This window comes from Cibotium barometz, chromosome 3 (genome assembly GCF_041138505.1).
Source record: "Cibotium barometz isolate CiBa-2024 chromosome 3, ASM4113850v1, whole genome shotgun sequence".
Classification (NCBI taxonomy): Eukaryota; Viridiplantae; Streptophyta; class Polypodiopsida; order Cyatheales; family Cibotiaceae; genus Cibotium; species Cibotium barometz.
The window spans coordinates 73,958,001-74,085,228 of NC_141048.1; the positions used below are offsets into that span (position 1 = coordinate 73,958,001).

The 127,228-nt window shown below is 43.5% G+C and overlaps 1 protein-coding gene across 1 annotated transcript; it reads left to right on the plus strand.

Moving 5' to 3' along the window:
* Positions 1 to 417: 417 nt before the first annotated feature.
* Positions 418 to 92,834, plus strand: LOC147640516 (amino-acid permease BAT1-like). The gene is made up of 7 exons (XM_086781496.1): positions 418 to 767; positions 856 to 1,038; positions 39,752 to 39,871; positions 78,173 to 78,364; positions 78,656 to 78,961; positions 91,946 to 92,128; positions 92,253 to 92,834. The coding sequence occupies exons 1-7, from the start codon at positions 552 to 554 to the stop codon at positions 92,739 to 92,741; spliced, it is 1,689 nt and encodes a 562-aa protein (XP_086637622.1). The 5' UTR covers positions 418 to 551; the 3' UTR covers positions 92,742 to 92,834.
* Positions 92,835 to 127,228: the final 34,394 nt, after the last annotated feature.

Sequence of the window (127,228 nt, forward strand, 5' to 3'; positions counted from 1 at the left end):
ACAATTATTCTCAAAGCCTACGAACATATTGGTAATTAGGCTTCCCCAATTAACCACAAAGGGACAGACGGACAAACCATAACATGTACACTTAACTACTCTACTTCATTTAATATAAATGTATGATGCATGAACCTAAGAAGAGCTTCTCATACGAGGCTTCGCCAATTAAAAAAAATCTACCATTAGGTGCTTCTCTACCTTAGGTCAATATTTTTTATTTAAGTATATCATAAGTTTTCAATAGTTGAATTTTTAATATGCCATAGTAGTGGCTAAACCAATCACCCATTCTCCTAATCCCACCACTCCTAGCTCCCATCCTAATGCCTTCCGTGTTTATCTCAATAAATAAACCTCCACCATGAGAGAGGTCTTTCGTCTATAACCATGAAGACGAATTTTACTCTGCAGAGAATTTTACTCGAGAGACAGGAGAGTCAACCTGTTCGCCCGCAAATTCAAGATCGCCGGCCCCGCGAGTCCAACAACAATAGTCGAGTACGTGCTTCTCCTGCGTTTGACCGGGCGGCTGTTTGGCCGGTCCTGAAATGCAATTTCTGCACGCCAAACCCAAGCCCAGTCGTCCTCCATCTTCATCTTCATCTTCATCTTCATCTTCTTGCCCACTTCTCCTTGCTGCTGACCCTTGCAAGCCGGAAGTAATTATGGCCGCCAACGGCAATGACATACCGGGAAAAGTGCTGGATTCTGGCGAACGCCGGCTTATCGAGCTCGGCTACAAGCAAGAGCTCCGCAGAGAAATGGTAACTCTGCTTCACTCACAATTCTCCGCACGTTCCGATCACCTTCATGTGGAGAACTCACACCCCCCCCCCCCCCCCCATCGTGCAGACATTGTTCAAAACTCTGGCGATCAGTTTCTCCACCATGACTCTCTTCACTGGAATCACTCCGCTCTATGGCTCCAGCTTTGCGTATGCAGGGCCTGTGGGCGTAGTCTGGGGCTGGGTCATCGTCACTTTTTTCACTTGGTTCGTAGGCGTAACGATGGCGGAAATATGCTCTTCTTTTCCGGTAACATGATTTTTGCTTTGGGGTATTTAAAAGAATTCAAATAGCTTGGCTGTTTTAATGCGTTCATGAGAGTGGAGAAAGGTGGTCGGCGCACCAGTCTTATCACATACCACGATACACGAGAGCAGCGAAGAGTTTACTATGCACAAGGATACAGGAGTGTTTTTCCTGAGTCCCGAGTCCCGAGTCCCCACCCTAGCCTGACACAACGTGGAGGACAATAAAGTCAACATGCGAACAGTGAAAAAGAATGTAAAACAGTAAGACGACCTGTGCACAATGGTTGCATGCACTAACACGGGAAGGTGACACCCTCATGACATTTGCCATCAAGTGTCGCAGACCTTTGGATGTGCATAGTGGAGGAGTTCAGAGCTGCAATGTTGTGTAGGGTTCCTGTACGGGTTCACTCTCAAGTAATACAAGCAGCACTTGAATCCCCGAAAAAGAATGTAAAACAGTAAGACGACCTGTGCACAATGGTTGCATACACTAACACGGGAAGGTAACACCCTCATGACATTTGCCATCAAGTGTCGCAGACCTTTGGATGTGCATAGTGGAGGAGGGTTCCTGTACGGGTTCACTCTCAAGTAATAGAACCAGCACTTGAATCATCTACAACAAAATGTCATTCAGGCTTTGTAACGCTCCTGCTACCTTCCAGAGGATTGTCACCAACATTTTCCGGGAATACTTGAACACTTTCCTCCGGGCATTTTTGGATGACTTCTCCAACTTCACAGGTGCTCACCTTATCTGTCTTTTGGAAGCTTTCGCTGAGCACTTGTCCCAACTAGTCCCGGTTTTACTCAAATGCCGTCACGCTAAGTTGTGCCTTGATCCATTCAAGTGCCATTTTCACCCTCCTCGGGCATATCATCTCTGCAGAAGGACTAGCCCCAGATCTAGATAAGATTGTAGCCATCCTTCACCTTCCTGCACCAATCAATCCCAAGGGTTGTCAAGTCTTTGTAGGACACCGGTTATCATTGCCGTTTCATTCACATGTATGCTGATATAGCTCTCCCCATTACTCGCTTCGTCAGTCCTTCCACCCCTTTCCAGTGGTCTACTAGTGAGTTTGAAGCCTTTACTCATCCCTTGGACTCGCCCTCCTCCTGCATCTACTCGCTTTCCTTTGCCACATCTCCTTGCCTCTTCAACTAAAGACCCCTCACCCCTCACCTGCTCTTTTCCTCTCAAGCTCCCCTCTCGGCAACCTGAATGTCGACTGTTGGCTGCTTCGCCGTTGCCAACGCCGTTCCATTGTTCTGTCGATTTCCGTCCTACTTGGCGTGGTCCACTAAAAATCAATCTTGCGCCTTCTGCTGATGTGGCATCTAGTGGCGCGGTGCTCTACGCAGCCACACCCACCACTTTTGCTTATCACCTGCTTATCACTTCTGCACTGCTCCTCACCTCTTTTCTGCGCCTATCACCTCCTACTCACCTCCCTCCCACTTGCTCGCCCCCCTGCCTTGCCTACTACCTCTTGCTCGACTCCACCTATACACCCCGTCCACCCGCCTTGCTCACTCCCTGCCACACTATCTCTGTAGTTTCCATCCTGTGTATGAAGTTTAATGGTTGTTTGGATGGGTTTAACTACAAATTAGTCATTTATGTATGAGAAGTTTTAGGCGCCATGTGAGTCATGGTGCATTAGCTTAGGAGCCAAGGGGACGGAGGGTTTGACCTGCCCTTGGTGCCGTAGGGAGGACGGTTTATCTGGTTGATGATGGTTATTTTTTGTAGTTGGGTTTGCATTCTTCTCTCTCTTCACACGGTGTGAGCATTCAGTTAGGTATCTGTTTTCAATATGTGCTACTTTTTCTTGGCTTCACCGAGGACGGTGAACCCTTTAGTGGTGGGTGACTTGTAGTGGTGAACCCTCTAGTGGTGGGTGACTTGTAGCCACCATGGGTGCCCGCAGTGTTGCAGACTTGCAGTGTCACAGTGTTACGGTGTTACACAGTGGTACTCTCCAAGATGCTACAAGTGGACAGTCCAGTGGTCGGGTGAAGATTCCGAGCGCACCACTCCAAGGCATTTAAGGCATCCCACTCCAAGGAAGGAGATGTGTGCTGCTACATCTACGTGCGTTTGGCACCTTCCAAAGATAGGAGATGCTCATCAATAGTAACAGACTGCATCTTCGTGACTCTGGATTTATGAGGCATTCTACCCCGTTCAAAGGATATAGAGGTTATTTTGTAGTTCCATCTTGTCCATCCCAAAGCTACGCTGTACTACTCGGTGCTATCCCACTGAACTTGAGTTCTGTGTTCACTGTGTCATTCCATCCTAAGCAGAGTGTGTATCCCTCACTGTGACCATTGCTGAGTGTGCATGGTGCAGTGAGTGGTGTTTGTAATTGCTGGTTCGTAGTAATACAAGTGGAGTGCATTATTCTTGTGCACTATTCCTTACCTGTTTTCAGTTAATAAGGGATTAAGGAGTAATTAAGGAGAGATCAAGAGAGTTAGTCACAATCGTGACATTCCCTCCCACTTAAAATAAGACTCCGGCTAAGAAGAGATGGTTGTCTTTGAAAGAATTCCCGAAGAAGTTCTGGATATTCTTGTAAGTCTTCATCACTTTGCCAAGTACAGTTGGAATCATCAAGATCTCTCCATTTAACCGAAAATTCTGTAGTAAGTTTATGTCGTGTTTCTTTCTGTCGGACATCAAGAATTGTCTCTGGAATTAAGAGTACGTGTTCATCTTCAATTTCAGGAACATACTCCAAAATATCTAAAACTGGAAAATCACCGTCCATAAACTTCTTGAGCCAAGAAATATGGAAAGTTGGATGAATTCTACCTCAAGAAGGTGGTAACTCTAACTTATAACTGAGAGATGAGTTCTTATTAATAATACGAAAGGGTCCATAATATCTTGGGCGAAGCTTTGGGAAGACTGATTTCATCGTCTTGTATCGATGAGGGGCAATATATAATAATACCAAGTCTCCTTGAAATTCAATGTGACGAGATGCTTATTAGCTGTGCGTTGATATTGCTCTTGGACGCTGACCATCTTATCCTTAATCTGTAATAGAATATCTTGCATTTCCTGAATGAGGTGGTCTGCTAAAGCCACTTTATGTTGAAGAACAAAGTTGGCAGGAATAAGGGGAGTATGGCCATAAGCTGCTTGAAAAGGTGTCATTCCAATAGCTGAATGATAAGAATTATTATAAGCAAATTCCACCAAAGGTAAATATTCTTCCCATGAAGCTAATCGAGACTGAACATAATGACGCAGCATTTCTTCCAGAATTTGATTAATTCGTTCCGTTTGTCCATCTGTTTGTGGATGATAAGCAGAGCTAAAGAGTAAATTTGTACCAAGAGACTTGAATATCGAAGTCCAAAATGTCCTGTAAACTTTGGATCTCGATCAGAAACTATAGATTTTGGCAATCCATGAAGTTTAAAGATATACTGTATGAACAATACTGCAATATCTGAAGCCTGGGCTGCTTTCTTGCACGGAATGAAATGTGCCATTTTAGAAAATCTGTCAACCACCACAAGAATTTGTGTATTGCTTTTAGAAGAACGTGGCAATGAAGTGATAAAATCCAAATTAATACTTTTCCAGAGTTCATTGGGAACTGGAAGTGGTTGAAGAAGACTAGTTGGAACTTGTCTGCTAGCTTTCATACGTTGGCACGAGAGACATGCTGTAACAAACTTAATAACATCTTGCTTCATTTGAGGCCAATAGTATGTAGCTGTCAAAAGACGATATGTCTTGTTGATGCCTGGGTGTGCAGTATAAGTGACCTTGTGATGTTCTTTCACCAATACTCTTCGAACATGAGTATCATGAGGTACACAAATACGGTCCTGATAATATAACAAACCATCCACTATTGTATATGCTCCATAAATCTTCAAGTCGGAAGGAGTTGCATTCTGAGAATTGAGAATTCGAAATGCATTTCCAAAATCACGGTCTTTTGAATAACGGTCCTTGAAACTTCAGAAATAGCCAAGACCGAAGCTGGCGGCATACGACTGAGGGCATCCGCAACCACATTGGTAAGACCAAGAACATACTCAATTGTCATATGAAAATTGGCTAAGAATTCGACCCAACGCGCTTGCCTAGCATTCATAACTGGCTGCGTGAAGATATATTTCAAAGAATGATGATCTGTTTTCACCATTGAATCCGCACCAAGGAGATAATGTTTCCATGCACGATAGGCATGAACAATAGCCAAAAATTCCTTGTTATATACCGGGTATCTTCCTTGAATTGCAGAGTGCTTATGACTGTCAAACGCAATAGCACGTCCTTGTTGCATTAAGACGGCACCAGTGGCAATATCAGAAGCATCCGTGTAAACATCAAAGGGGAGAGTAGGATCTGGAATAGCCATGACAGTAGTTGTTGTCAAAGCTGTCTTTAAATTTCCAAAAGCTTGTGTTGCGGCTTCAGTCCATTGGAATGCAGGAGCGGACTTTAGAAGTTCTGTGAGAGGAGCAGCTATTTCGGAAAATCGATGAACCTTTGTGTGGTAGAAGTTGGCAAGTCCCAAAAAAGAACGAACATCATGGATGTTTGTGGCCAATTGACAATAACCTGTATTTTCTTTGGATTCACGGAAATACCGTCTGCTGAAACAACATGTCCAAGGTATTCCAAGGATGTCTTGAAGAATTCACTTTTGCCTGGATTAATATAAAGAGCATTGTCTCGAAGCACCTGGAAAACGATCTTAAGATGTGCCTTGTGTTCTTCCATATTACGACTGAACACCAGGATGTCGTCAAGATAAATAATGACGAACTTGTCCAAAAAAGGACGAAAAAGATCATTCATCAGACTCATAAATGTTGCAGGGACATTGGTTAACCCGAATGGCATGACCAGGTACTGGTAATGACCATATTTTGTACGAAAAGCCGTCTTATATTCATCACCTTTGCGAATGCGAATTTGATGATATCCAGACTTAAGATCAATTTTGGAGAAGACCTTTGCATGGAGCAATTGATCAAACAATTCATCAATGCGTGGAAGAGCTGTAGTAGTAGCGGTAATCACTGAAGCATGTGCAATAGCATGGTGATTAACTCCACGCTTTCCTTTGTCAGCAACTAGGGTTTTCTCCTCAGAAGTGGAGGGTTCAGCATTAGAATTGTGTCGATGGGTTGGTCTTTTGGGGCACTCAAACCAACGATGAGGTCCATTACAAATTGTGCACAATCCCGTCTTTGGTTGATCCCGTCCAGAAGGAACAGTAGAAGGACGAGGATTGCGAGATTGGTCACGTCTTTGGTCCCGTCCACGATCCGAACTGTGTGGCTGGAAGGATTGAGAACGTCGGAACCGAAAAGAGGACGATCCTTCTGATCGGCGAGGGTGTTGAGAATTATTCCATTGGGGATTAGGCCGGGAGGTAGAAGTGCCAGATGACTCTCTGCGACTATCTCGGCTCATACGAGATCCATTGGCTTTTTGAAAGTCATTAGCTCGACCGGAAGAGGCCGAATTTTGAGAATTAATGTCTGCAACGCGCTCGGCATATCGTATGGCATCGGCAAGATCGACAGGGTTATATTTCTAAACATTGGCACGCAGTGTGGGGTTAAGCCCTTCAACGAAGGCATGGAGTTTGTCCGCTGGGGACAAAGAGTCAATCTCCAGTATCAAGTTGGTGAACTGGGAGATATAAGAGGCCAAGGAACCAGTTTGGTCCTAATGGCGTAAGCGAGTACGGGCTTGGAAATCCGCATTGGTAGGTATGAACTGCTTACGGAGGACCCGCTCGAATTTTTCTCACGTTGTAACCGTTTTTCGGCGTGCTATCGTCGTTGCCACCACAATAAAGCAGTGTCTTTGAGGAGGGATACCGCAAAAATCACCTTTTTGGAATTAGAAAGGGTCATGGTTTCAAAGTATAACTGCAGTTTGTAGAGCCATTGGTCTAAGATGCGCTTATTGCGCTGACCACCATAAGAGTCAGGGGGTTTAATTTCCAATTTCTTTGTTTTACTGGCTTGTAAAAGACGATAAAGAGTTTTAAGGTTGTCGCCTTCTACCTCGGAAGGAATGACGTCTGCGTCTGCTGGTACTGGTGCTGAAACATCTGCTGCTGGTACGGAACTCGTGTAAGAGTGGCGATCCGTGTGGAGGTTCTGGATTTAAGAAGCCAAGGATGCCATAGACTCCTGGAGTTGCTGTTAGAACTGCTGTTGAAGTTGCTGCAAAGCTGGCTGCCATTCCGGATGGGTTGGTATGTCAACAGGTTCTGCCATGAGAGAAGATGTTGATGTAGAGGCTTTAGGGTGATGAGGCTCTGGGGGTTTTTGCTGTTGTTGACGCCGCTGGGCTCTAGTAAGAACCATCGGCTGGAGGGTGCGGCATCTCGAAATGCCAAGAGGAGAGGCTACGTACTGGTGAAGCGGCTATAGACCATCCAGTATAGTAAGGGTGATCCTCTGGGACTGGGCTCGCACGAGAGAGTGCTCTACTGGAGAAGAAGGTACAGGGGTAGGGGCAGCTACTGGTGTCAAGGGTGTATACTCCGGTGTAGAGGGGCGCACTGTGAATGAAGATGGATGAATGTCCTCAGAATAGGTGCAATATTCATGAAAAATGATGCTACACTCGGGGAGGATAGCGCCCAGATAAGGAAGACGCCTGAGTATAAAACAATAATGATCCAGATCCTGTGCAGAAGTATGAACACGGATCACCCACACGTCGAATTCTCTGAGGTGAGAAGTCGGTGTGGCTATTTGAATGCGGTAATGAATGGGCTGGGAAAAGGGGGGCACTCATTGGAACAGGGACTGAGATTGGTGGAGAAACACGGGTAGGAGAGGGCACTATGGACTGAGAGGGTGTATCCTGTAAATAACTGAAATCATAGGTTTCCTCTGCCATAAGCCGTTGGAGAAGAGGGTAGTGTGTGTCCACGTGATCTGAGAGGTGCTTTTGAACCCGTTAAAAGGGATATTGTCCTCGGAGGAGTGGAGAGTCTGCAAAAGAATGAAATGGTGGGTTGCTGATATGTTAATACTCCACATTATGTGAAATGTTTATACCCAAGAAAATGGAAAAATCACACCTGAAGGAGGTTGCCATAATAAATAGTGTTGCTGGAGAAGAAGCACCAAGGGTAGTAGAGTGTTGTTGGAGAAGAAGCACCAAGGGTAGTAGCCGTCAATCCACGGAAAACACCAACTACACGTGGCTGATCCAAACACAGGCGTAGACCGCAAGAGGCCAACAATGAAGAAGGTACGGGTGTTGAGATCGTGGAGGACGACGACGTTTGCATGCTGGCGCGAGGGAACCCGTATGTAGGAAGGCGGCGGCGGGTGCAGGCCGAAACTGCACGCAAGGTGACGCCGTTTCGTAGGGGCCCGTAAGGTAAGTTTATGGTTTTTTTTAATAAATGTGTCTGTACACGTGGCATTAAAGCCTTATAGTCTTGACCTTTGGTTGAGGTTATGAGGTGTGTTGGGTTTTTTTAAATAAAAAATCAACGAATCGTCATGCGCTCACCGCCGGCAGAGCCGATTGGGAATGCTTCTACAAAGGGGTACGACTGCGCTTGGGAGGGGTGCCGGTTCATGAAGGGGTGCTGCTGAAGAGGTAAGCCTCCTGATCTATCCATTCAACTTTTGTACTTGGGTATTATATGGATGTGACTCAAATGCAAGAGTTGACTTGCATTTGTGATCTACCACACACCTTCTTGCTCTTTGTGTGTCTTTCTGCACCTAACCCTAATCTGCAGGAAACCCTAATTCTGTGTGTATGAATGTGTCAGTACAACAATTGGTATCAGAGCGTGCTGTTCCGTGGCGACGGTGCGTGGCCATTCCGTCCGATTGCTGCGTTGTTGTTCCCTCCGCCACTTGTTGTCTGTTGTCGTTGTGACATTCCGTCCGGCACCAGTTGTTTTGTCCGCTGCAACGACGTTCTGTCTAGCGAACCTTTGCGCTGCCCACCTAGCCGCGAGCTGCCTCTTTCAGCCTCCCTTTCGGGCGGTGCTATTGCCTAGGAAAGCACGGCCGCCTGGCACAACGGCGATGCTCTCTCCATGTCAGGCGCAGGTGAGCGGAGCTCAGCCACACTTGATTGAAGCAATTGTAGTGCATAAAAATTGAGGGTTTTTAGTTTGGAGCATGTAATAGGGGATTACAGCAGTGATTTGTCACATATGTATACACATTGAGTGTACTTGGATAATTTGGTGCAGGTTTATACTTGCAGGCAAAAGTTTGCACATGACATTTGGTTGCCTGGCAGTGCACATTGGTGCTTGGTTTGCTTGCAGGTGTATTTTGTCTATATGACTCAAAATGCTACAGATGTCTTTGGTGTGCTCACCCAGGAGGACAAGTTGGATGGATCAAACAATTCCTTATGGAGTTTCATGATCCGTAACTTGTTAGTAGCCAAAGGGCTTTGGGGCATCGTGTGTGGTGACGACACGTCCACTTACCATACAACGAGCAACGCCTCAAAGGGGAGGTGCTCAAAGAGCTCCTGAAGTAGAACCTGCTCCCACACAAGGGCAGAAGAGATGGCACTTCAGGGATGCATAGGCCATGTCCCTGATAGCCCTTTCAACGAAAAGGTCTATTATTCCACACATTCGGTCTTGCAAGACATTGAAGCTTGCATGGGACACTTTGGAAGCAATGTATCAGATACACAACAAGGCAAGAGTTGCCTACTTGAAGAGGCAATTGGATATTCTTTCTATGGATGAGGGTGACTCCATGTTAGATCACCTCACCAACGTGAAAGATTTGCAGGAACAATTGCTTAACATTGATGAGGTTATCCCAGACAGATAGTTGGTCGCCAACACTCTAAATTCTTTACCACTCTCCTATTTGGGCTTTCATACCTCTCTCAACCTCTCTATGAGAGGAGGTGCTAATCCCGTCACTTTTGAAGAGCTAGTGGGTTTACTCTTGCGGGAAGAACAAACAAGAGCAAACCTATCTAGCAACCGTGGTGGAGACGAGGCATTTTCAGCCAAGGATAAGGGTAAAGCAAAGAGCTTTAAGCATGGGGGACACCAGTCTAGTAAGGCTGGTCATGGACAGCCCTCTTCCGGTGGTGAAAAGTCTGACAAAGGGGATGTAAACGAGTCTAAAAAGAAAGGAAAATGTCACTACTGCCATAAGCGTGGCCACTACATCAATGAATGTAGAAAGCGGATTGCAAAAGAGAAGAAGAAAGATGCGGACAATGCAGTAGCAAACTCTTTTGATGACAAAGCAGAGAAATCGGCTAATGTAATTCAAGAAGAGTATACTTTTTTGGTCACATGCACTAGTGACACACCAAGTGCTTCAAGGAATGATATGTGTTGCATTGCATCCGACAGACAGGATGTATCATGGTATTTTAATAGTGGTGCTTCGAGCCACATTACTTCATGCAAAGATGTATTTCAGCACTTGGTTTATGCTTCTAATAGCCGCATTGTATCATGTGCAGATCATATCACTTGTCCAGTAAAGGGCATTGGCAATGTCATACTTGTTGCAGCCAATGGTGCAAATATATGTATGACAAAAGTGTTGTATGTTCTAGGGATAAAGAAAAATCTGCTCTCCGTCTCAGCCATAAATGACCAAGGTATAAAGGTTGAATTTGAAGATGGGAAGTGTTTGGTGAAGAACCTATCAAAGGGTTATACAATAGTCACTTTTGGAACACAATACAATGGCTTGTATAAGTTGGAAAAATATGACAAGCGTACTATGATGCACATACAGTGAATGCCCACACTCTTGCTATGCATGATGCAGAGCTTTGGCATGCTCGTTTTGGGCATGTAAATTTTCGGAGTTTGATGCTTTTGCAAAATCATCATGATAATATGCCACCTCTTGAGTCTCCAACAAGACATGTATGTGGGGTGTATTTTGGGAAAGATGCATCGTAAACCATTCCCCAAGGATGGAGCTGTTAGAGTTGAAAATAAATTACAGGTCATACAGAGTGGTGTATGTGGTCCAATGCAGACACCATCCATAGGGGGGCATCTTTATTTTGTCACATTTATTGATGACTACTCAAGGTTTGCTACCCTTGAAAGCGAAAGCAGAGGTGTTTACATGCTTTCGACACTTTGTAGCAATGGCTGAAAATATGTGTGGATGTAAAGTCCAAACACTCCGTATAGATAGAGGTGGAGAATACATGTCAAATGCATTCAAGGATTATATGCTTCAAAAGGGCATCAAACACCAATGTACTGTGTCTTATACACCACAACAGAATGGTGTTGCTGAGAGGAAAAACAGATTTCTCATGGAAATGGCAAGATGCATGGTGAAAGCACAACAGCTGCCTCACAATTTTTGGGTGGAAGCTATAATGTGTGCAACTCATGTGTTGAATAGGTGTCAAACGAAAACTTTGAAGACCATAACACCATTTGAGGCTTGGTACAGCCGAAAGCCAAAAGTGGATTATATGCATACATTTGGGTGTTTGGCATATGCGCATGTGTCATAACAACTCAGAACAAAGCTAGATGATAAAGCAATAAAATGCATTTTTGTGGGCTACAACAACAAGAGCAAAGGATACCGTCTTTATAATCCAGCAACTCGCCGGATTTTTGTCGGCAGAGATGTGGCATTCGCTGAAAATTCAGTTCAGCCCATGTACAACTTGTATAAAAGTCATGATACAGGCATATAGGACATGTTTGATGGGCTATTACCCATTGCAATTACTGGGGCTTCCGATCAGCCAGCTCTTACCCAGAAAAATCCTCATGTAGAACACGTACAACAGCCAACAATTCAGCCCCCTTATATGGAAGAAGTTGAAGATCTTGTCAAGGAGTAGCAAACAGCCATAGACACAGTCAAGTCGGTGGCAAGATGGCTGCTGAAAACTTTGCAAGATAGCAAACTTACAGGTAGAACAAGGGCTAGTTCCAGCCATGCATTGAATATGCATCATGGGGAGTCTGCATTAGTCATGGGTGGTCTCTTTGATTCAGAAGAGCCTTCTTCTTATGAAGAAGCACATGAGAATGAGCACTGGGTGCAAGCCATGTAGGATGAAATCTCTTCTATCATGAAGAACAATATTTGGGATCCTATGGAATTGCCGAAAGGCAAGAATGTCATTGGAACAAATTGGTTGTAAAAGTCAAAAGAAAGTCTGATAGTACCATTGACAGGTACAAAGCAAGACTTGTGGCTAAAGGTATTCTCAGAAAAAGGGAATAGATTATGAGAAGACTTTTGCTCCTACTTCGAGAATGACTACAATCCGATCAGTGGTTGCATTGGCTACACATAAAGGATGGAAAGTGCATTAGTCGGACATCAAAACTGCATTCTTAAATGGGGATTTATAGGTGGAAGTATATGTAAATCAGCCCATTGGTTTTGTAGTTCCTGGCGAGGAGTAGGTTACATAAAGCATTGTACGGGTTAAAGCAAGCTCCAAGAGCTTGGTATGATAAAATACATGCTCATCTAACCAGCCAGGGTTATGTGAATAATCTAGCTGAAAAGCACATTGTATGTGAAGAAAACTGATGCTGATATTCTCATTGTTATGTTGTATTTAGATGACATGCTCATAACAGGGACTAGCAAAGAACAAATTCCAGATTTCAAGGCTGATTTGAAAGCTGAATTTGATATGTGAGATTTGGGGCCTTTACACTACTATCTGGGCATACAGTTTATGCATAGAGATGATGGCATTGTTATGCAGCAAACTAAGTACATAAAAAGTTTGCTAAGAAGGTTTCACATGGAAGAATGTAAGCCAATTTCTACTTGAGTAGAACTAGGTGTATGGCTTACTATGCATGATATTGGTGAGCCTTTTGAAGCTGGCATTCACAGGCAAGCAGTGGGATGCCTCCTTTACTTGTGTAACATGAGGCGTGACATATCTTTTGGGGTGTCTCTGTTGAGCAAATTCATGCACAGCCTAGGCACAAAGCATTAGTAGCAGTCAAACGCATTTTCTGTTATCTTCAGGGTACCCTGGATCTTGGTTTGCTCTATCCCAGGGGGGGCAGCTTGTAGCTTTATGCATACAGTGATTCAGATTGGGCTGGTGATTATGATACCAAGCAATCCACTAGTGGGAATTGTTTTTGTTAGAATTCATGCATCTCAGTGTTTTGCGGTTGTACCTAATTTAGGGTATTTTATATATTTTTCTCCTATTTATTTGTCTTGTGCCAATCGGCCAGCCCTAGAGGTAGTTGGCCAGCTCTCATACGGACTATATAAGGAGTTCTCCCATTATTCACTATTCCATCCATTCCCTTGCACAAGTTCAACATTCTCTTGCTGACCTATTGCCATTGTAAAGCTTCAAGCTAATCTAAAAGGTGATCTTGTCCACAAGCTCTCTCTACTCTCTCTCGTCTTGTTTATGCTTCCGCCTGTTCATTCTCAATCATGGTATCATTCGCTTAGGTTCAGGCTGCTTCATCTTCTGCAAATCTGCCCGCCTTCTCATCTGTGCCTTGCGTTTTCTGCCCTACCTCCTCCTGGCTGCAATTCAGTTCTAAACAGTGGCTGCGTTTTCATACACTGCTGCGTTTTCTGGTCCAGCCAGCCTTTCCCTTGCTGCCGGCGAGTTCTTGGCTGCATTTTCTCCTATAGAGGCAAGCCAGCCTGGTTTCTTGGCAGTGTTTTCTTCTACAGAGGCAAGCGTTGGAGTTTTTGGATGCAAATTTTGCTCTGGCATCAGATTTGGTGAGTTCTCTTGCATGTGGAGTTGCCAGACAAGTGGCTGTACATTTCCTTCTTCCTCCACGAGTCCCTGCCCTTCCTGTAGGAGGTTCTGGGTGGTTTCTTGGATTGTTTTGCTGCTGCCCAGCCTCCTTCTCTCTCAGGTTTGAGAGGGGGCTGATTGGTTCTGGAGCCTCGCTTCGTTGGAAAGCATTTGAGAGAAGTGTTTGAGAGCTAAGATTTGTTCTTTGTTGCTGTGGATATGGCTCCCCCCTATACGAACAAGGATGACAAGTTGAAAGGACCCAACTATGCTCATTGGAAGCTGTAGATGCGGATTTGATTCATCCACAAGGGTATTGTTCAGGGCACTGAGAGGAAGCCCGAGCGTCCTCAAAACTCTAGGAGGTGGACTCAGGATCAGGAGGATGAATTTGCTGCGGAATTACAAGACTAGAGGCGCATTCTGTGCTTGTGCGGACCATCACAGAAGAGGTCTCACCGGCAGTGCAAACTCTCACCAGTGCTCATCAGGTATGGTCTAAATTGGAGGATCTCTTTGCTCGAGATTCGTCGATGAGGGCAGTTACCTTGCAAGGGCAGCTATACGGTTTGTTATTCCCTGAAGGGAGCTCCATGCAGTCGTTTCTCATGAAGGCCAAGGTTATTCACGACCGGTTACTGGCTATGGGTGTTGCTTTTTCCTCTTCTCAGCTGGCTGCTATTATCCTCACCAAGCTTCCTTTAGACTATGATGTGATTTCTCGATCTTTGCGGTGCCAGGTCACATCCACTAAGTTGGATTTTGATGATCTTAGCTCCATACTTTTGGAGGAGTCCATTCTTGTCTCACAGGGTAAGTTGAAGGTGTCAGTCAACAGTTCTGACCAGGCACTTTCCTTAGTTCAGAGAAGAAAGGTCGGAGCCGCTGCTTCTCTTGCGGAAAAAGAGGACATATGTCCAAGGATTGTTTGTCCAAGAAGAAGGACAATCATCTCAGAGAAAGGGCAAAGACACGACACAGGATAGTATTACAGATTCTAGTACCACTTCTAAGGCTCCCAGGGCGCTTTTGGCTCAAGAGAACCTAGATGGTGTACATCTCTAGTACACATGTAATCCCCCCCCATGTGCTTCCAGCCAGAGGAGGCTTGTGGGCAAGAGAGGGAGTTGATTACAGCTCCACTTACTGGTGCACGGGGACCGTGATTCGGAGTTCCGAGCATTAGGCATCTGGCAGGACATGGTTATCTTTTGTATAACAGAGATTAGGAATTGGATCTGTTCTGAGTTCATTGTTTGAGGCTTTTGGGACGTGATGTGTTCACCGTGCACTGTTGGGGATTATGGGCGCGGTGTGATTAGCAGCTCATCATCTATTCTTGGAGTTCACTGCACACTTGTGTGGGAATTCGTGGCCAAGGAAAGTTCCTTGCTGTTCGTGGTGGCATTTTGTTTTGAGGAGAAAGGTTGGTGGGTGCTCTCTCCGAGGTGATTCTAGTATTCGTGGGGTGATGGAGGGTCCATGGTTGCATCTTCATCAGCTTATCTTCTTTCGACTCTTGCACACTATGAGCTGCAGAGGGGGTGTTAGAATTTATGCATCTCAGTGTTTTGGGGTTGTACCTATTTTAGGGTATTTTATATATTTTTCTTCTATTTATTTGTCATGTGCCAGCCAGCTAGCTCTCCCCATTATTCACTATTCCATCCATTCCCTTGTACAAGTTCAACATTACAAACAAGGCACACAAGTGGAGTGGGAGGGTTTCAGTTGCAGAAGACCCTTGACCATTTGCTAAGAAGACAGGTGCTAAAGAGAAGCATAGTTCTAGTGCCCGTAGCGAGTATGCCACAATGCTGTATCCACCTGAGCTACCAAGGCATGATAGCTTTGAAGAACTTGTAGCAAATGAGACTATGACTCATTCAAAGAGCCACCAAAGTCCTTCAACCTGTAAAGACCGCCTTCCTGTACACACCTATGGCAACAATCTGCAGGGTGCTGGTGTTAATGACCTCAAGAATTGAACTGTCAAACTACACATCATAGCCTTTCTTTGCAATCCGAAGCACTGAGAGCAGATTGCTAGAGAGCTTGGGAACATAAAGCACATCTCAGATGGTAGAAGGCTGGTAAGGAGAAGACTTAAGTCGCATGTTATCCACACAAGAGGCCTCAAGGTTGGAAGCATCGCCAATGGACACCTTCAAAGAGCTAGGCCGAATATCACGCAGAATGGACTTGTCATGAGTCATGTGAGTAGTGCACCCACTATCAACCACCCAATCCGTAAGACGTGAGGTGGCAGGAACAGGTTGAGTTCGCGGGAAGCTCCTCAATGCCGATGAAGACAATCTCCTCGGTGGAAGAGGATCTCTAGGATTGGTTGGTAGACGGAGAGGTTTGATTGGTGGGCTTCTTTGCAAAACCATCTTCTCTCTTCTTCTTGTGACAGTCAGGTTGAATGTGACCTTTGTGACCACAATAATGGCAAGTAAGATCCTTATGAGCAAGATTGTTAGCAGGTTTAGAGTCAACTTTGTTGTTGGCGGAACCCTTAGGCTAGTAAGCCACTCCCACCCAACCTTCATCGCACATCGGGTCGGCTCCCGTATTCACCTGTGCTACTTTCACTTTAGCTTTCTCTTTGGCCAGATGTATTCCATTCATTCTCAGTAGTTGCTTCCGCTCAGATAAATCTAGTATTGAAGATTTTACAGGTCATCACTATAGGCTTTCGCCTATAGTTGCATTAGTAATCCTTATTTGCATTTGCATAGCATATAGGGTTGCATTAGCATGTAGGTTATTTTAGACCCACATCTCATTCAGTCATTTATTAATTGCATTCGCAAGGCAGACAAGACCATCCTTGGTTGTATGGAAGAAGTTTGACTACTTATTTGTTGTACTAATTCTTTCTATTTGCTACTTCCCTTAGTGCTAGGCTTCATTATGGCTGAGTCTGCCCTGCATCTCCAGAGGTTTGATAGAAACTTAGTACGAAGGGCTTTGTGTGAATATATGCTCTTATGTGTGTGTGTGTGTGTGTGTAGAGTGCGTGTGAGAGGATATCTTGATACAGAGTTCTACACCCACTATTAGGCATTGATGACGTTAGTGGGGATGTCGTAGTATCTAGTCCATACTATGCATAATGGAGTTGATAGTTATATAGTCTTGTGGGTTGACTACCATGCGTATATAACATGCACGCTCCTAGAAGGTGAATTTGGGCATGTTCCTGGATTCATCTAGGTATATAATTCAACCCTATTAGCGGACATGCAGATTTCACATTGTGAAGTTTTCGTCCGAGTTGCGGCTAGTTTATATTGTGCTTATTCTTTCTATCTTTAGCGGTGCATTTGCCCTATCAACTACTTATTTGTTGTACTAATTCTTTCTATTTGCTACTTCCCTTAGTGTTAGGCTTCATTATGGCTGAGTCCGCCCTGCATCTCCGGAGGTTTGACAGAAACTCAGTACGAAGGGCTTTGTGTGAATATATGCTCTTATGTGTGTGTGTGTGTGAGAGAGAGAGAGAGCATATCTTGATACAGAGTTCTACACCCACTATTGGGCACTGATGACGTTAGTGGGGATGTCGTAGTATCTAGTCCATACTATGCATAATGGAGTTGATAGTTATATAGTCTTGTGGGTTGACAGTTATATAGTCTTGTGGGTTGACTACCATGAGTATATAACATGCACGTTCCTAAAAGGTTAATTTGGGCATGTTCCTGGATTCATCTAGGTATATATATCCATCATCAAAGGGGAAAGTGGAGTTTTGTGCATCACTTGGCAGCAGGAAGTTCTCTTCAACATCGCCATGAGTTAGCGCATGTCCCGGCAGATAAGTGGGTCTTGCGTATGGCAGCAGGAAGGGGCTTCAATATTCGCCTCAGGAGGTACGGAGTTTCATGCTTTTGAGAGATGGTCTGTGAAAGGTTTCAACAGGCCAGTCAGTAGGCCGAGTCATAGTAGACCTTAATGGTCAAGCACGCGGATGTAGAGTAGGTAAAGAGAATTTGTAAAAGCTCTTACCGCTGAATTTTCTGATTTCAGGGAGAAGAAATCAGCTTTTGATCAAATTGTCGACGATAGAAATGCTCCAAAACATTTTCAGCAAGTACATATCCAAGAGATAGCACAGTTGAAAAGGACTCCCAAAGGCTGGACAGCAATGTAGCACTCATTTGTCGGAGTTGGAGAAGCAAGAAACCATTCCAAAAAGTATGTGTGTGGACTGGTTTTGCGGAAAATTGCCTTCACTTTTCTCCTCATGAAGTAGGCGCTTATTTCCCTTGAAGGGAGGGAGAGGATAAGCCTTTCCATATGAATAATGGGTGGCTATCGAGCCACCTCAACAAGAGTCACACCTCTCCCATAAGTGGAGAGGGTGCCCAATAAGCTGTCCACACTCTTTTATTTAAAAGAGTGCTTGATGTATGAGAGTTTTGCCAGCCGCCATCCAATAAGTACCCAAACTTAGTTATAACATGCCCGCCCAGTCTTTAATGAAGTGTGGATGTCTATAAGTTGAACGGTTGTACTTTACTGAAGTGTGGACTTGCAAAACAACACAATGAGCTAAAACACAAATAAGCTCAAACAAAGAGTTTAGGACCTGTCTACATCCCACCAGCGAGGTCAGAATACAGATTCACGCACACAGTTCACAAGAGGGCGTCCCTTGCTCGGAAACTAAACACAAAGATCTTGTAGGAAATAAAACATTTTACGTGAAAAAGTGTTCCAAGCATGCAAGTATGCCATGCATAAGAATGGATTGGTCAATCTCCCTTTCATTCAGCTTGTAGGAGGTGGTCATTTCGGGCGTAAACATTATGTCCCCAGGCCAACCGGAATACTATAATTTGGATATGGGTGCGGACCAAAATCTCGATCCCCTCATATCCAACCTACTGGCCCTTGGTGTAGACATGAGTCCCCTACCATGAGGTGCTAGTCCACATGACCCTTGGCGTAGACGTAAGTACCCTGCCATGAGGTGTCATGTCCACACTATGGAACCTGTCCATAGATCCGGAAGCATAGAGAATGCCCAACTAGTGACATGCAAATCCATGATAAAATCCATGGCAATGCTTTTCCTAGCTGGTTCGGAACTGGCAAAGGTTGAAGCAAACTGGGAGTCTTTTGCCTATCAAATTACACCTTTTGACAGGTGACACATGCACATACATGTGCCTCCATGTTCTTCCGCATATCCAGCCAAAAGAAATACCGCTCAATCATGTGTGTAGTAGGTATTATGTCTCTATGACCAACATATGGAGGAATATGGCACTTATCCAAACCTTTTGTCTCATGTCAGACACCACACATAGGCAATTATCTTTCATAGATAACTCTCTTTGACCACATAGAGGCATGTGCATGACCAGCCATCAAATTGGCCCGAATAGTCGCAAAATCAGTATCCGTATGATACAAATCATGCATGGCTTTCCTAGTTTGGTCTGCAGCTTTTCTATGAGGGCAGTGATGTAGACACTGCTATTTTCATTCGTAGAGATATTACCCAGCATGGTTTATTGCAGGATGTCCCTTCACTGACATTATACACTCCTCAGATAGAGGATTGACATCAGTTGGGAGATTGTTGCTAGTATTACAGCATGGCAGATCTCGAGAGCTAGGTGCACAGAGGCTATTGAGGGTGTCCAGACTTTGAGTCTCAGTGCATTAGCACTATATGGGGCGATATCATCCATACTCTCATGGCTACTTGGGCTCGTATTCAAGGGTCCTCTCGTTCCGCATAGGCAAAGCGCGTTGTATTTATGCGGGAGTGGGACCATGGCATTTTCTTTTTCTCTATTCCCACATGTCTTTCATGGCACCATGATGCTCATCAGTGGTCGAGATCACCTTACATATTGGGGTGATTCTGGCTTATAGCCGTGATTGTTGTATGCCTTTTTTCATGCTTAATAGAAGTCTCTGTCCTAAAAAAAAAAATAATCACTCATGGCTGACAAGTCCCCATGAGAGACAACCAAGATAGCTATCACATATGGTTTTCGTGACAGTGCACTTGTAAAACACTACATTCTTCTTTCTTGGGGTGTGCAAGATTTGAAAATGAAACATAGAGAGGAAATTGGCCATCCTCATATGCTTCTCTGAAAGCTTGGTTTGCGTCACAAAATACCGCAAACTTTGGTGATCGGTCTTGATTGTAAATTCAGCTCCTAATAAGTAGTGTTTCCATACTGTAAGAGCATAAATTACAACCAATAACTCTTTCTCATAGATGCCAAGAAAAGCTCTGTGCATCATGCAATTTTCTGCTCTCATATGCAACGGCATGTCCTTCTTGATTTAGGATAGATCCTATGCAACTGCCACATGCATTAGATTTAACATTGAATGGCTTTTGTAAATAAAAAATCACTACAACTGGTCCCGATGTAATGGCACTCTTGAGCTTAAGAAAAGCATCAATTTCAGATTTTGACCGTTTGAACATAGCACTTTTCATGGTAAGTTCATGCAATGGTGAGGCAATCATTGCAAAATGAGATATGAACCTTTTGTAATATGAGTATAAACCAAGGAATCTACGAACTTCATGTATGTATTTAATTTAGATTTCGGGCAGCCTTAACAACACATTTTCGCCTCCTTTCCATGGTCAAGAGAGAGCTCGTTGAGTAGCTCTTGAAGAGGGGTGTCCATGGCTTCAATATTGGTGGAGAAAGAGAAGTATTGTGTGTAGTAGAGAGCGCAACCTCAAGGTTTCCATGAAAGCTTCAAAGGGGGAAAAGGAGAGAAGAAGGACACTCACTTTTTTATGAAAACAACCCTTAAAGTGGAAAAAACGTTCTTTTCTCCAAAAATTTGCTCAAACCATAGTATAACACTCCTTTTCTCCCCAATTTGAATTTGACACTATATCTAGCAGGATTATACTCAATCTTGGCTAAAATCCAAGAAAATAGTATAACATTTTTTCAAGAAAGTCAAGAAAACCAGAAAATGTGTGCATAGATTCAAGAGTTTGTGGAAAAACATGTAAAATCACTCTCCTATGCCTTGATCATATCAAAGCTTTGATACCAAATGTAATAGAGAATCACTTGTGCACAAATATTAAAGGTGAGATTAGGAAAAATAGAGCAATCACCTTGAAGCTTGCATAGAATCAAGGTAGAAATCCATGATGCCTAAGTGGTTTAGCCTCTCACCATGAGCATGGAAATAGCCTTCTGTAAGCCAAATGTGTGTAAGCCAAAGGCTCCAAGATTGTCCAAAAGTAACATGTCCTTAAGAGATACCAAAGGTGGCCCATGAGCCCATGAGCCCTTTTATGCTACTTGAGCCCATGACCATAGTCCCTAGACCTAACTAATAGTTGCTTCTTCATTACACGCTCAGATGCTCAGCTCAGTAGCCATGGTACAAGGATGAGGTGAGAAGAAACAAGGGGTTGCAGGTTTCCAAGAAGGGATCTAACTGTAAGCCCAAGAAAGGTACAATGCTTTAGTCTAAGGAGGGGACAAGAAGAATAGGTGCATGTAGAACAACACATTAGAGATTGGAACAGTCTGAGGTTGTAGTAGCAAAAGGTTTCAAGACAAGATCATGAGTGCCTCATGTTTTGGAAGCAAGATGCCAAGGATGGAGTCCACATGGAGTAAAGGGATGATGTCAATCATCCAAGATCACTTGGATTCCCGTCATCAAGCTTAGTCGGAGGGGATGTCACATGCATAGATGTGGACATACTTAACCCTCTTTCTAGCTAGGGCTACGAGCCTTGTTAGGCATTGACCACCGTTTTTATGGTATTTTCGGTGTTTTGCTGACCAAGGACCTGGCCGACAATAGTTGGGTAGTGGTAGGGGCAGTTCCATGAGCCTATAAATAGCAAGGGCCAGTTCAATCAGTATTCATCTGATCCTACGATATGGGACAGGTCTTAGGCTTAGGTGTTTTCCTTTTGGAGGCCATGCTGGCTAGGATCTATGTTCATCTTGATACATATATAGAGAAAACACTTTTTTCAGCAACCTTTCTCTCTCTTATTTTTGTAATCTTTGCGTTTTTGCATAGTTCTCAAGACTTGGAGTTCTTCTGTATGTTACGTTTTTATGCTTAAAAGGGGTTAAATTGAAGATAAGCGTGCTTCTTTTGCAAACACCCACCTCAGCCCCCTCACGTGTAGTGGTGTGGGCTGTTGGTCGACTCTAATGTGGGCATAGGTTTCTGCAAGAGAAGTGCGATTTCTTTCTAAAACCACAGGGCAACCATTTTTTTTTGTTCCCACAGAGCCTCAAGGTTTGCTTTTTAACTGCTAAATTCTTCACTTGTACAGGAATTGTTTGGACTGATCCTAAGGCTGAGCATCATAGTGGGGCAGCTTTGGGCTGTGGACACATATGATGGACAACAGGATAACCTCATGAGCATCATAGTGGGGCAGCTTTGGGCTGTGGACACATATGATGGACAACAGGATAACCTCATGAGCATCAAGTTGTAGACATGTGGTGATCAATTAACTTTTAGGCTGATAGACAACAAGCTGTTCCTATGGAATCAGTGGCTGGTAATGACTTGGAGTCAACAAAGCCACCGGGATGGGTTTGTGGCCTTGTTTTGGGACATCATTTTGCTCCTCTTGCTACTGTGAGCCTTGATTCTGCTCTGTTCAGACTGCACGGATCCGTACGTACAGACTACACAGAATCGGTACGAAATCTATGGACAATATCCCAGAAACCCTAAAATTCTCCCGAAATCCATGAAATTTTATTAGAAACCCTGAAATCAGTTTTTGAGCTGTTTTATTGCCCGAAAACCTGTAAAACAGCTTGTATACTGTTGGTAGATGCTCTTGGCTTTGACATGGAGCTGTGCCCCCTTTCCATGCAGCTGGTCAACTTGTTTTCAGCACCTATGTCTACCTTCTTGAGACCCGTGTGTGGTTATTTGATTGCATGTGTCCTTCCCAGAGGAGGTGCTTGGTGCTGTCCAGAATTATGTTCGTTTGTTGATTTGTGGGATCATCTTGAAGATAGAATTTGATTGAAGACCAAGGAGCACTGGCCTTCTAATGCCCGGGGGAGTGGCTAGGGTGGTATAGAGCGTGTCTCACCGAGGGTTGGCTAGGCTAAAGTTAGTTTGGTGAGTGTCTATCCATATATAGACATTTATCCTCTAGCCTGGTGTGAAGCTAGAAGCACTCCTTGCCTTGGGCTTGGGTGGAGGATTTTCTCTTATTTGTTTTCAAAAATCATCTTGGAAATCTAGTGCAAGGCACCCTCATACTTGTACTCTTTTTGGAATAAAGAATTCCTAACGGGGGGGTTGGCCCCAGTGTGTGTCTCTTCTCATTTATGCTAAGTGAATGGTATGATAAGATGTCAAATGTTTTAAAAGACTTGATATTGTGAAAACAATAATGTGAAAGAGAGCTAGGTGTATGGGCTCGTTACTTTGTGCCGGAAGGTTCTTGCTATATGGGATTCTGATAAGAATCCACATGTTATTGCATGGGTCCAAGAGTGGCTTGATAAAGCCAATTTCTTAGAACTGGAGTTATGACAGGGTGTTTAATCATTCCATATGTCGTATACCTGACTATCTCTAAAATTCTTAAACACCGGTTTTTTTTACTTATGTACTTTTTGACAAAAGTCCCTAATTAATGAGGTCTTTTACCAAATTGTATGGGTGGATCTATTTTGGTTTTGTAAAAGTAGTAGTTAAAATTCTATGTTGCAAGCTCAATGCCTTCTACGTCATGAATTGAATATTCATCACGGTTGGTAGAAGTGCTACACTTTGGTATGGCACCCTCACATATCGTGGCTTGATATGGTTCGTCCATCTGCTATAATTTTCATCGAGAGGGTGATGGGGGGGCATACTAGAGATCAAATCAACTAAAGGGGTGGAGAGATGATACCAAGACTGTTGCGTTGTGTCCATTGAATTATTAGGTAGCTTATGGGTGGCAGATTGTATGAAGGCTTAGATCCAGAAGGCTGAGGGTGTGGACGAATTATGGGTGGCTAGCCGGATGCCAAGCTAGTTCCAAAAGCCAAGGTCGTGAGGGACCTTATACCTAAAATTATGTTGTGGACAAAAAACCGAGGTTATTTTTTTCCAGGAAAAAGATCCTTCTATTAGTTAACAAAAAACCAGCCTCGAAGGGCTAAATACAACCATGAAGGGCTGGATACAAACTCACCTCCATGTATGGGGCGAGGATCAAAGAATCAAAAGGTGGAGGAAGATACACTTCTCCTCTGGTTGGCTGTTCTATGAGGAGAAGGCTATCTCATACGCGGGGGGGGGGGGGGGGGGGGGGGGGGGGGGTGCGCGCGGGGGATATATCATAGGTGGTCTCTAATGCCAAGTGGGATCACCACCTCTATCTATGAGAAAAGGGCCAGGCTGCCAAAGCCTCAAGAAAGCTTCCTACCGCTTCCGCATGTGGTCAGAGCCACCCTGTAGCTTCCTCCCCACTGGCGGCGGAGGGTATGAATGATATCAAAGTAAATGCTGTTGATGGACTCTGCAGGTGGAGTGTGGGACTGTGCCCTCTCTGGCTTCGTTGCAGCGAGCTCTCCATATGTGCCAGGTTGCAATGCTGCCACAAATCTCCCATCTCTGGCACGAGCCCAGAGTCTAGTGATCAGAGGATGGGACTGCGACGACTGGTATTGCCGAAATGCGAAGGTGAGAGACCTGAAGGGCTAGCCCTCCACCCTCCTCCTTTTAAGCCATGACAGCCCCTGTGGCCCAAGCGACGGTGCTCCATGAAATAATTGAAAGAGTGCATAGAGCGGAAGCAAAAGGGCACTAGAGTGTGCTGAATAGAGAGTGCAAGAGAGAGAGAGAGATATGGAGCAACTATGCTGAATATACTGAAGCAAAACAGTCCCAAGCAAGAGACACAAGTAGTCTCATAAGTGAGGGAGCAAAAGATGTACAAGATAAGATGAAAAGTGAGATGCCAGCCCCACCTATTTATAGGTGGGTAGTGCTGGTCGACTGGGAAAATACCATATGGGCTGGGAAGAATTCATAAAAATATGTAAAATAGGGGTGGCCAGCCCACAATCAAGGGCCATGCAAAGGGGCCAAAAGGACAACAGAAATGGGCAGAAACTGGGGATGAATGTGCTAACATCCTCTCTCAGCACCAAATGCTGAACGTACTCCAAGAAGCCGAAGAAGTTGTCCTCTGTCAAAGACAAAAGAATGCAGCAACAACAGGTACTAGGAAAGCTCCACAAGCAATATCCACAGCAACTTAGCTACAAAAGCAATAGAACAAGCTGCCAGGCACACTGCTCCTCTAGAAGAAAACAACCATGTAGGCTGCGTCGTGCTGCTCCAAATATCGATGACAAACCCAAATGAAAACACAGTGCCACATAAATCCCTAAAAGCTTGTAGCTCCAAGAAGATAATACCCTCAAAAGAAATAGAGTCCATCTGCTCCAACTCTGTACCAAGAGTAGCCAAATGCTGTACAATAGCATCCTCCTCAAAGGTCGGCATCGCCAGATGTAAGAACTCAACTGCCCCCTCTGAAACTGATGTCGGGAGTCCACAGGCCCAACCAAATCCAAATCCCAATCCTTCAATCCTTGGAAGTACCACTGTGCCCTAGGCACGGTCACGTACACACCTGACCACAATCCAAAATCCTCAGAGAGAGTAAGGGAAATAGGAACATTCACAGTAGTGGTAACTGAAGTAGTAGCAGCCTCCTCAATAGCATCACACAGCGTAGAAGCAGGATCCTCCATAGAAGGCAAAGGAACCAGCAACACATCCTGGTCACTGGTTGACGAAGAAAGTGTCGGAGGCGAAGCAATAGGAGACAAATCCCCCTCAGAAGCTTTGAGCAAGGATAGCCCACTGTCTTCCTCAAAAACATTACCAGAGATATCATCTTTAAGGAGAAGTATGCACAGAAACTGAAGGCAAGGCAACAGGAGAAACAAACTCCTCAGATGCAATGAGCAAAACTGGCCCACTATCCTTCGCTGCAGGAACATCTCCAAAAGAAGTATCCATAAGATCACTGGCTGCATAGCACCCAGAAGTAGAAACCATCTGTCGATCACTGGCATCACCATACAGGTCACAAAGCAAGTGCCACACATAGAACGTAGAAGCATCATTAGGAGTATAGATGAAGTGTCGAAGAACCGAATCCTGACAATTCAGGAGGAGAAAGCCATAGATCTATCCGTCAGTCTTCCTCCACCGACACACATCCTCCGCAAAGGCAAGGTCTGGCAAGCACCGATTCTTGTACGAGAGAAACTCCATCAAACCATACTCCCTGAGAATAGAAGTAACCTGCAACTTCCATGACTGAAAGTTACCACCATCCAACTTGTCTGCCTCATCTAGGAAATAACAAGAAAGTGGTATGGGAGCCAAATCTGAAGCTATCATCATTGATCCAACCAATAGGACCAAACCTCATAAGATAAAACTGTCCAAATCAAAAAACGCTGATGTAGGTTCCTTCCTCCCACCAAAACGTAGCCCTAAGAGGCTGGACAGCACCCGAAAATCCTCTTGTAGCAAAACACGTAGAAGCTTTTGTCGATTGTACCTCCAACCTTGAGGCCACCAAAAGAGGGAAGCAAAAAATGCGGATTTGATATAGAGAGAAAAGGCAGCCACATAGGGCCTGAGAATATGCTGTAAGAGGGTGCAAGAGGGAAAGGCATCAACTAGGACTATAGCTTGGGCTCTTCTCAAGAAATATGCGCAATCTCAGAAGAAGAAGTGTCCTCCACAGGTACCAAGGTTGCCACCAAAGCCCGAACCACCACAATCCCCCTCTACAAAAGGGAATGTCCAGCGGAGAGGAAAACGCAGCCAAAGAGGGGCTGCTGTCCAGAAAAAACAGGCCGCCTAGATCCAAACTCCAAGTAGGAAAGAAACGCTGATGAAAAGTTACCTTCTGGCTGCAAGCGATGAAGCCAAACTGAAGGAGATCCAATCAGCAGAAGCTGTCCACAAAACGCAGCAAGAAGAAGGCTGCAAATCTGTGAAAAACGCAGAGGATAAGGGGCTGGAAATAGGGCTAAATCTGGGGCAGCAGATGGATGCAAATCTGTCCTCAGAAGCTAGGCTAAATCCACGGGCCCGCATCTCAGTGAATATCCATCTGGTGCTCTGCGGCCAAGGGCCCCCCAGGCTCGAACTACGGGCTGAAACTTGGCCAAGAGGAAGTCCTTCCAAGGCTCACCACCTGGAAGAAGTCATCTAACAATCAACTTGCCTAGCAAGGCGCGGCTCTGAATGGTGGGGCCAATGATGCCTAGGCCCCCTCTGTGTCGCGGTTGAATGATCACTCTCTAGGCCACCTTGGCCTAGGCAGGCCTCCCATCACTGCCGACCCACAAGAAGTTCCGGATCAACCGCTTTACTTGACCAATGCATGCTTAGGAGAAGGCCCAACAAGAAGTAATGTATCACATGGTGGTGAGAAGGACTTGGTTCGCCAACACCACTCGGCCGGCTAAGGAGAGCCTCACTGAACTCCAGTACAAAAGCTTCTTCCGAATGCTCAGAAGAAGAGGGGCGAGCTGTTGCTCCAGGGGGATATTGATGCCCACTTAGCATCCCAGATAGTGGACTGGAGTGCCCCTCCAGATCCACTGGAAAGCCTCAACTGGATGCCAAGTCGGGGCAGGTGTAGAGCCTACCCAAAAACCACATGACTTGTGCCAGTTGATCTGTGCTCCCGATGCGCGACAAAAGATCTCAATCGCCTCTGTGAATCTGCGGAGATTCCCCACATCTCCAGAAAGGTATGCTGTTGTGTGATCTGCAAACTCTGAGCTCAGCAGTTCCTCCTGAGTACGGTTGGGGAGACGCAATCCCTAGAGCCCCGTCTCTCCTGAGCTGAGAGAAAACTGCTCATGGCCTCAGTGCAAAGAGGAAGAGATAAGGTGCAGTTGACAGCCCTGCCGGACTGAGCGAGAAAGGGGGAATCTGTCACCTCGGGCTACCTGAATGAGAACCTGACTGTGAGAGGCTGAATAGAGTCTTGAAACACCACGGATCCACTCCACTGGGAACCCCATCCGGTACATTGTGCCCTCTAGAAAGCTCCAATCAACTCTTATCATAAGCTTTCTCAAAGTCTAGGAGGAGCACAGTGAGGTCCTGTTGCTACATCCTGGCCGAAAGCTGTTGCCTTCCAGAAAGTGAAGATGTTGTCCAGTATGCTCCGATCCTGAACAAAACCTGTCTGAGTGTCATGGATCAAGTCAGGGAGGAAAGGTTGAAGTCTCCGGCTGATGGCCTTGGCCAAAATCTTGTAGGCGGTCCCAAGGAGGGTGATGGGTCTCCACTGTCGAATCTCCAATCTGTCACCACCCTCCTTAGTAATCAAGTGAATCAAATCCTCTGAGAGCCTTTCTGGCACGGCACCTGTAATCATAATCACATTGAAGGCTGCTTGAAGGCCGCCTTCCATGAGATCCCAGTGGTGAAGAAAGAAGAAAACTTGAAGCTCGTCCGCCCTTGGGCATTTGCCCCTAGGGAGAGCCGTCAATGCCTTTGCTAGCTCATGTGTTGTGAAGGGAGGCAATAAGAAGGTCCGGAGAGCGGGGGGAACCACCTCTCTCGTGTGCCACAGACCCTCTCTCGTGCGTCCACCACTTGTGGGGATAATAGGGCACTTGTGAGGAGGGATCGGAAAAAATCAGTGGCAATGTCTCTCACATAGGGGAGGTTAGAAACAATAGCTCCATCGTGGCCACGCAACCTGCGAATACCATCTCTCACCTATGGGGCCTGCAATCTCAAAGAAGTTTCCCATGACTCTTCTAGCTTGGGGCTAGAAGGAAGGTCTGGCATGGTATCTATACTCCACCCTCCTCTCCTCGATGGATCTGATCTCTGTATGGTTGGCAGCAAGCTGACTCTCAATCCACGGGCTATCGGAGGAACTCTCTTGAAGACATTGGAGAGAAGCAAGACCCCTCTGAATGCTCCTCTCTTGCTCACAAAATCCCTCCAATATGCTTTGTGCTACCTCTTGCAAAACATTGCCAATCTCGCCGAGGCCCGCATCCAAGGTGCGCGTGACAAAACCTGAGATAAAATCCGGTCCCGCCCATATTTGCTCTGCAGATCTCAGGTCCTGTATGAGGTTGTCCGGAATCCTAGTGCTCACATGCTTGTCCTGCCTCTATAGGTTCTTCAAGGACAGAATAACCGGAGCATGATCAGAGAAAGTGGCGCCTGCCAAGATGCCAATCATGCCCCCACAACCACAAGCCCACTCATCCACATAGAATCTATCAAGTCGAGAGAGGTTGGGGCCGGTGCTCCTCCTATTGGACCGCCAGAAGCACAAGCTCCCGGGGCTGTGCCCAAACTCTGGCACATGCCAAGGGTCTTGTCCCTTGAGTGCCAGGATCAACTCCTCCCATGTAGAGTGCTCTGCGCTTGAGATTGTAGCAGTGCCTCCTCTGAGTCTGTTGTTTGCTGACTCGATTGTGTTAAAGTCTCCACCTGGCACCCATGCACCAAAAGTTAGCCTGAGGAAGGGCTTGATGGATTGTACTCCAGAAGGTGGCTCTACCTGCTGTGACATTCGGGGCATAAACACTGAGGAAGCCCAGCCAGTCTTGTCCGAGCCCATTGCACTCACCCAGTGACCATGACACCTGAGCCAGCCACTGTCGGCAAGAGCTGCTCACTAATAGAAATATAAACTCTTCCCTGCGTCCCGCAAGGGCCGAAAGAGGGAGACGAAAAAGTGTGACTCTTGCCTCATAAAATCATCCCGTGAAATTGGGTAAGCCCCTCAAAAAGATGGTGCTAGAAAGAGAATGTCGATGGGTCCCCCAGCTGTCGCTCTATGTAGCTCTCCTTTGAGGATGCCTCGCCTTTGAAAGCATTGAGGCCCCCCCAACTCCCGAGTGTTCCATGAGGCTATCCGCATATCAATCTTTGTGGGAGGCGGAACTATCGGAATTGCCCTCCACTCCAAGGGTCTTGGAGCGTAGGTTTCGACAAGGAGTAATCACAGTTGGTCCTAGCGAAGGCACGCCAGGTGGGCACGGATCCTGTCCTCCATGTGTAGCCACTCTGTCCGAGCGCGATAGTAAGCATACTATGAACTCCATTGATCACAATGAAGGTATCTTTAAGAGGGGGGGAGGGGTACTGCAACTGAGATATGAAGGAACACATCGAAGAGCACCTCTAGGTTGGAGGACACCACCTCCCTGTCTTGATCTCTATGGCCCGAGCCTCTGAGCTCCATCTAAGCTAGGGGCCAGAGATGGGTGAGAACGTCGGTGATGCGCAGATCATGACGATGGTGTGAGAGCTCTATTGCCTGCCCTTGGATGGCGGCAGCCACCATTGACTCTGAATCCTACTGTGTCCCTGGGGCTACACTCAAGGGAAAGGAGAAGATCATTGCGCCACTCTCTGGCGTGGATGGCCTGGAATGATGAAACACATCACAGATCCGAATGGGAGCCACTGTCTCCTCGAAAATATATGTTCCTTCCACCTTAAGACATCGGAAGAAACTATAATCCACTGGCAGCCCCAAGATCTTGAGGGCCCACCTAGGGACTTTGGTGGTAGAGCTCTCACTGGGGAAGTGACAATGGTCATCTCTACTAGCTTCGAGAATTGATGAATCACATAGTGGACAGAGCTCGCTGGCTTCCTCCGCTTTGGAAGTGTGGCGGGAGTGCTAAGGAGAGGTGGAGAGTGGGGGGAGTGCGGGCTCTGAAGAAGAGGACGGGGTAGGGGGGAGTGCTGCAGGAAGAGTCGGAGGCGAGGAGGAGGGAGGGGGGGGTTTTTGGGGAGGAGGCCCAGGGGGGTGGGGAGGCAGGGAAGACAGAAAAAACATCTATTTTCTGACTGGTACTTCCTTTGCTCCTCTGGAGGAAGATAACCTCCAGTAATGCCTGCTTTAGCCTTTTCATCAGGGGTTTTCTTAGGTTCTTTATCCTTCTTACCCCTGAACTAGAGCTATTACTGCTGTCCTTCTTAGCATCTTTAGAAGATGCGTTACCTTTCCCTGTCTGTGCAGCTGATTGCTGCTGCTGGGGTTTGGTACTGGACTGAGATGCTTGCTTGGGCTTGCCCCCGTTAAGCTTCATTTCTTCATTCTGAGCGGGAGTCAGAGCCCGGTCATATGTACTTGGTTCAAAGTTACGAACTGTGAACCGAATGTTTAGAGTCCAATCCACGAATGAATTGCTCCATCTTGGCCTGCTCAGATAACCCTAACTGTTGTGCTAAAGTAATAACCTTACCGGAAAACTGAAGCACTGGGGATCTGTTCTGTCTGAGTCCATAGAACTCGTCTTTCAGACCGGTCATGTACTGGGGCGGGAGAAATCTGGTCTTCAGGTCATGGACAAAGATGTCCCAGTCAAAGGCTGTGACACCTGTGGCCTGGTCTGTATGAATACTAGACCAATGCTGCCACCAAGTGACTGCCTCACCAGTGAGATGGGGAGCCGCTAAGTGGACTTTGTCTTGAGGGTCTGTGATCCTAGCTAATGGAAAATGAGCATTAAACTGATGAACAAATTGATTAACTGAAGAATGATCACACTTACCATCATACTTACTGAAATTTGGTTGACTGCGAATGATGGTGGTTGATGCTGCTGCGGGATGTTGGCTGGTGACACCTATGACTGGGGAGACTGAGGAGAGCTGCTGATACCTCAAGTGTATGGCCTCCTTTTCCCGTTGGTGCTCGAGTAACATACATTCTCGATCAAGCTCACGTTGGTGTTCTCGAGCGGCGAGTTCAGCCTGACGCCGGTCTCCGTCGATCCTGCGTTGGGCTTCCTCATAGTCCCGTCTTTCTTCTTTTTCTCGTCTCCTTCGGGCCTCGTCCTCTCTCCTTTGTTGTTCCATCTGAAAGAAGAGGGAGATGTAGTCGGGTGCTGTTGGAGGTGTAGAAGGACGTGCTGCTGCTGCCTCCAGGAGTTGGAGACGCTCCATGAGTAGCTGGTTCTGAGCTCTAAGAAGAGCTATGGTGTCTGCTGTAGGTGGAAGAACGAGGTCTCCTTCGGGGGAGACGTCTTCTGGCTGATGAGTACTCTCTCCTGTAGACATGATGCTGAAGTCGGTGGTCGTGCCGGAACGCAATCTAACCATCCAAGGATGCCCCCACGCTAGGATACGGTGTGTGTGGACTATCTGAATCTGATACCAATGTGATATGCAGCGGAAGTCTTTGTTTTGGAAGATCCTGTCACACAAATGCTCACACCGTCTTCTGTATCTTGAGTTTAGTGAGTTTAGCAATCCATTTCAATACTTCAAACTTTAAAGAGTTGAGAGAGAGAGATATGAGAACTGTACACTAGATTGGGTCCCGAATTACCCACTGAAGGGCCCTCTATCCCGATAACGAGATAGTATTTGCTTTATTTCTTTAGAGAGAATGACTTTGGACTGTAGATAAGCCAAACGCAAGATCTCGGAGGATCGGAGAGTGGCTGATCTGTACACTGCTGTAGAAACACCTCGATGACCTGATCTCGAGCCTATGCACTCTTCCCAAGGGCATGAGGAAGGGCTGCACACCTGAGGCTGAGAGAAGAAGAAGGTGGACTGTTCTACACTATGTTAGAATGCTGAAAACACTTATGAATGCTGTGTTACCTTCACCAGATGACTGCTGCATATGTGGATGATGCATAGAAGGCTGGACACTGATGCAAACAGCAGATTCAGGGCTGGAAACTGCTGTAGACTGAATCTTCAGGGCTGGAAACTGCTGTGGACAGAAACGCTGAAGTGTAGGGGTGCCGAGGAACTGAAACGCAGACCTGTAGGGCTGCTGAACTGCAAAACGCAGGTGTTCTGAAGCTGCTGGACAGAAACGCTGAGGTCCTGAGGCTGCTGGATAGAAACGCATGCATGTACTGCTGATTTGGAGATTGTAGAGGACTGAATCAGGGCTGCTTTGGTGCTGAAAACAGGCTGATTGGAGGCTGATAGTAGGCGCCTAGGGTTGACTGAAGCTAGGGTTTCTCAAGGGGCTGGAGAAGCAAGCTTATGGGCTCTAGGACTGGATTAGTCTTGGGCTGAAAGCAAGGAGGAGGAGAGCTCTTAGCACAATGAAGACTGAATGAGAGAATAGGCTCTAGGCAAGCCTATTTATACTAACTGGAGGTTGGTCATTTAATAAAGTTTTATATTTATAAATGCCCAATAATGCAAATAATGCTAAATAAATACTAATAAATATGGAAAAAATACCAGATAAATCCCAGTAAATTCCCTAAGGCTTCGGGGATGTTCTAAATGATGCACAGGCATATGAATGCATATTATGCAGGATGCAGAGTGCTTTCTGATGCAAACCCTAAGGCTTCTACTGACTCTACATGCATGAATGATTCTCTCCAAGTGGGTTAAGGGACTTGACTGACTGACTGACCCACTAAGGCTGAGGAATGACCTACGTAGCTCGTGCCTGACTTATCCTGGACTGAGGATGTACAATGGGGTCACGGCGTACGACAAATATCATCCTATTGGGTTCTAAAACTGTACAACTGTTGCACTTCTGATGATGAGCCATCTTGTCACCATGCACTGAGTGTAGAGTGCATGTGACACATGCCGGCTATATATACTACTACATGTAGGCAGTCGACTGGAGCAAAAGAACCTCCACGACTTGGAAAAATACCCAAGACCATAAATGGGGAATAAATATAGGTAAAATATGAGTGAAGGGTGACCAGCCCCTCAGACTAACATGGTCAGCCCTAGAGGCTAAAATAGGACACCAAATAGGAAGCCAGCAGGAAGGGGATGATGTCTAACACCCCCTCTCAGCACCGGATGCTGAGTGAACTCCAAGAAGCCAGAGACGCCGTCGTCGATCAAAGATGAAAGACTGCAGAAACAGGTACCAAGAAAGCTCCACAAGCAATCTCCTCAGCAACTCAGCTACAAAAGCAACAAAACAAGCTGCCAGGTACACCGCTCCTCTGGAAGAAAACAACCAAGTAGGTTGCGACGTGCTGCTCCAAATAATGGTTCCAAACCCAAGTGTAAGAACACTCCCCGAAGTCGAATGTCATGTATCTAGCCTGGAGAAGGTATGAAAAACCTCAAAACCAACCAAGATCAGATCTTGTATATAATCAATCCTGGGAGAAGCAAACTGCTTCTCACTGGAACCCTCTAAAGAAATAGAGTCAATCTACTCCAACTCTGTACCAAGAGTAGCCAAATGGTGTATAAAAGCATCCTCTGAAAAGGTCGGCATTGTAAGATGTAAAGACTTTGTAGAAAAGATGGGGTCCATCTGCTCAAACTCCATAACATGAGTTGCCCAATGCTGTACATAAGTACACCACTGAGGCGGGCATTGCAAGATGAAAGGACTCCACATCCCCCTTTGAAAAAAGATATCATCGGATTGATATAAGCCCAACCTGATTCTGATCCAAATCCAAAAAACTCTGGAAGAACCACTGTGCCCCAGGCATGGTTAGCAACCACAGATCTAAAGCATCCCACTGGGTCCAAAAAACCATCCTTCAAAACAACAAGTCTGCAGAACTGGCAGGGGGAGGGCAGCCTCAGAAGCATCACAAAGAGATGCAGAGATAGACTCCTCACAATGAGGAAGGGAAGTAGGAATATAAACTGCAGTGGTAACAAAGTCCTCAAAAGCATCACAGATAGCAGAAGACTGTTCCAGAAGAAGAACCAGATCCCAAGAATCAGCAACAAATAAAGGATCCATGTGAAAGGATCACACCGCAAGGGCAAAAAACACCCTCCTTGTTCTACAAATATTGCAAAGAACACAAGCTCGGACAAAATAAACTCTGCTTAGGATCTCTGAAAAGATCACTACTCTCCTCCATAAAACTGTAAACTCCTGTCACAGAAGAGAAAGTCTCCACAGATACAAAACAGCTCCCGAAACTGATCCTCAAGTGAAGTAGCTGGAGAAAGGCCCCCTCTGAGTGTAGAAAACTCGTGTGGAAAGAAAAACGCAGCCAAAACACTGCTGTCTAGCAAAAATAGCACTCCACCGCCAACAGAAGGCAAGGAACATGAAGAAACCGGGAAACCGTGTAGGCTAGGAACAAAACATAGGTATAGATGCTCCAAAATCAGCAAAACGCTGACTGAAATCTGAAATGCAGAATCCTCCTCAAGTACCAAACTGCCTCCAAAGCCACAATCCAAACAAGAAACCCCCTCTGCAAGTGATCTGTGTCCCTGGAGAAGAAAATGTAGCCAAACAAGGGCTACAAACCTGAAAATTCAGGTCAAGTAGTGTCCACACCTCCTATGAGGAAAAACGCTGAAGAGAAGGTACCTTCGGGTCCAACAGATGAAGCCCAGGTGAAGGTAGAGCTACCAGCAAGATCGGTTCAGAAAAACGCAGCCACCATGGCTGCAAATCTGAAAATGCTGTAGAACGGGCTGAATATGGAAACGCTGAAGCCTTAGATCAAGAACTGTTTTGCAGAGAACAAGAACAATCGGGGGGGGGATGGCACAAGATAACCAGAAGGGACAGGCAAAAAGGGAGCCTAGAGAGCTCCAAGATCAGGGCTAGGGAAAGCAAGCCCACACAAGCCAGAAACGCAGCCTGTTGGGGCAGCTATGTTGCTGTCCAGACCTGAAAAAAAAAAACACCTGAGAACCCTGGAAGGTGCCCCCAAGAATGACAGGTATGCTGTCCAAAAAAAACGCCCTTGTCAGGCTGCCTAAAGGCTGCCAACAGACGCCCTGATGAGGAGGAACTGCAGCCCACTGAATGGGGATGAATCAGCCCTTGAAAATCTGAAACGCAAGCTTCATCTGGTGAAAAAACGCAGATCTGTCCATGGGTAGAAAAACGCAGATCTGAAGTGGTAGAGGAGGGAGCATCCAACGCTGACAATCACTGGCGCTCTGATACCATGATAGAATGTGCAGCCGAAGAAGGGAAAGTGGAAACACAGGAGAGAGAGTGAGAGAGAGATGGAGAGGAAACACAGGTGAGAACCTGCTCTCAATATCATCACCAAAAGGAATACATGTCCCAAGCAAGAGGGGAGAACCTCGTATGTGAGGGACTGCAGCTAGACAAGCTAGGCAAGCAATGAAATATGAGGGAGGCATGCCGGCTATATGTACTACTACATGTAGGCAGCTGACTGGAGCAAAAGAACCTCCACGACTTGGAAAAATACCCAGGACCATAAATGGGGAATAAATATGGGTAAAATATAAGTGAGGGGTGACCAGCCCCTTAGACTAACATGGTCAGCCCTAGAGGCTAAAATAGGACACCAAATAGGAAGCTAGTAGGAAGGGGATGATGTCTAACAAGGCAAACCCAAGGGAAGGGTTTCATGAGAGTCAGTAGCCATTCGGGGCTGCCAAGGAAGGCTTTTACGGAGTAATTCCAAGGGATGAAGATCATCCAAGGGGTGGAGAAAGGGTGCCATGATCGGCTGATTTCAAGAAGAAGAATTCATGTTTCTGTTCAGGGATAGGGCAAGAAGGCAAGGGGACAAAGTGGAAGAGATACACATATCCCAACATCAGATTTGGAGTGCGATCAGAGTCTGGCAAGGTTTTTAGTGAAAAGGTTGCCAGGAAGGAAGGATGACAAGTTTGGGAGTCCACAAGGAGACAAAGGGATGATGATAGTCATCCAAGGTCGAAGGTTGGAAGCCGGTCATCAAGTTTAGCAGGAGGGGATGCCATGTGCACACATGGACATGGCTAATTTCGAGTGCTTATCCTTGATCAGGCAACAGATAAACAATACGACTTGAGCATTAGGAGCTTTAACATGCATGTGAAGGCTTGTCTATGGACCAGGAACCAGTCGGCCAGGTACTGGAGGTGTCTTCCTTGGTGTTAGTAGCATATCTAGATTTATGGCTCCATGGAACTGGCCGACCAGCAGTCGGCCAGTTGAATAAGTCCTCCAATAGCCTATAAAAGGAAAGGCATTGTTCATTATAGTTCACCTAACGCCCCCCCCCCCAGATGGGGCAGGTCATAGATAGGCTTTAGTTTATCTCTTTTGGAAGGCCAAAGGCCATAGAATATTGTACTTTTTTGTACCATATAAATACACTCATATAAATACACTGAATACACAACCATCTCTCTCTCTCTTCTCTCTCTATCTATTTTCGTTTGCATCAGGATGTTCCAATGTTAGGTGCTTAGGGCTGAAAGAAGACACAGTTTGATGTAACCAATGTGGCCTCCGAAAAAAAGTTGGTGCGACTTCTTACAGATGTATGGGTTGATTTGGTTAACTCATGACCGTAGAAGCGCGTGCTCTACTTATGTACACGAAATGAAGTGTGAACGAGATGCACCGACAACTTTGTAGCACAATGTGAGGTAGTGACAAGCACTGGCACACATAGTTTGGTGCGAGGGCTAAACTTTGCAATGAAATGGTGCTAGGGTTGTCCTTGGTGGGACTTGTTACATTTCAGTTTTTGCTTTCTATTCTGACCTTTATGTCAAGTTGGTAAGCAAGCTACCTTTTAGAGAATCTGTCATTCCAGTAGCAAGGATCCACTACTAGGGCTCTACACTGGCTTAGGTAAGGGCCACAAAACTTATTGGATGCTATGCTGGGATATATGAGAGATCACTCTCGTTTTTTGAATCAACCGTGCACTAGGTCACTATGCATTGTGTAGTATACAATTATTCGACGTTAAGTTTATAGTTGACTGTCTCCTACTTGGATTCATGAGGATGTGAATCTAATAGAAGGGGGAGATAATGTTACATCCCTAACTAGGCCTTGGGCAAGTGTCAATTGGGGGGCTAGGATAACCCGGGTTAAGGGGATGTGCTAACTCAAGGTTAGGGTTAGGGATTAGCCAATGGGCATAGGGATTGATAGGGCATGCCCAAGGGCTAAGGGCTAGCAAGGATGAGGTCTGGATTGGCCTAGAGTCAATAAAAAGCTAACTAGAAGCTAATTATGGCTAAGGTGGGCCAAATATAGCTTGGTTATTATTACTATTTAAGTAAGTTTGGGCTCACTTGTGATTATTATGAGGCATCCACAAGGTAGATGTGTAGGAAATATGGGGGAGAGACAAAGCTGAAACTGAAACTGAAATGAGAACAAGACTAGAAGGAGACACAAAGCATAGAGATACCTTGAGATGAGTGTAGACAAGACACAAGATAGATTCTTTCATTGATGTGACGCCCACAATATATAGGTGAGAAGTACAAGATAGAGTAGACTCACTGACTTATGGGACAATTATAGAGGTGCCACATGGCACTAGACTAGACTAGACTAGGAGAAGTACACCTAGTGTGCACTTATCTCCAACAAGATGGAGGTCTACCAAGGTGTGTAGGACCTCATGGCTAGAGTAGCTACAGGCATGCCTGCGGTTTGGCTGGTATGGGACGCTAGGGCGTGCTGTTTGGGCTTGGTCGACTCATGACAATTTGACCTGAGGCTTGGGGGTAGTTTCGGAAGGGAGCCTATGGCTGGGAGGAGAGTCACTAGCCACAATCTATCGGTTTCATTCATCTCGGGTTTGATGTGGGTTTTCATAACCCTAATAGGCTTTTGAGGTATGTGGTCCTAACACTTCACCTCTAACAAGTAGGGTCTCTGGCCTTGAAAAATGCAGAGATGCACTCTCCCCTGTGAACTAGCCAAAGCGTGCATGTTGTGAACTGATCTCGGTATATGGTACCTCAGGTGGTAGGGTCTCTGACTGAATCCATGATCTATATGTGTAAGATGTCATCTTTGATGATATTATGCAGGGAAGCTTCCTTCAGATATTTATCAGCAACAAGGGGGTAAATTGCTAATTTTTGTGGCCTCTATGCCACGTGCTGTATGACTAAATGAACTGTGGTGTGTGCCATGTGGACACCTAAGCAATATTAATATCTGCTCTGGGTGGTGGAGCAGTGGACTCTAGCCAAAAGTCACAAGGTAATGCAATCCTACAATATTCTGGACATTGGTTTCAAAAAGCCTCATTGCATACTGCCACATTGCATCCTACTACAGAAGCATGCCATTGCTATTCACATAAACAAAATATGAGCAAGACTCAAAACATGTTTTGCTCAGCAAACTGAAAAGAGTGAAGAGTAGTGACAATGTGTTGTCCTAAGTATGATAGTATAGGACATTTTTTCTCTTAACTTGTCTAGAGTCAGACGTGTTTTGTCAGACCAACATAGACTACCCTTTTCTCTCTAAAATCTCAATATCATGGCTTGCTGAGTAAAGTTTTCCGCTTTGTCTTGAGTGCCAAAAGAGCGGTTTCAGCTAACATTGTGAATGATTCTGCACATTTGACAGCAGTCAAGGTTCCTAATGCTGATACTTCTCCAAGGGCTTGTAGGGATACATTTTTGAAGATCATAGCCAATATTTCAGCTTGTAGTAGCCAGATGACAGGAGTGCTAAGTCAGTTGCGCATGTATATGATTTAGATCTTAAGTGGTGTAGGATTGGGACTTCCATTTTCTGGGGTCTCAATCCCCATTTCGTTGTGTTTTCTCCTTTTTGTAGTAAAGGGATAATTACCATGGTACAAGGTAAAGAAGACCAAAGCCTGTGGTTCACAATATAGTTTTACTTCTTAAACACCTTTATTCTCTAGAGAGTTATCCTTATTTGGCTACTATTGGCCCTTGCCTTTGCTCAGCATTACAAGATGGAGCTATCTTTAGTTTTGATATTCTAATAAACGCGAAATTGATTCTCCAAGAGTGTTAATGCTTTTCATGTTTAGCGGGTGAATATTTTAGCTTTTTAAGAGGGTAGTTTAACTTTAAACATGTGCTTTCTTGATTGATACAAAATCTGAAGTTCAGGAGACATTTAAACATGAAGCAGTTTTTGATGCTAGGTATGCACACAGTTTGATAGGTTGATAGGCTTTGTTTTATAGATGTGATCCTAGGATCTTTGTTTCTGCAGACCACCGGATCACTTTACTTTTGGGCTGCTCACCTTGCTGGACCAAAGTGGGGTCCTTTTGCTTCATGGTGTTGTGCATGGCTTGAAACAATTGGCCTCATTGCAGGCATTGGGACACAGGTGGTAACTTCTACATACAGCTTCGCTTTTTTGTTTTAAATTTATACTCTCATTCTGTCCTTCCATGGACAAAAGTCTGTTGCTGTGCATTTATGTTCTTATTCTGCATGCCAGTCCCCTCACTGAATTTGCATTAAGTCATCAAATATCTGTCTGGTAAAACTCTTTTTTGTAGGTTGCACCTATGCTTTTGGGTAATGCATGGAGAAATAGGGAGTCAATAGTTTATGCTTTGAAAAAGAAACTGCAGTATTGTGTGTGTGTGTGTGTCTCATTCAGAGAGAGGCCGCCGATGACCTGCTCGCCTGCTCCCTCGACCTGCTCGCCTGCTCCCTCGACAATCCGCTCGCCCCTTCTGGGTGAGCACGTGTGGTGAGCTGCGTGTTCCTGGACTGTGTCGGGCCTCCTTCCTGGACTGTGTCGGCCCTGCAGCTCTCTTCGCTCCCTTCTCTTGTTCCCAGATGCACTGTTTTCTCATCGTCAATCTGCTCTTCTTCCTCTCTTCTGCGACCTGTGCGCGTGTATAGGAGTGTGTGTGTGTGTGCGTGTGTGTGTGTGTATGTGTGCGCGCTTCCTACAGGTCACTGTTTTCCCTTCTGTGTAAGATAGTTTTCCAATAGAGCTGTCCCCTTTTTTCTGATCTGTGTCTTTCTGCTGAATCGAATAGTCTCGATGGCAGAAACAAGCAAGTATTATGTCAAGAGAGCACTTTCTCCTGAACCTAAAAGACAATCAAGGGAAACTCTGCCCCCCATAGCTCCTTCATCTGAAGATGCTTCCTATGTGTTTGATATGTTGAATGAGGATTTTCAACAAAGTAGAAGAGAATGGATACTACCTGCTCCGGAACTCACCTACAAGATGAAGTTGCCTTCTCTTGTGCATCCTCTGAAGAAGCTCTCTCAAACTGCAGTTATCATCTTTTTTCCAGGTAAAATACCCTCGGCTAATGATGTGGGACAATGGGTGAATTCTCTCCTAGGTGGATGCTATGTAGAAGGAGTCTATTTTGCCTCCAGAGGATTTTACGAAGTTCATCTCTTGGATGCATTGACAAAACAAAAGATGCTGGAAATGTCCCCTTTATTTTTTGGTCGTCAAATGGTGCATATCATGCCTTGGTCTCCTAATAAGGATTATCAGAATCTCATCAAACATCACTGCCCTGTATGGGTTGAAGTCGTTGATTTCCCAGATTACATGAGAACAGAGCTTCCAGGCTTAGCGATGACATTGGGACAAGTGATCTGTCCCCCTTGTCCCACAGGTAACAAAAATCGTTTTTGCATCTTATGGGATACTGATAGACCAACCCCCTCTTCTATTGCAGTTGAGATTGAGGGTGTTAATTTGGGAAAGAAATATTTCACTTTGAAATGGGGCATTTTTGCTGAAGCTTGTTTCTCTTGTCACAAGTTCCGGCATCTAGCTTCTGAGTGTCCCTCAATCCTTCATCCGCCTCCTCCAGCTGCCATTCCTCCGCCATCTAATAAAGGAGGTCAAAAGACTTATGTGGAAAAGACTGAAGCTAAAGGAGCAAAGCCTTTAGTTCATACAGGGAACCAAGCCAATTCAGCTCAAAACAAGGATAAAGGAAAAAGCAAGCTAGTGGAAAATAATTCATCTTCTCACGAGGGTTGGCAGAATGCAAAGAAGACGGTGCCTCTCAAACAAAGACCTCTCCAATCTCGTAATTGGGATGCTTCTGCTCCATCTCCTGGTCAACCTTCTACCTCTTCGGACAGCCCCATCTCAAAGGCATGGGTCAATGCAGTTAAGAAGGGTATTCCACTTTGTGAAGAAGATGATTTAGTCAAGGAATTGGATTCTGAGGGTCAGCAAGACCCTGTGGCAATGGCAGAGGCCTGATGCCTCCCTTTCTCTTTGAGGACTGCTCATCTCTTGTACATATTTTCATGCGTACTTCTCTTAAATGTTTTTCTTATAATATACAGGGCCTCTGCAATCAGCATAAATGGAGGCTCCTATGGCATTATATAAATAATACTCATCCAGATGTTGTGTGTCTGCAAGAGCATAATCAGCATTCTTTTGCTGGCCAGCATGGGTTCTTTTCAGGATATGATATATTTTATGCAGGATCTGGACAATTCTCTGGGCTGTGCATTTTAGCCAGACATGATCTGCAGCCCTGTGTAGCATATAATGATCTTTGTGGCCGATGGATGATTATCCAATGCATGATCAATGGAGAGATTTTTGAAATAGGCTCCTTGTATGCCTCTCAAATTTCAGCTTCCAGAGCTCAAATGTGGGACTCGATAAACCAATATCCTTGGTCTTCAAATGCTCTACTTTGTGGTGATTTTAATAATTCTTCTCACTGGAAGAACAATACCACACATAAATCCCATATGCTTCCCTCTGAAATCCAGCAATGGGAACATATGACTTCATCACTTCATACTGCAGATTTATGGACAGCAACTCACCCTTCGGTTTTGGGATTCACATATCATCATAATGCTTTTACAGAATATAGGGCCAGGCTTGATAGATGGTATCTTATTCATGCTCAGCAATATGATGATTATACATGTCAAATGTGGACTGATTATTCTCAACAACTATCTAATCACACTCCACTTTGGCTCAACCTTTCTTTTGGTATGCCTCTGGATGATATTCAGCCCTCTTTAGTCAGACATTTGCAGGTTAATCAATTATATCTTTCTCATGAAAAATTCCAGCAAATGATTAGATTGGCTTGTAAGCCATTGTTATCCCATGCTCAGGAGGATCTGGATTTTGCTTGGAACTCTCTTGTACATCGTATTCAAAATGTCATTAAGGAATATGGAAGACGGTACATGGCAGAAACCAGACAGCATATCCACTGGGCAAAATCATACAAGCAGTCCTTGGTACAGATTAGCCATCAAAGGTCTCTTTCTGCTTCTGAACAGAATTCATTGTCTTGTGCTTCTTCCATAATTGATGCTAATGATAAACGCAAGCTTTCCAAATGGCAGACAAGGGCTAGAGTTAAACCTATGCTAGATAAGGGTTGCTCCTCGAAATCTTTCTTTCGAAACTTACACACGTACAGACAAAGTCAATCTATCATGAGAGTCAGGAAACCTGATGGTCTTTGGACCCAGACTTTATCGCAGCTAGAAAAACAATGTCTGGATCATTTTCAGCTTCTTTTTTCTCTACCATCTTCTTCTACACCTCAGGCTGCATTGGCTCGGAGCAGATTTATTGAGCTTGTTTCTCCTATTGTTTCTTTGCAAAAAGCTTAAATGCTGGAAATGTCCTTTTCAGATACTGAATTGGATGAAGCCCTCAAGCATTTGGGTAAACATAAATCCCTAGGCTGGAATGGTTTGACGGTTGAATTTTTTGTAGCCTTCTGGGCTGAATTGAAGGGTCCAATCTTGAATCTCATTAATGTAGCCTGGCAGCATCAACATCTTTCCTCAGCCTGGAAGCATGGTCTGGTTAAGCTTCTGCCCAAAAAACCTCTGTGTGAGACAATAGATGACTGGAGGCCTATCACTTTGATACCTGTTATATATAAACTTATTGCTAAAATGTTGGTACATCGGATAAAGGATATCCTTCATGATGGACTTCATCCCAGGCAATATGGTTTTGTTCCAAGAAGGCATATACATGATAATATCTCCATTACTCTCATTGCAATGGAATATGCAAAATACTCTGCTCAAGATGTCTTGGTCATGCAGGTGGATGTGGCAAAGGCATTTGATACGGTACAGTTATGTTTCTGAAATCATGTCTAAACTTGGTTTTGGGCCAAAGCTAGTTAATGTCATATATTGGCTTTACTCAGATTCCACTGCTCAATGCTTTATAGGGAAACATTTGTCTGAGTCTTGGACTCTAGAACGATCAGTTCGACAAGGATGCCCTCTCAGTGCTTCGTTCTATGCTATTGCTTCACATCCTTTGCTTCTTTATATGGATCATTTAGTTGATACTAGACAGTTAGAGGGGCTTCAGATTTCTGGTTCACGGCCTTTCATTGCACAGGCTTATGCAAATGATTCATTCTTCATGCCAAAGAACAGTCCTTTGGAGCTTCGTCTATTGATGGATACTCTTTCAGATTTTGGGTTGGCAGCTGGTCTAAAAATTAATTTTCAGAAATCAAAACTCTTACCTCTCAAGCATTGTGACTGGCATGCTATCCTGTGGCCCGGCCAGATTATTTATCTGGAAAGCATAGTAAGACATTTGGGCTATCCCATTGGCTGGAAAATCAGAAATAAGCAACAAATATCTTGGGTGCTAAACAAAATTCAGGACAAATTAGAATATTGGAAGATCTCCACTTGGCCATTGCACGTACGGCTTCGAATTGTTCAGTCCATTGTTCTGGCTTATGTCTAGTTCTACCTTCCTCTCTTGCATTGGTCATCTCGAGATCTTTCTTCTTTTATGTCTCAAGCCATGGAGATTTTTTGGAAAACTAAGCTTCATAAAAAAGCTTTAAGGTTGCTCAAAATGGACCTGCTTTGCTCACCAAGAATGCATGGTGGCTTGAATATTATAAACATCAAATTTCATGTGCTGGCAAGAAAGATCACTATGCTCAAAACCTTTTTTCAACAAGAGCAGCCTTGGTCTATCATGTTGGCAATCTTGTGTGGTCAGATGCGCACAAATGCTTATGGTCGTTGGTTAGTTGATCCATCGGAAGTAGTACTTGGCAAATTTCAAGGTAAAATCCCTGGTTGTCCATTTTCTACTTCCTTGATTCAGGATTGGAAGAAAGTGCTCTCTCGCATCAAATGGTCTCCCCATCCTGCTTCTATAGCTTTCTCGCTTCGAATGGAAAGCATACATTGGAGTGCTGTTTTTTACTCTCCCCTTGCTGTACAACAACCAATCAGAGCATCCGGTTCATTGACGACGTGGTAGATACTCGAGGGCAAATTCTTTCTTTTCCGGCAGCATGCCAACAATACAATCTTGCGATGCATCATAGATCTATATGGAAAGCTATTGAAGATCTCTTACACCCTTTCATTCCGATTCCAACATTGGATGTAAGAGACAGGCTTCAAGATTGGCATCTTCAGTCTTCAAGTTCAAGATTATCCTCTCAACCTTTGCATCTATTGACTTCTATACAGGCTTATCGATTGATATTACCTCCTCCATGGATTGCTCAGCATGCTAATTCTCTTTGGCATCTGGATAAGTCTTTAGCTTGGTGGAAAGGAAAACTGACATTGATATGGAAGTTGAAAATGCCATTGAAGCAGAGACTCTTTCTCTGGAGATGCATTGTCGGTATTTTTCCAGTGGGAGTGAAATTGGCTCAAAGAAGGATTGCCTCTCCTCTTTGTCCAAGATGTCATCATACTACTGAGAGTATTCCGCATTTATTGTGGTCTTGTTCATATTCCAGAGACCTTCTGGACAAGATCTCCTATTTTTTATCTCTCAGATTTCCCGCACACAGGTTCTACACGTTTTTTTGGATGTTTGGCACGTTATCAGCTTCTTTGTCACAGTATTCTCTTTTCTTCCATTGGATCAGATACTGGGCCTTATGGACCCTCTGGCTACAGCGAAATCATGCATATCTGAATTCACCCCTTCAGCACCCTTATGAGTTCTTCCGAGCCTCGTTGCGGCAGTCCTTATATGATGCCGTACATGAGGAAGATTTGGATGTTTCTTGTGTTCAGCTTTTCTTTTACTGTTTCTGATGGATAGGGCATAGGCTCTTTTCTTGAGCACTACTTGATCTTGCATAGAACTTTTTTACTGCTGTTTTTAAGTTCTAGGGTTCAGACATCCTCTTGATGTCAAACCCTTTTGTACATTTATGATATAATGCAATTTCAACTGGTTTTACAAAAAAAAAAAGTGTGTCTCATTCAGGATACTGGATGTGGGACTTCATCCTCATCAGTATGGGTTTGTGCCGCGAAGACAAATCCATGACAATATATCCAATGCCTTGACTGGAATTGAATATGCTAAGTATTCGCATCAAGATGTGCTTATATTGCAGGTGGATATTGCTAAGGCATTTGACACTGTCCAATGGGATTTTATTTCTCAAATCATGACCAAGTTGGGTTTTGGTCCCAAGATGGCAAATGCAGTTTACTGGCTTTATTCTGGCTCTACTTCTCAGTGCATTCTTGGGGGTCATCTGTCTCGATCATGGACATTGGGTCGATCAGTTAGACAGGGCTGTCCTCTTAGTGCTCTCTTATATGCCATTGCGACCCATCCCCTTTTAATGTATCTTGATCATCTTACAAACACAGGACAGATGACTGGTCTTAAAATCCCTGGAGCTGCATCTTTTTGGCACAAGCATATGCTTCATATGAATCTTTCCGAGCCTCATTGCGGCAATCTTTATATGATGCCTGCCATGAGGGTGATATGGATGCTTCTTGCATAGAGCTTTTCTTTTTATGTTTCTGATCTTTGGGATACTCTCCATTTCGGAGACCTCCCATCATGTAAATTTATGAGCATATAAATATACTGCACTGGATATTACCAAAAAAAAAAAGTGTGCATGTCTCATTCATGTGTGTGTTTTGCGAAAAAGAAACTGCAGTTTATGTTTTGAAAAAGAAACTGCAGTCCTCTGTGTTTGTGTGTGTGTGTAAGGAATTGCATCAACCTTGGGGAAGGTTGTCTGCCCTCCTAGACCTATTGGTAGTCGCAATCGGTTCTCTGTACTATGGGATACTGATAAGCCAACCCCCGCATCCATTGCTATTCAGGTTGATGATGTTAAAATGGGTGAGATATATTTTGAATTGAAATGGGGAGTCTTTGGAGGTGCATGTTTCAGTTGCCATAAATTTGGACATGAGGCATCAGACTGCCCAAGTGTTCTCCACAGGCTGCCTATAACGCAGTTCCTCCTCTACCAAGAGCTCAACCATCAGTACAGCTGCTGCAACCTCGAGGCCTTATGGTGACTTCTCTTCGAACCCATTTGGATAAAGGAAAACAAAAGATCGTGTTTGACGTGTTGCAGCAGAATGTCATGCCTACAGGGACAGTTAAAGGAAAAGAGAAAAAAGAAAAAGAGAAAATGGATTAGAATGGATGGCAAACACCACGCAAAGTGATCTCATTAAGGCAACGCCCAATTCAATCTTGTAACTGGTTAGTAGATCAGCCACTAACGGGTGAGTCAGTAACTCAGGAAGTTGCCATAGGAATTGGGGAAAAATGGGTTGAAGTTGTAAAGGGTGGAATGCTTTTTATGGATGATGACACTGGACATGAGCTGTCTCATGCCACACAGAATTTAGAATCTACGACGCATGAGGCTGAATGCAAATATGATTTGCTGTAAATAAATTTGCATGTTTCATATGTATATACCGTCAAAATGTCTTTCATACAATGTGCAGGGCCTCTGTGGCATAAATAAATGGAGGCTTTTTTGGAGTTATGTATATATAATGCAGCCGTATATTATATGTTTGCAAGAGCATAATCAACACTTTTTTGTTGGTAGGCAAGTTTACTTTGCTGGTTACGGGTTAGGTGCAGGGTAGAGAAGCTCACACACAGAAATGAGAGAGAGAGAGAGAGAGCCAAAAGTGTGGTATCCACAAAATGCAAGTCAACCCTTGCATGTGTGCCACATCCATATAATATAGAAGTACAAAATATTATGTGTCCTTTCACACTTGATGTCCAAGGGAAAAAACCACATGGAAAAAAGTGCCCTTGGTTAAGCCCTGTTCACACATAGCACTACCATAAGTGAGCAATGCATTTGACATGTATTCTCCACCTCTATCTGAGCGGAGTGTTTGGACTTTACATGCACACATATTTTCAGCCATTGCTACAAAGTGTCGAAAGCATGTAAACACATCTGCTTTCGCTTTCAAAGGGTAAGCCCAAGCAAACCTGGAGTAGTCATCAATGAATGTGACGAAGTAAAGATGCCCCCCTATGGATGGTGTCCGCATTGGACCACATACATCACTATGTATGAGCTGTAATTTACTTTCAGCTCTAACAGCTCCATCTTTGGGGAATGGTTTCCGTTGCATCTTTCCCAAAGTACACCCCTCACATACATGTCTTGGTGGAGACTCAAGGCATATTATCAACCATATGATGCTTCTGGAAAAGCATCAAACTCTGAAAATTTACATGCCTAAAACGAGCATGCCATAGCTCTGCATCATGCATAGCAGGAGTGTTGGCAGCCACTGTATTTACATCATAAGTGTGCTTGTCATAGCTGTCCAGCTTATACAAGCCTTTGTATCGTGTTCCAGAAGTGACTATTTCATAACCCTTTGATGGGTCTTTTACCAAACACTTCCCATCTTCAAATTCAACCTTTAAACCTTGGTCGTTTATGGCTGAGACGGAGAGCAAATTTTTCTTTATCCCTGGAACATACAATACATTTTTCATACATATATTGGCACCATTGGCTGCAATAAGTATGACATTACCAATTCCCTTTACTGGATATGTGGTATGATCTGCACATGATACAGCGCGGCCATTTGAAGCATAAACCAAGTGCTGAAATACATCTTTGCATGAAGTGATGTGGCTCGAAGCACCACTATCAAAATACCATGATGCATTCTGTCTATCAGATGCAATGCAAGACATATCAGTGTCTGAAGCACTTGGTGTGTCACTAGTGCATGTGACCAAAAAAGTGTACTCTACCTGGATTACATTAGCTGATTGCTGTGCTTTGTCATCAGAAGAGTCTGCTACTGCATTGCCTGCTTCTTTCCTTTTCTCTTTTGCAATCCGCTTCCTACATTCACTGATGTAGTGTCCAGGCTTATGGCAGTAGTGACATTTGCCCTTCTTTTTGGGCTTGTTTGCATCCCCTTTGTCAGACTTTTCACCACTAGAAGAGGGCTGTCCATGACCAGCCTTGCTAGACTGTTGTCCCCCATGCCTAAAGCTCTTTGCTTTACCCTTATCCTTGGCTGTAAATGCCTTTTCTCCACCACGGTTGCTCAATAAGTTTGCTCTTGTTTGCTCTTCCTGCAAGAGTAAACCCACGAGCTCTTCAAAAGTGACGAGATCACCACCTCCTCTCATTGAGAGGTTGAGAGAGGTGTGAAAGCCCAAGTAGGAAGGCGGTAAAGAATGAAGAGTGTTGGTGACCATTTGTCTGTTTGGGATAACCTCATCAATGTTGAGCAATTGTTCCTGCAAATCTTTCACTTTGGTGAGATGATCTGCCATGGAGTCACCCTCATCCATAGAAAGAAGATCCAATCGCCTCTTCAAGTAGGCAACTCTTGCCTCGTTGCGTACCTGATACATTGCTTCCAATGTGTCCCATGCAAGCTTCGATGTCTTGCATGAATGAATGTGCGGAATAATAGTCCTGTTTGGGATAACCTCATCAATGTTGAGCAATTGTTCCTGCAAATCTTTCACTTTGGTGAGATGATCTGCCATGGAGTCACCCTCATCCATAGAAAGAAGATCCAATCGCCTCTTCAAGTAGGCAACTCTTGCCTCGTTGCGTACCTGATACATTGCTTCCAATGTGTCCCATGCAAGCTTCGATGTCTTGCATGAATGAATGTGCGGAATAATAGTCCTTTTCACTGAAAGGGCTATCAATGACATGGCCTGTGCATCTCTAGAGTCCCATCTCTTCTGCTCTTGTGTGGGAGCAGGATCTACATGAGGAGCTCTCTAAACACCTCCCCTTTGAGGCGTGACTGGCTGTATGGTAAGTGGGTGTGTGTCATCACCACACACGATGCCCCAAAGCCCTTTGGCTACCAGCAAATTACGGATCATGAAACTCCAGAGGGAGTAGTTAGATCCATCCAACTTATCCTCCTGGGTGAGCACACCAAATACATCTGTAGCATTCTGTGCCATGTCAACAAAATATACCTGCAAGCAAACCACGCACCAATGTGCACTGCCAGGCAACCAAATGTCCTGTGCAAATGTATGCCTGCAAACCAAAGCAAGTGTAAACTTGCACCAAATTGTCCAATTACACACAATGTGTGTACATACGCGACAAATCGCAGCTGTAATGCCCAATTACATGCTCCAATCAAAAAATCCCCAATTTTTATGCACTCCAATTGCTTCAGTGTGCATCTAATTGGCCAATTTTCAGAAAAGCCCCAAATTTTTGCAAATGAAAGAGGCTCAATTTGCTGATTTTGACCTCAATTTCAAAAACCCCCAAATTGCAGGCAAAGCAACATGCCCAATTTTTTCAATTTGTCCTGAAATTGGTAAATTCCCCAAATTGGACTTGCAATTTTCCTGTGAATTTGACTTGCACAGAAGTGTCTGCTAAATCTGCATATGACCTACACTGGAATGGCTGCAAATTTTGTATTTAGGTTTGATCCAAAATGTGTATAGAGAAATACCTTCTTGCAAGGGCAGCATGCTTGAAGCACACAGCCCAATAGAGCTGACGGTGGGAGCCGGTGGAGCTGTGCAGAGCTGCAGGTGTCGAGGAGGGCAGAGCGTAACCTGTACAGCAAGGCGGAGGCTTGCAGAGGACGGATGTGGGCTCTGGGCGGTGGCGGACAGCAGAGGCGGACCAAATGTTGGAGTCGGAGTCGCTGGGTGTTGGTGTCGGGTGAGCCAGAAGCGGGTGCTCAGCAGACACAAGCGAGCACAGCACTGTTGAACAGTCGGGAGCCTGTAACGGAAGGTGCTGGAGCCGCTGGCGGCGAACGAAGGCGACGAGGCACTCGTGGGCTAGCACGCTCGGAGGTCGGAGCAGACGGCGCGAGCTGCGTGCGGAGGAGACGGACGGAGCAGCGACGGGCGACGGTAGGTTCGAGACGGAGCGGAACGGTCGCCGCGTGGACGGAACACAACGTTGGAGTAGCGTCGGCGGAACGGGACAGTAGTGCCGGAACGGAACGGTGATGACCGTTGACGGGTCTGGGCAGTCGGCTGGGGGCGCTGACAGAAGAACGGCGGCTGTAGATGGCGGTGCCGCCCGCGAGTTGGGCGGTGGTGGTGGGCTCTCCACTAGTGCCACGCGATTCTGGTGGCTGGACGGAGGAGCGCCGATGGAAGCAGGCAATCCGGCGACGGAAAAACACAGCATCGACGGAAAAACGCAGGCGACAGACGGAACGTCGATTTTTGACGGAATTTCGAAGGATTTCTTCCAGCTGTAGATTTCCAGCTCCCAGCTCTGATACCAAATGTTGGGTGTTGGACTCACACACTCACACACACAAACCTGCACATTAGGGTTAGGTGCAGGGTAGAGAAGCTCACACACAGAAATGAGAGAGAAATGAAAATGAAATGAAATGTTGTATTAACGTCTTCAAAAGGCCATAATGACCTATGAGACCAAAAGTTACATCATGGTGGATCTGATACAAGTCAACCCTTGCATGTGTTCCACATCCATATAATATAGAAGTACAAAATATATTATGTGTCCTTTCACACTTGATGTCCAAGGGGAAAAACCACATGGGAAAAAGTGCCCTTGGTTAAGCCCTGTTCACACATAGCACTACCATAAGTGAGCATATGCCTAAAGGAGATAGTCAGCACTCTGGGACAGCCTTATCCTCAAATTGCATATAATGATCCCCAAGGCCGATGGATGGTGATTCAATGTATGATTCATGGAGAAATTTATGAATATGCCAATTCGTATGCCTCATAGAATTCAGGGCAAAGAGCAAAAATGTGGCATTCATTTCAGAGATATCCTTGGTGCTCTAATGCATTTATTTGTGGTGATTTTAATAACTCACTAGCATATGATGACAATACTTTGCATCACTCTCATATGATGGCATCTGAAAAGCAAATATGGGACCAAACACTCATGCATTTACATGCACGTGATCTTTGGACACAGGTTATTGTGCATGATAAGGGCTATATCTTTCATCATAATGCTTTTACAGATTATTGTGCACGTTTAGATCGCTGGTATCTTTTGAATGCTATGCAATATGATGTATTCACTTGTAAAATGTGGTTGGATCACTCATTGCAGCTTTCAGATCATGCTCCACTATGGTTGGCATTGTATTTCAGAATCAACATATGTGATTATTCCTTGAGAAATCCGAGATTATTGATTGTCAACAATAGCTATCTCAAGCATAGATCGTTTGCGAAAACGGTGAGACATGCTAAGCATCCACTTTCTATGCAGATGCATGAGGACTTAGATGTGGCCTGGCATAGCTTTGTAATCAGAATGCAAGTTGTTATACAGGATTGTGGCGGCATAAGCTATTTGCAAGAAGAAAGACAAAGAGTGTCCACTGCTAAACACCTTATTCAACAATATACAGAAATCAGCCAGAATAGAGAACTTTGAATGCCTAGGAGTAGGACATCCGTGCTCCAAGCAAGTACACAAGGTACCAGACCCAATGGAACACTAATCGTCCAGGCATTTCGGCATGTACACACAAGCACAAGTCCCAGTGGAAAGACAAATCCACAATATCACATGAGTGGCATCAATCCCCGGCATATGCAACTGCCATGGACACCAGTTCAATGTACATACATAATGAGAAAGCACGGGTGGACCAATTGGGTGGCCAAATGGTGACATCTGCAAACTTGGCCGACTGGAGAATGATTACCATATATGATATCGGCATGCTGTATATGCTGGCCGGTTGGGGTAAGACTGCTCCAGATGCCTGTCGGTTGGCCCATACGGCTGTCTAGGGTTGTGAACAGACCTTGGACAGGCTGATGAAGCCAAGGGTCTGCCCTTTAGCTGGCCCATAGGCATGCAATGCTTATGCTTACCTATTGCTACGGCTAGACTTCTACATGCATTAATTTGATGAATTCTCCAAGTGGGTTAAGAGGACTGACTCGAGACTGACCTCTATTGCTCAGAGATTGACATATGTAGCTTGTGCTTGATTGTCCTTGGACTGAGGGCTCACAATGGGGTCACATCGTACGACAAATATTCCTAGAGAAAAGTATTATTCTGGACAAATGTTGCATTGATGATCATGGCAGTGTGTCACTGTGTACCCCAGTGCAGGGTGCACATGACATGTGCTATCATGCACGAGGAATGGTGCCTCATTTGCTTTGGCACTGTCGGTCTTCTCATGTTCTTCTTGATAGCTTTCCGGATACTTGAAGGCTTGTTTTCCTTGGCATCATTTCTCCAAGAAATTCTGGCTTTTTGGTGGAAACACCAATGAATGATCGGACTACTCAGAGTTGCTTGTGTGGGCAAGATTCTGGGCACTATGGACTATCTAGCATGATAGAAATCAGAGTCTTTACTGACCAGTCAGTTGATACCTATGTCTATTTCAAACGCTCTTTGCGTGAATCTCTCCAGGACTCTTACGCCTTGGGGAAGATCACTACTAGGCAATTACATGTGTTTTTCTACTATTTTGAGCTTGTCCTGCTTGTACCATACCTGTAGTGATTAATTAGACAACGGTTTCACAAAAGAAAGAGTGTGTGTGTGTGTGTGTGTGTGTGTATCTCTCTCTCTCTTTCTGTGTGTGTGTGTCTTTCTCTCCATCTCTCCATTTTCGCCTCTTTGTGTGTGTGTGTGTGTGTGTGTGTGTGTGTGTGTATCTCTCTCTCTCTCTTTCTCTCTCTCTGTGTGTGTGTGTCTTTCTCTCCATCTCTCCATTTTCGCCTCTTTCTCTCTCTTCAAACTGGCGCCCCCAGCTGCCCGTGTCCCCAGCTGCCCCTTTCCCCAGCCACCCTTGCTCAGGACCCCAAGGTAGCAACATAATCCTCTCTCTGAATGGGGCTCTGAAACTGTGCCCACTTGGTTGAACAGAATGCCACTAAGGTTAGGGAGATGGGACGCCTTTCCTAGCAGCTGAACAGTCTTATCGGCTAGATGGAAACACACCTGAATGCATGCACGGAGAAACTAGTTCTGGGCTCACTACCCAAAGATGTCCTTAAGGCAATCCAGGAGATAATGGGGATCCAAGAGGACTCCTATGAGAAAGCATTGGGGAAAATGAAGGAAGCCCACGCTTTATAGGCTGAGAAGCTCTCTAGTGACTGAAAGAGCAAGTGGAATGTCTCACGTACGAGCTCAAAGAATGCCAAGGTGCTATGAAGGAGGAGATGGAAACACACATGGAAGAGGTTACCGATAGTGTAGAGGCAAAGATTCAAGAGAGTATGGTAGCAGCAAAACAAGAACTTGTGTGGGGATGGGCCGACGTAGTAAAACAGGAAGTAGAGGAGGAGTGGCCAACAATGGTCAAGGAACATCAAGCCTCCACCCTGCCCATCATAGTGGAACAGAAGAGGAACATTATACATGCGACACTCCAAGAAGAGAAGTGGAGGAAAACTTAGGCTTACACATTCGCGGCATGGGTATGGCAGAGGGTAACTCACCCAAAGCAGGTATGCAAGAAACTGAAGGTGGAAGGTTCCCCATTTGTGGATGTATGGAGAGCAGGTGTGACATGTGGGCGCTTAAGACCGTAGTAATCACAACCTTAGTCTAGATAAACTGCACTTAATGATGTTTAAGAGATAGACAAATATGTGTCAATGCAATGCAGCTATATTAGATGAATGAATGCGGTTACAATGAGATCCAAATGGATCTATACTGCTGAATATGCTGCCTATATGCTGAATATGCTGAATGAACTGCTGTCCACTATCTTTCCCTTGTCTCCTGGGAAGGAAACGCTGAAGGGATGCTTTGGAACAGATGCTATGCTGACCTGATGATGAAACGCAGATGCTCTCCAACACGGGAAGGTGGATGCTCCATGCGTTTGCAGATCTGATGGCTGGACTGAACTGAATGACTGATGCGTTTGCTGAAGATGATGCTGATGATGATGCGTTGCTGAATGCTTGATGCGTTGGCTGGATATGCTGCTCCCAAAGCTTCCTGGAGGAGATGCGTTGGAGCACACTGGGCTGAATGCTTCTATGATGAGCTTGGTTTGCTGAATGGAGAGGCTCTTCTATTTATATGAATGAGGGCTGCTGGTCGGCCAGCATTAATGCAGTCGGCCAGCATTAATGCAGTCGGCCAGCTACTGAATGTCCACGACTGGGCATAAATGTCATAAATGCCAATCGGCTGGTCATAAATGATGTCATGCTGATTTTGGTGATAAAACACCCTCATATATGCCTGAATAAATCATGATTAAATGCCTGATGATGTCTATGATGCTTATATGATGCCATGTCACTGTACACCAGAATGGTGTGCACGTGACAACAGGAAAGGATGCCAGCTGGCCACGACCACTTGTCCTCCGTTTCCTGAACTTAGGGAATCGCCAAGCATTTTTTTTTCTAGGAAAAAGATCCTTCTATAAGTTAACAGAAAACAGCCACGAAGGGCTAAATACAACCATGAAGGGCTAGATACAAACTCACCTCCATGTGTGGAGTGAGGATCAAGAAATCAGGGGGTGGAGAAAGATGCTCTTCTCCTCTAGTTGGCTGCTCTATGAGGAGAAGGCTATCTCATATAGGGGGAGGGGGAGGAAAGAACCACACAGGTGGTCTATACTGCCAAGTGGGCTCACCACCTCTATTTGTGAGAAAAGGGCCACCCTCAAGAAGGCTTCCTGCCACTTCCGCATGCGGTCAGAGCCACCCTGCAACTTCCCCCACTGGCTGCGGAGGGTATGAATGATATCAAGCCAAATGCTCTTGATGTACTCTCTGTAGGCGGAGTGTGGGTGCCTTTGATGGCTTCGTTGCATCTAGCTCTCCAGATGTGCCAAACTGCAATGCTGCTACAGATCTCCCATCTCTGGCACGAACCCAAAGTCCAATGAATAGTAGATGGGGCTCGGACTGGTATTGCTGAAATGCGAAGGTGAGAGACCTGATGGGCTAGCGCCCCAGCTTCCCCCTTCTAGGCTATGACAAGCTCAGCCTCAGTGGCCCAAGCGACAGTGCCCCATGAAATGATGCGGGTCGAGGTCATGTCCATGGTTAAAATGCGGAGAAATCGCTGCCAAACCTCTTGAACCTTCGGGCAATCCCAAAGACAATGTCGTTAAGACTCCTGAGGGTGGCCGCACCTCGGACAAGTAGTTGGTCGGAACGGGGTACCCAGTGTCTTCCTCCCGGGTAGCAGGATCACACCAAGTCCACTTATCGGGGTCCCACTTGAGGCATGTGAGGGGCCGGCTCTCCCAAATCCATAACTGCTAGTCTTTCCTTGGCCACCTTGGCTGGCAGGGTGTCAATGTGCCACTCATGTGCCTGAAATCTGATCACCCTCACCCTCTGTAAGGTGCAACCACCTTGGCCGGCGGGGGTCAATGTGCCACTCATGTGCTTGAAAGCCAATCACCCTCATCCTCTGTAAGGTGCAGCCACTAAAGTCATCCAAAGGGGGCTCTAATCTCTCTAAATCTGCCATGGGGTCCAATAGAAAAAGTGAGCAAAGCACAGCTCTCATCCGTGCCATGTCTTGCCAAGAGAATATCATGCCTAGTGAACACTCCCAGCCAGTGTGGGGGGGTCGGGTCTGGGATAGGGGTGAGCCACTCCTAGGGAATAGCAGAGTTGATATTGATGCTGAGTTTGTCTCTACCCCGGATCCCAGCCAAGCCTCTCTCTCGAGCCATTGGGGGAAGCTTTCTGAATGCAAGCCAATCTCCAAGGGACTTGGCAAGTCCTATGCTTAACGCTCCCCATGATACATGAGGTCGGCCCCCAGCATGTTGCCACTGGGTAAACGGATTAGGGGGTTCCAAATCAGGGGCTGCCGAAGACGCTCTTCCGAGGCTCTACCCAAGTTGACTTCTAGAGGGCCGCCCGAGGTGATTCCAAGCTAGGAGTAGGTTGGCTACAAATCTGTCCTCAAAAGTTGGGCTAAAGCCGCGGGCCCGCATCTTTGTGAAGATCCATCTGGTTGTCTGTGGCCAAGGGTTCTCGAGGCTTGGAGTACGGGTTGAAATCCGGGCCTAGAGGAAGTCCTTCCAAGGCTCACCACTTGGAAGAAGTTGTCTAACAATCAACTTGCCCAGCAGGGCGCGGCTTTGAATGGCGGGGTCAATGATGCCTAGGCCCCCTCTGCGTCGCGGCTGAATGATCACTATCCAGGCCACCTTGGCCCAAGCAAGCCTCTCGTGATTGTCGGCCCGCAAGAAGTTCTGGATCAACCGCCGATGTAGGCTTGGGAGAGGGCCCAATAAGAAGTAATGTACCACATGGTGGCAAGAAGGACCTGGTTCGCCACCACTACTTGGCAGGCTAAGGAAACCCTGGCAGAACTCCAGTACAAAAGCTTCTTCCGAATGCTCATCGATACCCACCTGACATCCAAGATAGCAAACTAGAGTGCCCCTTGGGATCCACTGGAAAGCCTCAACCGGACGCCAAGTTGGGGCGGGTGTTGAGCGTACCCAAAAACCACACGACTTGTGCCGGTTGATTTGCGCTCGTGATGCGCGACAAAAGATCTCAATCGCTTGTGCGAATCTCTGGAGATTCCCCACATCTCCGGATAAGTATGCGGCTGGTCAACTGCAAACTTTGAGTCCAGCAGCTCCTCTTGGGTACGGATGGAGTCCCGTCTCCTAGGCTAAGAGAAAATTGTTTATGGCCTTGGCGACAAATAGGAAGAGAGATATGGTGCTAGTGGAGAGCTTTGTCGGACCAAGCGAGAAAGGGGAAATCTGTCACCTTGGGCTCCCTGAATGATAATCTGATTGTGAGAGGCTGAGCAGAGGCATGAAACACCGCGGATCCACTCCATTGGGAACCGTCTCCGGTACATTGTGCCCTCAGAAAGCCCCAGTCAACTCTGTGAAACGCTTTCTCAAAATCTAGAAGTGAGGACAATGAGGTCCTGCTGCTGTCGGATCCTGGCCAAAGCTATCGCCTTTGAGAAAGTGAAGATGTTGTCCAAAATGCTTCGATCCTGAATAAAACCTGTCTGAGTGTCATGGATCAAGTCGGGGAGGAAAGGTTGAAGTCTGATGGCCTTGGCTAAAATCTTGTAGGCGAGCGGTCCCAAGGAGGGTGATGGGTGTCCACTACCGGATCTCCAATCTGTCACCACCCTTCTTAGGAATCAAGTGAATCAAACCCTCTGAGAGCCTTTCTGGCATTGCGCCTATAGTCATAATCTCATTGAAGGCTGCTCGAAGGCTGCCTTCCATGAGTTCCTAGTGGCGAAGAAAGAAGGAAACTGGAAGCCGATCTGCCCCCGGGCATTTGCCCCTAGGAAGTGCCGTCAAGGCCTTTGCCAACTCCTTTGCCATGAAGGGTCAATAAGAAGGTCCAGAGAGCGGGGTGGAGAAAAAGAATGTTGATGGTCCCCTAACTGTAGCTCTATGAAGCTCTCCTCTAAGGACGCCTTGCCTCTGAAAGCACTGAGGCTCGCCCAAACCCTGAATGTTCCATGATGCAATCCGCATATTAATCTTTGTGGGAGGCGGAACTATCGGAACTGCCCTCCACTCGAAGAGTCTTGGGCGTGGGTTTCGACAGGGGTAGGGAGTAGTTTCAGTCGGTCGTGGGGTGAAGGCGCGCCAGGTGGGCGTGGATCCTTTCCTCCATGTGTCACCACTTTGTCCGAGCACGAGAGTAAGCATACTTTGAACTCCATCGATCACAATGAAGGTATCTATAAGAGGGGAGAAGAGATATTGCAATTGAGATATGAAGGAACACAGAGTAGCACCTCCAGGCTGGAGGACACCACCTCCCCATCTTGATCTCTATGGCCTGAGTCTCCTACCTCCATTCGAGCTAGGGACCAGAGATGGGTGAGCACGTCGGTGATGCACAGTTCATGAAGATGGTGCGAAAGCTCTACTGCCTGCCCTTGGATGGTGGCCACCACTGACTCCGAATCCTACTTTGTCCGTAGGGCTGCACTCAAAGGAAAGGACAAGATCATCGTGCCACGCTCTGGCCTGGATGACCTGGAATGATGAAAACACCACACAGATCCAAATGGGAGCCACTCTCTCCTCGAAAATGTCAGTGCCCTCGACTAGAAGACATCGGAAGAAACTTGTATCCACTGGTAGCGCCAAGATCCAGGGGGTGGCCACCTGGCGACTCTGGCGGGAGAGCCCTCACTGGGAAGGTTGCAATGGTCATCTCTACCGGCTTCGAGAAGTAATGAATCAATTGGCGGACGGAACTCGTTGGTAGCCTCCGCTTCGGATCAGGTGCTGTTGGAGGGCGGCGGGAATGCTCAGGAGGGGCGGAGGGAGGGGGGTTGCGGTCACAGAAGAAGAGGACGGGGTAGGGGGGGCTGCTGCGAGAAGAGTCGGAGGTGAGGGTTGAGGGTGGGGGGGAGGGGGATGAGGAAGCTAGGAAGAGGGAGATGGAAGCGGTTGGGAGTGATCCACCGAGGGAGGGTGCTAGGAGGCCAATCATAATAGTTGTGTAATTGTTGGGGTCCATGGGATCTCTGGCTTTATGGATAGGTGTGATAATATGGGCTGTCCAGGTGGGTGGGAAGCCTTCCGAAAGAGCCCGGTTGAACATATGGGCCAGGAGGGGTGCTAGAGTCTCCCCGCATGGGAGATGTACTTTGCCAAGAGGCCTCGTGGTCCCATGATCTACCGTTTTTGAGTCGCCAGATGGCTCGGGCTACCATGTTGGGTGTGAGAAGGTGGATGTGATGGTGGTGGGATGGGGGGCTGATCTTGTACTTGTACTACAGGGATCGTGCATATGTGTGCCATATGGATGGAGATGTGATGTGGGCGGGTGGGTGTTTCTCCCAGACTTTCTTCCAGCCCTCAGTACAGCTCACACCTTTGAGAGATTGGTATAAGTCCTTGTATTGGCCCTTAACATGTGCTCGTTTCTTACGTCTGGTTGTGTATTGGTTAATCCTTTGAGCATCTCGCTCTCGGAACTGGCCAATTTCAACCTCGCGTGGGAGACGCTCACATGTTGTGCGGCATTCCTCGTCATGCCAATCGTTTTGGGGCATGGTGCCGGTGGGAGATCGGCTTGTGGATGGAAATGCGGCTATGGCAGAGGTGTGTAAGATTGTGGTGAGCTGAGAGGTGAGGTCGGCTAGTGGGAGATTCGGGTCTACATATGTTAGATGCCGGTAGAGATGGTCAGAGTAAGTCGAGTCCCCATCATGGTGGAAGTGAATCTGGGTGTAGTGGCAGATGGGCGGCGGTGGTGGTGAGGATGGTCGGGAAAAGTTGAGGCTGAAGGAGAGAGAGGCATGGTTAGCTCCAAGAGGGCGGGTGGGAATGGTGAAGGTATGTATGGATGTGGCTAAAGCCGGAGATCCCATCAGATAATCCACTGTACTTGAACCTCCGCCATGTGGGAAGCATGTATGAGATCCGGAAGAAGGCCAACATGACATCCTGTTGAAGATGGCTAAGCCATGTGTGGTCCCCATTACGAGAGAGAGAGAGAGAGCTCAAGGAGAGAGAGAGAGAGAGAGAGAGAGAGAAATGAAATGAAATGAAATGTTATATTAACGTCTTCAAAAGGCCATAATGACCTATGAGACCAAAAGTTACATCATGGTGGATCTGATACAATGTCTGGATAAAAAAACCCAGAAAATGAAAAAATAAAGATGATACTACTGGCACCTAAAAAATGAAACTGGAACTGGAAGGTACACTATGGAGGTACCTCCATCTCATAATATGTGCCGCATCGGACACTAGCGGATCTCCTCAATATCCTGTGTGGTCAGCACCCTGACTGGGTGTCTCGCATGCCTCGCAAGAATAATCCGAATCTGCCGCTGCAACATCCGTCTATGCTGGGATGCCCTCCTCCGTGAGAGAACAACCCTCTGTGTGTGTGTGTGTGTGTGTGTGTGTGTGTGAGAGAGAGAGAGAGAGAGAGAGAGAGAGAGAGAGAGAGAGAACAACCCTCTGTGTGTGTGTGTGTGTGTGTGTGTGTGTGTGTGTGTGAGAGAGAGAGAGAGAGAGAGTGTGTGTGTGCGGATAGTCGCCTTCAGCAGGCAGTCGTCACCCCCAGCAGATAGTCGCCATCAACAGGCCGTTCAGCAGAGATACGCTTGCCCTTTGTGTGATCGACATCCTTGCAGAGAAGACAACACACCGCCTTTCGTTATCAGTGGAGCTGCTTGCAACAAGAGGTATTACTGTAAATACAGCAGGTACACTAGGGTTTCTAGCAAGTACTGCAGGTTCAGTAGGGTTTCCAGCAGGTGCTGCAGTACAGTAGGGGTTCTTCGAGGTGCAATAGTTTCCGCAAGTACTACAGGTACAGAAGAGTTTCCAGCTGCCGGTAAAGAGTTTCCAGCTGCCGGTACTGTAGGAACAGTAGGGTTTCTAGCAGGTGACTTGCAGGTACAGTAGGGTTTCAGCAGGTGGTACAGAAGAGTTTCCAGCCAGTACTGCAAGTACAGTAGGGTTTCAGCAGGTACTGCAGGTACAGAAGAGTTTCTAGCCAGCACTGCAGCAGGTGCTGAATTTGGGTTTGAGAGAACGAGTTTTTTTTTCTTTTGTACATGGATTTGGATGACCCGGCTGCTGCTGTTGGCGACATGGCTGCCAATAGCCTTAACATGGATCTTATTGAGGAGATGATCGAGAAGGATGTGGGTTATGCTTCAGATGCCTCAGAGCAACAAAAACGTCAAAGGCTTGATGTTGATGCAAGCTATACTCCGGTGAATGTTGGAGAGAATGCAGAGGAAAGTTCTCAGGCACCTTCTCCGGAGTTTGCACGTTTGCTGCAGATCACTGGTGAGCTTCTGCAAGAATATGTGAAGGCAAATAGCGTGCAAATGGCTGCAGTGGATAATAGTGGTGTGGCTGATGTATGCATGGAGACTCCTTTGTTGCTACAACAGCTAGCAGATTTTCATGATCGTGCTGCTATCTTTTTCTTTACTGGGCGTATTCCATTGCTGCCTCGTCTTAGAGCATGGCTGGGCCGCTTGGTGTCGCCTGAGGCACTTGAGGAGATTTACGATGGTCCGAGAGGCTTTTATGAAATACTTTTTCGCACTTCGGAAGCCCGTCGGGCAGTCTTGGAGCAGGTGCCACTTTTTTTGGATGGGCAGTTGGTTCATGTGGTTCCATGGAAGCCTATGGCAGAGTACCAAGATATGTTGCGCCAGGCTTGCCCAGTTTGGGTTGAAGTGAAACAATTCCCACCAATGTTTTGGCGTGTTTTACCAAGTCTCATGCGAGGTATCGGTGATGTCTTGGTGGTGCCTCGAATGACATCTAGAAACCGAAATCGTCTATGCATGTTGTGGAATACTGGGAGACCTAGGCCGACACATTTGCGTGTCAATATGGCTGGGCTGCAACCTTTAATGTATGAATTGAGGTGGGATACATTTGCTGGCCACTGTTTCAAATGTGGTGAGATGGGCCACTTTGTCTCCGAATGTCCTAAGAAAGAACAAGTTGCTGCTACAAAGGATATCCTTGATGGGCAGTTGCCCGTGGAAGATGAGCATGCTGCTCCTTCACATGATGCCCAACACATGGATGTACATGTGGATGTTCAGAATGAGGTTGAGCAGCCATGGGTGGAAGTACGTGGTAAAAAGACACGATTTGTTGCCCCGCGGGGGGGATTTCTCAGATGCTGTTTGGCGGGGGCCTTTGCGTACTCATCAGGGGCCCTTACATACATATGCTCGTCGCCCTTTGGGTTCAGGTGCCCAGCAACAGATCAGGATTGAGAGGCCGGGAGGCCAACTTTCTCAGGGTACAGGGCCTCTTGGGGTGGATAGAGTAGAACGCTATCCTATTAGAAATCGCCTAACAAAAGAAGCACAACAACAATTGCCTCTTGTGTTTGGTTCGAAGGGTGAGGTCATCTCGCCATGGGATGGTCATTACCCTTTGACACGTGCTCGGGAACTCCAAGGGCAATTTGAGATCACAAATACCATGTCTAAAAATGCAATGCTTCAAAAGGTTCGTGATTTGGCAGATTGTCCTGGGCCTAGTACACGGCCTTGTTGATTCCTTTTCTGGGAAGGCTTATGAAAATTGTACAATGGAATGTAAGGGGTATTTCTTCGCGCCAAAAGCAGTTCAGGCTTTGGCGTACAACTTTTTGTCATGGTTGGGATGTTTTGTGTGCAGTTGAACATAAGCAACATAAGTTGGCTGGCAAAGCCTATGTATATAAGGGATTTCATGTTTTCTACAGTGGACATCCTGCTTCGCAGTCAGGTGTTATGTTTGCTGTTCGTTCGCAGTTTCAGCCTTCTCTTGTGATTCAAGATGTTCATGGAAGATTTCTAGTGATACAGATTGTTTGGGATGGCACGCCTTTATGGTTGTTAGGGGTGTATGCTCCAAATAATGCTCGTGCACGCCGTTTGCTGTGGAATGACTTGTGTGCTCTTTCAATCTCTCATCCTGGCTTTGTGATGGGGGACTTTAATATGTGTGTCTCCAGGGAGCAAGCCACGTCGCCTCATTCTGTAATGGATGGCCCGGAGAGAAAGGCGTGGGAAGCTTTTGTAGCAAGGTCGCTAAAACAAGACATGTGGTCTTGGTTGCATTCAGATGAAAGGGGTTACACTTATGCCTCACAACAGTTTCGGGGCACTTATGCTAGATTGGATAGGATGTATATTTTACATCAAGATCTCTTTTTGCCAGAGGTTCTTACTATGATGGTTGATCAGCAACAGGTTTTGTCAGATCATTGGCCGCTTGTGTTTGAAATGGTCTATCATCCTGTGGATGCATATAAAGGCTTGTTGGGACGCTTGCCTTTGCGCTTAAATCACACTTTTTTGGAGCATGAAGTTTTTGATGTTTATATGCGTCAGTTGATACGACATTTCTCCACAAGAGTGTCCATGGCTGATTATCATGCTTGGCCAGTGTTCCTTACCAACACTCGGAAATTAGCACGGCATTATGGTCTTGCTAATGCCTCTATACAAAAACAGCATGTGGCCCTCCTTGAGTCGCTTTTAAAGGGCTTGCAGGCGTTCATGTTTACTGACTCTATGGATGCTGAAGTTGCGGATGCCATAGAATGGCTGAAAAAGGAGCTATCTAGGGTGCAGGAAGCACAATATGTTCGCTTTAAACTACTTGCACGTCTTGATGCTTTGCGGGATGCTAACTGTCAATCTCATCGCTTCTATGATAAGTTGCATCAAAAACATATGCGTGAGAATATTGTTAGACTGATGGATACCAAAGGCAACCTTCTTACTCAACCTTCTGAGGTTATTCAGCATTGCATCAGGTTTTATGAAGATTTGCTTGCCCCTCGAGAGGATGTCTCTCCGGCTGTCCTGGCTGCAAGGGAGTCATTGTTTGCTGAAGTACGATATCAAGTTGACCCTGATGTGGCGGTTCAGCTTGATGCTCCTGTTACTCAAGGGGAAGTGGAAGCTGTTCTCTCCAAACTTCCCATGGGAAAGAGCCCTGGTTGGGATGCTCTGACAAATGAGTTTTTCCGAAAATATGCTGATCAGCTTGCAGAGCCTTTGACGCTTATTTGTCAAAGGGTTTGGGATGAAGGATATATGCCTGCCGATTGGAAGTTGGGCATACTTCGTTTGTTGCCCAAAGTCCCTTCGCCTACTTCTTTGGCTCAATGGCGCCCGATCTCACTTATGGGTATTATGTATAAAATGTTTACAAAGATTTTTGCCAATCGCTTGCAGAAGGTGCTTCCTACTCTTGTTCATCCATATCAATATGGATTTGTGCATGGCAGGAATATTTTGCATAATATTCTTAATGTTCAAATTGGAGTGGATTATACCAAGGCAAAGAAGCAACAGATTGTGATGGTGCAGCTGGATCTTGAAAAAGCTTTTGATCATGTCAGCTGGTCTTTCCTTTCTCAGTTAATGACAGCCATGGGCTTTGGTCCCAAAATGGCTAATTTGGTGCATTTACTTGGCTCTGGCTCTATCACGCGGATTATGCTCAATGGAGGACTTTCGGATGGTATTTCTCTCACCCGTTCTCTCCGGCAGGGCTGTCCTCTTAGCCCTCTTTTCTTTGCCATTGCCACTCATCCTATGTTATCTCGCCTAGATGCTATGGCATCGCATGGTGAAGTGGTTGGTTTGCATCTCCCTCATGGCAAGCAATTGGTTGCTCAAGCCCTTGCGGATGATACTTTTATGTTTCTCAAGGCCGAAAAAGCCAATATAGATCGAGCAATGGAAGCCTGGAATAATTTTGCATTGGCTTCTGGGCTGAAAATAAATTCATCAAAATCAGCCCTCATTGTATGCACGGAATTTGATCTTGAGGCATTAGGGTGGCAAGGCCGTGTGGTGCATACAGGAGACATTGTTCGTCATCTTGGATATCCGGTGGGTGTGGATGTGGACCCCCAAGTGCTTCTTGCTTGGATTTCTGCTCGGATCTCAGATAAATTTGTGTATTGGAAAGCTCAAGGGTGGCCTATGCATGTGAGGGTTAAGGTAGCTCAGGTTATTATGCTTAGCATGATTTCCTATTTTTTACCTTTGCTACCTTGGACGCACAAATCTCTCATCCGTTTGGTTGCTCCCATTCGGTTTATGCTGTGGAAGAGGCAAGGAAATATTATGGGTCAAACATGGATAGCTTGGAATCACATTACGACGCCCAAAAGAATGGGTGGGGCTGCTTTACTGGATCTCCGCTTGCATATGGTGGTGCGTAGGTGGGCGCTTTTTCAGGATATGTGTTTGCAAGAGCAGCCTTGGGTTTTCATGGCTCGTGACTTGATTGAGTTGGAGGGATTGTCACATGGGCGGACACGTGTGCAGGCTTCATGGTGGGACATTGTGAATGCGGCTCATCCTGTCCGTATTCGCTCATCACACATTTTATCGCATATTCTCCTTTCTTGGCATGAAGTTCTACTGTTGGCTCGGTGGGATCCTGGTCATGAAAGACTACTTTTGAATTCTTTGCAGTTCGAAACATTTGTGGAGTCGCGTGTCTTTGTTTGGCCAGACAGAGATGCTTCACACATACGACTCAACCGCATGGTCCGGCTAGGCTTGGTTAGAATCCGAGATGCTGTGATACCTGATCGTGACAGGCCATATTCATTTCGTCGTATTTGGCAGCACTTTAGGGTTCCTCAGACATTTCAGCCACTATGGGCTGACATCATGCATGCAGTTGAGCCTTTTACTCCATTGCCTCGGCCATCTGCAGATCAGCCTTGGCTTGATTGGGCACTATGTAAATCTGGTGACTTGATATCACTCTCAGCTAACCAGGTCTATCATAAGCTTGTATCAGAGAAAGATTGGGTTTCAGCCAAGGCCAATAAGGTGTGGGGATTGCACAAGTCTAAATCATGGTGGCAGAAAACTCTTATGCGTGGTTGGCAGTCTAAACTCCCTTACCAAGGTAAGGTTACCTACACGGGTTACCTACACGGGATCAGCTGAGCCGTCGTAAAATTACACTGGCCTCTTGCTTCTTCTGCACGACATGCACTGAAACAGTTATGCATCTGTTCATGAGTTGTCCAGTGCCCCGTCAGATTTGGTCTTTTGTCTCTCGCGTTTGGGAGGCAGTAGAGAGGTCTACTGTTTCGGCTCATCAGTGGATATTTGGGATTTGTCCTCAAGTCATTACTTCAGACAGCCACCTTGTGATATTCCATTTCCTTAGATGGACAGGACTTTGGCATATTTGGACTACACGGAATGGGTTCATTTTTTATTCCTTGTCTGGAATACATGGGCACATTCTACGTATCCGCGGTTTGCTGCTTTGGCAGTTTTCTTCTCTTCTCTCAGCTCAGCTACTGGATGCAGATGTTATTTCCTTATGGTCTACGGCGGCTCGGCTGGCTCATCTTTGATGCTTCTATCTGGGATGCTTATTTGGCTAGGAGGCTTTCTTATTAGTGTACAGGTTTGCATGGTCATGATCCTTTAGAGGATCTTTTGTGGGGGTTTTGTTTGGGGCCATAGGTTCTGTGTGAGCCATGTGGCTGATGTACATTTTACATATAATATAAAACACCATTTCACGAAAAAAAAAAAAGAGAGAGAGCTCAAGTATGAGAGAGAGAAAGAAAGAAAAGAGACAAAGACAAGTTTTTCTGTGCATTTTAGGGTTCGCGCTACTGTTTTTCTATGCTTTTTAGGGTTCGCGCTACTGTTTTTCTGTGCATTTTAGGGTTCGCGCTTCTGTTTTTCTGTGCTTTTTAGGGTTCGCGCTGCTCAGCCCTCTGCTGCTTGTGGCCAGAAGCTGCCCACTTGCTGCTGCTGCTGCTGTTGAGAGGTGGCGGGGAGAGAGAGAGAGAGAGAGAGAGAGAGAGAGAGTGTTGGGCAGTTTCATCTCCGCCATGGGATCTACGGACTTGAGAAGACAACACACCGCCTTTCGTTATCAGTGGAGCTGCTTGCAACAAGAGGTATTACTGTAAATACAGCAGGTACACTAGGGTTTCTAGCAAGTACTGCAGGTTCAGTAGTGTTTCCAGCAGGTGCTGCAGTACAGTAGGGGTTCTTCGAGGTACAGTAGTTTCCGCAAGTACTGCAGGTACAGAAGAGTTTCCAGCGGCCGGTACTGTAGGTACAGTAGGGTTTCTAGCAGGTGACTTGCAGGTACAGTAGGGTTTCAGCAGGTGGTACAGAAGAGTTTCCAGCCAGTACTGCAGGTACAGTAGGGTTTCAGCAGGTACTGCAGGTACAGAAGAGTTTCCAGCCAGCACTGCAGCAGGTGCTGAATTTGGGTTTGAGAGAACGAGTTTTCTTTGCTTTTGTACATGGATTTGGATGACCCGGCTGCTGCTGTTGGCGACATGGCTGCCAATAGCCTTAACATGGATCTTATTGAGGAGATGATCAAGAAGGATGTGGGTTATGCTTCAGATGCCTCAGAGCAACAAAAACGTCAAAGGCTTGATGTTGATGCAAGCTATACTCCGGTGAATGTTGGAGAGAATGCAGAGGAAAGTTCTCAGGCACCTTCTCCGGAGTTTGCACGTTTGCTGCAGATCACTGGTGAGCTTCTGCAAGAATATGTGAAGGCAAATAGCGTGCAAATGGCTGCAGTAGATAATAGTGGTGTGGCTGATGTATGCATGGAGACTCCTTTGTTGCTACAACAGCTAGCAGATTTTCATGATCGTGCTGCTATCTTTTTCTTTACTGGGCGTATTCCATTGTTGCCTCGTCTTAGAGCATGGCTGGGCCGCTTGGTGTCGCCTGAGGCACTTGAGGAGATTTACGATGGTCCGAGAGGCTTTTATGAAATACTTTTTCGCACTTCGGAAGCCCGTAGGGGAGTCTTGGAGCAGGTGCCACTTTTTTTGGATGGGCAGTTGGTTCATGTGGTTCCGTGGAAGCCTATGGCAGAGTACCAAGATATGTTGCGCCAGGCTTGCCCAGTTTGGGTTGAAGTGAAACAATTCCCACCAATGTTTTGGCGTGTTTTGCCAAGTCTCATGCGAGGTATCGGTGATGTCTTGGTGGTGCCTCGAATGACATCTAGAAACCGAAATCGTCTATGCATGTTGTGGAATACTGGGAGACCTAGGCCGACACATTTGCGTGTCAATATGGCTGGGCTGCAACCTTTAATGTATGAATTGAGGTGGGATACATTTGCTGGCCACTGTTTCAAATGTGGTGAGATGGGCCACTTTGTCTCCGAATGTCCTAAGAAAGAACAAGTTGCTGCTACAAAGGATATCCTTGATGGGCAGTTGCCCGTGGAAGATGAGCATGATGCTCCTTCACATGATGCCCAACACATGGATGTACATGTGGATGTTCAGAATGAGGTTGAGCAGCCATGGGTGGAAGTACGTGGTAAAAAAACACGATTTGTTGCCCCGCGGGGGGATTTCTCAGATGCTGTTTGGCGGGGGCCTTTGCGTACTCATCAGGGGCCCTTACATACATATGCTCGTCGCCCTTTGGGTTCAGGTGCCCAGCAACAGACCAGGATTGAGAGACCGGGAGGCCAACTTTCTCAGGGTACAGGGCCTCTTGGGGTGGATAGAGTAGAACGCTATCCTATTAGAAATCGCCTAACAAAAGAAGCACAACAACAATTGCCTCTTGTGTTTGGTTCGAAGGGTGACGTCATCTCGCCATGGGATGGTCATTACCCTTTGGCACGTGCTCGGGAACTCCAAGGGCAGTCTGAGATCACAAATACCATGTCTAAAAATGCAATGCTTCAAAAGGTTCGTGATTTGGCAGATTGTCCTGGGCCTAGTACACGGCCTTGTTGATTCCTTTTCTGGGAAGGCTTATGAAAATTGTACAATGGAATGTAAAGGGCATTTCTTCGCGCCAAAAGCAGTTCAGGCTTTGGCGTACAACTTTTTGTCATGGTTGGGATGTTTTGTGTGCAGTTGAACATAAGCAGCATAAGTTGGCTGGCAAAGCCTATGTATATAAGGGATTTCATGTTTTCTACAGCGGACATCCTGCTTCGCAGTCAGGTGTTATGTTTGCTGTTCGTTCGCAGTTTCAGCCTTCTCTTGTGATTCAAGATGTTCATGGAAGATTTCTAGTGATACAGATTGTTTGGGATGATACGCCTTTATGGTTGTTAGGGGTGTATGCTCCAAATAATGCTCGTGCACGCCGTTTGCTGTGGAATGACTTGTGTGCTCTTTCAATCTCTCATCCTGGCTTTGTGATGGGGGACTTTAATATGTGTGTCTCCAGGGAGCAAGCCACGTCGCCTCATTCTGTAATGGATGGCCCGGAGAGAAAGGCGTGGGAAGCTTTTGCAGCAAGGTCGCTAAAACAAGACATGTGGTCTTGGTTGCATGTAGATGAAAGGGGTTACACTTATGCCTCACAACAGTTTCGGGGCACTTATGCTAGATTGGATAGGATGTATATTTTAAATCAAGATCTCTTTTTGCCAGAGGTTCTTACTATGATGGTTGATCAGCATCAGGTTTTGTCAGATCATTGGCCGCTTGTGTTTGAAATGGTCTATCATCCTGTGGATGCATATAAAGGCTTATTGGGACGCTTGCCTTTGCGCTTAAATCACACTTTTTTGGAGCATGAAGTTTTTGATGTTTATATGCGTCAGTTGATACGACATTTCTCCACAAGAGTGTCCATGGCTTATTATCATGCTTGGCCAGTGTTCCTTACCAACACTCGGAAATTAGCACGGCATTATGGTCTTGCTAATGCCTCTATACAAAAACAGCATGTGGCCCTCCTTGAGTCGCTTTTAAAGGGCTTGCAGGCGTTCATGTTTACTGACTCTATGGATGCTGAAGTTGCGGATGCCATAGAATGGCTGAAAAAGGAGCTATCTAGGGTGCAGGAAGCACAATATGTTCGCTTTAAACTACTTGCACGTCTTGATGCTTTGCGGGATGCTAACTGTCAATCTCATCGCTTCTATGATAAGTTGCATCAAAAACATATGCGTGAGAATATTGTTAGGCTGATGGATGCCAAAGGCAACCTTCTTACTCAACCTTCTGAGGTTATTCAGCATTGCATCAGGTTTTATGAAGATTTGCTTGCCCCTCGAGAGGATGTCTCACCGGCTGTCCTGGCTGCAAGGGAGTCATTGTTTGCTGAAGTACGATATCAAGTTGACCCTGATGTGGCGGTTCAGCTTGATGCTCCTGTTACTCAAGGGGAAGTGGAAGCTGTTCTCTCCAAACTTCCCATGGGAAAGAGCCCTGGTTGGGATGGTTTGACAAATGAGTTTTTTCAAAAATATGCTGATCAGCTTGCAGAGCCTTTGACGCTTATTTGTCAAAGGGTTTGGGATGAGGGATATATGCCTGCCGATTGGAAGTTGGGCATACTTCGTTTGTTGCCCAAAGTCCCATCGCCTACTTCTTTGGCTCAATGGCGCCCGATCTCACTTATGGGTATTATGTATAAAATCTTTACAAAGATTTTTGCCAATCGCTTGCAGAAGGTGCTTCCTACTCTTGTTCATCCATATCAATATGGATTTGTGCATGGCAGGAATATTTTGCATAATATTCTTAATGTTCAAATTGGAGTGGATTATGCCAAGGCAAAGAAGCAAGAGATTGTGATGGTGCAGCTGGATCTTGAAAAAGCTTTTGATCATGTCAGCTGGTCTTTCCTTTCTCAGTTAATGACAGCCATGGGCTTTGGTCCCAAAATGGCTAATTTGGTGCATTTACTTGGCTCTGGCTCTATCACGCGGATTATGCTCAATGGAGGACTTTCGGATGGTATTTCTCTCACCCGTTCTCTCCGGCAAGGCTGTCCTCTTAGCCCTCTTTTCTTTGCCATTGCCACAAAAGACCGAACTCGGCCTATGAGACAAATCAGTGTACCTGTGTGGGGTATTCTCTGTCATCCCAACAAAATGAAAAAGTACCGAACGAAAAAGCTGAATCTGGGTGTGCAATAAGTACAATGAGTGGGAGAGGGGATGGAGCTCTACTACTAGGAGAATGCAAAGCTATATGCATGGAGTATACAATCATGATATGAACCTAGCTAGCTCCATCTTGTACCATACTGGGGGTATAAAATGGTATACATCAATGTAGGGGGTGTCCACAGCTCCCTGAAGAACATGCTTGGGTCTGCTCTGAAGCGAGCCAGTCGCTCCGCACCCTCTCTGTGAAACTGAGCTCGGATCTCTATCATCTCTCTCTGGTATAGGCGTGGTGTCCGAAAGCCAGGTGTCCTCTGTCTCCTGCGGGCTCTGAGTGTCTCTGCTCTCTGGAGAGTAATTCCCTGCTGTGTAGGGGCTGGGAGTGGGGTGGATCTCTGAAAAAATGTAGTAATATGTGTCTGTCGTCCCCCCTCTGGAGCTGTTTGAGCCTGTAATGATGTCTCTCTTTGACGCTGTATGTCTAGAATGAATCTCCCTATTATGCGCTGGTCTGCTGCCTCAAAGATCTGGTGTAGGGAATGTGGCTCTCTGAATAAAATGGGATATCTCTCTCTGATGGCTGTATATGCTCTGCATCTGCATACATAATGCTCCTCTAATAGAGCTCAAGCATGAGAGAGATTGAACAACTTGACTGGTACTCACATTATAGAATCAAGGACCCAAGTACAATGCCTTTTTGTAGGTTTAGAACCTTATCTTTTGACCCAAACAAAGCACACTCACAAACACACACATGACCCTTTGTCACACTTATCTCATCCAGATATAAGGGGGTGTTCACACCTGAGCAGGTGTTCACACACACATACATATGAATAAGTTTACACTACACACACAACCCTTTTGGGGGTTGTTCACACGCAGATACAGACGGGATGGATACAAATATGAAGACTCCGAATACCCAACAATCCCCCTTTTGGAGCAAAGGAGGTGAGATCCAACTCAAAAGAAAGACACTACCTTCTAACCCTCCGTGTCATGATACCCCTCCAATCACAATGCAATTGAGTCAACAAGACTAGCACTTTAGTCACCCCCCTGGCTCCTAATTGGGATAAGGATAACACAGCCTTTTATAACTTGAGGCAGACATACAGACATAAGTGCAATCAGATTTTAGGAGGACTACCCACGGCAGAGAGCCCTCGACTCAAACAAAAATAGAAACTTAAACTTGAGGAAGAATCCCTCGTCAACGCCGATGAAGATCCTTTTGCAGCATCGTTTCCAAGATCCTTACACTTGATGGTCAAGTTAGAGATATGTACATGCAAGGAACAGATGCTTCATGATGGTGCTTGCAATATTGATTATTGAAATCCTTTTTGGCACAATGGTGGCCAAGGCAGAGGACCCGAGGGAATGGATGAGGTCATCCATGATATCTTATCTCAAAAGGTTAATGATATGAGCAATTAGTACCTTACTGACATTTGATGCTGTTGGAGAGGAGCACCACAACGGAGTCGAGCTGGAGCTGATGAAGAAAGGAGATGTTGCAGAGAAGGAAGTTGGAGGAGAGCAGCTCCAAGACGAGAGAGAAGCTAATACACGACAAAGGACGGCTTGGTAGAGTAGAGGAGCATAAAGTAACAAATAAAAGCTTTAGGGTTTTGATGAGGTTTTACCTTTGCTCATTCCAATTTTGCATATGACGTGGATTTTGATGCTGTTAGGACCAAATATGCATATGACGTGATGCTGTCAGTATTGTTGTAAAGGTCTGAAGTGCCGTGCTGCTCAAATTGAACAGGTGGAGTCATCCACGAAAGAGATGTGAAGAGTTGTCGAAGGCATCCTGTAGGAGAGGAGCCCTCCCCACTCGAACTGCCAAGCGGGCAGAGCGGTGGAGGAGCCGCTGGCTGTGGCGCTCTGTGGCTACTAGCTCTGCTGCTAGGCATAGTTGTCACGGTACGAAAATACAATACTGTACAGGAATTTTCGGTACGATATGAAATTTTGGGATACCGTACAATAAAATATGGTTTTTTTAAAACACTTACAAACTATGGAGCTTCAAGCTTGAATGTGAGGGAAGGTTGGGGGGGGGGGGGAGTCCACAGTGCTTGAGGAACTAGAACATGGAGATGTCTCTCCCAGTTGGATCTTCCAATTGTCTCCAAAAAAGAGCTTGCATGGGTAATGCGATACCAAAGGTCTCCCAATGTAGTGTTTATGACTAAGGGACCGTCCTTGTACAGATACGGGAATTGCATCTAGGGTGATAGGTTTAGGGACTCCTATGTAGATCAAAATGGCCTGTCCAAATCTTCTCCCTCGTACATAACTTGAGGATCTAACTGTCTAGCCTACCTATACCTATAGGGATCTCCAAGTGATGTAGCAAGATTCTCTCCTCATCCTACCAATCAAGTGTACACTACCAGTCTACCTTGCCAGATTTTTTAGGTCTCTCAACAACTCCATATGGAATATTGAGTGGACATGAAAGTTGCGAAGTATTGTGGGCATTTGGGATCTTCGTTGAGCAGGTTTTTTTTTTTTTTGAGCATTGGAAGTTTTTTCTCAAGGAGGGTTGGGGAAACTTGTACCATATGATATCGTACAGAACCGTACCGTACGAACCGTACAGTACGAATAGGTTCGTAACGGTACGAGAAACAACCATGTTGCTAGGTGGCAGTGACTTTGGCAGAAGGCAGCAAATAGGGTGATGTTAGTGGAGGTTCACAACAACGTCTCCTGGTGCTGGATGGTGGCGAGTTCACAACTAAATGCTAAGGTTTCTCGCACGGTTTGTAAAATCGCAACATCACAGCTTAGTCTCTCTTGGCGGGAAGGAAAAAACGCAAGGCTCAGTGGTGAAATCTTAGAGATGAAAACACATCATGATGGTGGATGACCAGGGCTCTAATACTATGAAGGAAAATACGGAAACCCAAGAGCTATGAAGGCTGGAAGACCTTCATGGTTGATGTTTGGAAGAAAGTGATGAAAGCTCCAAGGAGTGAGATGGAGCCTCTAAGCCATGACAGTGATCCACAAGGATGAGAGAGAGAGAGAGATGTAATAGAGCTGAAGTATGAGAGGGAGATTGCACAACTTGAATGGTACTCACATTATAGAATCAAGGACCCAAGTACAATGCCTTTTTGTAGGTTTAGAACCTTATCTTTTGACCCAAACAAATCACACACACAAACACACACATGACACATGTCACACATACTTATCTAGATATAAGGGGGTGTTCACACCTAAGCAGGTGTTCACACACACATACACATGAATAAGTTTACACATACACACATAACCCTTTTAGGGGCTGTTCAAGATACAAACGGGATGGACACACACATGAAAACTCCGAATACCCAACAGGGGTTTGCTACTTTGCACCATATACTTCGCGATATGCTATACAAGATAGTTGGGACAGCTAAGCACTTAACGCAGAAGAGAGGAAGGGGTCCCTTTATGCATCATTGTCTGATGGGATCTCAACCATGTTGGGACTAGGTGAAACTCAACTTCAACGTTAGGATCAAGAGTGAGTAGTCTCAGTTATATAGCTTTGAGGACCCTATCAAACTAGAGGCACTTGACCAAGAGGGCATAGGATTGCAGTGGGCGTCTGAGGACCTTGGAGCTATCACTAGATATGGGAGGCACCTCATGGAGTTAGGTTCTCAGCATGGTCTTGTTATTTATAATGGGATGGCACAGTGGCCCCTATCCGGCGGACTCACAAGCTTTCCATATAGTGGAGGATCGAGCACGGTGGATTATATTATGGGACTCTTGCTTCACTCATCTCCAAGTTCACCATCCCCACATGCCCTCTTGGAGCCGACCACACCTACCTCTCGTTTTCCATTGCTTGTACACCACCTAGTCCACCGCCACCGCCACCCCCATCCACACCCCCTGCTCCAATGCTAAGCCTCGGATGGGTACCATGCCCAGAATGGTTGGTATGACGACGTGTGCTGCACCACACGTGCTCCTCTCAAGTGAGAGATAGCGATTGGTCAAATCCTCGAGCGTGATGCTCAAAGGATTAACTGCTCTCTCACTGCTGCAAGAAACGAGCATATGTGATAAAGCAATACTGGGAGATATATTGACTCTTCTTGAGCGGAAATTTTGAGGAGGCTTGGCATAGTAATGAACTCTTCAATCTTTATAGGTTTTGGCAAGCTAGGATATGTACAACTTCATATATCAAAGCCATTCTACTTCCTTGCGCTTGTTTGCATCCTCAATTATTCACCTTTGCATATTACCATCATGTTTTCCCACACTCTTGGTGCCTTAAAAAACATGTTTTTCCACACTCTTGGTGCCTTTGTATATTACCATCATGTTTTCCCACACTCTTGGTGCCTTAAAAAACATGCACATGCTTTACCACTTGAAGCATAGGCTTGGGGTACATCATACGAACATGAGAAATATCAGTTGAAAATCAAAATTTGTTGGTTGACCAAGTCAACCTCGTCTAAATCTGGTCTACTTTACTTCGCTGGAGAGGTATTAGATAGTATTTGACACTTATATGGATGTGGTCAAAAGGTGGTGACCAACATGGAAACCATAATTATGGATAACAACAGTCCAATGATTCGCAGTAGCAATAGGAATCATACACAGGTGGAAGAGGCCAATCTAGAGGCAGGGGAAGCCAAAGGGGCCAAGGTGGTTGGCAAAGAAATCAGAGTGCAAATAGCACAGATCTCAGCTCATTGGCATAGAGAGAGGGGCATAGAGCACGAGGCCAGGCAGGGTTAAGACATACCTTCTCCACCTTGGATTACATCTTCACCTCAAGAGCCTCATTGAGCAGGCTAAGGCTGATGGCCGACACCTCTATTGTTGCTTTGTGGATTTTCACAAAGCCTTTGATATGGTGTCACGCGATTGCCTACTACAGCGTCTACATCATATCCTTGGGGTTCCATTAGACATGATTTGGGGTATTATTGCTTTATATGAGTCGGTGGTTGGGAGGATGAGATGCCTTGGAGGACTCTTAGAGGAGATATCTAGTACTGTTGGGGTGAAACAGGGCTGCCCACTATACCCCACCCTCTTCGGGGGCTATACATTTACAAGATCTCAGACTGTATTGACAGAGCGAGAGCTGGAGGGGTGGGTCTATTCTCTTATATAGTGGTTATTGCAAACTCACAAGAGGGACTATAGAAGCACATGGATGCCCTACAAGACATCTGTTTGCAGAGGGGCTTGTTAGTTAACCTTGGGAGGACCGAGGTCATGGTCTTCTATACTTCCTCTAGTGTGAGGAAATGGGTGGAGGTAGCAAACTGATATGTCTACTTGGGGGTCACTTTCATGAGCTCTGGCAGATGCTTCTCCATGAGACAGTCATCACAGGATGGACTGACTAGGGGATACGCTGCACTTGCCCTCCTAGGGAGTGAGTGCCACCAGACACACTTCCAGGAGCGCAAGACGAAGGGCTGGCTTTTTCACCCACTAGTGACTCCGGCGGTGATGTATGCATCCCCATTCTGGGCACCAGGCTTATCAGTGGCAGATTGACAGCACAGATAGACCATCCACAGATTTTGATAGTATCCAGATTGATACGCACGAAACCATATGTCCCTCACCATATCAAGCAGAGTTTGCTACAACTCGAGGCCTTATTCCAGACTATTACGTACATACGGAGGATACTAGCGATGGATTCGTCATGGTTACCATACCTGACACTACAGTCTTCTCGGGTGATAGCAGAGAGAGGGGTGCATCCATTCTGGTATGCTTCTATCCTCACATAGTTCACCACACACGGACTACAGATGAGACGACTACCCCCATTTCAGTATGGCCGAGACTCCCCTGCACTAGGGTCACACATGTGGATAGGAACCGGGTAATTCGATATGATTTGCTATAGTTACATATTCAAGATACATGGATTACTCTAGGGGAGCCCCTACAGCCCAAGATGCAGTACTACAGTGATCATTTTCCGAGGCTTACAAAGGATGGATTCATATAGTGCCTATTCAGAGAGGGATTTGAGCCATTATCTTGGGTTATGGAGTATCAAGATCAGCGTTGTCTCAGACTCTTCCTGTTGGAGATCCGGATGATGACAAAGAGTTACTATTGTAATTTGTGAGATCCTCGAGCCGGCACCCATCTCACTCTACCATCACCAGTTTTTTCTGCCCACAGGAGGACGACACTCAGACGGATGAGGCTACCACAGTAGCGACGAGGGGCCCACCATCTTCCCCCTCGACTGGAGTTACCTTGCCACCGCACTTCGGAGAGCCAAACGGCCTCACCATCCTGGACCTCGTGCACCCCAGGCTCACCAGCCCTAGATTGATGAGATTCTTGCCCTTCACTGAGCATCTGTAGCCGCTACCTCATCCCAGCTTCTCCTCAGCCCTACAGATCCAGGGGCCCTCCTCACCCCCTCGCCAATGTTGGCATCCTTTATGGACCCCTATGACACATCGATGGATAGCTCACTCTCCACACTCACACCTCCGTATCCTCTACACCCCACAATGATGAGGATGGTGATCCTCCATGAGGAGGATGACGATGACGATCCATACATATCTACATTTACCTAGTTTTATTGTTATGTTGTATTTTTGTTTCCATGATGAGATTCCATGGACACATTGTACACCTTTTGTCTCATGACCTGTTGGGTCTTTTGCAAGACGTTAATATATCTTCTTCTTCTTCTTCTTCTTCTTCTTCTCTGTCTTTGTCTCTTTGTTTGTCTATTTGTCTCTCTCTCTCTCTGTCTCTCTCATTGATCTCACATAGTGACATATTGTATCAGCCATCTGGCTTCCAGAGCTTTGTTAACTAGTTTTTTTTCCATGACTCGGTATTCTCATGGACATGTACTGCTTTTTGGTGTCATATACCCTTGGAGTCTTTTGAAGATTTCAATACAACTTTCTTCTTTGCTATCTTTCTCTCTTGAATCTGTGCAGTCTTTCACTTTTTCTTAGAAGCACATTCATTTAAAAAGCTTCTGACATTTTGGATAATTTTGAAGGCCTATGCAGGATCACAAGTTTTGCAAAATATAATTCTTTTGAGCACAGGGACAAACAAGGATGGTGGCTACTTTGCTCCTCGTGGTGTTTTTTTGGCAATGTACCTTGGACTAACCTTTTTGTGGGCAATATTGAATACTTTTGCTCTCGATGTGATAGCTTACATCGATATTGTTTCCATCTGGTGGCAGGTGTGACTTTGCTCTCATCTAGAATTCACGTAATTGTTAACTGTGAATGTGTAGTTGTTATGTCTCTTTCTTTTTGACTAGTAAAGGATTAACTTGGTTGTCATTTTGTAGACACTTAATCTGAGTCAGTAGCATGTCCTCATTCAGTTTTAGAGCCCAAACCACCTCTTTCACATGTTTTTTGAAGTGCAAGGCTACCTTACAAGTGCATGCTTGATTAAGACCTGGAACTGCAGCATAGGAGTGCTTTTGTCAGAATTGCAAATACATGTGATTGATTTTTGTGTGCAGGTGATAGGAGGGACAGTTATTGTTATCTTGCTTCCATTGGTTGCACCTACAACTCAAACGGCATCATATGTCTTTTCAGAATTTCAGTTATCATCCAGTATAACTGGAATACAAAGCAAACCATATGCGGTGGTTCTTTCATTCCTTGTCAGTCAGTACTCACTTTATGGGTATGATGCTGCTGCACATCTAACAGAAGAAACCAAAGGAGCAGATAAAAATGGTCCCATTGCAATTCTTTCAAGCATTGGAATAATTTCGGTATTTGGATGGGCCTACATTTTGGCGCTCACATTCAGCATTCAGGTGAGCATGTAGGGCTCCAATACATTGTGTTTTGATGGCAAACTACTCTTTTTAAGCATTAATACTGATGCAACTTTCCAACAGTATGCTCAGTCTCTTAAATGCATATTCTGTGGAATTCTGGTAATAACAGGTTCTGGTATAATCAATCTCTTAAATGCATGTTCTGTGCTTACATGGAATTCTGATAGCTCAAAAGAATGAACATTTTTTGTGAACTGCTTTAAGTTGAAAAAATATACAGATATTAGAAACCATTCTAAAAAGGACTTCTCATCTTCAATCATTGCTGATGAAGCAAGTCAGAAAAAATGATAGTGCCAAATAATCCCTGCAGTCAATTGGACACAGGTCCTGGAATCCTCCCAGACTGTCGCCTCTGTGATAGCCAGGGCAGCAGGGATTCCCTCCCTCAGAGTATTCATAGCCTCGCTGGAGGCTCTTCCTTAGGCCATTGCGCTTCCCAGCTTAAAGGAGGGATTCTCGGCGAGTGTCTTCCTGGGCAGTGCTTCATTTGCAGGCAGATGGGGCACCTAACCAGAGCTTGCCCTTGACGACAAGCCTGCCAAGGACGCCCCTCAGATCCTCACCTGGAACTGCCCTGAGCCCCTCCGATAGGAGCGGAGGAGGGCATCCCCATCCCTCTCCTTAGCCAGATGGGCAGGTGCTTCTGGCCAGCCTGACCCAGCTAACCGCCACCAGTCTCCCCAGTGGCACACCTAGCATTCAGAGGACTCAGGCAGCCAGTGGAACTACCCTCCTCCGCAAGGGCATTGACATCCAGAGAGCCAGGCAGGTGGGATCCCCGAGGCAACGGTGCCTATTGGCAACCGTTATGAGCATTTAGCTCAGGACCTGGATTCAAATGGCGATGTGGTCCCACCCACCTCCAAGGAGATCCCAGTTACATTCGCTTTGATTTTGGTTCCTCGAGGATGTTGATCAGGCGGTCTCTCCTCCCTCGGCCCCCCTCCCTGTTGTATTCTGCCGTCCCTCCTCTCCCCCCCCCCCCGCCCCTTCGCCACCGTTATGAGCATTTAGCTCAGGACCTGGATTTGAATGGTGAGGTGGTCCTACCCACCTCCCAGGAGATCCCCAGTTTTGTCGAGATTTCAGTCCTCATTCCGCCACCCCTGACAACAGCACATAGGTCTCAGTGTCGCCCCCGGCCAAGGTTGTTAGAGGCGTTAGAGGCGTTTGGTACGAGGTGGGTATGGTACACGCCTCGAAAGACTCGTATTTTTTAGAGACGTCAGAGGCGTCTGTTTTATATATATATATATATATATATATATATATATATATATATATATATATATATAGTGATAGATAGATATAATTATATAGTGAAAGTTGAGAGAGAGAGAGAGAGACTAGAGTGTGTATGTATGAGCCTTGAGGGAGGGAGAGAGAGGGTGTGTATGAGAGGGAGAGAGAGTGTGTGTGTGAAAGAAAGAAAGCTGTATTAAACGTCTGCAAAAGGCCAAAATGACCTATGAGACGAAAATAGTCCATCATCATCTGGATACATCATCAAGATTCAAGGGTACAAAGTAAAATGAAATGAACTGAAATGAACTGGTAGAGTATAGAGATAGCTCCAAAAGTGGGTATAAAAAACATCATCATCCTACTGTGTTTGAAGTTTGAAGTTTGAACTTTGGGTCTTGAGAAAGGCTTAAGGGAGGGAGGGAGAGAATGAGGGAGAGAGAGAGTGTGTGTGAGAGGGGCTGCCTTGGGCCCTTAAAGCCCCCGTCTAAAGACTCAAACCAACATTTTTTTTTTTTGGGTGGACACCTCGATCAAGCTGTCGTACGCCTTGTATGCCTCGAACGCCTCTAACCATTAGAGGTGTGCCTCGTAACAACTATGCCCCCGGCAGTGCATGAAACTGCGAGATGGCGTCATCCACTATCCACTCCTAGGCAGTTGCTCTCTCTCACTATATTGTAGATGGGTGCCATAGTTGCAATGAAACACGTTTCATTGCAACTGAATGAAATGAAATGTTTCGAACGTATGAAACGCTTTTCTTTCATGTCACTTGGGAAAAGATACGATTTCAGTGTTTTAGAGCCCGTTTTTTGAAAAAACACCTGCATGCTTTACTTTGTGTATTTCAGACTTCAGTTTTCTTTTTTTGTATCAGCTCAGGATTCAGACTTTTTGTGATCACTTTGAGTGCCATTATTGATGATGGAATCCATATCTTGATTCTTGATGTTGCTAGTTTATTTATGCCAATTGGTCGGTTGGGTGCCCATTGTAATAACTGGGTCACCCAGATTCTTTAGTTTTAGCTTGTAAACATGTTTTAATGTGTAAATGATGCATATTTAATATTGTTTTGCAGGGAAGGTGGCATATTTTTTACATATTATAAACTTATATATAAATTTTAGGGTCTTTACCCCCCCCCCCCCCCCCCCCCCCCCCCCTTTTGTGTGAAACGTTTTGAAACGTCTGGGAAATGAAAGAAACGTTTATGAAACGCGTTTCATGAAACGCTTGGCAACTATGATGGGCGCCTCAGTGATATTGTCACCCATTGCTTGATGGAGATGGGAAAGAAGAGGGAAAGGGAGAGAAGCAAGCAAGCACACCATGCATAACCGAAATTCTCCTTGTGAGAAGTTGCCTTTATTATCAATAGGCACAACTTTCAACTTGAGAAAATAAATAATTGGCAAACATTTGTGTGGAGAGATTCCCAACAATTGCTTCTGATTCACTAAAGCCATGGCCCATAACGAGATATCCTTCCCTATCCTAACTCCTACACTTCCATCAGAATCCGCCTACTCACAAAATCCTAACTTCCTAGAAGTCTTTTGTGGGATGCCAATAACCCAGATAGAAAGGTTATCCAAATCTACTAGAAGCTAGGGGTCCTCCTTCAACCACCAAGCTTCTTGTTCGCAGAAGATTACCAATTGAAGGACCTTGTTTCTAGAGAACCAATCATTGTCCCAAGTCACCTTCAATGCTTGGCCTAAAAGGGCCCGACTCCTTATGTCATTCTGACTCCTCGAGTCAGCTTGCATTCCTTGATCCATCCATTGAAAAGGCAATATGCTCTTCTGGATACCATATGCTCTCTGAATGCCATCAACTTGGCATGAACAAATGACTATCTTCGGTTCCAGCTACTCTTTCATCCCACCAAATTGGCCGAAAATTGAAGGTCAGCTTTTCAAAAAGCTACCACATGTTCCAACAATCTCGAACATCCAATGAGATCCTACAGGACAAATTTCAGTGTCCCGAACAAGAGAGGTTCTATCGATGAGTTCTCACACTAGTCCCTCCCTTCCACTTCTATGGGCCGAGTGCTGCCCATAGGCACTATCACTGGCCGACTGCTCATGGGGACTAGTGTATGCTGGCCGACAGCCATTTCTGAGGCTGTTGAGTTGGCCGACAGCCATGGGCCAATGTAGGGCAGCTGAGTAGCTGCTCAAACCCTTCTATGGCTTGGAAGATGCCCTTTATGGGGCTGGCCATGTAATGGCCTGGCCCAAGGCATCACCTAATGCAACCCTAATGCTAAGGCTGACACTATATGCACTATTTGACATATTCTCCAAGTGGGTTAAGAGGACTGACACTTGACTGACCTCTTAGGCTGAGAGACTGACCTACGTAGCTTGTGCCTGACTGTCCCTAGACTAAGGGCTCACAATGGGGCCACAACATACGAAAAAATATTCCTAAAAAAGGTGACTCCTACTGATGAATGGTGCACTGATGTAGAGCCAGTTTGTCACATAGCACTCCTGTGCAAGGTGCATGTGACACTACCACAGGCTCTAGGATAGCTTTGGCGTCCAGAAGGTTTCCCTTCTTTTGACTATTGGTACATCATAGCCTCACTGTTGGCACATGGCTTGCATTGTGGGATGAATTTTCCTGTGTAGCCATTGCAACACCCCTTGGGAGGAGACACAACGGCACTCCCTTTGGGACTGTCCACAGGCTTAATAAATTTGGTGGAGGATCCTTAGGCTATTCACATCTGAGCCCAAGTTCCAACACCCTCCATTTTATCAGTTGGGGTGCCATTGTTTGGGCTATGGGGATGGGTGTGGCCCTACTTTACAAGGAGGGCAACATTGGTCTCATCCTACAGCTCACCCTCTTTCAGATCTTAGCCATTCTTGCTGGGCTATGGGGATGGGTGCGGCCCTACTTTACAAGCAGGGCAACATTGGTCTCATCCTACAGCTCACCTTCTTTCAGATCTTAGCCATTCCTGCCTCAGCGGTCCCAGTTCCTAGTTGACCTCTAGGTTGGGAGCCTGCCAAAGATGGGAGACCACTAGCAGCATTGCTGCTTGTTGCACATTTGGTGGGCTAGATGCAGAAAGGCCATTGATGGTGCCACCGCTTCCCCACGGGGATGGGTGCGGTGTGTTTGGGGTGCGATTGTTTGGGCTATGGCGATCGGTGCAGCCCTACTTTACAAGGAGGGCAACATTGGTCTCGTCCTACAGCTAACCCTCTTTCGGATCTTAGCCATTCCTGCCTCGGTGGTCCCAATTCCCTAGTTGACCTCTAGGTCGGGAGCCTGCCAGAGATGGGAGATCATTAGCAGCATTGCTGCTTACTCCACATTTGGTGGGCTAGATGCAGAAAGGCCATTGATGGCGCCACCGCTTCCCCGGCAGAGACGATCCAGTCTATTTGGTTAGACAGCATTCACACCCAAGGTGTGAATGCTTGGAGCATCCTGCGGGCGGTTTGGAGCGGGTGCAGTGTCGCTACGCAACCTTCCTACACACTTGGAGTCCGGGCCCCCTCCTTACATGAGAGAACGAAACGGACTGATTTGGCATTGTAGATCCCCAGTGTGATTTTTCCCCTCCCCTTGAGAGCGGCGAGTAAAGAGGTGCCTCCATCTTAAGTATTTGTTTTTCCTCTTTTTTGCGGGATGCACATATCAGACTCCTCTTTAGGGTTTCTCGTGGATGTTTCTCTTTTATGACTAATGAAGTATCTTTTCTTGGAAAAAATAAGCTGAAGCAACAACTACTAGATATATTGGCTAAGGGCATGGTTTAGATAAAATTCTCTGTTAGGAGTGCCAGTGGTCGTGTTCAAAAAGAACGGCAGGAGTCTTTACCGAAGACCCTCAACAAGCCGACTGTCAAGATCAAACTTTCTCTACCATGGATAGATGACTAGTTACACCAACTCAAAGGCACCAAATTGTTTAACAAATTGTATTTGAAGTCAAAGTACAAAAACGCAATGGATTAAGAGCCCTAATCTTGTGGTTAAATAACTATAACGCTAGACAACATTTAACCGATCACACAACACGAATTAAGCACAATACACCACACTAGGGTCAGAATGATCTGACCCCTTTATTCCCACAAAGAATTTTGAGTACAAGATAGTGGGTGTGCCAAGCACGAGATTTCCAAATACAATATGAAATCCACGAAAACTTTCACTCCAAGCTGAAGCCACTCAACAAGGAAATGGAGCCCTCCGCGCAAGCCACTATGCAAGGTGAGCTTCCAACTTCACACCAAGCCTGTGTGGATCTTGTAGATAGGGCCCAGTCTCACAAAGACTCCTGCCTGGATCTCATAGGCCAAGCCCAGTCTCACACAGGCAACGATGCACACAGGAATACAGATTCCTAGTTTTCAGCACCACCGGGCACCAGCAATAGCAAACATGTACTCTTCTTGGTTGAAAAATAGTGAGAAACATGCCATACAGGTGTTGGATTAGGTTGCACAATTGCTAGGCAACCTTTGTAGTAGGCGGGCAATGTCCGTACAATGTAGTATCTAGTCCATACTATGCATGATGGAGTTGGTTTATTGTCTTGTGGATGACTACCATGATGTTGTAAATTGCACTTTCTTATAAGGTGAATTTGGGCATGTTCTTGGATTCATCTAGGTATATATATAAATGTTGAATCAGGTGGTACAAATGCTAGGCAACCTGTGTAGCAGGTGGGCAATGTCTGTATAGTTGGCTGTACAGGTGGTGTTAGGCACCGTATAGGTTGTACAGGAGGCGAGAAGCAGGTGGAGTTGGTTGTACAACCCGGTTGGGTCGTGGTACAATGGATGGGGTAGGTGCCTAGACCATCAGAGGGATGGAGAGGGTAGTGGGTGAGTTAGGTGGCCATGAGGGGGAACAAGTGCCTAGTGTTTGGGAAGCCCACAAAGGTGCCCACTTTCGCTCAAAATGTGCCACGCTCCCCATGCTCTACATGGAAGAGGGTGCCTGGTAGTACAAATGAAGTAGAGGGTGCCCATCTTGCTTAGGTGCCTGGTGTAAGTTGAAAATAAGTCCCCAAACATGGTTCTGGGCTAAAATTTGGCACCACTTATTAAGAGCCCTGTAAAATGTCAACCACTAATTAACAGAATAGACAGAGCACTCACACGGTCTTGCATCCAGTAGTTTGGGCAAACCCGGTGCTACAAGGCTAACCCATGACAGTAGAAGTAGCACACAAAAACAAGACATACTTCTAGCAAAATCGACTAACCAACACATGCATACATGAGTTATGCATATGCACATGTAATTTTTAAATCTACTGTTCACAAATCTTATACTTGACCATACGGTCGTCCACTCTCATCGGACACTAGTTAGAAACCAAGGCATCGGGACCAAATGGTGACATCTCCTCTGGCTTCTAAACATTTAACCTCAACTGTGACATCCCTCTTACTCCCACTTGGGAGTAAAGTTGTGCTTGGAGCACCATCTTTCCAAGAGGCGTACCCGTTGCTGCAGGAAGATTTTACCAGGCAGGAGCCACACTTTTTGGTCTCCTTCTTTCGGCCCCTCGGGGACACAAGGAGGAGTTTGTATTTTTGTTAGCGAGTAGCTCTTGCGGACTGTGATAGGCTTGGTGTCATAGTCTCTGGGCGAGCGCAATGGATTACCATTATGATTGGAGAGGACTGCGTGGGCTTCCTCAATGTTTATGCCCCAAACACTGCGGCAGGTAGAGCCATCTTCTGGAGCATAGTCCGTCAGGCCCTTAGGCTGACTTTTGGTGAATGGGTGGAGACTTTAACATGATCGAGTTAGTAGAGGAGAAACTCGGAGGAGGCACGGCTATAGTCTTAGGTGCAGAGTACTCTACATGGGAGGAGTTGATCTTGGCACTCAAGGGACAGGACCCTTGGCCTCTTCTAGAGTTTGGGCGTAATCGTGGGAGCTTGTGCTTGTCGTGGTGCGATAGGAGGACCACCGGTCCCAACCTCTCTCGACTTGATAGGTTGTATGTGGATGAGTGGGCTTGTGGTCGTGGAGGCATGATCGGCATCTTAGCAGGCACCACTTTTTTTGATCATGCTCCGGTTATTCTGTCCTTAGACGACTCATGGAGGCATGACATGCATGCGAGCACTAGGATTCCGGATAGCCTCATACAAGACCCCGAGATCTGCTATGAATGGGATTGGATTTTTTTCTCAGTCTCTGTCACGTGCACCTTGGATGTGGGCCTTGGTGAGATCAGCAGATTTTTGTAGGAGGCAACACATAGCAGATTGGAGGGATTTCATGAGCAGGAGAGGAGCCTAAGGAGGGGCCTTACTTCTCTTCAACGGCTTCAGGAGAGTTCCCCCGATAGCCCGTGAATTGAGAGTCAGCTCGTTGCCGCTCGTACAGAGATCAAGAGATCAGATCCATCGAGGAGAGGATGGTGGATCACAAGTACCATGCCAGAGCTTCCTTTTGGACCCAAGCTAGAGATAGAGTCAGAGGGGGACTTTTTTGAGATTACAGGCCCCATAGGCGGAAAGATGATATTTGTAGGCTATGAGGCTAGGATGGAGCTATTGTTTCTGACCCCCCCTCCCTCCCCCCATGTGAGGACCATCGCCACAGATTTTTTCCAATCCCTCCTCATGGGCGTCCCACGCACACAAGACTAGCTTCGAGGTTTGGGGAAGCTTGGAGCTAGGCAGACTGATTGGCGAGCTGAGTTAGGGATAGACTAACGGGCGGGCACCCAAGTATGGACGAGCGGGCGCCCAAATGTGGACGCCCGATCACCGGCCAAGAGCCTATAAAAGGGTGGCCAAGGTTAGTCATTAGTTCATAGAGTCTCGCGTGTCTTTGTGAGAGCTCTATGGTCAAGAGCTTGGATCTAGTGTAGACGTGCACCTGCTTTATGCAGTCGAGGCCGGCAGCAGTCTCGAGGCCCGTGAGAGTAGCTTCGTGGCGGCATGGGACGTCACGAGGTAGAGATTGGTCGGTACGTCCATCTAGTTAGCTCAGCTCGTGGCTCGGTGGGGACAGCCAAGACTTGTGGGCTTGCCCACGGCTGTCAAGGTTGGGAGGTGAGTCAGGCCTGCATCTCCTTCACGTTTGTTTGGTTTGTTGGCAGGTTTCGAGTCTTATACCAAGAGCGTTCTACCAGGAGATCCTATGGGGATTTGACAGATCCGTCCAAGTAAATCACCTTGGGGTGCACCTGTGTTGCTTAGGAGAAAGGACAACACTTGGAGAATGTGTATAGATTACAAGAGATTGAACAAGCTGACAATTAAGAACCGTTATCCTCTCCCTAGATCAGATGACCTGATTGACCGGTTAGCCGAAGCGAAGTATTTCACAAAGATAGATTTACGTATTGGCCTATCACCAGATACGTATTCATGAAAGGCATGTCGAAAGAACCGCCTTTCGGACTAGGTATGGCCATTACGAGTTTCTCGTATTACCTTTTGGGTTAACCAATGCTCCAGCCACTTTCCAACAAATGATGAACGATCTTTTTTGTGAACATTTGAAAAAAAATTTGGTTGTGTTCCTAGATGATATTTTGATATATAGTCGTACTCTTGAGGATCACGTTAGACACCTCACGATTGTTTTAACTATTTTAAGACAGAATCGACTATATGCTAAATTAAGTAAATGTGAGTTTTTCATGAGACAGACATCATTTACTTCGGACACAAGATCACTAGAGATGTATTGACCATAGACTATGACCGAGTTCAGAAGGTTCTGGCCTGGCCTATACCGCAGACAGTGAAACAACTTCGTTCTTTTCTCGGTTTTGTTGTTTTTCTTCGGAAATCTATGTGGGAGTACTCTCAGCTCACACTACCGATGACCGACTTGTCGAAAGGTCGTGGACGTAAGTCGAATCAACCTATCTCTTGGAATAACGATCTGGATATAGCCTTCAGACTTTTGAAAGATAAAAGCCAACAAGGAAGCACCTATCTTAGCATTACCCGATCCTAGTCGGCCTTATATTCTTGAAATTGATGCTAGTGACTATGCAATCGGAGCTACTCTATTTCAAGATGGTAGACCTGCTGCTTTCGAGAGTAAAAAGCTAGAAGACACTCAATTTCGTTGGCCAACCCTTGAGAAGGAGCTTTATGTTGTCATTCACGCTCTCAAGGTTTGGAGACATTATTTATATGGCTCCAAGTTTGTGGTATTGACTGATCATCAGTCAATCAAGTATGTGTGATGCAAATGATTTGAGAGGAAGGAAAGCTCGATGGACTAGGTTAATGCAAGATTTTGATTTTGAGATTCATTATCGAAAGGGGTCCATGAATAGTGTCGCAGATGCGCTTAGTCGGATTAGAGAGGTCAATACTTTGTCGTTCACCGAGATTTCTACTGACTTATTTTAGTCATTGAGAGGGCTTTGCAGGACTGATAGTTATTTTGGTCCATTTTGGCAAAAGATCTAGGATGGGAGCTCATTGATTGACCAAGACTCAATGACTGAGCAGCCTACCATTCAGGCTGGAGGAGGTCAGTGGATGATTCGGAATGGTTTACTATTCCGTAATGACAAAATTTGTGTACCGCAGATTTCGGACATTAGGTCCAAGATTCTTAAAGAGTGTCACAACGCCCCTTCTGCTGGACACCCTGGGGTACACAGGACATTATCGTTAGTGAAACACACTTTTTATTGGCCAAAGATAAAAGGGTATGTAGAAGATTATGTTCTCAAGTGTCAAGTTTGTCAAGCAAATAAAGCTGAACGCTTTAGACAGGCTGGATTGTTGCATCCTTTGCAAATCCCATTTGCAAATCCCAGGTAATAAATGGAAAAGTATTTTCATGTATTTTATTACCGGATCGCCAAGAACACGTGAAGGCCACGATTCTATTTGGATTGTGGTGGATCGCTTGACAAAAATGGCTAGATTTTTACCGACACGGAAGACCATTACAGCTACGCAATTAGCAAGACAGTTCATTGAGCAATTGTTCAGACTGAATGGGTTACCACCACTGGACATAGTCAGTGATAGGGACTCTAAGTTTACAAGTGATTTTGGGGAGACTTGTTTTTGAGAAGTTGGAAACAACTTTGAATTTGAGTTCCTCACATCATCCTCAATCTTATGGTCAGACTGAAAGAGTGAATTAAATTTTGGAGGACATGCTTCGAGCATATGTCTCCAAAAGACAGAGTTCATGGGAGGATTATCTTCCTATGTTTAGAATTTGCATATAATAGTACTAAGGATACGAGTACAAGTTTTAGTCCTTTCATGCTTATGTATGGTTTTCAACCTAGATCACTTGTTACAGTGGGATTTTCAGGACTTCAGCATGATGCAGCACGTAATTTTTTGCAAGATATGCAAGAAATGTTACAAGTTGTGAAAGAATCTATTAGAAGTGCTCAAGACAGAGACAGATTTTATTCTAATAGACATCGTTCACCCGGAGAGTTCTCTGTAGGAACGATGGTGTATTTGCGAGTTCCGAAAGATTCCGAGACTTTACGGATAGGTCGATCTCCGAAATTATCCCCTAGATACTGTGGACCATTTCGTATTACACGACGGATTGGTTCAGTCGCATATGAATTGGATTTGCCTTCTCATGTGAAAGTTCATCCTGTATTTCATGTCAGTAGACTTAAGGAAGTACTGGGTGGAATAGACTAGTTAGTTACTCCTCAAGAAATCATAGATGTCGAGGACACGACATTTGTTCCACACAAACCTGAAAAGATTCTTGGATTTCGTGAAAGAAGATTGTGTAATACGCTTATCACTCACACGGAATACAAGATCAAGTGGAAGGATCGTATTGAGGAGGATGCTGCATGGGAGACATTGACTACCCTTCAGAGAGACTACCCTGGCTTTTCAGTGAGCTCAGGGGTGAGCTCTTTGAGGAAGGGGAGTATGTCATGTGCACAGTGTGTATCTACCGTGTGCTACACGCACACAAGACTAGCTTGGAGGTTTGAGGAAGCTTGGGGCTAGGCAGGTTGATTGGTGAGCTGAGTTAGGGATAGACTAACGGGCGGGCACCCAAGTATGGACGGGCGGGCATCCAAGTGTGGATGCCCGATGATCGGCCAAGAGCCTATAAAAGGGTGGCCAAGGTTAGTCATTAGTTCATAGAGTTTCGCGTGTCTTTGTGAGAGCTCTATGGTCAGGAGCCTGGATCTAGTGCAGACGTGCACCTGCTTTATGTAGCCGAGGCCGGCAGCAATCTCGAGGCCCGCGAGGGTAGCTTCGTGGCAGTATGGGACGTCATGAGGTAGAGATTGGTCGGTACGTCCATCTAGTTAGCTCAGCTCGTGGCTTGGTGGGGACAACCAAGACTTATGGGCTTGCCCACAGCTATCAAGGTTGGGAGGTGAGTCAGGCCTGCACCCCCTTCACGTTTGTTTGGTGTGTTTGCAGGTTTTGAGTCTTGTACTAGGAGCGTTCTACGAGGAGATCCGATGGGGATTTGATAGCCGCATTATCTCAACAGGTGATGGATGCGTGCGAGAGGGTCTAGCGGCACAAGGGAGGTGGTTCCTCCCGCTTTACGGTCCTTCTTATTGACTCCCTTCATAGCAGAGGAGCTGGCAGAGGCATTGATGGCTCTCCCTAGGGGAAAATACCCAGGGGTGGACAGGCTTCCACTTTCCTTCTTTCTTCACTACTGGGATCTCATGGAAGGTAGCCTTCGAGCAGCCTTTAATGAGATTATGGGCACATGTGCCATGCCAGAGAGGCTTTCAGAGGGTTTGATACACTTGATTCCTAAGGAGAGTGGTGATAGATTGGAGATGTGGCAGAGAAGACCCATGACCCTTCTTGGAACCGCCTACAAGATCTTGGCCAAGGCCATCAGTCGGAGACTTCAGCCTTTCCTCCCTGATTTGATCCATGACACTCAAACAGAGCGTTTTAGACATCATCTTCACTTTCTGGGAGGCGATAGCTTCAGGCAGGATGCGGCAGCAAGACCTCATAGTGCTCCTCCTAGTCATTGACAAAGCTTATGATAGGGTTGATTGGAGCTTTCTGGAGGGCATGATGCACCGGATAGGATTCTGAGTGGAGTGGATCCGTGGTGTTTCAAGACTGTACTCAGCCTCTCATAGTCAAGTTCTCATTCAGGGAGCCCGAGGCGACAGATTCCCCCTTCCTTGCTCGGTCCAGTAAGGCTGTCCATTGGCACCTTACCTTTTCCTATTTGTCAACGAGGCCATGAGCAGTTTCCTCTCCGGTCAGGAGACGGGACTCTAGGGATTGTGTCTCCCTCTCCGTAATTAGGAGGTGCTGCTAGAGTCAAAGTTTGCAGATGATACAACAGCATACCTATCCGGAAATGTGGGGAATCTCTAGAGATTCGCTGAGGTGATTGAGATCTTTTGTTGCGCATCAGGAGCGTAGATCAATTGGCACAAGTCATTCAAAGAAGTTTCTTTGAGATTTGTAATTTTCAGGTTTGGTGGAAACAGTAGCAAACTAAGTTAGACTTTTCATGGTGAATTTTCTCGTCCTTGTATATGTCTCCATATATATATATGTATATTTGTTTCCTTGTATCTCAGGACAAAGGTAGTGTGCTTAAACCTATAAGCTTATTATGAGTGGCTTGACAGGCTGCGTGATTTTTTTTGCTGTCATCTCTAAGCCTTTGTAGTTCAGATTCATTGTGTAGCTGTCGTAATAAACCAAAGTTGTTTTTCTTTTTTGAATTATCATTTCAGGACCCCTCATATCTGTATGATCCGACCAATGAAACTGCTGGGAACTTTGTGATAGCTCAGATTCTTTACGATGCTTTCCATAGACGGTACCACAGCTCCATGGGTGCAATTATTCTCCTTTTCGTTATCTGGGGATCCTTTTTCTTTGGTGGACTATCCATCATGACAAGTGCAGCACGAGTTGTAAGTTTTCCCCCAAGGATAGAAGCAAATTTTCTTGCTGCAACTTCTGAATGATTTTATATATATATATATATATATATATATTAAAGATGAGCCCTTATCAAAGAGGCTATTGAATATGCAGGTGTACGCTCTCTCACGAGATGGAGGAATCCCAGGCTCACGGTTTTGGCGAAAGATACATCCCAAGTACAAGATACCAGCAAATGCTGTGTGGCTTTGTGCAGTCATTTGTGCCCTCCTTGGCCTACCTATTCTTGGGGTCAATGTGGTGTTCACTGCAATCACCTCCATATGTACTGTGGGATGGGTGGGGGGATATGCTGTCCCCATTTTTGCTCGCATGATCATGCCACAGGGAAAATTCAATCCTGGTCCTTTCTACCTTGGGCGTTACAGCCGCCCCATTTGCCTTGTTGCTTTTCTTTGGATCTGCTACACTTGTATTGTTTTTCTTCTTCCCACCCAGTATCCAATTGAAATGAAGACATTCAATTATGCACCTATTGCACTTGCTGTGGTACTCTCACTTATCATGTCATGGTGGCTCATAGATGCTAGGAAATGGTTCAAGGGACCTGTGAGGAACGTTGATGCCCCCTCCAGGTTGTAATTTTTCACACATCCATCTCCATGCGTTGGAGAAAATAATTTATTGATTGTACATTCAACAATATTTAAGTACAATATTCAACAATATCCATGGTAACCTTGCAGGCGGTCATTCTTGCTGTAGAGGCTCTGTTCAATTTATAATTATCTGTCTAGCAGCCGTGTTGGAATGTTGAAGCCATGGGGGGGAATTACTACCATGTCTTGTTTGCTATATAATATATATGCTAAATTTTGCCCTGTTACTTTTTGGGCTGCCTTGTGTATGGTGATACATATATTTCCTAGGAGTTGCAGCAGGGGAATCATCTTTTTTAGAAGGTCCCCTCTTTTAAAAATCCTTTTTAGAAGTTTCTTTATCATACCCCCACCCTTTATACATTGATGAGGTGGTCGATTTCATTGAGAGATCCACAGGATCTGGCTCTTTGTTGGTTGGGCCAAGCCGTTTTATATTTATATCCATCCTCTTGTATACTTTGTAACTAAAAAGGATTGGATATAAATTTCAGCAAAATCGAAGTGATGGATCTTTCACACCTCTGGGAAATGTATTTTTATGTGGAGGAAAGCAAGTGGGGGAATTGTCAACTTGTACAAGTATGTATCTGGGAGTGGTCTTATCTCTTTACGTAGGGCAGCAGAAGCTCCTGTTCATGGGTTCAAACCTTACCATTAAATAATAAGCGTTATGGTTTCAGAGGCAAAGTTTTCGAGCTTACTTTTTAGTTCCATATCCTTCTGATAAGGTCTGATCTGGATAAAAAGGATGGGCCAAAAATGAGCCACTGCAGATCATTATTGTTTGGAGGCTTATTAGGATCAAAACAACAAAATAGGTCTTCTTAGCTGAATTTTTGGGGTCACTGATGAAGATTTTGGGAAAGAGTCTGATGCAAGAGACCAGACCATACATATATAGCAAGTAGTAATGAAAATACGAAACTACCAAATAGAGTCCCTCTACAGCCATTCGTATGGTACACCCTTTTATGTCCCCAACGTCGACCACGTTTACCAGGCACATTCTCCAGCTACGGTTGGATTGAGCTGGGTTTCTATGGAAATCGTTTTCACATATAAATAACAGATGGATTCATTGAGAGGCTAGGATACCCACGGAACCATATGTGGCATGCCTTAATGATTGTGCGCTCACGCTGCTTGCGATGTGAGAGATGACTCTATGTATGGGGCAGCAGCAGCATGAGATGCTCGTCGCACTTGTTACTTGTGAGATGTAGATGGAGGAGCATTTATTCTGTGGATTGCTTTTTTTGGGCTTCTCTCCCGTTTAATTTAGTACATTGATTAGTGTTTTCTAGGCCTTTTTAAAGAGAAAGCATAGGGATAGTCTATCGAGAGCCAGAGAGACTATCGTTGTGCCTTCCAACCTCTTTCTGTTCGTGCAGTGCCTTGTTGCGAGTGACAGTGTAACATGACATTCTGACACTAGAGTATGACATTCTGACACCAGTTTCTCACTGTCTTCATCTTCCAGTATCTTACCATTGTATGAATTCACATCTCTGTATCTTTCCCCCAAGCAATGCTCTAAGGCAAACGTGTAACTAAGCAGGCTTGGCTTTGGGTCCCACAAACCTTGCCGTCTGCACAAACCTGGAAGTTAAAAAGATATAGGACAAGATTTGGGCAACGGCCTTAGTACCTAGTACCACCCCAAAAATTGACGTATCATGGATCTTGACCAAACCACTAACGACCAAACTACTAGAAGCACAAGGATTCTATGAGTGAAACCCCCACATCAGAAGCACAAGGATTCTATGAGTGAAACCCCCACATCTGGGTGCCAAGATCAAGGAAACCCATGCCTTGGACCCTTGCAAACACACCCTTGAACGTCAAATGCAACTGGGTATGGACACCCAAAGCCATGCTTTCGATGCCAAGACCAAAGCTCAAGTAAGAATGGAGAGCAGTGGCTTCCACTTTAACTCAACTTTAACTCGTGCGTTGACACCACCTTCAAAAAAGTCAGAACAGCACACAAACGAAGGGTAGCAAGAGGCAACACCTTGCCCATGTGCAATGGCCCTACGTGCACTATGCCGCAACATCAACTCTCTAGCTCGAAAAGGCCAAAGTTTAGACAAGCACACTAGCCAAGTTGACCATGGCGGTATCCAAGATTTTGTTGTGGATGGGCTCACCTGCAACATCGAACCCTAGCTTACTTGTACATATGTAACGTAACCCTCCCCGTTTAAGTGTACAATGACTACCTTTATCGAGGATGTTAAAAAAAAACCGAATCAATGATCTCAAAAATTTAATTGACTGGTGATTTAAAATCGGATTGCAGCATGATTTGAGGGGTTTGGTGTGATTCGTAAAGCTGAATTGCAATTTGAGGAGAAGAATCGCCGACCCAAGATGCATGTGCAATTGGTAAAGGTGAATTGCTACGATCCAAGAGTTAGTGATCTTAGAAGTGGAATCATCTAAGAGTTACACCGGATTGTTCATGTCTAGAGCGAAAATCGGATTACTCTCACGTCTAGAGAGAGAAAGTTAGATTGCTCACGTCTAGAGAGAGAAAGTTGGATCACTCATGCCTAGAGAGAGAAAGTCAAATCACTCACATCTAGGGAGAGAAGATGTGAACCCATATCGACGTGTAAGATCTCCATATGAGAGAGAAAACATGAGCCTAGAGCTATGTGTAGAGAGAAGATACAAGTGTAGATCTATATCTAGAGAGAGGAGAGAGAACACATGAGCCAAGAGGTACATGCATGTGATCGTAAGTCTATGTGTAAAGGGAGAAGACATGAACGTCGATCTGAGGGAGGAGAGATGTTACATGTCGCACTGATCTATTGAGGAGCCCATGGCTGAGACGTCGATCCATGCCATATGGAGATAGTGTTGCTGGTTCGCTGATGTATTGGCCAAGGAGCAAGAGAGGGCTTCTTGGTCCTTGCACAAGACCCAATCTGAGGGTCAAGGAATGAACATCGATTTGAGGGAGGAGAGATGTTACAAGCCGATCTGTTGAGTAGCCCATATATGTAGTCAATAGGAGGGTGAAGTGGTTACCTATACTTATCGGAAGACGTAGACGGTGGTGTTATGTTGATCATTGCTTATCGGTAGTGGCCAAAGGCAATCTTCTTCTTGTTAGTGGATTCTTGATAACAACGACAATGTTGTCTTGGTGCTTGGCTACATCTCTAGATGGGGGAGCATGATGCCCACGGTACAACCCATCGCTTGAGAACCCTTGACCTTATAGGTACCTCCAACAAGCTTACATGCCTCTATCCTCTTCTTTCACTTGTGCTTACTTTTGGGTGTCTTTGAGACCTAAATTGGATTAGCTAAAGATTTGCTTTTCCACCAATGGGTTATTTATACACAAATTAATCTCCCTCTGGAATCTTAAAAAATCCAAACAAGTTATAAAATTCTAACAAATCAAACTAAAAAAACCTAAAAATGATGTTTACCACTCAACAACCCTTGTCACCCCTAGATGCCCAAACTTTAGCCATATACTAAACAATCTAAGAAGGAATGAACGGTGCTCTAAATTCAAGAGGAGTTGCACATGGCCTAAGTGAATCATCTAGAACCATGGCCATAGAGATCGTTAAGCTCATGGGAAAATATGATGGATCTAGCAATCCTATTCAATTCATGCAATTGTTTGAGCAGTGATGTTGAGCTTTCAAAGATTTGAATTGCCCTGCCAAGTTATATGCATTGAATCTATACTTAGTGGAAAAAACCATTCATTACTTTGATACTTGTGATTGAGGTAAATTTGGGAACTTTGAAGATAGCCTTCATTTATGGATTCCTTAGGCTACACTCTAGGTGGACTATTGCAGCAATAGAACTCTACATGACAAAGCAAAAACCGGAGGAAATTGTAGAAGACTACATCTTGCACATGAAAATCATGAATTCATGACGTGAGGAGAAAATAAATATTCAAATGCAAAGCTCTTGCATTCCATGGTGCAACTACAAACGGAATTCAAGGATATGATGCGTGAGTTTGGGCAACAAATGGCACAAACGGTTGGGCAAACGATTGAAAGCATGTGTGATCTCTTGGAGCATAAGCTTGATGGGATTCAAGCTAATACGCAATCAGCCCACATTCCCATAGTGCATGGGAATGCTACTCAATCAAGAAAGAAACAAGCTATGGAAGTGGAGCATATGCCCGGTTCTTCAAGGGTGGGACAAATGGCATCTAAAGGGGCAGTCCAACATGGTTTTGGTAGTAGCTTTATGGCTTTGGCAAGGGTTACCTACATATATGCCCTCTCCTCAAAGAGGGGATGGAAATGACAATGTGTTGCTTAGAGGTGTGCACAATGATGGTCTTGCAAATGGATTGGGTTATGCTAGTGTGTTTCCTAATGTGGATGGACTGAATCACGAAGACATTCATATATTTGGAGATGGGAATGTACATAGGAATGTACGTGGCAACTCACATGCTCATGGTCATGATGTGTATCACGCAAATGGAAGAGGTGAAACACATGCCATGAGAGATACAAAGGATAAGATTGTGCTCTCTAAGTTCAAAGGGATTGGTGCTTCCATTGATGAGCTTGATGAATGGGTAAGTAAAATGGAAGATTACTTCTTCTTGAATCCTAGGGAAGACAGGGCCAAAGTGTAGTTTGCAGCTTTACATCTTGAAGACTATGCACATACTTGGTGGAGAAGCTTACAAAAGAATGGCCGTGTGTTCCATACATGGGCTGATTTCAGAAATGGAATGCTTGATACTTTCTCTTCCAAGCTTGAGAAGCAAAGAATAGTTGGGAATTGGTATGATCTTGACCAAGAAGGCAAAAGTGTGAAGGAGTATTGCATGCAGTTTTTGAAGCTTGGCATCCATGTAGATGGGGTAGATGAGTACTACAAGATGGCCAAGTTCATTCATGGGTTGCAACCATGCATAAGGGCTGATGTTAGTGCTCAAATAACAAAGAATTTGTGTGATGCCATGACTTTGGCTGAGGTATATGAGCCCAAATACCATCTTGAGACTGGTCATAGCACTCCTAAATCCTCTTCCAAAGTTTCAACTATGGATCATGCTAGTGGAGGGACATTGTATTCTCCTTCTACCACTTCAAGTATACCCGTGTATCCCACCATTTTTGGCTCTGAACAGCATGCAAGATCAAAGGGGAGTACATTGGGTGTGCATTCACAAGGTGCATCAAAGGGTGATGCAAGTGGGAAGTCAAATGTTGGGAATGCCAAAGTGGTCAAAGAGCTATCCACAGCTGACATTGAAGACAAAAGAAAGAAGGGATTATGTTTCCAATGTGGGGAAAGGTGGACACCGGACCATAGGGCTCATTGCAAGTATCGTGGGGTCAAGCTGAACAATTAAAAACTTGAGTGATGAAGAGGATGCAAAGGCAAAAGAAGAGGAGAGCACCAATGAGAACTCCAGCACGGGAGTTTACCGAACTTGGTCTTTTGACCCGGGAGGTAGCTCTTCTTGATTGTATCACGTAGTGGGGAAGACATGCCACTCTTTTCATGAAGGCTGGGCTGATTTGTATGGCTCTTGCATGTGGAAACTGATTTGTATGGCTCTTTGGGTGGCATGTGGAATGTGATTATGGCTGGATGGTTTTGTATATCCATGTAGAAAGGATATGTAGTAGATATATTGAATTTTGAGGACAAAATCTCTCATAAGAAGGGATGGATGTAAGAGAATGGGACATGAGCTAGTTAGTGTGGGTGGACATTATGGCTAGTTGGGCAGACACACTTTAGTAAATGTGGATGGACAAGGATAAGTGACTATATAAGTCAACTTTTGGTAGTGTGTACATATCTTTTTGGGGACATAATATAATTTTGAAGCTTTGATCCCTTCTTCCTTCAAGCTTTCATGGCTTCCTTCATGGACATGTGCACGCTCCATGCTTGAGTGTTGAATTCTGTGGTACTCCGGGCCTAGAGCACCCCGTGTGGACTCTGGTTTGAGTTTGAATCTTCTCTTTCCCAAATCCCTAACTCTTGTTTGTTGTTATTTTATGGTTTATTTTGCTTGCCTTGATGCAATGGAGCAAGAAGCAATCCCTCAGGCTCGAGTTGTATGATTACAAGAAAGTGTTCGATTCAATTTCCTTTGATTTTGGCTAGTTCCTTCTTACATTTGCATTTTTCTAAGTTTTTGTTCATTTTAGGATTTAGTCTCACCATTAATATTTGTCGAAAAACCATTAGGTTGCATTGTGCATATCATTAGATAAGTTAGGGAAAGTTAAAGTATGCTATCAAATCGAAAATCCAAGTTGGTGTGAACTCACATACCCATAATTGATATTTATGTTTCATTACTCACACACCCAAAAACAGTTCATGCACACACTCCATAACACACAAATCTTTGAAATTTACAAGTGTGCTTAAAACTTTTAAGAGTACAAAAAAACATACATACTGAGAAACATACTAAAATATCATCCATCTTAACAAATAGTAATAATGTCACGTGTGTATCCAAATATCTTCTCACACCATGCCACTGCTCCTCGAACAAGGAAGATGTACACCTATCTAAGATCGAGCACTCAAACTTGTGCTATCGTCCGATGAGGAGCCCACAAGTCTCACATCCTAGATCGGTAGGAGCCGCTCTTCTGATGGCCATATCCTTCCCACAGATAAGCACTCCAGGTTACGTTCACACAGAGTCTTATGACCGACTCGTAGGCCCAATCCAACCCCGCGTGGCCTAATACACTCTGAAGCTACCTTTATCCTCATAGTAGGTGTGTCATTGGCACACCCAGGTCTCGGATGACCATCTTCGTGAAAGGACTCACCACTCAGATGACATCTGCCTAGTATTATATCAACTTGTGAGGTATCTTCACAAGTTTTCACTAAGTATTTTAATAATCTCCACTAAGTATATTACAAACAATATCCAAACAAATATCAGACATGATTAACCATGCATCACACATGCATCTTGAAACAAGACAAACCATTGCAAGTTTCAATGAAACAATATCAATCCTCCATCGAATCTTGAAATGTGTTTGTTGATCCAACCACATTCCATTGAAGCCTTTGAATAACAATTCTGTTCTTTTCAATTTCTAGGTTAAGCCCCAAGGTTACTTGTTTTTTATTTGATCCATTATTGCTAAGTTGAGCCTTAATCTGTACCTTCACTAGACCAAGGCACAAGGTCTCTTGATTCTGAGCTACACACTTTTTCTTAAAGCTTCTGATCTTTTTTCCTAACATTGTAGTTTTTGATGTTTCTCTAAGGCTTTAACTGAGCTTTAGTCATTCATCTAATCTTTATGTTGAGGTCTTAATTTCAATATCTCAACTTCTAGCTTAGGTGGATCTTGGGATTCTTATTCTTTCTTTAGGACCTTTCTCTTGCATAATTTACTCCTCAAATCTTGAAGAGAAACCGTCTAGATAAAGCTTTCCTCATTTATTAGATAGCAGCATCACCGAGTTAACTTATAAATACACTTTGAAAATTACTCTAGATTTCTCTTGAGGGCCTTAATAGACATTTATATTCATCTCTTTTCTTTCGTCAAGGTCTTAAATCCTTTTTATTTCTTTTAGGTTTTAAACCTATATTGATCTTCATTTTTCTAATTCTTAATTTCTACATCCTAACTTTCTAATTCTAGAGTTTCATTACCTCTCTCTAGAATCTTATAAAACTTTTAGTCATTTCTTTACGCTAAACTTTTCCAAATTTAAGCTCTTTCCCATATAATTCTTCATTTATTATTAAAGTCACCTTTAATTCTGATTTCTATGGGCCATTAGAGCAGGTATTCTCTCTCGAAAGTTGACGAAGCCTTTATTATTAGGATTACGATCACGTTCACAAGGTTTCTCCTTCCATTATTTAAGTCATTAATGAGAACTAGTCTTTATTGTTTTTCCACCCTTTTTAAGGTTCTTTTGGATGAAAGCTATGGTATGTGGTCCTATACATTAGAAGTGTATATACGTTAAGCCAGTTTGGCATGTGCACATCTTGAATAACTTTCTTATTTCTTATAAATGAATAAGAGATACACCTATGTATATCTCAATTCTCCCATTTTAAAATACTCTTATTCTATTATTATTTTGGTATTATTTTTATTTTCTTCTAAGTTATAGTATGAATCATTGGTTAAGTTTATAAACTATGTCTAAAAATAGGATTTATATGCATCTAAATGAACATGATTTAATAATCTACCTTGATTTGACACAAGTCTTTGGACTAGGATAAAATATTAATTGGAAGTGAGGCTAGATCAATAAGTTACGACTGTAAACAATCTACAATATGTTTAATGTTTACCTTAAGCAAAAGGTCATAAAGGCTTGATTGGTTTTTAGTTTCTTATTTACTATAATATGAAAAAAAACCAAAGAATTAAAATAACAAAGAATTTATAAATACAAGGGTTTAATTGAAAAAAAACCAAAGAATTGAAATAACAAAGAATTTATAAATACAAGGGTTTAATTACATCATGGGTACACACGTACTTGAGAGATTGAAAAAAATTGACTAAGGGATAAGTCACCTACCAGCAAAGATGCTTAGGCTTGATTTTGATGGACCGTAGGTGGTGTTGTAGTAGGAAGTCTCCAACTCTCCCAAAAGCTACAAATTTTCTCCCTCAACTTTTGTGTCCACACAAGCTTCTAAAAGAGCAATAAATGTCTAAAATTCAAGGTAATAGTACCGAGGCTAAGTAAAAAAAGATACTATACACTATAAAAAGAGTAATTAGGGATTATGACAACCTAGACGTACACAAAAAAAATCATGGATTTCTAGCTTGGCAAAAGAGGTTTTTATAGGAGTTTCATCATATGCATGCACCACAAATGCTCTATGAGTTAATGCCCAGCTCTAGGTGCCCACAAATGCACCACAAATGCTCTATGAGTTAATGCCCAGTTCTAGGTGCCTCACGCATCATGCATACATGCATACCTTACATTTTTGTAGGCTACCTAAAATGGAGTTTCTCAAGTTAACTAAAGCTAAGGGAGCTTGACACTAACAAACCACTAGCTAAACTCAAAACCATTAACTTTTTCCACTTTTCACAAACTACCTTGATAAAACAAGTACTCAAACTACTTTCCACTTTTCCATCTTGTTTTAACGTAAACCATGGTTTTTCACCCACCAACCTGACATTCCTGACGTGGGACACGTAGTGCAAATGGTTTTGGGTGCATATATATTAACACTTAACATAGCATTATTAACTAATCGCTTTCTTAAGTGGGTTACACATGGACCAACCCAGTGTCCCATGAGGGCCACCAAGCTGTGGTTCCTAATGTGGGACACGTGGTGCTTATGGCAACACGACAGCTACTTGTACGGAAATAGATGGAATGATGTTTGTTCTTGTTGCAATTTTGCTTTTTTAACCTCATGTTAAGAGATCACATTGTTTTTGCAAAGTAAATTCATTTAAATGATTTTCACATTGTTTTGGCACAGGAAATTTATTTAGATGATTTCACATTCAAGAGGATAAAGGCATATTGAACATCCAAAAGTGGTCACTACCATCATTATAAAAACCATATGAATTGACAACAATACAAGAGAGATAGAGGGATAGTGTTTATAGTACCACTAAATTTAAGAGAGATCAAGACAAAGAAAAGGAATTTCACTTACGCAGTAAAAAACATGAAACTTTAGAATGTGTCAAATTTTAATCAAGTAAAAACTATCTTACAAACTCAATTAATCTATAGTAAATTTAACTACTTCTTCATCTCCATCTACACAAACTACATGTGCAATCGCTTCCTATGCAAAATTTCCACCACAAATGTATAGGTCAAGCACTAAATCCAATTCTCTTACGAAGGTATTTGGAATCAATGTCCATAGCTCTCTATCTTATTGCATCCCTCCTACAAATATCACCATCATGTTAGTATGAAAGTAGTTCCAACAAATAATATATTTCTACAATGTGTATTTTTAAATCCCTTCAAGTTGTACCTTGCAAAAGCCTTCCAACTATTGATTTCTTCCAAAGGGTATAGGACGACTAGTATCATACACAAAATCTAGATTAGGATGCTAAAATTTGTACTCTCCTAGAAGGCTTGTAAAATGAACACACATGAGACTTTAGGCCTGCTCAAGTGACATAATTATAGTGATTACAAATGCGATCAGCATATATTATTAAAGCATGCAAATAACATGAAAATATTATGGCTCACTAGAGATCCACGAATGCTCCCCCCTTCAGTATTACAATGTATACTAAGGATGCACTCTACTTTGTATCCTTTTATATCTACCTTGGAGTATATATTTTTCACTTTTGATACATTGAATTGATGACAAACAAGTGCACCATTGTCATCAAGTACAGTGGATGTAAGGTCAGTTTGTCACCCTATGAAATGTAGTTTATAAACACTTCTAAGTATGGTGAAATACTCTTCTGATGATGTAATATATTATCTTTAAAAGCACTCACCACCAATCTCATTCCATATAGGGGTTGTGTGTATATCAATACCAAACATGGGCCCACTAGTGGAGGTAGCTTCACAATTATCATGTGGTAGCCTATGCTTGAGACAATTTCTCAAATTATGAAGATATTTGCGTGATAGCAGCATTACCTTGAAGGGCTTTATGGAGGTTAATATATTCTTCATTTACTTCTGAATTTCTAATGGCCCATCCTATTTTCACAAGGTTGTAGACCAATATCTTTATTTTTTCCTATATGTCCATAGTCCTGAAGTAAGGAAAAACCACTTTGTAATTGATTGCTAAAAACTCAATTGTTATAAGAAAAGATATTGTTATATTTCTATACCATCCCTAGCAATAGTTTCCCTACCCTAGTATAGTGTATGCTAGCCTTCCTTTGTGAACAATTAACTTTTAGTGGATTTCCTATACGTTAATATGAATCCATTATACATCAATAAACATTCTCAACTGTACCTAGTTGGTTCAACATGCTTACACCTACCTCTACATGAATGGATATATTTTGTAGATGAGAGGCTAGGACACTTGGAATGTATAGTATATATTAGACATCATACACAAAATTTAGACGAAAAATGTCAATTATCTAGATATTACGTATTAAGATTAATTACCTTCTACAACATCAAGAATTGTTGATTTATTGACTTCACTGGTTTGTTCCTCTCCTATTGACATCTATTGTGTAAAAAACTATTAAGCAAATGTTCACAGATTAGAGACGAATTATTGAAGTTGGCATGTGAATACCTAGGATTTTGAACTTGATTGGTGTCAAAGGATTCACTGTAGGGTCATAAGGGAGGAGCTTTGGTAAGGAGAAAAGTTGGGTTAATAAGATACTAGCTATTGTGGTGTACGCCTAGGGGGGGTATGGGGGAACTATCTTTTGTGGTGTACGCCTAGGGGGGGTATGGGGGAACTATCTTTTAGCCTCCTACGAGAGTAGGGGAAAAAAGCTATGATAACCTACTACTACTATTAATGAGAGTCTAGAACATAATGGCTAAAATATGCACTCACCTACCATTCCTATTGGTCCACCTCAAATTACTTTGCTTAAGAACATGACTAATAAATAATCAAAAGACCCGTTATTTTTCCTATTGAGCCTTTTACGTTACCAAAATGATAAAAATTTCAAGAAACTAATTATTGCATCCTTATAGAGATTTATTATACTTTATAGCACTCGTCAAGTGGCTTCAATTATGGATGCATTCAAGAAAGGGACTCGTGGTCTTGAAATGTTGACATGGTAAGTGAAATATGATCTTAAATATATGGATATAAAGAGTTTATTATCTATAACTAGTGTATAAGCTTTAAACACTTTTATTGATTTATGCAAGAGAAAATCATTATAAAACCATGTTCCTTATTTGTAATGAAGTAGTAACTTCGTTAGTTAGAAATAGGGATTATGGTCATGAGCTCAAGTATAAAAGGGGGCTCATGGGCCACTATTGCATCTTTTGATCATTTGATATTTGAATGAACCTTGAAGTCTTGAGCTACCATACTTTGGCTTATGGAAGGCTATTTCCATTCTCATGGTGGGAGATTAAACCACTAAGGCATTATGTGTGATATGTGTATTGCATGCTAATCTACATGATGATTTGTCCCATATCTCAACTTATTAATAATACTTAATCTTGTCTTAATTCTTATATTAGTGATTCTCCAATTCAATTGGTTTCAAAGCTTTAATCTTGATCATGGGAATTTTGATGCTAATATGGCAAGAGATTTTCAAGATAATGGACTTTTATGTGTGATTTTGGTATTTTCTTGATTTCCTGCATACTTTCTTCTTGTATTTTCTTGGATTTTCTTGATATTGACGGGGGAGATGGTGGAAATTCAAGATTTACCTTCATTTAGCCATTTTCTTGATATTGAGGGGGGAGATGGTGGAAATGCAAGATTTGGGTCAATTTTTGAATTTGGGGACCAAAATTTTGGATGAGGACCAAATTATTAAAAAAATGGACCAAATTGGGGAAAATGTTATGTCTCACATTTTTGCTTCTTCCCTCTTCTTCCTTGAGACTTTGCATGGCTATGGAGCATTTTTAGGGTTAGCTTCACCTTTTACAACCATGGGGCAAGCATGAATCAGCTTGTAAGCTTCACATGGAGCACCAACAAACAAGCAAAAGTCATCGTTTTTTAGTCATGAGAGGCAAATTTGTGCCGAGTTCCTTCAAGCTTTTGGTGGTGATGAAGATGGTGTTTCTTGGTATTTCAAGCATGGCAAATGACTATACAAGGTGTAAGCTTCTAAGTGATACCTTCAATGCTTACTTTCATACACTTTCTTGACATTAGGGTTTTCTTAGAAAATTAGGATTTGGGATCATCTTCTTATTGAATTTCTTGCATAATGTGGCTCTCCCAATCTTCCTCTACTTGTATATGTGTTCAATGCTTGATTCCAACCAAGATTTAAGGTTTCTTGGCCTCTTGAAGGATTTGGGGTTTCTTGCCAAAATTAGGGTTTCCACTTAAATTTTTTGAGATTCAGGTGTGTTAGTTCTCTTCTCCTATTTCTCCTATACCCTCTCATATAATTGATTTGCAATAATGATCATATTTGTAGGGTTTTTTGGGAGAAATTTGGTTTTGGAAAATTCCTTTAAGATTAGGGTTTGTGGTGGGATTTCTTGAGTTTGCAATCTACAATCCTTCTTCCCTTGATCTACTCTATACAGTCATGCATTTCTTGATCAATTTGGCCAAGGGCATTAGGGTTTTAGGAGAAAACAGGGTTTAGGGTAAAGTTCTTACATATCATGGGATTCTCATCATGCCCTTACATATTGCTTGCATTGCCTTTAACCTCTACTTGCTCTTTATCATTCCCACACATGTTCCCAATCTCTTTTATCCTATACATGCAAAGAAGCCAACAATTGAATTGAAAGAGAAGAAGATTATGCAATCATTAATGCTTCTTGCATTTATTATGCCTTGGTTAGGGCATTGTTCGCTTGTCTTTGGTTGGATTACCATTGCAAGACTTGGAGCTAAGGATTTTGATGAAAAAAGTGTACAAGGAGTATAATTTAAGCATAAGTACATGCTAAAGTTGTAATGTACATGAACATAAGTACATGATTTGAATTGTAAGCCATCAAACACTCTAGTCTCTTTACATTGCTGGATTCTCAATCAAATTGTATAAGTTCATTTCAAACAAGCATTAGAATCTAGCATGTTGAGAGGGAATCCTTGGCATTGGTGGAGAGGCTAAGAGGGAGCATGGCTTAAACTCCCCTTGTCGAGTGCTTTTGGAAAATTGACAAGGAGGGGGATTAGGTATTGGTGATCAAGACATGGTCTCAACCCTTGCCATTGGATTCCAAACTTAGGTAAGGAGGTGATTTGAATTGTAAGCCATTTAACACTCTAGTCTCTTTACATTGTTGGATTTCCAATCAAATTGTATAAGTTCATTCCAAACAAGCACTAGAATCTAGCATGTTGAGAGGGTACCCTTAGCATGTTGAGAGGGTACCCTTAGCATTGGTAGAGAGGCTAAGGGGGAGCATGGCTTAAACTCCCCTTGTCGACTACTTTTAGAAAAGCAACAAGGAGGGAGATTAGGTATTGGTGATCAAGACATGGCCTCAACCATTGCCATTGGATTTCGAACTTTGGTAAGGAGGTGAGGAGAAGGCTTGTTGGCCGAGAGATCGGCAAGCAAAAGCTCTTCATCGACTCACTACATCGAATTAAATGGGCAATGGCTTTAGACATACAAGTGACAATGATTTGAAATGCAAAGGAAAATAAATGAGATCTTGCAAGGATACATAGTTGGCATTATTGGGCACATTGGTATTGATATAATGATTGAGATTAACTCATAAATGCACCAATGTCATGCCAAAATTTTTCCAAAATCTGGTCAAAATGCCTTGGATGGATGCTATTTGGATTATGATGCTTTGGATATGCTAAAATGCATACATACATTGGTGTGCAAGTTGGTTGGCATAACCTACAATTTTCAGAAAAGTGTCACCCCCAATTCAAGGGGTTTTGGATTGAATCTAAATCAAAATTTGGGAGTCTTTTCGCTATCTTAATCGAATGACTATTGTGATGGAGACTTATGATGAGGGGATGCTTTTACATTGAACATAACTCATTTGCAGCCCATTTCAAGGTATTTTCATGGAGGAATTGCAAGGGCTTTCAACTATGACATGGATCTTAAGATAGTATCCTACATAGGAGATTCATGGTTATCCTTCTCATCGGATAGTCAAAGATTATGGGCTAAAGTTTTCTAAGAATGATTGGAGGTTTATTCAATCATTTCCTTGGAGACTTTATTCATGGAACCATGCGGAAGACCAAGGACATTTCTTTTCTTATATTTGGAGGATCTAGTTCTGCACTGACAATGCTGATGACATGGCTCCTTTTGGACTCTTCCATTTACACTTATGGTCTTATGGGCATGATGGAACCTTCACTTCTCATTGATGCATAATTGTACATATGATAGATTTTGAGGACAAAATCTTTGAGAAGGGATGGTTTGTAATGAAGTAGTAACTTTATTAGTTAGAATTAGGGATTATGGTCATGAGCTCAAGTATAAAAGGGAGCTCATGGGCCACTATTGCATCTTTTGATCATTTGACATTTGAATTAATCTTGGAGCCTTGAGCTACCATACTTTTGCTTATGGAAGGCTATTTCCATTCTCATAGTGGGAGATTAAACCACTTAGACATTATGTGTGATATGTGTGTGATTCTTGGTAATTGCATGCTAATCTACATGATGATTTGTCCCATATCTTAGCTTGTTAATTGTGCTTAATCTTGCAGTAGTGATTCTCCATTTCATTATTTTTGTTTCAAGAGTTACTTTGAGATAATCACAATTGGATTTTGGGATGAGGTGGAGAAAAAGAGAGTGAAGGCCTTTGTGATTGAGTAAGGACCTTTGAATATACGATCTTTTTTTTTGCATTCTCACAAGGAAGCTTAGATTTGTTATTTGTTGAGTATGAATGGGAACTTGGTCTTTCAACAAATACCACAATTGCATGGACTCAAATAAAGATAAGATATAATCATCTTAATTAAGATGCATGTCATGAAGCTCCCCAATATAGACCAAGAATTTAGAGAAACATTTACTAGTAATCAAATTTCCAAGCATCAATGGAGCCCATGCCTCCAATTCAATAGGGAGCGAAAGAGCTTGCCTCACTACTTGAGATTGAGAACTTTGTTACTTTAGACGCAAGAGATGAAGAAGAAGTAGAAGAAGAAGGGACTCAAAATTTTAGTATTGAAGAGGATATAGAGAATGAACTTCCAAGTTAACTATATGATGTTTAATCTTGTTTTAAAAAAATCAATTATGAATATTGAATTTTTGACTTCATATTTGAAAGGAAGGGAAGGAGAGGAGACTCGTTTACATGGAGTCTAGAGGCATGTAGACATTGTTTACATGGAGTCTAAGACATCACAGAAAGTCTCCATAAAAGCTTGCAAAGCAACACATGATTAGTATTGATCAAGAAGTGATTATAAGTTAATTTTTCAATTAGAGCTTATAATTGTCTTTTATACATATGCCCCATGTTCACACACTTACTCCCTTGGCCTCCACACCAGAGCATGCCCATAACCCCTTTAGTGGTCAATTGCCCTTTACAAGTCCTTTGTCCATGATCCCATAAGGCCAATTAATGATTTAGCCTTAACACTTTCTTAAAAACTATCCCCACCCGTAGGTTTCCTCCTTGAAACCTTGTAATATTTAGGCCTTCCATACGGGTTGGATTTCCACATATAAGTGCTCAGGCATCATATCCACAAAGGATATGAGTGAGTGGCAAGTCATGTCAACATATGAAAGCACCCTCATGTAATTCATGGCTGTAAATTGCCCCCAATGGTTGAAAACTACATCTTAGTCATAGACCGTAAGGTATCCAATGATTCATCATGTCATACAATAAACCAAGTCACTCCCATAATCTTAAAGAACTCGTAATAACCTCTTGGATCAAATGGAAAACCAGATGGACCAACTCCGAAGCTACAAAACATAATGCCTCCATGGTCGAAAACATTGGCCTAGCCATGCATCCTCAATCATCCCACAATCTCGTAGGTGAAATGGAAGTCCCAATTACCAATGATCCATATACACACATGCATAACCATATGTACTGAAGGGATCTCCATGCAAAGATCCACCAAGATGGTGGTCCAGCTGACCACTTGGATCAAAGGGAACTCCATCAAGGTCACCATCCAATGTCAATGTCTCATAGTCACAAGAATCACAATAGCATCTGTAATGACCAATAAAGTGGCCACACCAAAAGTACTAGGATTCAAGGGAAATCTTATACACCCATCCTTTGTCACCAAGTAACCATGAGTGCAAGTGTGGCCTGCCTCCTGATCAAGTAACATGTATCCTAAATGACATGTGGTGCATGCAAAAGTACCTGCCTCGGCTCCATAGACCATAGGGTCATGATGACATCCACAAAGGCCAAATGAATAAGCCCCATGATGAACATACATGCAAAAGTAAATGCCTCGGCTCCATAGACCATAGCATCATGGATGACATCCACAAAGGCCAAATGAACAAGCCCCATAGGTAGAATCATACATAATCATAAACGCCCACATCGCTGAATGATCCAAGGCAAGGTCCACTATGTCAATGTCTCTCTAGACAAGATTTGCATGTGTATAACAATCATCATGAGTATGCATAATCATCACATCGGTAGCATCCCAAGTATATCCAGATATGAATGTCTTATAGACCTAGTCTATGGTGTCCAAAAAACATCCACTATGAACAAACACAAATGCCTCATATGTATGATATTTGATCTCATAAATAACAGTATCTATGGTGTTCAAAAAACATCCACTATGAACAAACATAAATGCCTCATATATATGATATTTGATATCATAATAATAGTATCTATGGGCATTGAAAATAAATGCCTCCAAATCTAAATCATGCCAAGGTAGAAGTAAAGCTAAACCATCAACTTTATTAACATCTTGCAAACCACCCAAGGCATGGTCTTTCTCACATAGAACCACATAGGCATGATCCATAGCATATAATTGCTTGAAACATGCATCTAATATATTACCATCGTCCTCATCAATGCATGAATTCCCACTTCCAATACTAACATCAAAATCCAAAACATCCTCTGTAAAATCATTACAAGAATGATTCACTAGTGGAGAGGTGTAATCGAAACTCAAGATGAAATTCAAATCTTTGCATTGATGCATGTATGGTTTCTTCTCATCTTACTATCCAAAAATTACAGTAAGCGTTTTGTCTAGTTGTTCAACTTCCATAATGTGCTCATAAAGCTCCATATAATCATAATCCATGCATTGGCCAAATGCGAGAGTAAATGGATACCCCTTTTGCTCTTTGTGAAGCCACCAGTATCCAAAATTGATTGCATAATAGCCTTTCCATCCTCAATTAAATCAAGAGATAAACCAAGAGATGGCACAAACAATTCATATACATTTATTCTCCCTATCTTGATTCCACTTATAGTGTTCTCATAAGAGTGGATTCCAATAGAAAATATAGGTTGAAGTGAACTCCATGTAGATTGCCCAATAAAAGATAAAGTTGGCTTGTGGAAAAGTCCCACCAACACCAACATCTCATCACTCAAGATCAATGCCATCATCACTCTCCATAATGCATTGGACCACTTGCATGATACCTTTGTCTAGTTTTTACATAAATCTATCTAAGTCCTTGTTCTCCTTGATGTCCAGCACAAAGAAAGAAAGATACCAATACTCCTAGGCATACCTAGACAAAGACTTCTCACGTAGAAGTGTCATACATCTTTCTCTAAAGCTCCTTTTTGCTTATATATAGTCACACAAAGCTTTGCACAAACTCATAGGCTAATCTTTTCCAACACCACACATGCTTGTCCATTGCTTGCAACCACCAAGATTTAGTTTTGCCCAAGAAATGTGAAGTCACTTTCTCCACCTTGCCTTTATCTCCACAAGAAAACGCATAGAAATAGGCCTCCTAAGCCATTCCTTAAGGTGTACACAAGTGTCTCCTTCACTATTGAATGAAAAAAAAGCTTGGAAGAATGGTTCACCGTGCTTAAACCATAGATTTCTTACTTGAGTAGACACCATGTACTCAATGAATTCATCCCTCTTCATAGTCTTTGGCAATTTGGAACACACAACACCATATAGCTTGTTATATCATCCCCTTTCATTGCCCTTGGTACCTATTGTCATAACCTCTTGTCTTTGCACCAAAATACCATGTTATCCAAAATACCATGTTATCCGGATTGTTTTGTCTCCACAAAGTCTCAAATGATAACTTGAATGTTTTGATTCTTAACAAAAGCATTGCTGCCTTTTGCTTTCATTACATAAAAGACATTGCCTCTTCCTTGCAGTACATAAAAAATGTCAACTTTCACTTCCTCATCATCCTTGTCAAATGTGTCCACAAGATCACTTCCATTGTTACTCTCATAGGTGTTGAGTTGAGATTTATCTTCACTTCCATTGTTACTCTCATAGGCATTGAGTTGAGATTTATCTTCACTTTCATTATCCCAATCCTCATTGCTATAAACGCCCTCGTAAGAGGAATTATAGCTACCATATTCATATCATAAGTATAGTCATCAAAATCCACATCTTCCACATGCCCTTAAGGATCATAAGCATAGTCGTCAAAATCCACATCTTTTGCATGCCCTTGAGAATCATAAGCATAGTGCACATCTTCATTTTCTTTGGCAAGCATTGTCTCTTTTTCTTTGCAGGGTCTTCCCTTTGGCATTTTGGCAATCGGTAATAGAATTGAGTGATCTTGGGGTCTTTAGAAAGGTAAATGAAAGAAAGTAGCTAGCCTTATTAGCCTAGAAAACATGGATTAGCAAAGATTAGCAAATATGAAAGAGATTAGTCTATGATTACGAAAAGAAATGGTAATTTACATGAGGAAAGTGATTATCCAAGTTCATACAAGAGATTAGGGCCCATACTCACTTATATCGTAGGCCATCCTTTCACGCTACACTTAAAAGTGTCCATGTGGTCCCCTAGTCCCTTTCACATCCCCTTCATTCCTTAGCCTTGGGCCTAAATTGACTTAAGTCCCTTTCACTTTGTTACAAATCATACCCACCCAAGAGGTTTCATCCTTGAAACCTTAGGTATACATGTACAAACTCACATGGATGAAGCATACCATCAAGGACTCATGTCAAGTAGCATGCTCATGCGAGAGCCATGTATGTTGGAGCAGCCGAAAAGACATATGTTTGGCTATAAACTGGCCCCAATGCCCTCAAATAAAGGCATATCATGTACCCCATAATGGCATATACACTTCATGAAGCTTCCATACATTTTGCATCCAAAACCAAAAGGTATAGGGTTGGTCTGAATAATGATTTTTAGAAATTCCAACAACCCATAATCACTGTTTTTATGTACCAATTGACTCCTCAAAGGTAGCTGAAGGACAACCTATCAAAATCTTTGACCTCATGGATCAAAAGGCAAACTGAGAGACCAATGAGATCAAACCTCGTCAAGCACAAGTAGGCACCCAAATCAAAAGGATAGCTACTATAATCTCTAACCCATACAATTTGGCTACCACATATAACAGGGTCAAAAGGAAAGCACATCGGTATATCCATCAATCCAAAACATAAACCCAATACCCCATGTGCAAGAGTATCTCCATCATCTAAGGACAATACACCAAAACCATGGCATGTCACATAGTCATGCACCATGCATCTCACATGACAAGTGATGCATCCAAAAGTGAATCCCCCAATCCCATAAACCATAAAATCAAAATCTAAAAGTGCACACCTCAAAATCAATGTCCGTATGAACTTTAGTGTCATCCTTAGAATCCACTTGAAGATCTCCATTACAAAGCATAAAACATGCATCCTCATAATGAATGTCTTCATCGTCAAAGCTACCATCATCTACATCTTTATAGACATCCTCGTCATCATGATGAACAGTAGTACCATGATCATCAACATTAACCCCCAACATATTGTTCACATGAGTAACCAATGCACCATATGGAACATCCTCGTAAATATCACAATGCATTGCAATAGATATTCTATGTGCATGGGTTGGCATCTAAGATTGCTTCCTCCACACATGACACATCAATGTATCATCCAACACTTTATCAATGAAATCCTCACGATCAAGCTTCCTTTGTGGCAACGTATCATAAGTTGAAAATGCATTCATAGAATAATTTACAATAGATGTCTAAACATTCCCACTTTTAGCTTTCTTTTCTCCTTTAACCACGGATACATAGGATGTGTGTCATGTCCTTAAACTTGACCTCAATGGTACTCATGTAGAGGCTTTTGTTGCAATTCTCTCATTATTTATAACCATAGAAACATTGCAAATTGGCATCCCATTTGTTATCACATTGGCCATTTCAACATTGGTTGTATGTAACCCTTCTTTAGCATTCCTTTATTTACTCCCGAGCATCAACAAAATTTTGCACAACATCATATGCTAAACTTTCCCAACACCATTCAAAATCTTGTCTCGTTTCCAACCACCACTTCTTAGCTTTGCCATAAAAATAAAAAGTCACCATTTCAACTTGATCTCACTCAACACATGGGAAAGCAAAGAAATAGGATTCCCAACTTCAAATCCATTTTATGAGATATGAGCAAGTGACTTATTCTCCATCAAATGTAAACTTGGCATGTTCAAATGACATTCCACCATTAAACCAAAAGCTTATTGCTTTAGTGGTAACCATATATGCCACAAAATCTTCAATGCTAATTGGTGTCGGCGGTAAAGTAGGATGCACAACTTCGTACATCAAAACCATTCTTTCTTCCTTGCACTTTCTTACATACTCAATAGTCATAATGGCTTCTAAAACACTAGCTTGAGGTATGCATGTTGCATTGAAATTTGGAGTGCTAATGGATTGCCTAATAGGTTGTAGTCCCAAAGCTTGAGACGACACCATTGGTGCATTGTGAACTTCCTCATCTTTGCCCATATCTTGCCTTAGACCAATCAACCCTTCTCTTTGATTCAAGACTTCCATAATCTTTTCAAACCTTAGCAAGTTATTTTGCTCATCACATTGCATTTTCTCAAGCAAATGTTAGTAGAAAAGTGACATTTGATCTCCGTTCGCCACCACTAGACCCTTGTAGCATAGGTTTCACTCATTGCCTTTCCACATTTACTTGTACATCGATATCCCCTTGAGTATCTTGCCTCACATCTTGCTTTGCGTCCGATGCACCACCATCATTCTCAACAACCTCTTTGTAAGTGCCTTTGCCCTTTGACTTTGATGCTATCATAAAATTTGATCAATTTCTAGTTGGATATACTCTTGAACTTTGATTTGAATAATCTTGGGCTCTGTAGAGAGATGATTCAATGCTCTAATCACCTATGTAGTTGCCTTTGACTTGGTCAACTCTATACTGATCTATATTTTGACTTTTTTTTAAAAAAAGCCAACCACAACCCAAAAGTGACCAATTCTTGATCAAACAAAATCTGATTTTGAGAATCTTTAGCTTGATGAAATGCTTAAAGTAATCAATAGGCATCGATATCAACACTTTGACCAAGTTTGACTAGCAACATTCATATGTTTTGAGTCCTTTGACCAGTCATCAATTATTGCTGTCTGACCAAGTCAATGGTGCCAGAGTTAAGAGCTCTTTGGTTTGTTATAAAGCTAATGGCATGTACTACTCATATGCTCAAAATTGTTTTTACTAGGCTCAGCTTTTGCCTTGCAGCAGCAGCGGTGAGACTTGTCGGTTGGAGATGCAAACAGTGTCGGAACGAAGCACTAAGGGCTCCAAACGTAGGCTTTCAGGAGTAGAATAAGGCTATATAAACCACTTGAAAATAGCCCCAACCATTAGGAAAAATGATTATCAAAGTTCATAAGAGATTAGGGCCCATATTCACTTATATCCTAGACCACCCTACCACCCTTTCACACTACACTTAAAAGTGTCCATGCGCATGTCCACTTGAAAACAACCCCATCCATTAGGAAAAGTGATTATCAAAGTTCATAAGAGATTAGGGCCCATATTCACTTATATCCTAGACCACCCTTTCACACTACACTTAAAAGTGTCCATGCGCATGCCCAACCCTAGTCCTAACCCTTGGTCTCTTTCACATCCCCTTCATTCCTTGGCCTTGGCCCTGAATTGACTTAAGTCCCTTTCACTTTGTTACAGTATCAAGGTGTCCAAGCCACACATGAAGTCACCTTTGACTTGGCCAGAGCTATACTATATTCTGTTTTGACTTTTCTACCAAAAAGTCAACAAAATGAACTTTTGATGTTTGCCCACCAAGATAGAATACAAATGTGATGCTTTTTAGTTTGACGCATCTATAATGATGCACGAAATGCATGTGCCACCCTAGATCTCACTTTCCATAAGTGCTATATCACTCTATTTTGGGTTCCGTGCTACACCTACTTTTTGAAACTCTATCCAAACTAGTTCCAATTTCTGCATTCTTTACACCATCACGTAGGCCTTGATGAGACGAGCTTAAGGATCTTTAAAAACAAATTGAAAAATTCAACACCTTGGTGACCATCATTGAATTTCAAAAAAGTCAACTACTAAGGTTTGATCAAGTTCTCGGCCTCCAATTTGAATGCTTGACGGCTTGATGAATAACCCTAATTGTGAGAAATAAGATTATAAGCTTCTTTTTATATTAGCAATTAGGATTTTTTTATTAAATCAAGGAACAAGATTATAAGCTTATTTTCAAATCAACAATTAGGGTTTTTGACTGAATTAAGGTTTACTAAAAAATAGTCAAAATTTGCCATGACCTTTGCACCCAAACTACCAAATCTCATCCCCTATGCCTTTGCATAACCAATGCACTTATTGTCTAGTAAAAATCAAATTTAATCTCAATTTATAAAAAAAATTGCCATGATCTTAAAGCATTTGTAACACAATCTCAATCCAAAAAAACCAGCTCAACCATAGCATCCTTTGTGCAATCCATTACATCATTCACTGTCCCACAATCGATAGGCAACCAAATGTAACCAAAAGTGTATCTATACTGGCATTTATGTGACCTTTATCTTGCCTGAATGGTTGTTTATGTTGAAGGAAATGTGTTGGGGAAGAGCTTTGTGCTTTTAGCAATCTCTCGACCAAGCCTTCCCACACTCTTAGTTTGTATCCAAGGCAAGAGTTGGGGCCAATTCTTTACTCTGGTACCTAATTCCTTTCTTTACCACTTTCCTAAGGTAATCACGGCATGAAGAGTTCAAGTCGTTCTCCCCCTTGGCCTCTCCATCGACACCAAGGGTACCCTCACACACATTCTAGATTTTATGAATGAAGTGGGAGTACAATGTGTGTGGTAATAAATGCTAAGCGTCTAATAGATGTAGTGAAGCCACTTACAAAAAGGCACTTATAATTGCATGCCAATACATTCAATCTCGTTACAAGAGTTTAATGTCGATGAAGAAGCTTACAAAGGTGACACTCCAAATGGTTAGTCTTCTTGCCAATGATGTAACCTCAAGCGTTTGCTTAATGTGCTTTCCAATCTATGCTTCCTTCACTCTATCTTGCATGGCAAGAGAGTGACAAGTAGTAAATTGATTGGACTCAAGGCCTCCAATGCTTAATTTTCTCACATGAAATGCTTCCTTTCTTGGACAAATTCCATGCAATAGCTTCATGCACTTCCCAATGCAAAAACCAACCCCTCATTGACACATATGCACAAATCAATCAAGAGACTCTTGTTCTTCATCAAATGAGTGGAAATGATCATACATTGATGTCCATAGAGCTTGATTAATGATGATTAAGGTTGCAATTTAGTGAAAAAGATAAAAGTAAACCTTGATTTTTGAAGAGATGCTCCAAACTTGTAAGAAGGAGTGGATATGATCAATAATGCACATGATTTTTATCTTATAGATAGTTAGGGTTGTTAATCCAAGATTGTTATGAAATGAAAACCCCCAAATCTTAATGCATTGTATTGAGATTTTTCAAGAAACCATGGAAGCGTGAAAAGACATGAATACAATATGTGAGTAGGCATGCTAACAAGGAGCTATTAGGAACACCAAAATGCAGTTGACAGTCACGCAACAGCCATGGCAAGAAACGACGCAAGAAATGGGCTACGTTTAAAGCTTGGCAAGCACATTATGCTTTTAGACAAGGCTTAAGAAGGAGATAAGCTTACTTAGCTTGTTTATTGGCATGAATATGAACGACGCAGTCCGACAGTAGCACGTCGTGAAGAAATCGATGAACGCTGCTCAAATCAACCCCTCCATGAGCTTCAATGTTGACCTTCTTGCACCATAACCACTAGTTTGTTTTTTTTTTTTTTTTTACATAGGCAAAATTGGGGGCCAAGATGTGCAGGTCCACACCACCAAACCTTGTCCACAGCTCATCAATTTTTGGCCCACGCCATGTCCGGCTACACCAAAATTTCTAGAAATGTCTCAAATGGCATCCAAATGTGTCAAAAACTCGTTCCAATCTCTTGAGCACCATAGCCATTAATCTAAGCATGATTAGAATAGATTTTAGGCTTAAGTTGAAAGGGTAAGAGGATCAAGAGCAAGGTTGAAAGGAAGGGAAGGAGAGGAGACTCGTTTGTATGGAGACTTGAGACATGTAGACATGGTTTACATGTAGTCTAAGACATGGGAGAAGGTCTCCATAGAAACTTGCAAAGCAAGACATGATTAGTATTAATCGAGAAGTGATTATGAGTTATTTTTCAATTAGGGCTTATAATTGTCTCGTATACCTATGTCCCATGTTCACACTTACTTATGCCTTGGCCTCCACATTAGACCATGCCCATGGCCCCTTCATTGGCCCATTGCCCTTTACAAGTCCTTTGTCCATGATCCCCTAAGATCAATTAATGATTTAGCCTTATAACTTTCTTACAATATTTATACCATGAGCACACTCATAATTAATTTTTCAAATGTTTATTTTAGAATGAATTCCTTTTATACTTTAGAATCAAAATGTTGTAACATTTTATTTGTATGACTTGTATAAGCATTTGTTATTATAAAAAAGTACCACTTTGTTCTTCGTGATTCGTTATTAATAATGATGCCAATTTTTTTGAACTCTTTTTCTTTGGTCTTACAATTTGGTAAAATGATAACTTAATTTGTATAAGAAATTTAGAGATCTAGTTTTTGCAAATGTATACCTTTATCACTTCACCATTATTTCTCGAAGATTTAGTTGATTTAGCTTTTGCAAATGTATACCTCCATCACCATTGTTTCTTTTATATGTACATCAATCTTTTAAATTTATTAATTACAAAAATTCGTATATGCTAATGCAAATGTATAATATTTTAATTTCAAATACGATGTATTATAGAAAGAGTTTTAGTATTTGGATTAATTTTATGCTTATTTAAAGATTGAACTAGAAAAAAACATTAAAAATGTGATCCATGAAAAAATTATTAATTTTGGGTTTGATATTTTTAATCATTCTTAAAATAAAATATGCATTGTTAAGGAATTTTAAAATGAACATCTTTGGAGAAACACTACTGATATATATTAGGTGTGATATGCTCCATGAGGAAAGGCGTTACTTAATATATAGCCAGATATGATAATGTATAAAGAAGATTTTGTACTTGTTGTTGCAACTCCTTATAATTCTTCACTCTTTTATATGACCTTTGAGAACTACTCCTCTAAGATTACTTTCAATAATAGAGAGAAATAAAAGGTTTATTAACATATACAAGGTGTTGAAACGACCCGTCCAGTGTTGAGACCAATTATATGATACAATATGTGTGAGTACTATGGTGGGAGATGCAACTCCTCATAATTCTTCACTTTTTCATATGACCTTTTAATACTACAGCTCTAAAATTACTTTCAATAATGGAGAGACACAAAGGTTTATTGACATATACAAGGTGTTAAAACAACCCATCCAGTGTTGAGACCGATTGTATGATACAATATGTGAGTACTATGGTGGAATATGAAACTCCTCCTAATTCTTCACTTTTTTCATATGACCTTTGAGAACTACACCTCTGTGATTACTTTCAATAACGGAAAGAAATAAAGGTTTATTGACATATATAAGGTGTTAAAATAACCCATCCAGTGTTGAGACCGATTATATGATACAATATGTGTGAGGGGAGATGTTGCATCTCCAAATAATAAACAAAGAATAAAAAGTGAAAAGTAAATAGGTTGCATAGTAGAGATAGTGATGGTCATCAAAGGCACCACATGTCATAGGATAATAAGATTCATCACCGTCTTAAGACCTCATCATCTAAGCTCATGAATTTCTATAAGATTAAAATGGTCCTTTGTCCTAGAGAAGGAATGTGTTAATTGGTGTGATGGCACCTAGGGGTGATGCTCTTTAGGCCTCCAATGTATTGTGTGTGTTGTTTGAGGCCATTTAGCTTTAGCTATGTGTTTGGAGGTTAGTGTGGAAACTCCATGGGGTTGTGTCTTCATTATATGTGCTCTAATTTTGCTCCTCTACATCTCCTCCTTATTGCAATGGTCTCTAGCTTGATGTAAGGAGTGTCTTGCTTTAGTTCTGAATCTCTTACCTCTTTTTTCCTCTTATAAGTCAATATGTGTGTCTTTGCATCTCATGTAAAAAAAGCACCATACACCTCTGGTCCTCATAATTTATTACGCAAGGAAGATGATGGTTAAATCCTTCTCTCGATTGGAAGTGAAAATAGCCTCTATTCTCATAGTATGTTGGGGATCAAATAATGGCATGCTTTGTAGTCCTCAACATTCAAAGCGCAGCACCAGTCAACTACCTTTTGAGTCTTTTGTTTTTGCTTCCCCATATGGAGTAAACGAGGGTGCAACTAAAGTTTTCCCAGCTCCCCGTGCTGTCACCAATGCTACAGTTCTCCTAACATTTAGTGAGCTACCACTTTGTAAGGGTTATATTCCCTCAAATTGTGAAGGTACCTAAGGCATTAATTAATGCACGTAAATAGCATGCATTAATTAATTCCCCTCACAATTTGAGTGAATATGGGGGCCAAACATTTGATTGTATTAATTTGTTAAGGTGTAAATGGTGATGGCTTGAAGCCTTAGGATGTAAATGGTGACAGTGACGGTTTAAAACCATAGCTTATAATTACAAGGTGTAAAGGCTCTTCTAAAAATTTCCAATATTATCTATCATGAATGGTCGTGGGTCTTTCCATCGCATGGTGCTCTTCCTCGCCGTTCTTGCTCCTCTTCTTCGTAGTTTTGTTATCACCCTAATCGGGTGGCTGAGAGTAACCACCTTGAGGATGGCAACAGGTAAAGCAAGTTCTCCTTGTTCATTTGAATCGGGTTTTGATGCATGTTCATTTGGTTAGGGTTCTATTAACATTCTGATGCCTAGTCATTTGATTAGGGTTGCGATTGCCCTGTTCTCATGCTTCGTCGTTAGTTTGATTCGGGGTCTTCTTATTATGTTAAATGATATTAAATGATTAATAATTATTTAATCTAGGCCTTTTGGATGATTCAAGTTGTGGTCAACAAGGTCTCCTTGTTTTGATACTTGTTTTGTTCTTTGTGTATATGTAAAATTATTAATTTTAAAGAAATATGTGAACTTATGAAAAGAAAAGAAAAATCTTAAGGTTTTAACCTTAGACTATTTGTTAATAGTTTAATGAATATGTCTAGTGGAGTGAACAAGGCACCAAAATGTTCTTTTTCATTTCCATTAAATATATTTCTATGAGTTTTTCAAGAATAAGAGTGAGTGAATATGTCTACTGGAGGACACCCTCACTCAAATGAAGCAATTGCTCTTGCAACTCAATGCAAGCATATCGTGATGTGTGCTCTTTTATATATCTATATATAATATAAAGGGGCTTGATGTGTTGACTTTTCTTCCTACCACGTGGAGAGTTTTTTAGACATGCCCTAGATGGTTTTGGACAGATGTATGATTTTCTCTTAGAGAGAAGAAAGCTTAAGTGAAGGCACGTCTCTTTCTCTCTAAGCGTTTCCTACCTCTGTTGCACCCTCCCATCCTCAACACTAAAGTATACGGGATCAAAAGCCATGGGATCACATGCGTGCGTACATATATACACACACATGCATGATCACACAAATACACATAAATACATACAAACATACACATACATAAGCATAGACATCCATACACACACAAACATATACATATACATGTATATGGTCTAACTTTAAATTACTTAGTAATTATATATGAGTATTTTTATACATATGTATGTATGTATGTGTGTACATACATATGTGTGTGTGTGCGTGCATGCAAGGTAAGCAAAAACACATATTTACCAGACATACACACACACATATATATATATATATACATACCTACTAATATACATACTCTATATATATATATATATATATATATATATATATATATATAAGAGAGAGAGAGAGAGAGAGAGAGAGAGAGAGAGAGAGAGAGAGGACTTGGATGTATTTAAGGGTGTGTGTGTGACAAAGAGAGGGTGAGAGAGACAGAGAGATTAAAAAGGGTTACAATATTCATTCATATACTTATATATATGTGGTTTGCCAATGTGTGAATCTTTGTGTGTGAGTGTCTAAATAAGTAAGTGTGTGTGTGTATATATAGGTATAGGTATGCTATGTTTGTACTTATGTATGTCCAAAGATAAATAGATGTTGTTCATATATATAGGTAGTCTACATGGTGAGGACCATATACACGTATATGTGGAAATATAAACTCTTTACCCACTTATATATGCATTTACATAAGGATAAGTTAAATATGCATATACATGTATGTATACTTAATTGCTTCTATGCATGGGTACATATGGATTAAGTATACATGTAGCAATTAAGTATACATGTATGTATGTATACTTAATTGCTTCTATGCATGGGTACATATGGATATATAGGTATATTGTTATGTGTCTGTATGTACACACACACACACACACACACACACACACACACACACACAAATCTATCACAAAAATCATGGTTTATATGATTTTTTTTTGTTTTCTTCTTTAACACATTTACACACACCATGCACACTTACACATTTAAATCCACTTATCTACCACATAGTTACACTAACTCTTGCATTCAGACTCTCTCTCGTCGATTATGGGACACGTTTCTTGCTAGGTTTTTGGTACATTTATGTCGACACATGAGCTGGTTAACACATTTACACACACCATGCACACTTACACATTTAAATCCACTTATCAACCACATAGCTACATGTTACACTAACTCTTGCATTCAGACTCTCTCTCGTCGATTATGGGACACGTTTCTTGCTAGGTTTTTGGTACATTTATATCGACACATGAGCTGGTTATTGAATAAACACTCTGCACATGGATTAACTTCAATAATAGTCAAGCTATGGTGAGCCGCCTGCACCAGAGGCTTAATATATGAAGGGTTTTGGCTCTTTATGGGCTTTAGCCTTGCAGGGATATGGCTCTGAAGATTCACCTTCAAGAGGACAATTGGCGAGAATTACGACTTTGCCTATTTAAGAGAACTAACTGGTGAGTCGTCCTACTCACTTAGCCTGTGGTGTTTGGTGTTTTCATCTAGCATGTCTATGGCGCTCGTTATCGCTATTAGGAGTCCTTCTCAGGTAGCATATCTGGATGCTTCGATTTATCTATTGTGTGTTACCTTGTATTCACATGAACTCTTCACCCTTGAACTGGTTGCAAAGGGGAAGTCGTGGCTATGCAACTGAACTGGGATTTTGTAATATATAATCTCCTAGGTTTATTACGGGTGTCTGCATATTCTGACTCCTTAATATTAAGTGTCTTCAGAAAAAAATGCCGCATGTTGTATGACGTATGCTCCTTTGGGTCAATAATGGATTAGAGACCTACATCATGCATGTAGGCTATGATGTTGTCCATTGTGGTGATTTATATTGCTTTTGTGGTGATTTATATTGCTTTTGCAACCTTATATTTCAAGGACTCACTTTTTCTAACATATATGTTACCTTGACTGAGTACCCTGACTCTGTTGACCATTGATGGGGCTAATCTGGCCTATACTGGGCATATTCTTCTGATGGTTATAGGTTTGTAAACTTGATTTTGTTTTGGTCTTTTCGAACACATATGTTGCCTTGACTAGGTACTTTGATAGTTGACCATTGATTGGTTAATCAGACCAATATCGGATATATTCCTCTAAAGAAAATAGTGCAAAATTGACTCCTTTCTGCTGGCATAAGTCAGTGTTGAGATCTTACTCTACATATGTTGCCCGGATCCATTACTCATTCATTTTGATGATTACGAATATATCACAGTATTTATACAGATTTCGGAGCTAGGGTTTTTTTAACTTATGGGGATGCTGAATTAAATAATTTCTAGATACCATGGCTACATATAGGTTTTAACCATCTAATAACAGGTTTTTCTGACATATGAATTGATTTGAGAAATTGCATATTATGGTGTACCTTATGATATTTATACAGGACATAAATGGGCCACAACTGATTGGCTATTGTTCATAATATTGAAGGATTGATTAGCTTGTCAATATAGGAGAAATTTACTGGGGTGTCTCTAATTAAATCCTAGCCTGATGAGTGACACTTGCTTAGGCAATTGTTACATAATCTATGCTTCTAAACATGGGGCTACACTACATCCCCAAAGGTTGGCTATACATCATTGGATATTGGGCTATGAGCCTGACTATAGCATAAGACTTTAACTATTTTGTGTGACATCTATATAACATGTAGTAGATCCCATGACACCTGTAAAACACACATGGGCTAACAAATTGTTTTGTCTGTCTGGATGGATGCAGGTAACAGGATCTATTCTCTCAAAATACTTTGTGGTCTTTGCTCTACTTCAAATATTTTAAGCAAATGGAGCCACGGACTCTAATTATTTGTAACATAATTATTGTATACAAATCTGTTGTTATATAATCATGTTTAATGTTTTCATTGGTCAAGTTGGATAAGATTCTTGGATTTTTCTGACTACTGATGTAGAAGACCGAAAACACACACACAAAGTTATATGAATGTGTATATATAATGTATATATGCATGTGAACATATATATTTACAAAAACATAAATATATGTAGGCATATATGTGTGTGTATGTAAATATATATGGATAGACATTTGTAGATGTATGTGTATATGTATATATGTTATATAATGTGTTTATGTGTGTGCCAGTTCCTAGAGTATACATGTATGTGTGTATATACATGCATCTCTATATTATTTTATCTCCGCATGTATGCATACACAGAATTGCATGTATATATATTTATATATGTGTGTGTATATTTTGGCTAGTCAATAGCTTTCGCATAAGGAAAGAGATTTTGTGTGCGTGTATAAACATGAGAGAGAGAGAGAGAGAGAGAGAGAGAGAGAGAGAGAGAGAGAGGTAAAGGAGAGAGAGAGACTCGCTTGTATATATAGATATAGCTTCTCTCTCTCACGCTCTCCTTGTGGTTTGTTGGTTTGTTTTTGAAAGAGATTGTTTTCTACATATCTTTGTCTATGTATACGGAGAAGAGAGAGAGAGATAGATCAAAGAGAGAAAGAGGGAGGGAGAGCTATGTATTTTTACTATTGTGCATGCGTATGTGTGTGTGTGTGTGTGTGTGTGTGTGTGAGAGAGAGAGAGAGAGAGAGAGAGAGAGAGAGAGAGAGAGAAAGAAAGATTTTATTAACGTCTTCCAAAAGACCGAACTCGGCCTATGAGACAAATCGGAGTACCTGTATGGGGTATCCTCTGTCATCCCAACAAAATGAAAAAGTACTGAACAAAAAAAGCTGAATCTGGGTGGGCAGGGGATGGAGCTCTACTACTAGGAGAATGCAAAGCTATATGCATGGAGTATACAATCATGATATGCAACCTAGCTAGCTCCATCCTGTACCATACTAGGGGTATAAAATGGTATACATCAGTGAAGGGGGTGTCCACAGCTCCCTGAAGAACATGCCTGGGTGTGCTCTGAAGCGAGCCAGTCGCTCCGCACCCTCTCTGTGAAACTGAGCTTTGATCTCTGTCATCTTTCTCTGGTATAGGCGTGGTGTCCGAAAGCCAGGTGTCCTCTGTCTCCTGCGGGCTCTAAGTGTCTCTGCTCTCTGGAGAGTAATTCCCTGCCATGTAGGGGCTGAGAGAGAGAGAGAGAGAGAGAGAGAGAGAGAGAGAGAGAGAGAGAGAGAGAGAGAGAGCCATAGATTATTCATAATCGCAACATGCTCCTTTCTATAACACTACTAAGACATTCTGTTTCGCTTAGGGCGAATCCTTATGAGGTTAAATAGATTTGGATGAAGCTTAGGAGTCTATTTTAAATTTTATGTTTTATTAGATGGCTACTTCCCATCGGAGATGGGTCACACCACTTCTTACTATAAATAAAAGAGGACACTTCTCTCTCCATGTGTCTATGTATGCCATGTTTGGTGCTCTGTTCAAAGAAAACGAAGTGTACGCACGCAAGACAAGTAAAAACACATGTTTACCAGACACACACACACATATACACACATATATATGTATATATATACATATATGCCAACACACACACACACACACACACACACATAGAGAAGACTTGGATGTATTTATGTGTGTGTGTGTGTGTGTGACAAAGAGAGGGTGAGAGAGACAAAGAGTCAAAAAAGGGTTACAACATTCATTCATATACTTATATCTATGTGGTGTGCCAATGTGTGTAGTATGTATAGGTAGTCTATGTGAGTACCATGTATACATATATGTGTAAATATAAACTCTTTACCCACTTATATATGCATTTACATAAGGATAAGTTAAATATGTGTAAATATAGACTCTTTACCCACTTATATATGCATTTACATAAGGATAAGTTAAATATGTATATACATGTATGTATACTTGATTACTTCTATGCATGGGTACATATGAATGTATAGGTATATTGTTATGTGTGTATGTACACACACACACACACACACACACACATGAATGCGTATATATAATGTATATATGTATGTGAACATATATATTTACAAAAACATAAAGGCATATATGTGTGTGTATGTAAATATATATGGATAGACATTGTAGATACATGTGTATGTGTATATATGATATATATGTTTATGTATGTACGAGTTCCTAGAGTATACATGTATGTGTGTATGTATATGCATCTCTTTATTATTTTATCTCCGCATGTATGTATACACATAATTGCATGTATGTATATTTATATATGTGTGTGTATATTTTGGCCAGTCTCACAATAGCTTTCGCATAAGCAAAAGATTTTGTGTGCGTGTATTAACATGAGAGAGAGAGAGAGAGAGAGAGAGAGAGAGAGAGAGAGTGAAAGAGAGAGAGAGAGAGAGAGAGAGAGAGAGAGAGAGAGAGAGAGAGAGACTCGCCCATATATATAGATAGATATAACTTCTCTCTCCTCTCACTCTTCCCTTGAGGTTTGTTGGTTTGTTTTTTGAAAGAGATTATTTTCTATGTGTCTTTGTCTATGTACGTGGAGAAGAGAGAGAGAGAGATCAAAGAGATAAAGAGGGAGGGAGAGCTATGTATTTTTACTACTATGCGTGTTTGAGAGAGAGAGAGAGAAAGAGAGTGAGAGAGAGCCATAGTTTATTCATAATGGTAGCATGCTCCTTTCTATGAGATCACTGAGACATTTTGTTTTAGGGGGAAATCCTTATGA

Excerpts from the sequence above, each read along its gene's own strand:
- LOC147640516 (XM_086781496.1), top strand. The coding sequence starts at position 552 with ATGCAATTTCTGCACGCCAAACCCAAGCCCAGTCGTCCTCCATCTTCA. Across the intron at positions 78,962-91,945 it reads CGCTCACATTCAGCATTCAG|GACCCCTCATATCTGTATGA; the intron begins GTGAGCATGTAG and ends TTATCATTTCAG. Across the intron at positions 92,129-92,252 it reads TGACAAGTGCAGCACGAGTT|GTGTACGCTCTCTCACGAGA; the intron begins GTAAGTTTTCCC and ends TTGAATATGCAG.